Source organism: Odocoileus virginianus, chromosome 11 (assembly GCF_023699985.2).
Source record: "Odocoileus virginianus isolate 20LAN1187 ecotype Illinois chromosome 11, Ovbor_1.2, whole genome shotgun sequence".
NCBI lineage: Eukaryota > Metazoa > Chordata > Mammalia > Artiodactyla > Cervidae > Odocoileus > Odocoileus virginianus.
In genome coordinates this window covers 30,104,708-30,242,939 of record NC_069684.1, presented here as the reverse complement: position 1 = coordinate 30,242,939, position 138,232 = coordinate 30,104,708, and the positions used below count along the sequence as shown (strand labels likewise).

Genomic DNA, 138,232 nt, shown 5'->3' with positions numbered 1-138,232 from the left:
ACCTGGAAAAAGGGACTTTGCAAAAGTAGCTAACTTAAGGATCTTAGACGGGAGCTATTCTGGATGACCTGTGTGGACAAAGCAAGTCATCTGCCCTGAAAAGAAAAGAAAGTGAAAGGACTTCCCTGATAGCTCAGTTGGTTAAGAATCCACCTGTAATGCAGGAGGCCCCAATTCAACTCCTGGGTCAGAAGATCCTCTGGAGAAGGGATAGGCTACTCACTCTAGTATTCTTGGGCTTCCCCGGTGGCTCAAGCGGTAAAGGATCCGCATGCAATGCAGGAGACCTGGGTTCAATCCCTGGGTTGGGAAGATCCCTTGGAGAAGGGAATGCCTTCACTTCCCTTCACATCCACTCCAGTATTCTGGCCTGGAGAATTCCACGGACTGCATAGTCCACGGGGTCACAAAGGATGTTGCAGCCATCAAGGCCAGCAGCCACGGCAGCTGCCCCCAGCTGTGAACCCTGAGGGGACTCAGGATGAGAAAACAGGACACTGGCCCTAGATAGTTAAGGTGCACATCAAACGAATGATTTCAGTGAGCCCAGACTCTTGCATCTTTCCATATATAAAAAAGTGCTAAATTCATTAACTTGAGACGTCTTTGTTGTTCAATCATGTCCCACTAAGTCGTGTCCCACACATTGCCTCCCTGTGGACTGCAACACGCCAGGCTTCCCTGTCCTTGACTATCTCCTGGAGTTTGCTCAGACTCATGTCCATTGAGTCAGTGATGCCTTCCAACCATCTCATCCTCTGTCATCCCCTTCTCCTCCTGCCCTCAATCTTTCCCAGCATTTGGGTCTTTTCCAATGAGTCAGCTCTTCGCATCAAGTGGCCAAAGCATTGGAGCTTCAGCTTCAGTATCAGTTCTTCCAATGAACACTCAGTATTTATTTCCTTTAGAATCGACTGGTTTGATCTCCTTGCAGTATTTCAAGGAACTCTCAAGAGTCTTCTCCAACACCACAATTTGAAAGCCTCAATTCTTCAGCGCTCAGTCTTCTTTATAGTCCAACTCCCACATCTGTACATGACTTCTGGGAAAATCATGTGTAGTTTTCTTAATTAACAGTAATCTTTTGATGGTCTACCTGGTTTTTGCTTTAAAAATTCCTTTACATCCTGGATCCTCCCTTATCTCTTTTGAGCAGTACCCCAGAACAGAGAGGCTGTCTCCTGGGCTTGAGTCCTCAGAAAGTCCTTTAAATAAAGCATAATTCTCACCTTTTAGGTAGTTCATTGTTTTTCAGTCAATACCTGGGTGTCCCAATGCCATCACAAAATCCCTGTAAGAGGAAGGCAGTGGGGTTCACAGTCAGGGGAAAGATGCTGGACTGCAGACTTGCAGGTGGAGGAGGGACCACAAGCCAAGGAAAAGCTGGAAAAATTTAAAAAAAAAAAAGGGTTCTCCCCGCAGTCTCTAGAAAGAACTATCCCCAAAGACCCATGTCAGAGTTTCGGCCTCCAGGGGATAAAAGAACAAATTGGTGTGGCTTTAAGCCAGTGTATGTGTGGTCATCTGTTACAGCAGCAACGGGAAGACAGTTTCGTGAGCATCTCTTTTCCAACTTCCCCCCCAAACATGTGGCCAGTGCTGGCCCCCTGGGCTCTCCAGACACCCAGCTTCAGATCGGCCTCCCACTGCTTCCTGGCCCTGTGACCTCGAACAGATGCCAGAGTTCTCTCTGAAGTTGGGATAGCAGTGTGTCCCGGGCAGCGCGGCAGTGAATGTAGGCGGCTGTGCTTCCATAGCCCTGCATCTCGGGCTGCCGAGGGCAACATAGTCACTCACGCTGCCTTCAGAAATGCTGACCACAGAGCCTCATAGAGCAGACAAACCATCTGCCGGCTGCGCCCCTGCCTCCAGGAAAGGTGAAGCAAGCACCGCCCATGGCCTAGGTAGGAATAATGAAGCCTGAAGGTTCCAGCTCAGCACTGGGTGGACAACAAAGCCCCATGCAGGGCTGGGACTCCAGGGCTGGGACAATGACCTGGCGGCCAGAAGGAGGATGAGAATGCCTCCCACCCACTTTCCAACCCCAGCGCCGGCCTCAGAGAGAGAACCTGGGACATCTGACTCATGCGTCCCACCTTCTGAATCCCAAGGGCACAAAGAACAGACTTGGTCCCTGCCTTCAGGAAACCCAGGGTCTAGATGGAGGAGAAGGGCTTGGCAAGGAACTGCAGGCACACGGAGTGATCCTGTCTCCTGAGGGCAGGAGGCCTTCCTGGAGCAGTGAGCTGGAATCCATGTGAACAAAGTGTCTTTGGCATACACATCACCTGGTTACAAACTGGTCCAGGGGGTCCCAGCAGGGCAGGGAGACTGTCACCTGGTTGGAGACAGGCGTGTCCATCCAGCTCACTGTGATTCAGGAATCCACAGGTGGCTGCCGGGAGAAGGCAGATCCAGGGGCCATTCAGGGGACAGACACTGATTGGAAGGCCGATTCCCTGAGGGGCCAGGAGGGCAGAGGAGCTGCAGGTGACTCTGCCAGCAGTGGCCTGGGGAGCTGGGAGGACAGAGGACCATCAGCCAAGATGAGGGCATGGTCAGGGCAGGGCTGAAGGATGGACGCACGCCTGAGCTTGGCTGGAGCTACAGACTTTGAGGTCTGGCAGAACCTCTGCATCAAGGCACAGACAGCTACCACGAGTGGAGGGGGGACTTGCTCAAAAGACCACCAACAGTCAGAACCGGAGGATGGCAACCAGGAGAGGCCTCTCTGAAGGGCAGACCCTTCCTACCCCAGGCGGTACCTTTCCTCCTCCCATCGCTGCTCTTCTGGGCCACTGAAAGCTGGGGGATGTTACCCGTCATCCCCTCACCCACAGTGACAGGCAGTGCCAGGCACCGAGGCGCTGCCTAAGAAACCAGTGGTCTAGAGAATGTGTGGGTGCTGCCTGCCCCCAGGGGTGGGTACAGGTAAGGTGGATACAGGTACAAGAGCGCCCTTCCCACAGGATGGAGATGCAGGGACCACAGAAGAAAGGGATGGAGCCCCAGAGTGGGGCACGAGGGTCCCATCTGGCTCCTCACAGCCGCTCTGAGGTCAAGTGCCTCCAGCAAATCCCTCAGGACAGTGAACTTCTAAAAGGACTTAATCGGAAACCCGTGCGTCGGCTCAGCCGGCAGCTGTCAGAGCATCTGTAATGACTTCAGACTTTCTTAATCCCTCCAACTCTGCAAGTGTCTTACATAATCTGCCCATCCATCAGCAGGAAAACGTGTAGTGCAATGAACAGGCCTGTCCCCACGTGATCCGGCTTGTAGGACTGCAGGACAGCGAGGACAGGGCTCCCCCCTGCCCAGTGAGCAGGCTGCTCCCAAACCCACTTCCCCCAGGGCCACAAGTGCTAGGCGGCTGGCATTTCCAGACCCACTTTGTGCCCAGTCATGGACAAGGCTTATTCCTTTCGCTCCCAATAAAACACTGGGTGCCCGGCGGGGCCATCCCTCCCCTAGGATGTGAACCAGGCCTGGCACACCCTCTCCAACAGGTCTGGGCCTGGGCCTATTTCTCATTCCTCCAGCCAAGCCCCGCCAGCTTCCCACACTGTGTGACATCCAGGGATTCCTGGCCTGTCACTGGGAGACTGAGTCCCCGGCGGCCCATCTGGCAAGACTCTGGGGTTCTGAGCCCTCCCCAGGTGTGTGATCTTGAGAAGATGCAGCGAAGTCAGTGGTCCAGGGAGGGAAGCCAGTGCCCAGAGCCAGGGTCTGAATCCGAGCCTGGAGCCGTGTGGCCTGGGCAGGCTGTCCTCCCCGTAGGGGCCCCACTTCCCTGTGTTGGCGAACACACTGCCTGCCAGACACATTCTCAAGGCCTCAAGGGCATCCTGTGTTGGTGAACACATTACCTGCCAGACAGAGTCTTAAGGCCTCAAGGGCGTCCTCATTTTCTCCTTACACAGCTGCAGGAAGCAGTGTGAACATGGCCCTGAAGTTGCTGGTGAAAACAGCAAGCCAAGGGGAGGTTGGCTGGCTTGTCCCAGCTCCCCAGCTTGTCCTCGGTGGCAGGGGCAGGACCAGATTCAAGCCTCTGGCTGACAAGCTTGATTCTGCCTCTCACAACTGCAGCGGCTCCAGGGCACAGAAGCCCAAATCCAGGCGTGGGCAGGGCTGCTACCTGCTGGAGGCCCCTCCCAGCTCCCAGTGGCTGTCGGTCATCTGTAGTTTTCCTTGGCTTACAGACGCATCGTCCTGGCCTCTGCCTCCATGGCCAAGTGGATTTCTTCCCTGTGTGCGCATCTGTGCCCAAGTGTCCTCTCCTTGTAACGACACCAGTCATTGGATGAGAAACCATGCTGATCCAGGACGACCTCGTCTTAACCTGATGACATCTCTAAAAGACACTCTTTCCAAATAAGGTCATGGTCACAGGTACCAGGGCTGGAACTTGAACTTGTGTCTCGGGAGAGACACAGTACTCCCCACAGCACCAGCTGAGACCAAAAATCAGTGAAACCAGACACTACGGGTTGCCTCACCAAGGGGACCAAGCAGAGTCTGATTGTCGTTGTTCAGCTGCTCTGTTGTGTCTGACTCTTTGCAACCCCACGGACTGCAGCACACTACGCTTCCCTGTCCTTCACTCTCTCACAGTTTGCTCACATTCATGCCCATTGAGTCGATGATGCCATCCAACCATCTCAACCTCTGTCGTCCCCTTCTCCAGCACTCAATCTTTCCCAGCATCAGAGTCCTTTCCAACGAGTCAGCTCTTTGCATCAGGTGGCCAAAGGATTGAGGCTTCAGCTCCAGCATCAATCCTTCCAATGAATATTTAGGGTTGATTCCCTTTAGGAGTGACTTGTATTCCAAGGGCCTCTCAAGAGTCTTCTCCAGCACCACAGTTCAAAAACATCAATTCTTCAGTGCTCAGCTTTCTTTATGGTCCAACTCTCACATCCACACATGACTACTGAAAAAATCATAGCTTTGACTAGACAGATCTTTGTCAGCAAAGTGATGTCCCTGCCTTTTAATATGCTGTCTAGGTTTGTCATAGCTTTTCTACCAAGGAGCAAGTGTCTTTTAATTTCATGGCTGAAGTCACCATCCACAGTGATTTTGGAGCCCAAGAAAATAAAGCCTGTTACTCTTTCCACTTTTCCCCCCACCTATTTGCCAAGAAGTGATGGAACCAGATGCCTGACTAGTATCTGATTGAGCCTCTGGTTTCAGCTGCCTCCTGCCAGGAAGTCCCAGGACAGAGGAACACGATACACAGCACCATGAGGATGCAGTCAGCAAACCCAGACTGCAGGCACCTCCACTGTCCAAGGGCCCAGGCCCAAGCGTAGGGGCAAGAGGGGATGAATGTGGAATCTGCCCAGTAAAAGAGACTCAAAGATACATCAGGTTTGACTCACTGAATAAACAAAACCACATTCCATTTCTTGATGTGGATGGTGGTCTCAGGGGTGTCTGCCTTATAATAATCCAGCAAACTTAACATCTCTCTATGGTTCTTCATACACGTGCTTTATTTTACTATGAAAACATTGGGCTTCCCTTGTGGCTCAGCTGGTAAAGAATCTGCCTGCAATGTAGGAGACCCAGTTCGATTCCTGGGTTGGAAAGATCCCCTGGAGAAGGGAAAGGCAACCCACTCCAGTATTCTGGCCTGGAGAATTCCATGGACTATACAGTCCATGGGATCACAAAGAGTCAGACAGGACTGAGCAACTTTCACTTTCACTTTCTTTCACTATAGTTGTCATTATAATCATGATCATTATGTTTAAATCATTCCACAAAGGTTTCTGAAGTTCCTAGTGTCCAAGGCTGTGCAGTGTGGAGCACTCAGTGAAAAGAAAGACAGACTTGCTCCCTGCACTCATGAAGCACACCACCGGAGGCAGGTAAACCCTGTGCACACAGGTGGTCACAGAGTTTCTGCATTGATCCAGCATGGGCTGCATGAGTAGGGGTGGTAGGGGCATGAAGCCTCAGGAAAGATGAATTTGAACCAATGAACATTCCCCATTTCCACTGAAGAAAGAGTGCATTTCACTTCAGTGGAAGGATCTAGACTAGTCACCAGGAATAATAAAAAGCAGTGACAATGCTGATGGTTAGCCTTTATTGCCAATTACCATGTCCTGGACCCTCTACCAAGAGCCTTGCATGGATATCTCATTTAGCTTTCACAACAGTTCCCATTTTTTTTTTAAACAGTCCCCATTTTACACATGAAAAAAGCAGAAAGAACTACTAGCTGGTGCTTGGAAATGTTTTAATGGATGTATGATTTACATACCCCACAAAATGCACAACGCTGAAGTGCTCATTTCCACAAGTTTTGGCAACTGTATGTACGAGTGTAACCACCGCCCCAAAGAGGAGCTGCAGGAGGACATGCTCCACCCTAGAAAGTTCCCTGGGGCCCCGCCCATTCCAGCCCAGCGCCTCCCCCACAGGTCTTGACCTTTATATTGTGAGAGACTGATCGAGGTGGTTTTTTAAGAAGCTGTTCTTTTTTTTTTTCAATTGAGACTTTATTTTTTGGCTGTGCCGTGTGACACCTGAGACCTTTGTTCCCCAACCAGGGATCAAACCCATGGCCCTAGCCTTGGAAGTTTGGAGTCTCAACCACTGGACTGCCAGGAACTCCTCTGTCATCATTTGGTTGCATCTCTCCCCAAGGAGAAGCTGGGGCTAGTGGCCACTCCCAAGGCCCTTGGAGCATCACTGCCCATCATCACTCCCAAACCTGCAGAAACAGGCAGGAGGAAGCACCAGGGAGCAAACACCTGGGGATGGGGCCAGGTGGGCATGGTGCCCAGGTCCACAGCACCCTCAGGACTGCAGAGTTCACAGAGCCCACCTGCATTCAGGGATGAGGGCCCAGAAACCTCGACAGGCCTGGACTGCAGGCTGAGAAGAACCCAGAGCAATTTCTGGAACATGAGGGGACAAGGATGCCATTCCTAGCTGGCCAAAAGTGCCCCTGAGTCTGGACAGTCGGGAGTCTTTATCGCCTTTTCCTGGGATCAGAGTGCTGGCAGCAGCCCATCTCCGTACATGGAGGGTAGCTTGTATTTGGATGTTTCTCCAATCGTTCTGTCAGTCAAAACATCCCTGGAACTTAAGCAGACATAGTCCCTGAAGGTTAGCTCTCCTCTGCTTCCTGATGTCCAGCTGGCCATTTGTTATCACTCACCTTGATCACAAGGTAAAGTGGCTAAAGAGAATGTGGGGGTCTCAAGATGAGCCCCGCCCCCTGCTCTCCACCCACACCCACTCCCAGAGCATCATCCTCCATCTCTGTCTCAGTTTGAAAGAAGAGGTGTCACAATGCAGGTGATTTTATGCCCTATTTGGGAAAGGAACACAATTGTCCCTGAAAAAGCAGCTGACGTCCGTGGGCTGGGACTCAATGGCAGGAGGAGCTGGCCTCCACACTGGCCTTCCTGGCTCACAAAGCCTTCCTCCGAACCGAGTAGGAGACACATCCGAGCAGCGAAGCCACAAATAGCACAGGAGAGGGCGAGCCCTTTGTAGCTGATGAATCGCCTGGCGGGGGTCCAGGGGCGGAAGAGAGAGATCAGGGTGTCTTGCTGGGAGGTTGAGGAGCCCAGAGGCACCCCATCTTCTATGCCAGCCACTGCCAACAGCCCTTTGGTGCCTCTCTGGCAAGTCCCAGGGGTGGTGATCCTAGAAGGAAGCCCCTATCCCTAATAACAGTCCTTTGGGGCACAGGGTGGAGGAGTGGGGGATAGGTCACCCTCTGACATCACTCCAGCAGGCTGGGCTGTTTGCAGCAGGGATTTTGGATGAGAATTCCACCTGGAATTAGCTCGAGTTTCGTAGGAAATCTGCTACATGGAAGTCAGTGAGGTGCCCCTGGAGTCAGTCTTCCATCTGCCCTCCCCCTGTCCTGTGGGCAGACACATCTGTGCCTATTCAGAAAAAGGAGGTGAAGTGCTGATGCCCCCTCTCAGGCAGAGACATGATGTGAGCGGACGCTTCCCTGCACGCCCTTCAAGGGGAGCCCCACACAAACAAGGCCTCCTTTGGAGTTCCGTCAGGCTTGCTGGGGGTCCTCCTTCAGCATGCTGGCACCCCTGTTCTCCTCTGCACCCCCAACACCACCCTGTCAGCCCCAAAGAGCAGATGGCTGAATGGGGGGAAGGAGAGAAAGGAGAATGGAGTCTATAGAAGCCTCAACGTGCGCCAGTCCCTATGCAGGCGTGGAGAGCGCCTTGTTCACATAGAAGCAGGTGCAGGGGGCCTGGTGTTTGGGCATCAGCACATGGTCCCTTGCCCTGGGGAGACCCCTCTCCCCACCCATCTGGGGCACCCTGGGGCATCCCAGGTCTGGAGGGGCATGTAATTCAGGCCTAACCAATAAGCTCCACCCACGCCCTGGCTCACACAAGGGATGGGACCCAGTCAGCATCCAGTCAGCAGGGGCGCTGGCACCTTCCCAGGTGCCTGGAAACTGGGAGGACCAGCCCTGAGCTGGCATCCAGCCCCCATATCCAACATGAGGTGAGGAGAACCAGAGACAGAGGCCAAGCCTGGGGTCTGCTTCCCAGGTAGCGCTAGTGGTAAAGAATCCGCCTGTCAAGGACATAAGAGATGTGGGTTCAATCCCTGGATTGGGAAGATCCCCTGGAGGAGGAAGTGGCAACCCACTTTGGTGTTCTTGGACAGAGGAGCTTGGCAGGCTATAGTCCACAGGGTCGCAAAGAGTCAGGCACAATTGTGCGACTTAGAATACACACACCCATCACTTCTTACTTTGGGGCCAATTTGGGTGATTTCCCCTTATCACCTGCACCCCAAAGGTAACCTGTGTTGCCTTCATTCTCAGACCAGGCAACTGGGGTTAAGTAACAGGGTCAAGTTCACACGGCTGCTTAGTTGCAGAGCTAGGCTTTTAACTCAGATCTGTGTGAATCTGCCTGAAATAAATTACACATTTCATCAACTCCAAGGCAACTCCTTAGGTAAACCATTAAGAAAGAATGGGAAATGCTGCCAATTGCATCTTAGCACAATGCTTTCTTATCACTTATCATTCGATTGTAGAATCCTTGAAAAAAAAAATTCATACTTAAGAGTTTTTTTAATTTACGAGCATAGCAACAACATGGAAGGGCTAGAGGAAGTCAAAGGAAGGTTTTGGGCCACAATCAGGACCCCTGTTCCTTCTTCACATGGTCCCTGGGTGCCTGGTGGCTGGGGTCTCAGGCTCCTGGAATGGGGAAGAATGTGTCACACTGTTTGTATGTGGTTCTGGGCAGCTTTCAGAGAACTTGCTCATCTTTCAACCATCCCATCTGATTCTGAAATTTTCAATGAGAACTAATTTTATCTGCATTTTGCTGTGAGGACCAGGGATTCAGAAGTGTCACCAGGCCACACAGCTGGTAAGGGGCAGAGCCTGGTTCCCAACTCAAACTTTCTGGGTACAGAGCAGAAGGGAGACATTCAGGTGGAGAACAGAGTGTTAGAGGCTTTGAAATGCTATTTGTATAGTCACCTGTTGCTCAGGTCTTTGGGGGAACACAAAAACATCCCCCTTTCCACCCAAGTTCTGAATTGTCACCTAAAAAAAAAAAAAGGAGCTATGACTTTCAGGTTTACTTGGGGACTTACTGAGCTCTGAGGGACTGCTTCAAAGAAGTTGGAGGGAGGTTAGTATGTACGTGATTCTGGAAAAGAGGGTACATATTATCAAGCATACATCTTGGTAGAAAATTGCTGCTCATCACGAGGAGCAGACATATCCGTTAATGATTTTAGTGCTTTTCTAGGTAATGTGTGTTAGTCACTCAGTTGTGTCCAACTCTTTGCAGCCCCAAGGACGGTGGTCTCCCAGGCTCTTCTGCCTATAGGATTTCCCAGGCAAGAACACTGGAGTGGGTTGCCATTTCCTCCTCCAGAGGCTCTTCCTGACCCAGGGATCGAACCAGGATCTCTGCATCTCCTCCATTAGCAGGTGGATTCTTTACCACTAGCGCCACCTGGGAAGCCTTTTCTGGGTATTAGAAGATGCAAGAAATTGGGTTCGTAAAATTTTCTCCTGAAAACATCTATCTGAAGGCTTGTTCTGCCCATTCTCCCAGAGCACAGAAGGCCTCCTTCCTCTGCCCTGGACTCCTTTCAGAAGCTGTTGAAGGTCGGCGATTGCAGTGGCTAACGACTCAAACCTTGTAGAAACAGATGACGAGGACGTTTTGTTGTTGTCAGAATCAAATAGGAAATCAGACAATGGGTCAGCAGGTGGAGAACTCAAATCTCAGTATTGTTGGGAGTGGTTGGGGGTGAACTGGGTCGCAGATGAACAGGGTGGGGACTTGGCTGCCCTTGTTTCTCCCTTATCCCCCAGTAGCATGGCTACCACCATGGATTGGAACCACTCTGAGGATGAGCAGCTCCAGAACCCACAGGAGTGCCAAACCCAGCCAGTCTTGCTGGTTCTCACACCCCTGCAGTGGTCTCTGAGCTCATCCTCAGGCTGCTGGCTTCCATTACAACAATGTTATTAACATCGCAGGGCCTCCCCAGTGCTCCTGTCCCCCATCCATCCTGTTTAGCCTCCCATTGCCCTCGGCATGATTTCACAATGCTGTGTAGCCTGCTGCTTAGTCACGTAGATGTTACTTATTTTCCATCTCCCTAGGCCCCAACCTTCACAAGGGCAGGCATTTGGAGCCAGTGGTGTCCCCAGCAATGTCCACATCAACGTCATGCACATAAAAGACACTCAGTAAGTACGGGCTGAATTCATGGATAATCCACATTTCAAAATCGATTTCGAACCGAAGCCTGTCTCACTGAGGCCCCAAACAATGACCTCGTGGTTTCTGTCTGCAGACCTCAACACTGACAGTTTTATGGCCAGTCCTTCCCTCAGTGTCATTTGTCACTGTCCCCAAATGTGCTTAGTAGCCCGAACAGCAGAAGCTGAGCTTGGATCACCTGGACCTCCTTGGGGGAGGTGTCTGGGCAGAGTGCCCGGTGAGGGGAGGGGTTTCTGAGCCATGTCGAGAGGATTCCAGCAAGAAGAGCAGTGGACAGGCCTCCATCCAAACCCACTAGGTAGTCTGTACCCAGAAGCCCAACACCACGTTTCTTAAGGCTGCCAGCTCACCTGGGCCTTGAAGTTTGGAGGTCAGAGGTCAGGCCCAGTGAACACGACTGAGGCCAGAGAGGAGATCCTGTCAAACTTCAAAGAGATGAGGTGACCCCTTCACAACCTCCTGCTCTCCTGCCACCCCCTGGCCACATCCCACAGGAAAGGGCCCACCTGGGGTCACTAGGGGCCCACACACAGTCTGAGGGCAGAGGCATGAACATGGTAGCGCAGAGGACTGGCCACAGGAGAGGTCTGTTTCTGGGGTTCAGGGAAAGTTTGTGGGGGGAGAGTCTGAAGCAAGAATAGAAATTCCCCCTTAACAGATACATGTATATGTACGGCTGAATCCCTTCACTGCTCACCTGAAACTAACACAACATTGTTAATCAGCTATGTGCTATGCTTGCCAGGCTCCTCTGTCCATGGGATTTTCCAGCCAAGAATACGGGAAGAGGTTGCCATGCCCTTCTTCAGGGGATCTTCCCAACCCAGGGATCAAACCTGTATCTTGCATTGGCAGGCGGGTTCTTTAACACTAGCGCCACCTGGGAGGCCCAACTCTACTCCAATACAAAATAAGAAGTTAAAAAAAAAAAAGAAAAATTCTCCCTCAAGGAGAATGAAGAGCAGAGGCCAAGACCAGGACTTAGACCCTACTAAGGTTTGATGGATCCCCTATGTCTGCTCCTGAAGCTGAGCAGCCCCGCCTCTCCCTGCACCGGGGTCACTTTTCAGCCTAGCGGGGGACCAGGACACAGAGCCAGGTTTGGGGGAATCCCGGTGTTGACTCAGGACAGGCCCATCCTGAGCGAGAGCCTGACTAAGCTCTGAGGGCTGCCATCCCCCCCGGGCGCTCATGGGAGCCAAGGAAACAGCCCCAGGGGCTGCATTTCAGATCTGTAGGCACAGGGCTCTGCTTCTGTGCGTGAGGCTGCCTGGTCAAGATGACCTCAAAGGCCCAGAGAGAGCGGGCCCAGAGGCAACTCTCCAAGTCTCTGCCTTGTTTTGGTTCTGCTTGCTGATAGACACATGGGCTCCTGCCACCACCAGGGCCACGGTCTCCCTCTTGGGTCCCTGTGACCTGCAGCAGCTCAGAACTGCACCCACAGGCTCAGGTCCAGGAGGAAGCCAGTGTTGTGGGATGACCTGACAGTACATTCACATGTTCAGTTCCAAATCTGTTTCTGGACCCAGATTAGTTGAAGACTCGAGGTCAAGTCTGGAGAAGACTCTTGAGAGTCCCTTGGACTGCGAGGAGATCAAACCAGTCAATCCTAAAGGAAATCAACTCTGGATATTCATTGGAAGGACTGATGCTTCCAATGGACCGAAGCTCTAGTACTTTGGCCACCTTATGAAAAGAGCTGACTCATTGGAAAAACCCTGATGCTGGAAAAGATTGAAGGCAAGAGGAGAAGGGGATGACAAAGGATGAGATGGTTGGATGGCATCACCAACTCAAAGGATATGAATTTTAGCAAGCTCTAGGAGATGGTGAAAGACAAGGAAGGCTGGCATGCTGTAGTCCATGAAGTGAAGTGAAGTCACTCAGTCGTGTCCAACTCTTCGCTACCCCATGGACTGTAGCCTACCGGGCTCCTCCGTCCATGGGATTTTCCAGGCAAGAGTACTGGAGTGGGTTGCCATTTCCTTCTCCAGAGGATCTTCCCGACCCAGGGATCGAACCCGGGTCTCCCACATTGTAGGCAGATGCTTTACCGTCTGAACAACAAGTCAGAGACAACTTAGGGACTGAAAAACAACAACTATGGGATCAAGGCATCAGGGTACATCCTGGGAGGATGTCCATAAACCCATGAGGCAGAGTGTTTCTGACGACTGTCCTTCCAATCAAGACTGGCCTCTCCAGGGGGCTCGGAGACACATGGCCCTGACATTCTGGGAACCACTTAGCCCATCCTCTGTCCCCCAAACCTATCACCACAACAATGTGAATGGGCTGGGCTGGTGGCCTGGATGAGTGCCCCCAAGAAGCAGAGGAAGGAAGAAGGTTTGGGGCAAGAGGACAGAAAAGAAAATCTGGTGGAGAAAAGGAAATAAACAGTAGCTGGAGCAGCAAACAGGCCCAGAATTGAAGCCCTGGGGAAGTACAGCCACCCACAGGAGAGCTGGGAGACACACGTCAGAAGCCAGCCCGTCAGGGGCTCCAGGACTGGGAAGCGCCTGAGTCACCCTGGGTTCCACTTCCCCTGCTGTGAACCAGGGATGTGGACCTTCGGCTCCCCAAGTGACCCCACAAAAGAGCAGGTGTTTCCAGAAGTCCAGGGGAGGGAGGGACAGATGAAACTCCATCTGAGTCCTAAGTCCCCAAGCACCGAGGCTGGAGGCAAGGAGCCCCGCTCGCCCACCAGATGGGATGGCCTGTGCTGGCGAACTCAGGCGAGGGCCTGCGCTCCCACCTCCACGCAGGAAGGTCCCTGGGCAGCAAAGGTGCTTGAAACGACCAGCAAAGGGGTCAGAGAAAAACAAGTACCATATGATATCACTTCTAAGTAGAATCTAAAAAAAAGATACAAGTGAACGTATTTATAAAACAAACCCATAGACATAGAAAACAAATTTATGGTTAACAAAGGGGAAAGATGGAGGAGAGGGATAAATTAGGAGGTTGGGATTAACAAACACATCCCTGTATCTAAAACAGATAACCAACAAGGATCTACTATATAGTACAGGGAACACTACTCAGTGTTCTATAACAGCCCACAAGGAAAGAGAATCTGAAAAAGAATACATATAATATATAAATATATGTGCATATAGTATATTATATATATAATAGTACATAGTATTTTAGTATACTATATATAGTATACTAATATATAGTACACTAATATAGTATAAATATATATATTTAGTATATATTATAGTATATATACTGGAAACTAACAAAACAATATAAGTCAACTATAGTCAATAAAAATAAATTTTAAAATTAAATTAAAAAGAAAAAGAATTTGATCAGTTAGGAGCTTGGGATTAGCATATATACACACTATTATATATAAGATAGATAACCAATAAAGACCTACTGTATAGCACAGGGAACTGAATATTCTAATAACCTATATGGGAAAAGAATCTGAAAAAGAATAGGTGTATGTATGCATAACTGAATCACTCTGCTGTACGCCAGAAACTAACACAACATTGTAAATCATCTGTACCTCAATGTTTTAAAAGTGTATGAAAACAAAAGACCAGCAAAGGAGGCGGGCTAAGCCAGCCCCAGGTTGGAGGTAAAACTCCAGGCAGGAGAAAAACAGCACCCGCTCCACCAAGAAACCCCCACGAGGCACAGAACCTGCGGGGACCCCAAGGGAATCCACGTGACTGCCAGACCAGCAGGCAGGTGGGGGCACGGGTGTCCTTGCAGGTGCCGCCCGGTAGGCCAACTCCACTCCTGACAGCCCCATGCTGGAAGCAGCTGCCACTTCTTTTTAATTCATTTTTAATTCTCTCCATTCACTCCCTGGCATTCATTCGCCAAGGTGTTGGGAACTTGAGAGACGGAAAATGCCCTTTCTGAAGAAGTAGGGCTGCTCACTCTGCACCCAGCCTGCGAGAGGGGCCTGAAGGTCATGAGAAAAACAGCCACTTTCTCTGCCCCACTTGCCTGCCCGCACCCACCGCCCTCCTAAGAGCAGGGCCGGCCTGAGCCACCACCTCCACCTCCGTTCCCTGTCTCATCCTGCCCCCTGGTGTCGGGGACCTGAGACACCGAAACACCAGACCTGGTGGGTAAGGAGGCCCCAATGCTCCCAGCGGCTCACCCTCCCTCACTCCGAGCTCAGTACCCAGCCCTCCCTGGGGACAGGTCCCTCCGCTGAAGAGCCCCAGGGGGGGAGAAGTGGGGGCATTGGGCCCAGATCCTGCCCTAGGTCCTCTGTGCTCTGTGGTCTTGGGAAAGTCACATCCAATCTCTGGGCCTGTTTCCAGGTATAAATGGGGCCTGGAGAGAAGCTGTCTCATGGAGGGTGTGAGAAGACGGGGAGGCAATCCTCGGAAGAGGCTTAGAGCTGTCCAGGCATCCAAGAACAGGCTCAGAAAACTTAGGAGCCTCACCAGACCCATCCCATCAGCATGGAGCTCAGGTGCCGGAATGTCCCCGATGTCAACGCAACTTGGTTATTTACTCAGTTGTTACAGGGGACCTGGTAGGGCCCCTGCTCTGGTCCGGCACATCCCACCCAACCTGTGTCAGCTGCCGTTGCAGGTGGACACCCTATTCTCTGCAAAGCTGAAGCTCTCTTGCTGGTCAGAAGTTGGGGGGACTGTGTCTGCAGAGCTGGAGCACCCGGCCCCTCTGATACCTTCACCTCCGTATCCCTGCCATCCCCATGAGACCTCCCCAGGATAGGAGGCCAAGACTCAGCCTCAGCTTGGCCTCCCTGCCTGACTCAGCACCCCAGCCCTAGCCTCGGGTGTGACGCTGCATGCTGACCCCACAGATCAGTGTCCACGGCACAAACGCAGTCCATGTGGGAAGGCTTGAGAGGTAGATGGGATGCCCCCCCGACATGGACCACGGGGCCTAGACACTAATTCCAAGAATCAGAGGTACCTGACGCTGAGCATCCTAGCAGCAAAGTTTAAGAATTAATCGCTGAGCGTCGAAACATGTATATTATCTAGGGTGAAACAGATCACCAGCCCAGGTTGGAAGCATGAGACAAGTGCTCGGGCCTGGTGCACTGGGAAGACCCAGAGGGATCGGGTGGAGAGGGAGGTGGAAGGGGGGACCGGGACGGGAAATACATGTAAATCCATGGCTAATTCATTTCAATGTATGACAAAAACCACTGCAATGTTGTAAAGTAATTAGCCTCCAACTAATAAAGATAAATGGAAAAAAAAAAAAGAATTAATCGCTGAGAAACTCAAGCAGAAAAGACGGAGCTCTGCCCTGTGGGTGACGCAGAGCAATCACCGACTCAGGAGCCACTGTACAAGGAACCATCAAAACTTTACTGACCTTAAAATACATTATTTTTTAAAATTCCAGGCAGAAAATGAAGAGCAGACAACAACATCTCTTTGGGGATATGGATAATTAACTTCTCAGCAGACAGGGGAGGCTGGCCTCTGGTCTGGATGAGCAGCTGGGGTCATTCTGGGTCAGGCCAGAGAGAGGAGCCTCGCTTCGGGCCCAGTGGCCGTGGGGAGGGGCAAGGCTGACTGAGCAGCCTGGGGTACCATTTTCGTGGTCACAGCGAGATGACAGGAGTTGTCTTACAAATCACACCACGGCCATCGCTGGGCGCCCTCTGCAGCAGCACAAATATTAAAACATCATTATCTGCAAGCCCCACTGCTGGAAGATTGCATCCTCGAAGCAATGGCATCAAAAAAAAAATTCGTAAATTAAAAATTATTCAAAAGAACATTTATCTCTCACTGAGAAATGGGTAGGGTGCCTCTTTTTCTTCCTGAGAGGAAAAATGTTCTATAAAACCTTTTCCTTTGTAATCAGGTACATACAGACAATAGGCATTCGTTCCAGGGAATTCAACAGAAATCAGGAAAAAAAGAGATAAGAAATTTCCAACCAGCCTATGAAAGGAGGATTTGCAGACCCACAGAGCAACATTTTATTTCATTTCCCCCCCGCTCTGCCTGTGTGTGTTAAAGAATTTAATCTGGCCTTTGTCCCCACCTTCCAAGCACTCACTCCTAAGATATCTTGCCTGATAGGAGTGTCTTTGCTTTCCTGGGGGCCTCTGTTCACCCTTAATGGGCCAATAATGGGCTTCCCAGGTTGCGCTAGTGGTAAAGAACCCCCCTGCCAATGCAGGAGACATAAGAGACTCGGGATCAATCCCTGGGTTGGGAAGATCCCCTGGAGAAGGAAATGGCAACCCACTCCAGTATTCTTGCCTGGAGAATCCCCATGGACAGAGGACCTTGGTGGGCTACAGTCCATGAGATCGCAGAGTCGGACATGACTGAAGCGACTGAGCACGGAATGTGATGTAGGTGGGGAAGAGCTCACCTGGAAGGCTCAGGGTGGGGCTGGCTGGGCCAGAAGGACCAACCTTGTGATTCAGGGTATTAGTGGAGACTGAGGCCAATGATGTGGGAAATCAATCACCAATCAATAATCAGTTGATTGGAGGCCTACCTAGTAAGGGCATGGGACACAGGTGCAGGAGAGCACTCCACGGGGAGGGCACTCCTCCTCAGGTATTTTCGCAGGACTACCTGGGCATCTCCTCCTTTGGCAGATCGCAATCTGCATCTCCTCCCTGAAGAAATGAAACCGAATCCTGAGGATCATACCTCTCATGAGCTCTGTGATTCCTTCTGGAGAATCAGCAACTCGCCCAGGGTGGTCCTGGGGGCCCCCAACCTGCAACTGAATGAGGTCTTGCGTCCTTTGACTTTGGCTTCCCAGGTGGCACTAGTGGTAAAGAATCCACCTGCCAATGCAGGAGCCATGAGAGAGTTGGGTTCGACCCCTGGGTCAGGAAGATCTCCTGGAAAAGGGCATGGCAACCTATTCCAGTGTTTTTGCCTGGGAAATCCCATGGATTGAGGAGCCTGGGTGGGTAGAGACCAAGAGGTGGCAGAGTCAGACACGACTGATCATGCATACACACTGAACTCTCCAGAACATGCCCGTGTGTGTGTGTGTGTGTGTGTGTGTGTGTGTGTAAGGGAGGACAGAGATGAGTTTCTGTCCCAACCGGATCCGATACAGATTTGCCTTCTGGAATACGGAAGTTAGCGATCCTGGGACTGGCAACTCCAACAGAAAAGATCATCCCCACCTTTTCACCTCTAAGCTCATGCCAACTGCATTAGCTTGAAACGTTCCCAGATTTCCAGATGGTTTAGTCATAAAAGACTCAATAAGGCACAAACCTTCTGAGCTGCTCCCTGTCCACGAGCCAGCACCCCACAAACTGAGATGTGTTCAGAGACCAGACAACAAAGCAGGTTCTCCCTCCCATTTTGTGCCCAGACTGAAAAGAGGGCTGGCTCGAGGCAGGAGGGGAGCCCACGCCCGGGTGAGACAGGTGAGACTGCAGAGAACCGGGCAGCCAGCCAGCCGTGGCCGAGGCACCCCTGAGAAGCAAGGTTATGTCCACGACATCGGCTCACACCTGCTAGCTGCTGAGCAGGAGCCACAGGTAACCCTGGCTGCACCACTTCAATCTGCGCATGGTAACACTTACCCAGCACTGAGCTGCCTCAGAATGCAGAGACCTGAATCTGCTCTTGATGCTTAGGAAGCAGCATGACAGGGACGCCAGCGCGGGCGGGGACACGAGGAGGCAGATGCCCTTCAAGGACATGGGGATTCCTGCGGGCACAGGAGCCAGCTGGTGCGGGCAGGGCGGCCACGTGTCAACGTACTCCCTGTGCCCACAGATCAGGGAAGACCCCGCTCACCAGCATGGGGTGGAGGCCCTTCCAGCATCCCTTAGGACCCCTGAAGACTCATTGCAGGTTATGTTTCTGTGAATTAACCTCCTCCCCTATCGAGTACGTTTCTCCCTCTCTTGAGTCTGGCCACCAGCCACTGGGATGGGGAAACAGATGAGGTGCCAGAGACCTTGCCCTGTTTCCAAGCTGCTGGCGCAAATCTCCCTGCCCCACCCACATCGCTGAGAGCAAACCTGCATATTCATGGCTTTCAAGTCTTTCCAGAGGCTGAGGGCATCTGGAAGGAAGGCTTCACAAACTGCAGTCTGGGTCCCCCACCCCCACCCCACCCCAGGTGGGTACTCCCATCGCCCTGCTGCCCCTCAGAGGGCCTTCATCACCCTTCCTGACAGCAGGGGTAGGGGTGGCACCTCAAAACCCCTTTGCAGCCCAGGTGGAACTTGGTGGATCTGGACTCCGACGAAGTTTAGCCCCTTGAGACCTAGACTTGAGGTCAGCTGTTTCCGGTGCTAACGGACTCCGTGTCCAACCAAAATGTGATGTCAGTAAGAACTTCAGTCACCACCAGCATCTCCTGGTGGCCTTCCCCATATCACATCAGGAAGGCAGGGTCCCGTGATGCACTGGCTGGGATGCAGGCAATGCCCAGAACTCAGCACTTTACAAGCTTATTAACCCCACACTCAGCCCACACACAACCACACAGCTGAGGAGGGTGAAAGCACTAAGCTAACAATGCAAATTCACACCTTTGGCAGCTATCCCTAACGTGTCACTGACGTTTAGCCAAACGAGCTGAGAGGGCAATGGAAGACACCTGGGAGCGAAAGGCAGGAGTAAATCTGCAGCGAGAGACGAATTCACACTTTCCCTCCTGGCCTGAGCATCCCCAGCATGTGACCAGGAGCCAAGGTCCACTACTCCCACCCTGGCCTGAGGGCCTGGAGCTCTCAGAATAGACCTTTTTTCCTCTATGTCTTTCTTCCTGCTGTCCCAAAGGTCCTCATAAAACAGCACTTTCTCTGTCTCACTGGAAATTTAGCCTTTTCCAGACTCTGCAAGTCCCTGGGCTTTTACTCAAAGGACACCATCACTGTGATGCCCGTGCCCAACGAACAGCTTTGTCCCAACACAGTCAACCAGAACTTCCAGGCCAGGATACAGTCCTAAATGTCCCACTTGGATTGTGGTTCTGTTAATACCCTCAGGGAGTGTGCTCCACATGTTGTCAAGGAAAACAGGGATCACAACAGTTCTCAAAGAGCAGCCTGGTGGTATCTCTGCCCTGGCTTCCAGTGAATGTCTGTGGTTCCCCGAGATCCCAAGCTCCCAAGCTTCATGGGAGCCCCCCCTTACAACTATCAGCCGAGCTATGTGATATAGACGCAGTATTTCTTACGGTGCTGAAGCACGGTACACACATAGAGCTCTGTAAATGTTGGATGAATGAAACGAATGGATACTGATGGCAGTTACAGTGCAACCGGAAGGCCTCCGGGGAGCAGCCCTGGCTGATCCTGGTGAATTTCTAGTCATTTGATGTCGAGGCAACTGAAGGTATCAGGAGGATTTTGCCTCAAATACATTTACATCCTGACTACTTCCTAAGACGATTCAGAGTTGCTAGCAATAAAAACAGAAGCACAGTTAGATTTTTTTTTTAGAACACACACATGATTAATTGAAGATAAAAGACAGAAGCCCAGCATGGAAAGCCAAGTGAACAAGGAAAAGCAAGATCAAGAAATTTTGAATAAGGACGCCTCCAAGTTTCCTGTCAGGGAGGCAAAGAGAAGTGGGGAACAGCCGTGAGCTGGGGGAGGGCACCCTCACACAGGTCTCTCCGTGGATCCTGAATTTGCTGAAATACGAACTTGCATAATAGACCCACCGTTGACCCTTCTTCCCAGTAGTTTGTAGGGGATTTGAAGCAGAAAATGACCTATTATTCTCAAAGGCTTTAATGTCACAGACTGTTTGATTAGCCTGCAAAGCAGCTGATGGAAGCTGCACTGATATTTAACTACCAGCGAGACCTTGTGTAGGGCAGCCCTGGGCTCCCACACCCACAGACTGTTGTTCAGTGGATCAGTCGTGTCCGACTCTTTGCAACCCTGTGGAGTACAGCATGCCAGCCTTACCTGTCCTTCACCATCTGCAGGAGCTTGCTCAAACTCATGTCCATTGAGTCAGTGATGCCATCCAACTATCTCGTCCTCTGTCTTCCCCTCCTCCTCCTGTCCTCAGTCTTTCCCAGCATCAGAGTCTTTTCCAATGAGTCGGCTCTTTGCATCTAGCATCACCTCCTCCAGAAAGCCTTCCCTGACCATCCTCCCTCCACAGAGACTGTTTTCTGCACAATACTAGAGGTCCTTTGGAACTTATTGGCACTTTCTCAGCTCACAGGAGGTATGTGCACCTCTTGTGAGCCCTGTGGGGCTCTGAGCCTGCACCTCCTTGCAACCTTTGTGTCCTGAACATATCTGGTGCCTGGTAGGAGCTTGGCAAATTTGCGTATGATTGCCTCATTCAAGGAATCAGACGGCTACAAGGTTGTAGCGCTGTGATTGTTCAACTGAGTCAGGCAGGAGAGATAAGCTACTAAGGAAGCTATCTTTCAGGTCAATCAAAACATTAAAAATCAGGCTGTGAGCTTTTTTGTTTTTCTAATCACTGCTGAAATTTATCACATTTTTTTTCCTTTGTAGGCTTTTAAAACAGAATTTTTAGGCTCACAGAAAAATTGAGGGGAAAGCACAGAGATTTTCCACGTACCTCCCACCATCAGCATCCCCACCTGAGGGATGCATTTTTTACAATACATGAAGCTAGGCTGACATGTCATTATCACCCAAAGTCTACAGTTTACACTAGGCCTCACTCTCAGTGCTGTACATTCTATGGATTTGGGCAAGTTTATAACGATAACGGGGTTCCCTAGTGGTTCAGCTGGTAAAGAATCAGCCTGCAATGCAGGAGACAAGGATTCAATCCCTGGGTCAGAAAGATCCCCTGGAGAAGAGACAGGTTACCCACTCCAGTATTCTTGGGCTTCCTGGTGTCTCAGATGGTTAGAAAAAAAAAAAAAATCCACCTCCAATGCAGGAGACCTGGGTTCAATCCCTGGGTTGGGAAGATCCTCTGGAGAAGGGAACGGCAAGCCACTCCAGTATTCTGGCCTGGAGAATTCCATGGACAGAGGAGCCTGACGGGCTACAGAGTTCATGGGGTCATAGAGTCGGACATGACTGAGCGACTTCCACTTTCATAATGATACAGGCTGCCCTGGTGGCTCAGATGGTAAGGAATCCGCCTGCAAAGCAGGAAATGTGGATTCAATCCCTGGGTCAAAAAGATCCCCTGGAGAAGGAAATGGTTACCTAGTCAATATTCTTGCCTGGAGAATTCCATGGACAGCAGAGCCTGCAGGCTACAAAGTCCATGGGGTCACAAAGAGTCAGACACGACTGAGCAACTAAAATGTTTCACTTTTTTTTCATAATGACATGCAGCCATCATGATGATATTGTACAGAGTATTTTCAGAGCACTAAAAATACTCTATGCTCTGCCTACTCATCTGTCCCCTCCCCAAGCCCCTGGCAACCACTCATCTTTTTACTGTCTCCATAGTTTTGCCTTTTCCAGAAAAATGTTATATTGTTGGAACCAAACAGTATGCAGCCTTTTCAGATTGGCTTCTTTCACTTGGTAAAACGCATTTAAGGGTACTCCTTGTCTTTTCAAGGATTGGGAGCGCATTTCTTTTTAAACACTAAATAATACTCCATTGTCTGGATGCACTGTAGTTTATTATCCATTCACCTCCCGAAGGACATCTTGGTTGCTTCCCGGTTTTAGTGATTGTGAATAAAGCTAACATAAACATCCTGTGCAGGCTGAGTGTGGACACAGGCTTTCAGCTCCTTTGGATAACTACCAAGGAGCATGGTTGCTGGGTTGGATGCTAAGACTCTGTCTGGGTTTGTTGGAACCTGCCCAGCTGTTTTCCAGTGGCTGCACTGTGCTTCAATCCCTCCAGGAACGAATGAGTTCTTGCTGCTCCACGACCTACTGAGAGCTTTTTTTTTCTCTTCTTTCTTTTAAATATAAAGGGTCAGGGTATCAGAGTCAATCACTCATCATATAGGCCAGCATCTGCTGGGAGTAACTAGACACACTCCAGATTAGGGGTGGCCTCAGTTAATGAACCGACGGACTGCTAATCGGTGGAAAATTCTCTTCTGATTTCTCGCCTACCCTGTGGTTCATAAAATGCAGACACTGAGCTATGGACACAGAGGTGTTTCAGCAGTGAGACTGTGTCTTCAGTCAGGAGACAAAGCTTCCTTGGAATCTTCCATCCTCAGCTTCTTCTGATGTGTCATCACCACCATCCATCTTTTGTCCAGTGCTTCCCGAGTCCCCGCGAGCATGTCCCAGCCATAGGCCAGGGTCCTAGGATGTCGTTGTGAGCAGGACACAGTCCCTGCCTGCAGGGAGCTTGCAATCCACCTGGGGGACCAACCAACGAGGACCAGCATCCTGCCATCATAAGACACGCCTCTCAGGGCCCCTAACCCTGAAAGGACAGGGGGTACAGCTGTTGAGCAAAAAAAGGAGAGACCAAGGCCACCGAGGAGCCCAGGAGGCGGCTCCGAGGCATGATTTTGGTTCAATGTTGTGTGTGCCCTCCAGGACGGATCACATCCTGACATGGCAGCTGGGGAGATGGGGAGAGCAGAGAGTCCAAGCACTGCTCCTCCGCCAGGGCAGAACCTCAGGAAGGGTGACCCTCTGCCCAGGCGGGGGCTCCTACATGACTCCTCGGGAACCTGAAAGGGGCGTGGGTCCTGGAGGAAGAGGTGACTCCTGATCCACTCCCACTCTCCAAGGAGTCTTATCTGACCCCGTGTGGGTCTGACATCCTAGCTGCTGCCCCTGTGTGGCTTCTCCCCGTGGCCTCTTGCTCCAACACAGACTTATGGGTCCTTGGGTGATTACTCCACCAGTGCCCAACCCCCTGCGGGGCCAAGACACTAAAAGGCAGGCTCCTTAGGAGTTCATCATCACTGCCACCCCAGGCCCAGCTTGGTGCCACGATGGGAGCTCAGCAGGCACGGAGTGAACAAATACAGGGGTGTGCCATGTGGTGCTCCAAGAGAGGGCAGAGCCAGCTGGCACCGTGTCCTGGAGCAAGAGTGCATGACGCTAAAAGACAATTGGCAGACTGAATTCCTTGGTAGTCCAGTGGTTAAGACACCAAGCTCCCAAAGCAAAGGGCACAGGTTCAATCCCTGGTCGGGGAACTAAGATCTCACATGCCCACATGGCATGCCAAAAAAAAAACCTGATTGGCAGACTTAATTTGGGGGTGTGAGGGGAACATTTAGTAATGTCCCCCAACCATGATAATGAATCTGAGTTGAGGTTTAAGGAATGAATTTGCTGGACCAAATGGGTGGAGGCTGGGAAGAAATTTTTCCAGGTGGAAAGAACAGAGCATACAGGGCAGGGGCAGACAGGGGAGTGGGGTGCACAGCAGAGTGGGAGGGGACGGGGCAGCAGGGCTAGATGAATCCAGGTGAGGGGCAGCGGTGGGCAACCTCCACTTCCAGGGTCTTCTGTGCACGTATTCAACCAACACTCATTGAGTAGCCACTGAGCCAGGCACTGCGCTGGGCCATGCAGGTCAATTAGGACTGTTGGTCTTCATCCTAGAAGCGACGAGGAAGAGCTGAAGAGCGTTAGCTGAGGGGCAGGTGACCACGGATCATTGACCATTCTGACTGCCAAGGCAAGAGAAGGGAGACCAGCAACGATCACTGAGGGACTCGGGCAGTAAGGGCCTCAGGGTCAGGCCTGAGCTGCTGCTGGGTGGCTGGAGTACCACTCATAGACTGGGGGCAGGGGCGTGGTGAGGGGAAGAGCTGAATGTGTCAGCAACAAGAGCCCAAGAGCACCTTTCGGAGGTTAAACCAGGGTGACACTGAGAGGATGTGGTACAGCTCATCTCAACTGACATTAACCATAAACCACCTGGAGCCAAACGCTGGCTTGTGACCATCAACCCCAGGTTTATGAGAACTCAGAGCACTTAAGGAGCCTGAAATAAAACCATAGAACCTAGCTTATTATGAAACCCACTCCAGTGAAAATGGGACGTTCATGCTCAGTCCTGTTTGACTTTTTGCAAGTCCATGGGATTTCCCAGGCAAGAATACTGAAGTGGGTTGCCATTTCCCTCTCCAAGGGATCTTCCCCACCTAGGGATCAAATCCCCATCTCTTGTGTCTCCTGCATTGGCAGGAGGAATTTCTACCACTGTGACATCTGGGAAGCCGGAAAATGGGACAGGTTAGGTATTTAACACTGTATCACTTTGCTTCTTTCTTAGCAGCTGACAGTGATTATGTTAGCTTCCTCTTCAAATGGATTTCCTGCCAGTCTGCATTAGTCTTTTTTCCCTTCCCTGTGCACCATGGGGAACAACTCAGTGAAGGAAGATGGACAGGCCAGGTGGGTTAGCTTGTGCAGGTGTGTGCAGTGTGTACTAGGATGCCGAAAGCAAAGCTCCACCTACAGTCTATGGGAAGGGGCTCCCTAATTAACAATACGCAGATTTCTAAAGTCGGGACAGTCTGCACAGCTTTTTGGAGGATCCTGAGGGACCCTGCTTTTCACGTACTGAAAACGGGCATCGACTGTATTTCCAGGCTTCAAGGGTCATTCCGTCAGAGCAGAGCATGAAACCTTTGGAAGAGCCAGGGAACCACATGAGTGAGGGTCCCTCGAGCGGTACACACTTCAACATTTACACTTTAAGTGGAAAATCTAATGTTTCTGATAAAACTGCCTGATGTAAATGTTCTCACCTGTTAGAAGAATAATAACAAAACTACACAGCACTGTCGTTTATTCTGCGTCCCTAAGAGAAGGTGGGCGGTTCTCGGAAGGAGCCTCCCGCGGGCACAGAGGCTGGTGTCTCCCGGCTGTGGAGGCCCGAGAACCCGGCGGACTTCAGCCTCGTCCGTGAACCTGGCCCCGTGGCGCCGACGCCCGCCCCCGAGACCCGGGACCCAGAAAGCAGGTTGCCGCCAGTCGGCCGCCGCCAGGAGGTGCGGGCCAGCGCCGGGGGCTCCACCGGAGGGTGCCGCCACGGCGCTCGCGACGGGAGAGGCCGTCCCCTTCCGAACCCCCGCGGTCGGGCTCGCTGTGCAGCCCGGGCCCGCCCCGCACCCGGTGGCGGGCAGTGCGAACACGGCCGGGGACGGCCTCGCGGACCCACTTCCAGGGACTGTAGCATCGCGCCCGGAGCCCAGAAGACAGGGCCAGCACCGGGGAATATCAGCTGCCCGACTCGCGTGGAAGAGACTACCGCGCAGGACCTTCCCGCCCACCTCCACACAGGTGGCTAGGGACAGCAACCAGGGTCCCCAAACCTGGTCGCCGCCGCCCCACTTAAACATGGCGGCTGGAGAAACCGGAAGGGAGGAGCCCCTAACAAACATGGCCGTCTCCCCACCCATACGTAAAACGCCGACTCTGTTGGGTCACATACCTGGGGACGCCGAGCTGTGATTGGCCAGTCTTCTGGTGGCGTCACACGCCGCGGCGCGAGCCAGGGGCCGCCGGATCTCTTCTCCGCTGGAAAGGATTAGTCTGGGCGCGGGGCCTTGGCGGCGTAAGGAGCGGCACTGCGCCGCTCACACTCATGAGGAGCCGGAAGGTGAGGGGGGCGGAGGCCGCGTGGGAGCTGAGGCTGAGCCACTGGACGCCTCGGATGGGGAGGGGGAGGGGTCTCCGTCTGCGTCTCGACCCCCGGAAGGGGTCTTCCAGGCCACGCCCCCCGGGAGGGGGGCTCTCCCAGGCCACGCCCTTGGACCCCCCATATACTCAAGCACACACCAGACACACAGACGCACGTACCCTACGCCCCCCGGTTGGGGGACTTTGAGAAGGATGTTCCCAGACCAAGTGTGGGATGGGGGGGCTCCCTCTCCAGAGCTCGTCTGAACCCCGATATTCTGACGCTGCCTGACCCGGCGTCTGTCAGCCCAAGTTGGGGCACACGACGAGGGGTCCACCCCGGAGGGTGGAGAGAATTGAGGCCCGCTAGCTCCTGGTACTGGTTGCCGTCGGGAGGTCTGGGGCCCGGTACTCGATACACCCTGCCTGGGGAGGTGGGCCTCCGGGGGTGGGAGCCGCACCTGGGCTCTCCTGGTCTGGGCTCGTTTTTATTGTTTGTACCTTTGACTCAAAAGAGAGTCTCCTGAAGACCCCATGTGGATGGCATTTTCCCAGTCTGACTTCCCTGACTTGTGATGGATTGTTTAGCTCCGCCGCTTGGGTATTCCCAGGAATCCTCCTGCAATGCAGGAGGTGCAGGTTCCATCCCTGAGTGGGTAAGATCTCGTGGATGAGGAAATGGCAACACACTCCAGTATCATTGCCTGGAGAATCCCATGGACAAGAGGAGCCTGGAAATAGTCGGACACGACTGAGTGAGCTCTTGCTGCTTGCAAGATCTTCCATAGTCCTTGACTTGCAGCGTTTGTAGTGTTGCATCTGATTATAGATCTGTTTACAGTTGTCCTACTTGAAATTCAGTTATTTGAGATTGCTGGGTTTGTACATTGTTCTTCAATAAATTTGGGAAGTTTTCAGCCCTTATTTTTTCCAATATTTTTTCTACTCTTTTCTTCCTGGTACTCCCATTACATGTATGATGGTGCATTTAGTGGTCTCTGAGGCTCTCTTCATTCTATTTCATCCTTATTTCTCTTTGTTTTTTGGTTTGTGTAACCTAGCAATCTATCTTCAAGTTCTCTTATTCTTCTGGTCCATATCTCTTCTTGAGCACCGCCCACCCCAAACCCACCAGTGAATTTTTAATTTCAGCTATTGTAATTTTCAACTTTTGAGTTCCCATTTGGCTTTTTTATAATGTCCATTTTTTTATTTATAAACTCTTATTTGATATGTCATTAAATCTTCTTTAATCATGGTTTCTCTTAGTTCTTGAACATGTTTAAAATGGCTGGTTTAACGTTCTTTTCTGATAAATCCTGCATCTGATCACTGTCACAGGCAGTTTCTGTTACCTGCTATTATTCTAGTGTTTGGGTCTGCGTTCCTGTTTCTTTGCATGCTTCCTAATTTTCTGTTGAAACTAGACATTTGAAATACTATAGCAACTCTGGGTGCTGTGTCCCCCACCCCCACCCTGAGTGGTAACAAGCCCTCTGAGGAGCAGTTGCACCCCAAGATTTTTAAGGACTATTTTTAAGCACCTAGACATGTCTTGCTGCTACTGGAAAGCCTGCACAGCAACATGCCCCAGAACCGACAGCAGAGTCTTGGCTCAGTGCCCCTGCAAGCCGCCAGAGCTTTCATGTGGGAACTCTGGTGCTAGGGCAGGGAGAGGGGCTCCAATGAGTGTGTGACCCCAGCAGGGTCCTCTCCCGAGTCTGAAGTTGGGGTGCTTCTTTTAAGGCTATTCAGCACAAGCAGAACCTGAGCGTCAACACTTGGACGATGGCAGCTGTCACGAGGGCCAGTCCATTTTCCCCCCACCCCACCTTGAGAAAGCCGGCGTGACCCGGGATCGATATATTTGAAGTTGGACTCTTAAGGGTGAGACCCATTGGTGTCATATCTGGGGCTCCACAGAGCTCTGGTACCACTGTCCTTTATGTCTCAGTGGAGAAAAGAATTCAGCAAGAGCAAAGTGATAGATAAGAAGTGATTATTACAATGGATGCTTGTGTGGTTTACAAGTGGGTGGAAAAGGGTGCTGCCCCCTGAGAACTTAGTGGGCTACAGCTTCATAATCAAAGGAAAAGTGGACAGGGAAAAGAACTTGGTGTTTCTTAAGTAGGCATCGTGCTTCCATCATCAGCTCTTCCAGGTTGGGCAGGGGAGGTTTCTTGTCCCTACATGGTCAAGCAAGTTCCACAAATTATTGTTCTGTGTGTGCAGAGAGCACATCCTAGGGATCATTACCTTACTGAGCTCACTGGGCAGGACGTGGGGCTCACGCCACCATTATTATTGTTTGGGGGCATGTCTTATACTTTTGTCTCATGGTTTTGTTGCTAAGCAAGCCCACTTTCTTGAGTAATTGCTAACTTAATGGGGGTCTCCAATATTTTTTCTATTTACAGTCCCCTAGTGGGATTCTCCAGGCAAGGATACTGAACTGGGTTGCCATGCCTTCCTCCAGGGGATCTTCCCTACCCAGGGATCGAACCTGTATCTCTTATATCTAAGGCTCTGCGGATGGGGGCAGTGGTGGAGCAGGACAGGGATGGGTGAGAAGTTGCTGTTAAAGGTTTCGCGAGGAGCTTGTGTGATTTCTGATCTCTCTTCCCCACTTCGGCACGTGCTGCCCCCCACCCAGCAGGTCTGTGACTTCAACTCTAGGCCGCTGTGACCAGGGGCTGTCTAGTTTGCCCTCCACAACTCCCTCCTCCCTGTCACCCACCTCTCTCACTTTCAAGTTCTCACCTGAGCTTTCGTGTGGTGTTTGCTAAGTGTCTAGGTGTCCCCATTCTGGAACAGAGAAAGCAGTTAGTGAAGAAGCAGGTGAGACTCACATAAAGCCCAATCTCATCTTCATTTTGATAGATGTGCGGGTTGTTGGCTCCAGGGAAGCTGAGGGAGGCCCGGGCGGGAACTCCCTTGTCATCTTCGCTGCTTTTCTGAAAACCTAAAGCTATTCTTAAATAAAATGATTGTAAGCTTTATTGTTTTAATTAATCACTTCCTTGTTACTAGAAGACTTAATTTGCTTTCTTAGCGAGATAGCGGTGGGGTGGTTTGTCAGCTTCGAGGTCTGTCCACCGGCAACTGGAGCCCCTTCAAGATGATGGGATTGGGACCCCTCCCCTGAGATTTCAAGGAGGGGGCACGGAGGGGTGTCTTTTGCTTTTTTCACTGTTTACCAAGAACTCGGACACCCTGTAACAGTTTGAGAACTTTCTGAGCAGGGACACAGGCTGCCGTCTTGCCACGGTCAATAAAAACCTAGGGGCGGGAGGGGCCGTCTCGGTCTCTGACTGGCCTCTGGTCTGGCCCAGCTGGCAGGTGGAGTGCGGTCCTCTGCGCGCCTCCGAGCCCGGAGCTGCTCAGCTGCGTCAGCCTCAGCCCAGGACACCCACGTCGCCACGTCTGCCCGGACAGCATGTCAGGTGAGCCTCACCCCTTGGAGACAGGGCTGGACGGAGTGTCCACCTTCCCACGGGACGTGTTGCATTAGAAAGCCCGGGGCGAGGCCAACAGACCAGCATGAAGGTCACGGTGCTGGGACTGTGGGAGGACCCACCTCAGGGCTTGTGCTGCCCTCTGAGGGCACTGGGCTCAGCGGCCTCGCCAGGCAGCCTGAGTGGCGTGGGCACAGGCTGTGCTGCTCCCCACTGCGGGCAGACCCATGTCTGCCATCCAGGGTCTTGCAGGCCTGGCAGCCAGGCAGCCCCAGCTCCTGGAGCTGCTCCCTGAGCCACAGCCTGGAGTCCGGCTGCACCGGCCCGTATCTCCCAGGGCACTGCCCCCTAAAGCTGCACTGAGTCAAGTCCCGTTCCTGCGCCGGGATACAGAGCTCTGTCTCCTGGGAGCCCACATCCCAGCAGAGACAAACGGAAACTGGTCCTTGGGTTGTCGTTTCACTTGTCACAACACCCTTCGGGGGACAGCACTGGGCATGTCTGGACTTTCTCCCAGCCATCCATTTGGACACTGCCCCTTCACTGGGAACAGCGAAAGGACCCTGTCCTCGAAGCTGTGGTTCCTGCAGGGACGCTGTTGGCCAAGAGCAGGACGACCAGCCTCCAGGGTTGAGGCGTGTTAATCATATGCCATCTGCTTCGTGCCCCAAGACCCGTCTGATGCCCCCTTGCATGTTCTCTCCTGACAGACTCCCTCATCACACAAAGCCACCGACAGGCGGACGTCCAAGAAGTTCAAGTATGACAAAGGTCACCTTGTGAAGTCACAACTCCAAAAACACGGGAGTGACAGCGCTGCCACGCCCTCTGAGACCCCGGGTACACACGAATCTTTGGCATCAACTGAGGATGGGGCATCACTTCTGGGAAAGGAAGCTGGCGGCTCCGCTCCTCCGGGGACAGCTGGTCCCCTCCCGGGACGCTGCGGAACCGAGAGCAATGCCAGCCCGGCAGAGACTGAGGACGAGCCGCCCCCACCACGACATGGGGCCCCTGTGGGAGGAGAGTCCAACGGTGGCTGCCCCGCTAGGGACGGGGCGGCGCTGGACCTGGAGCAGGGCCCCGCGGCCCCACTGCTCATGGACAGCAGCGCCCTACTGGACGACGACAGCAACCAGCCAATGCCTGTGAGCCGCTTCTTTGGAAACGTGGAGCTCATGCAGGTAAGGCCAGTGCCTCTCCCCCGACCCAGGACGGGCATCCCCAGCAGACCGCACGCTCGGTCCTGACCTCGGTCCACACGTGTGCATGCTGCTCGGTGTGGATCACACACAGTAAGAACTGTCATGGGGGAGGAGAGAGCAAAACAGGTGCCGACTTGGGGCCCCACCCTCTAAGTCTGAGAACTGATGCCCTGGTGAGCACAGGTGTGGGCAGGCCTGGCCCCGTGTGAGTCTGGGCCCCACTGTACAGTGGGAGGTCGTGGCCGTGGCCTGTGGTTCTCTGGGCAGCTCCCCACACTTGCCGGGCTGGCTTCTGCCTTTAAGCCAGTCCCTCTCCTTCCCTCCATCATGCAGTGGGGAATGGAGCCCACAGTGGGGGCTGGAGCCAGGGGGCTTATGCCAGGTGTTTTCTGCCCTCCAAGGACCTCCCACCAGTGTCTTCATCCTGCCCTTCCATGAGCAGACGCGAATTTCGGAAAATGCATTTCAGAGCCAAAGACGATGATGAGGATGACGCCGATGATGCGGAAACGTAGAGGGTGAGAGGCACAGGCTGATTTCTGCACGTCTAGTACCGTTGACAGTGATTATTTTGCAGATTATGGGGTTTATTCAAAATACATCTCCAAGAGGACGTGCTGGTAATCAGCACTCAGCACTGACCCACACAGGTGGGCAGTCCCTGGGGGAGGCTGGTACACAGGGGCTAAATGACCTCGGGTATAAAGCTGCTGTTTCCACAGTGATGTGTTTTCTCCCATCTCTACACGTGGTGGTGGGTTGAGCCAACTTCTCTCATAAATGAGAGACATCTCTGTCAAGAAAACTCTTCACTCAAGCTCTCTAGTTTTGATAACATGCAGGTTTATTTTCCATAATCAAAATTTGATCATTCTTATGACTGATTCAATGCCAGTTCTTAAAGAACTCTCCTTTATTTCTGTACACAAAGTTTATGTTTACCTTGGACATTTAGCAACATCCATATGAAAAAGAAATAAAATATATTTTGAAAATGTTTTTAAGGAAGTTTTCTGTCCCTTGAGCTGTATTCTTTCAGTGAGAAAGCTCATTCCATCCTGTCTTCTCTGCTGAAGGCTGGCTTGGTCCATGGGTCCATTCAGCAGCCAGAGTGGGGGGCCCCTGGGTACAGTCCCCCGAGCTGCGAGCACAGGGCTGTGGACTGGAGAGGACATGGCCCCTCTGGTGAGGCCGTGGGGTCTCTTAAGGCGGCAGGCATTGATGCGTCCCTCGCCCGTTTGGTGGGGGCTGCTGTCTGGCGAGGCCATGCTCTCTGTGCCATGGGGTTGCTGGCCACCGCTGCCCAGCTGAGCTAAACTGCCAGAGTCCCGGTGTCACAACTCTCCCAGTGGACTCTGGAGAGGGACGGGGGCCTGCTTGTCTGCCACCACCTCCTGTCACTGGCTGCTTGCAGAGGACACCAAGGCCAGGGACAAGGAGGGCGTCCAGGAGGAAACCTGTCCTGAGTGACTAGCACTGGAGGGAGCGGCCTGCAGTCCCAGAGGCCGACCTAGGTTTTCATGCGCGAGTAGCAGTCTCGCTGTTTCTGGGCTGGTAGACACTTCTGGTTCAGTCATGATGGCCGCTAGACCCCATCCCCCTCAGACGTCCTGTGAACCACGTTTGGGAGCAAAGTGTAGTTGAAGTGCCCAGTGAGGCTCCACGCTGTCCTTTGACAGTCCACAATACTGCCCCGAAATGCCTGTCGCCACAGTCACCGCATCCATGTGACCGCTGTCCTGTTGGCAGCCGTGATGGCCCCTGCTCTGTGATTTACTGACAACAGACTGCTTTAACGATGTGACAATACTGCTTGTGAAGCACTTTGGCAGCAGCCAGGGACAGTAATTTACAGAGATTCTGCAAGAATGACGGTTGTGACTGCAGCGCTGGAATTCCTGGGGGTCGACCAACCTGCTTCCTATTTCAGGGGATTTTATGTTTCATGCACACTGGCTCCTGGGAGAAGCGTCAACCCTGCAGGACATGTGCCTCCTCATGTTCCCACCAAAATGCAAAATGTCACCTTCAGTCCTGGAAGCCCAAGCCCTGGCTCCGGGCAGCTTCTTACACATTCTGAGCCTTTCTGTCTCTAACCCACGATAGATGGTACGGTGGGTCGTCCCGCCCACCTCCCCGGCACCAGCTGGCTCCCCTAAGTCGCAGCTGTGGTCTCTTGTGGAGATTGTAGGGTCACGCTGAGCGCAGGGAATGCCCTATGGACTCTGCTGGGTGTTGGAGGTGGTGGCTGGCAAGTCTGTGTCCCTGACGGTCACTCCCCAGTGAGATGTAACCAGAAGAAAACCCCAGGTGTCCCTGTGAAGAGGAGCTGGGACCAGTGCGACGTGTCTGGGGAACCTGCTCTGTACTCACACTTTTGGACAGCACAGAGAAAACACCCCAACAGGCCAGCCTAGGGTGACAAGCAAGACCAAAGGAACGCAGATCAGGCCCGGGATGAATTAAAGTTTCAAAAAGCATATCACAGTGCAAGTTAAATTGCTCTAACTCTGAGTAATCTGCCCAGGGTGTCTGGGGTAGGTAGAATAAGGAGGCGGGTCCTAAGGAAGCTCTGTGGAGCCACTTTCCAGAAACGTCAGGAAGTGGCTGGAATGGATGCACCCCCGCAGCACAGGGCATTGGGGGGGCTCAGTGGAGCTGGAGGGACCAGGGCCCCCGGGTGTGGCTGGGACTCCGCTGCACAGACAGGACCGCTGCGCTCTGGGGCGTCCGGCCCCTCCCACGTCCCCACTTCCCATCAGACCAGGTCAACACCATGAGCTGACGCAGCATTTCTCAAATCCCACACAGGACTGGCACTTTGTAAAGTGTGTGGAGGGACTTCCCTGGTGGCCCATGGAGACTCTGAGTTCCCAGTGCAGGGGGCCCAGCTTCCAGCCCTGGTCAAGGAACTAGATCCCACATGTCGCAACTTAAGACCTGTGACAGCCAAGTAAATACATTTTAAAAGTTCTTTAGGAAATAATAAAAAAATTAAGTGTGTGTGTATTTCAATGACATAGAAAGATTTGGGTCAGTTTTTTAAGTCGACCCCTTATTTTTCTCATTTTTGTCATTCTCAATGAGGGCAAACTTTTTGACATGTCTTATTTTTTTTTAATCTTTATTGCTTTTGTGATTATACAATAAGTATAAAAATTCAAGTATTACAAAATGACTTTAAAAAGTAAATTTTTAAAAGTTATGATCATTTCAAAATCTTCAAGTATCTTAAAATGCATGGTTTAGCAAATTGGTCCTTTGTGATTCAATAGCACCCCACTCCATCCCCCAGGATTCCTGCTGTTCACATGCTGTGTGTCCCTTTGTGACAGTCTCTGCATGACCAGCACAGGCGTGTGATACACACGCATATCACACTGGACATGGCCAAGCCACCTTCCTCGCCTGTACGCTTAACAGCCAGCTTCCCACATCTCACAAAACGCCTGAAACTGCTACAGCGTTTTGTGTTAGGTAGAGGTATCAGGTTAAATCATGAAATTAATCTGACCATTTCTGACCCATAAAAACAGCAACTTCCCATGGTCCAGTGTCATGCCACATTCAGCTCTCCGGACATTTGGAGGATTTCCCACTGTTTGCTGTTGGAAACAGTACAGCAGTGAATAAATATCCTTGTATTTTACCTCAAAAGTCACAACTCTTTCAAGCATTCAGAAAAGGCCTGAGGAAGGGGCGCTGCATTGCCTGGGGAGTGGAGGCCCATGGAGCTGAAGTCTAAACTCACGAGTTCCCCAAAGCCCACCCAAGTGGCCAGGCAAGGGGGGAATCTACCTGATGGGGGACACTGCACTCACACAGGTGAAGCCTCAGGGCCGCCGCTCCTGACCCCAGGCATCCCAGGAGCCCCCAGACTTGTCCTCTGGCAGCTGAGCTCATGGAGGTCAGAAAACAGCTTCAGAAATGTGCTCCAACCAGAGTCTGTAGGACACTGTTTTCAAGTTTTTTCCAAGAATATTGGAGTGGCCAAAAAAACAGCCCCTGAGACTTCCCTGGTGGCCCAGCGGTGAAGACTCTGTGCTTCCAATGCAGGGGCACGGGTTCAACCTACACACTGCGTGAAGTAGCACCTGTTGCAAGGCTGCACGGACTCCCAGGCCGCGTCACGGGCACTGGCGGGCAGGCCGCTTCCTCCGCGGTGCCGCTGGGGCGCAGTAGACCCTGCTGGGGTCGCAGTGGAGTTTGTGGGTGGTCTTCTTGTGGCAGGCGATGTGGACTAACTTGAGGTTCTCCAAGGTGAAGAGCAGGCGGTAGAAGTACTCCCAGTCCACCTCTCTCCCCTCTGCGTCGTGGACGGCCGCGGCCAGCGCGGGCACAACCGCACGCTTCTTTTCTATTCTGTAAAGCAAGTTTAGGGACGTCATCTTCTGTCGTCACAATGCCCCAACCACCTGCCCCCGTTTAGTGAGCGCCTCATCTTCTGCTAAACCACAGAGATGGGTGGACAACGTGTCTACTCGGCTGAGCCATCAAACAAGATTTGGCTGCTTCCAGGAGAGACAGGTGGGGAGGGTGAAGCTCTGCAGAGGAGCCACCCTCGGACCATCACAGCTGGAGGCGGGTGGGCGCTGGGAACGGGCTCACCCGGCAGCCACCGACATACGCTGGGGACACCCCTTCACGGACTGACAGGGGCACCATCGCTCTACATGGCCCCCGCCCACTGGGCCAGCCACCCAGCCATCTCATGTTGTAAAAAGTAGATGGTGCCTAGTTAAAATACTGAGAAGTACACTGGAAAAAATGAGAGTCAAGCATAGTCCCATCACATGAACAACAACATTCTTGACTTCCTTAGCTCACACTTTATCTATGTGCAAATTCACTAAAAAATTTCAGGATGATACATGAACATTTTTTAAATAGAACCTTACAACAAAGCTACAGTCACCTCCAACTGCAGCCTTTAATCTCACTTCCCAGAGACAATCCCTGTTAAGGGTCTGACATCTGCCTTTCCAGACCTCATCCTATAATCTTATCTGCAGACACGTGTGTCCATTTAAAACAACTATGACATCGCTTTATGTGACCCAATTTCATGTATAAATAACAGTTCAAAAGACCTTATAGACCCAGTGGAGAAGCTTGTACACTGAAGAGATAGGACCAGAAACTGCAAAGCTGGGGGCTGGGGGCCACCAAACTGGCACAGAGGGCCCTGTCCCCACGACACAGAAATGCTGAGCAACAATGAGTAAGTATCTGGGAATAAAATAAAGAAGGTGGCTCCCTCTGTAGACACAGAAACCATGGCTGGACCACAGGACTGCACTGCACTCCACAACCCACCAGGGTTCCAGTCTGCTGGGGTCCCAGGGGCCCCAAAAGCCAGGAGAAGTAGGGCTGAGACCCCCACCCTGGACATTAGAGGAGGCACAGAAAAGCTGTCAAGGGTCTGGGTCTTCGGGAGGAGGAAGGAAAAGCCTCTGTATGAATTACCAACCCCACCTTAGTGGTTCTGGGGGTGGGCCACTCTCAGGGCTGTGCTCTGCTGCTGGGCTGGCTGGGGGCTGGCCCTTCTCCCCACAGGGTCTTTCATCCTCCCTGCAGGTCGGGTTGGGCTTCCTCGAGCGGTGATGATGGCATTCAAAGAGGACGTACCCATGTGTGAGTCCGCACCAGGCCTCCCTGGCTCCCTGTCTGCTGGAGCAGCTGGCCAAGTAGATGCAACGTGGGGGTGGGAAGGAGGCTCGAGGTAAGGATTGCAACTTCTGTGCTCAGGGCGCCATCTGCACCCTGTGAACCTCCAGTCATGTGGAAAACCAGGCCCCTCAGCCCACCTCTCATGCAGACACACATCCAACTTCCATACATCCAACCACATACCGCTGCAGGTGGTATGGAAGCTGCCAGCAAGGAATCAACACGCAGTTATCTGAGAGCCTCTGACTGAGCCTCACCACACAGGCAAAGCTGGCAGCTGTCAGCTCAGATGAGACCGTCTCGAACCCATGGGAATAAGAGCAATAACATGGCCAGTGGGACAGCCCTCAGACCAAAGGACATGTCAAGGTTAACAGGATGGGCTGGGAGTAGCAGATCAGGTTAAATCCAGCCGTGCATATCTGAGGCCATGTGGATCTGAGTCTACAAACACTCACACCATGCAGGCTCAGAGGAGTCGTGAGTGACTGCGGCAGTGAACAGGCACCCGGAGAGGCAGCCAGGAATCCGGCAGCAACTGAAGACACATGCCTACCTCTACACCTGGTGGCTCAGACGACAAAGAATCCACCTGCAATGCAGGAGACGCAGGTTCAATCCCTGGGTCAGGAAGATCCCCTAGAGGAAGCGGCTACCCACTCCAGTATTCTGGCCTGGAGAATCCCACGGGCAGAGGAGCCTGGTGGGCTAGTGGAGCCTGGTGGGCTACATACAGTCCACAGGGTTGCAAAGAGTCAGACACGACTGAGCAGCTAACACTAACACTAAACAGTTCACAGAGCAGCAATAAAATCGCAACGGAAATGACAGAGTCCTTAGACCCAAATAACAATACAGTTACCAACTCACAGGAAGTGGCTAAAGCGGACACCGACCTGAAATGTGTATGTTAGAGGACAAGAGAGCTGCAAAGTAACTGATAAGCAAGAAAAAAACCTCCAAAATAGAAAGAATAAATGAAAAATAAAAGCCAAATGAATGAAGTTAAAGAAGAGGCCAAGGACAGCTCTGAAGGGAGGAAGGGAAGTGCTGGATCCAGAAGGAAGACCCGTCACAACATGGGGCCCTGATGGGGTGCCCTTGTGGGACTGGCCCCATGCTCCCGGGGCCCCTGCTGCAGGGAGCAGGCCTCTGGGCCCAGAAGCCCTGCCCACCTGAAGCCCACCTGGACCCCTGCCCTGCCACCCAGCCATCACTCCCAGGACAGGCTGCAACCTGGTGCGCACACCCTCGTGGTGTGAGGGGGCCTGATGGTGGGGGAGGAGGGAAGACTCTGGAAGCTGGCCACCGCGGAAACGTCCCAGAGCCCTGAAAAGGCCACCAACTGGGACAAGGACCCTGGCCTGGGCTGAGGTGACACCGTCCAGGAGGGCGGATGATGTATGCTGCATTGAGAGTCTGTTACTCCTCTGTGTTTCACTATTTAAACATGTGGCTTGTGGCTTCAGCCCACCAGAGTCAGGGTGGGCCTGAAGCCATATCTCAGGAAAAGAAGCTGATGTTTTCAGACCCTGGCTGCCTCCTGGTCAAAACCATATTTTAAATTAAAAGCCAGTGTGGGTATCTATGTGGATGTACATGCATTTAGAGAAAGAGCGGAAATGTAACCGACGTGTTTCAGGAGACGTGACCCCGGATCCAGTGTACAAGCCCAAACAGTAAAAATATACCCTCAAAGAACCAGTGTCCTGGATGTAGAAAGAATCCCCACAAATTAATCAGGAGACCAAAGCCAGACAGAAAACGAGCAGAGGCAGCAACAGCCACTTCACAGAACACGAATGGCCAACAAACACATGGACAGTCCACCTTCCTAGTAACCAGGCAAATGACCTGTGACCAGAGAAGCTGTTCACCACCCAGCAGACAGGGAGCATGCAGAAGATCCAGACACCAAGGGTGTAGGGTGCTGGGGCCCAAGGACTCTTCACCCTGCAGAGCAACCCCGAGACTCGTGGGGGCAGATGGGGACACTAGGAGCCAGCGCCCCACACAGGCAAGAACCCGAGGATATCTTTATGGAGGGGCTCTGCCTGCAGGTTCCTCCATATCTGTGCCTCCTTCATATCCGTGGATTCAACCAACGTGGATGGAGAACTGTAGCATTTCCTACTGAAAAACCTTGTGTGTGAGTGCACCTGCATGGTTCAAACCCCATGCTGTTCAAGAGTCAACAAGAAAAGCGTCTTGGTTAAAATAGTAAAATTTTCCATTTCTTTTTTGAATGAGCTAATGTACACATAAAAGCGATCCAGCCACCCAAGATGCACTCACACTGGCTAAAGCAGGAAACACCCTGCACATCACCGCCCAGTCCCCCCACCCCCTGCCCTGGGACTGGCAGGGATCCCACCGGTGCCAAACTGACTGGGCCCTCAGCTGCCGACCACCGGCTTGCCCCACGGTGGGAGCTGGGGGTGGGCGAGGGGACACGGAGGGTTGCACTGGTATGGATGGGGACCTGAGCCACCACACTGAAAAACACTACCACGCAGGTGAGCGGTGGACATCCGTGGGTCTGTGATCCAGAAGCTAGGTGTGTGGAACACCAGGCAGCCATCAGCCCCGGAGGCCAGGCAGAGCCAGGCCAGCAGGCGCCCTGCAGTCTGTGCCCACACCCGCCACGCCACACACTCACACGTGGTCCAGGTTCCAGGTGCTGAAGAGGACACGGCTCTCCCGGTTACTGTAGGGGTTGATGGAGTGTCTGGAGATACAGTCGTCCACGTCAAAAGGACCCTGGACAGAGAAGAAGAGGTGACGGCCCCGAGGCCAAAAGCCGCTCCCCCAAGTCAGAGGCGCCCCAGTCAGGGGTCAAGCCCTGTATACAGTCTGTGCTCAAGAGGCAGACACTCTGTCCTGGCATGGCCCCCGCTCCCTGGTGACCCCCAGTGATGCAGTGCATCTGCAGAGGGGACCAGTTAACCCGTAAGCCGCCAGGAACGCCAGGCTCCCTGCCGTGTGCCCCCAGCCCTCCCCACACCGCTCCATCACACAGCTGCTCCCTTTCTGCCTCCTCCACGGCGTCCCAGCATTTCCCTGTTGCCTGCACAGGCTGGGCCATGCAGACGCACTAAAGCGTCACCTCCTCCTAAAGCCCCAGCTGCACCCCACCCAGAGACCCGGTCAGCACCCTGAGGGCCCTCACAGCCTCTCTGCAAGAAACCCACCACCAAACTCGCTCACAGGCCTTCGACCCAGAGCCTGCCCAGGCCGGGGTGGAGGTTCTGGTCACTGTCCCCACCACACATACTGCCGGGCTTAGGTCACACTGCCCGGGAGGAAGTGGTCAGGTGAGAGTGACGTGAAGCCAGGTGGGAAGGAGCAGTGTCTGGGTGCTTGGGACATCACCCTTGGAAGGGGCTGCCTGGGGGGGGACAGAGGCATGGGGGGCTATGGGGGAGAGACTGGCCCACTGTCAGTGGCAGGGAGGGGCTTTCACTGGAAATGCTACATGCAGCTCATGTCCACCCACACCTGGCCTGCAAACAGTTGTACAAAGCAAGCAGTGCTTCTGCATTATCCCCACAGCTCAGAACGCTGCTGCCGGCTGACACTTCCCTGCCAGGGCACCAAGCTGTACCAGTGACAAGATGTCACATCTGGCCATGACCCTGAATCTGGGCAGGCTGTCTCATCCTTGCTTTCCCACAGGGCAGACCACGCATCAGCTACCACCCAAACAAATGCTTCCCTTCTCTGAGGCCAGGACAAGGTCTCTGCTCACAAGTAGTCGTGTCCTGACCCCTCCCTGCACGAGCATCATGGGAACTCGTCAGGAAGGCAGGTTCTAAGGCCCCATGGAGCTGCTGAACAACAATCCCAGGAGGGGCCCAGCCGTCCTCACGAGCCCTCCAGGGGTTCCAACCCCACCAAAGTCTGGGAACCACTGGTGGGGCTGACCATTCTCTCTGTCCAAGCTGGCACCGAGGGTTGCCCCAGCTCACCAGGCCTCGGCCAGGGGGGCCCAGGAGATGCCCACAGCTCACCTGGCAGGAGAACCAGCCTTCGGGGGTGCAGAGCCGGCGGCCGGCCTTTGCCCCTCGGTCGAAGTAGCTGCTGTTGTACTGGGCGGCCTGGAGCTTCTGCTGCATGGAGCCCACGAGCCGCAGGTACTCCTCACGAGCCTCTGCGCCCACCAGGGAGGCGCCAGAGGTCACCTGGAGAGGCAGGGGCATCACAGAGCACTGGCCACACACCCTAAAACCCACCACTGCCTGGCTCCCAGTCCACTGAATGCCACGGCCCTCAAAGACCCTGCCCCCTGGGGTCCCAGCAGGGCCCTCAGGTTGGGGGGTCTGAACCCTGCCCCCTGGGGTCCCAGAAGGGCCCTGAGGTTAGAGGGTCTGGATCCTGCCCCCTGGAGTCCCAGCAAGGCCCTGAGATTAGGGGTTCTGGATCCTGCCCCCTGGAGTCCCAGCAGGGCCCTGAGGTCAGGGGGTCAGAGCTCACACCCACCATAACTGACTCTGGGAAGTTCCTCTGGGCCCATGAGACAGAGCTTTGGTCACAATCAGAAAAGAAACTCAAGCTCCAGGCACACTGGCCACTCCATCTCCCAAGCGCTACCCAGTGTTTTGCAGCAAGAAACTGGAGAAGAAGGGTGCAGGTGAAAAGCGACTGCCACATCACCACCCACTGGAGTGCAGGTGAGGACTCGCACCCATGGGCCCACACTGAGCACCGGGCAGAGGCAAGGGGACCGCCGGCCCAGGGGGAATGACAGCAGGACAGCAGACGGGTCATCACAGAATGGGGCTGGCACCCAGCGGGGTCTGTGAATGACGCCCTGGAGACACCTGTCAGCCAGCATGGGAAGAGCACTACACCAGCAGAAGGAGCCTGAGGGTGGCCACGGTCAGCAGGGGTGGGAGCAGGGACGAGGGGGAGCTGGGTCAGGCCAGGGCCTCAGATACCCCAGCCCTGAGGTTTCCTTTGTGCTCTCAGCAGAGCACACGTGGGCAGTTCTGCACCACCAATGATAAACTCTAGTCCAGAACACACAACTGGGAGCAAGGTCAAGGTGTGGGGGTAGCGGGTGGCCTGCAAAGAATGGAACATGACACCCCCTGGCTGACATCCGACCATGAAGTGTAGGAGAAACGGCAGGGGGCTCCCAGGGCAAGCAACTCATTGCTGGCTCATGTTCACCTGCACCCACACCCACACCAGCCCTCACTCCTCCGACATCCACGCCGGTCCTGGGAGCCAAGTCCCAGCGGCAGAACTGGCTTCCTAAACCTGCCCAGCACACCGGGACCTACCTCTCTCAAGTAGCTCCGGATCCGGCTCTCGCAGCTGTATCTCAGATAGCCAGACTTGCTCCTAAACCGGGACTCCAAGCCTGCAGGAAGGAGAGACAAGATGCCTGGAGCCTGGGGCTGTTATCTCCTAGGAGGGCGGACAGGAGGGCTCTTGACTCGGCTCCATCTAGAAACGTCCTGATGGGGACCTGCTCCTTCTGCAAAGGAAGTCGTCTCCAGTCCACCAGCACAGAGCACCTCAAATGCCACCGGGGAGCCCCTTTCCCAAGGGGGCTGCTCCTCCTGGCTCAGAAGGCCAGTCCAAAAGGTGAGATAGGTCCAGGTGACTGGATAAAGAAGATATAGTCCACCCATGAGATGAAATATCATTCAGCCTTAAAGTGGAAGGGAATCCTGACATCTGCTTCCACATGATGAACCACAAAGAGGTTATGCTGAGTAAAGAAGGAAGATGCATGAGCTCACTCATACGAGGTCCCTGAGGAGTCAGATTCCAGGGACAGAAAGATGGGAGACCAGGGGCAGGGGAGAGGTGGGGAGTGATGCTTACTGGGGACAGAGCCTCAGTTTGGGAGGATGAAAACCTCTGAGAACAGGTGGTGGGGCTGCTACACAACACTGGGAACATACTCAATACCACCAAAGAACTATGTACCCAAAAATGGTGAATATGGTGAATTTTACTTCGCCACGATTGAAAAATAAAACAGCCAACCCCAGGGCTGCCTGGACCCTGGCCCCATGCTTGGGAAACCCCTGGATTTGGGGACTGATGGAGACCCCGGGTCTCAGAGAGTCGGTCCCAGGGAAGCCCTCCGTGCCCACTCCCTCCAGGCCAGAATCCATGAGGTTACCTTCAAACCACGGCGGGTCCTCGGCCCTGGTCTCGGCCGTGATGTTCTCGCTGACGGTGCCCAGCAGGTCGGCCAGCAGCTTCTGCCGCAGTGGGGCCTTTTCGTCTGAGAGCAGCTGCCGGGCAGCCTGGATGACGCCCGCGTGTGGCTCCTGGAACACGCTCAGGAAGCGGCTGATGTCACTCACGACTGCCACCGAAGGGGACAAACAAAGAGGCCACCAGGCCTTGGAGCACAGCCTCTGGGAAACCGCCTCTTTCCCCTGCCCCGACAGCCACCAGCCCAGTGCTCCAGGCCTGGGGCCTGGCCCCCCACACTTAAGGTGGCAGTGGGGAGGACAGATGGAGAGGACACGGGAAATGAAACACACCAAAGAGAGTTGCTGTCCTTCCCCCTCAGCCTCCCCTCCTCCAAGTGAGACCATCTGGTCTTGGGCCCTCACTCGAGACCTCAGGCTCCAGCTCATCCCTTCACTATCCGGCTGACTCCCCAGCTTCCCACACGCACCCAAAAGCAGCAAGCCCTCCAGGAAAGCATGAGAAACTCAGGTCTTCATCCTATAAGCAGAAATCCAGACACACGAGAAACAAGCCCCAAAGCCGCTTGGGTCATTTCAGGGACTTGGGGCTGCTCAGAGTTCAAACATCAGTGTGATCCACCCTCCACAGGCTAAGCAAGAAAAGCCATGTGATCACAGCAACTGGCGCAGAAAGACAGAGAAAGTCTTCAAGACCTAGAGCTTGTCGAAGAAGTCTCAGACTGAACCGCAAAAGTATACTTTCAGAAACATAAAGGGGCTTCCCTGATAGCTCAGTGATAAAAAATCAACCTGCAATACAGGAGATGCAGGTTCAGTCCCTGGGTTGGGAAGATCCCCTGAAGAAGGAAATGGCAACACACTCCAGTATTCTTGACTGGAAAAGTCCATGGACAGAGGAGCCTGGTGGGCGATATAGTCCATGGGGTCACCAAGAGCTGGACATGCCTTAGCAACTAAAATAAGAACAAAGAAAGATAAAAAGGGACAAGTAGGACTTCATCAAAAGTAAAAATTTCTACTCCATGTAAAGGACCTGGTTAAGAAAACAAAAAGATGAGCTGCAGAGAAACTATCTGCCAACCACACATCTGACAAAGGCTCACATCCAGAATGGACCAGGGGAACCCGCAAGACTCAAGCAGGAAAAATACCCAACTACACAGTGGACAAAAGATGCTTGGCGAGAAGGTTTACAGATGGTAAATCGGCCCAGGAGAAGATGGCCAACTGCTGGGAGCCAACACACAAGACCCTACCCCTAAAAAGGCCATAGGGGAGAAAACCTGACGGGCAAGGCGGATCAGGTTTTCAGGGGTTTCGAAAAAGTCACCTCACGAGATCCCACTCATGACAAGGTCACGAGGAGAAAGCCTGACAGGCAAGGCAGATCAGGTTTTCAGGGATTTCAAAAAGCTGCCCCCGGCTCTCACCTTAAAGATGATATCTGTCTTTCCGATGCCTGCCTCAATGGACTACTCCCTAATTTCTCTGACACAGGCAGGAAGGCCTTTCCCGATCTCTTCCCAAATAAGAATCAATTTAGAACTTTAATCAATAAGTTTCCCAGGTGGTGGTATTTTATGAGATTATTCAGGGTGAAAGGAGTGTTTTAATTCAAATTCCTTTGCTGGTAGTTTGTTAGCCAAATGCATTTATGCGCTTGGTACTAATATGCATGATTGCTTATAATATCCTAATCATAAAATAGCATAAAGAACCTGATTATATAAAAGCCCTAATAGATATAGAGCCCTTTTAAGGGGTAAAGGAGTCCTATTAGAAAACATAAGAAAATTATCCTATAGGTGGTTATTGGGCTGTGATTTGCTAGATGTGTTTTTCTTGCTGTATTTTTGCCTTTAATGTGCTAAGGTTGTGTTATAAAAACCATTGTTAATATAGTTAAAGATCTAGAGAAATAAGAACTTAGCCCTAGTGTGGTAACAATGAGATGGTTGTTAATTGTCAGTCAGGAGTGCTGGGCAAAAGCTGCCTCACCAAAGTCACAGAGTCAGTATGGGGTAAACTTAGATAAACGCAACTGACAACTTTTGCAGAAAGATTAATTTTTGTATTAACAAGAATATAATTCTACTCTGTACTATTTCCCTATGACCCTGTTACCTTTCAGTTAAGGTCACCATAAAAACGGAAAACAGGTTTACAATCACCTGACCTGCATGAAATGTTAATAGCCTCAAGGCCAGAAGATCATGTGCTAAAAATTACTATAGAATTAGGAAGCAAAAAAATCCCGCTTTTCCTAAAAATCAAAATGATGTAATGCTAATCCTGTGTAATCATGAATAAGCATCTTGTACCTTGAAAACGTTCTGTGAAAGGGTATAAAACCGGTTGTCAAAAAGTAAAACACAGATTTGGCCCTATCAAGGCTGGTCTCACGTGTCTTCTCTCTCTCTCGCCGACACTGTTCATCCTGAGGGTACCCCCTGGATCCTGCCGAGGCTGGACCCCGGCAGCCAACACCATCAGCTGGGAGGGACATGTGAATCCAGACACCACCACACGCCTGCCGGAGTGGCTAAAGCAGGAACAGCGACAAGGCCAAGGGCTGATGAGGCCACAGGCGCCTGCTCCTGTCCTTGCTGCGGAAATAAGCCAGGACCGCAGCTCTGGAAAGCAGTGTGGCCAGGGGCAGGGTGGGGGTGGGGGTGGGGGTGTTCCTTCCTTTTCTTGATAACAACATTATTCAGATTTAATTCTCTAGAAGGATAAGGCTCGACAGAGGAAGGATGCTCACCACACCATACATGTCACCTTCACTGCTGACAGCAGAGAACCAACCAAGGGCTGAGGCCACATCCACGCTCCTGCTGGGCCTCTCTCTGTCCCCACCCTTTCAGCAGAGCAGGCAGGATAATCTCAGTGCTCGGAGTTCCACTATCTTCCCACAGCACCTGAATCGGAAGTCCCTTTCTACAGGGGCCAGACGACCCTCTTGGGGGACATGCACATGCCTGGCTAGTGGCCCACGGCTCCACAGTAGCACTTGTCACCCAGCAAAGACACTACTAAAGACCCACCTCCAAGGGCACTGGCTCCAGTAAGGCAGCGCCAACAGGAACCTGAGGATGGATGGGTGTCCACCAACCCAACAGAGATCAGACGCTGAGCGTACAGTCAGTCACCTGCCTGTCCCTTAGAAAATGGATTAAGGAAATGTTTACCGACTGAGACACAGGGAGTCATTCAGACTTCTGCATGAGTTAACTTGAATTTGATGCCAACTAGAAGAGCCTGTCTGTGGTAGATCATACATACAGTGTGCATCTGCCTTAATTATTAAAGAAAAGGGTGCACTGACCAGAAGTAAAGAAAGTCCAAGTTAAAAGTAAAGATTGGGGAATTCCCTAACGATCTCGTGGTTAGGACTCAGCTCTCACTGCCAAGGACCGGGGTTCAATTCCTGGTTGGGAAACTAAGATCCCACAAGCTGTGCAATGCAGCAAAATAAATAAAGATTAAATGCCCCTGTTCTTGGGATGCCAATGATGGTTACTCCTTCGATGGTCAAGACTCTCTGCCAGTGCCAAGGCCACGCTGACTCTCGTGCACGTGCTGATCTGCTGTTTCTGAACCCTTAAAGGAAGGCATCCCTGACTTGCTTAACAGTCTTTGTTCTGAAGACACAAACTGTGCTGAAAACCCTGCTTCTCCGGAGCAGATCCTCAGAGTGATCTAAGAGACTGTCTTCTAGGCTACAGTCCTCAGTTTGGCTCAAATAAAACTTTTCTATTCTTATTATGGACTGTTTATTGATTATTTTGGTCAACAAAGCCCAGTAAACAGGATAACCTTGCTCTCTGGCTCTGCTTCTCCTGTAAAACTGGGCAGCCCCTGAACCCCAAAGCCCACCCTCTGCCCTTAGGAGTTACTAGGACACCTCAAATGAACATAAATAAAACTAAAGGAATTTCCTAAAGAGACACATACAACAACCAACTGGAGAGGTGTGCTCCTGGCCAAGAGGATGGACAGCTCTGCCATGTGAGCGAGCTCTTCCTCCGGGGGCTTTTTGCTTTAGGGTCCAGAGCATAGGGACCCTCCCTCCCAGGGCTGGCATCCGCTAGCAGACCCTCTGCACCTCCACAACCACACCCACTTCCCCATCAGTCTCCAAGATCCCCAACACTTACAGCCCTGCCAGGTCTGGTCGGCAGTGAGAAGCACGAGCTCCGAGTTGTCGGGGGCACTCCGGAAGTAATCTCCAGTCAATTCTGTGCCATCCTCATAGAGACACAGGCGGGAACCAGGGATGGGGAGCTGGGGAGAAGAGGGAGGTGAGATCGGGGTGGGATGCTCACTTCCTGGGCCTCAGGGGGGCCCAATCTTTGGGTGGCCAGCTGAAGTCTTCCTATCTGCAGTCCTCACAGAGAACAAGAAGGAACCACGTTGTAAAGAATCCTGCCAGAGATGCAGTCTGCACGTATGGAGCAAGTCCATCAAGGGCCCCTACTGTAGGTTGTTCTAAGACTTGGAAAGTCACAGAGATGAATATACACTGGTGACCGCTTTGCAGGATTCACCACTCAGACCCTTTCAAACAGAGCTCCCCTAAGGCACTTTAAAATCCAAGCCTGTTTCCAAAAATGACGCTTGACTGCTTGCACTAAGCCTGTAAATGCATCCCCATCAACGAGGCACACAGCCTGACAGGTGTCAGCACGCAGTACCTATGGCTCAAGTCTCTCCCTGGCACTGATCAATCAAGGAGAAACTTACTGAACAGGACTCTGTTCTGTCTACGGAAGTGTGACCAGTTCACGGGACTGTGAACCTGCTGAGGTTTACTCCTTTGCCATGCCACACTGATCCATTTCATGAGTTTTTATACCTAATTCCTTCCCTCCCCCCATGCCATGCAAGTACACACACCCCCAGCGCTGGTCTAGGCCCAGTGGAGAAAGTTAACAACAAGGGTAGGAAGGATGGCTGAAATCCCTAGAACAGTAGTGCCTAAGGGCCATGAGAGGCCTCGGAGCCTGACCCTTAACGTTATACCAGGGAAACCAAGGCAGGGAACATGTGAGCCATGAGCCGATGGGCACCTGGATCTCAGAATCGGGTCCCTGGGCCTCAGGCCAGAGCTGTCCCGAGCATGGCAGTCAGAAGGCAGGAGAGCCATCCTAGTTCTCTACAAAGTCCCCCTGCTCTGACCTGGCCCCTGAGCAGGACAGGGCATTGGGGACTTCTCCCCAGCACAGGAAATGAGGATCTCTGCAGCCCAGACATCTCCCACATCCCTGGTTTGGAAGTACAAAAGCAGTGCCTCTTATTCTCCCCAGATATCTCCCAAGCAGGTGGGCTCCTGAGTGCAGGGGTAGAGGCTTCACTCACTTAGGCCGTCTGCTGAGACATGGCACCAGGAACCAGAAGCCCGGAAGGACCCCAATCACAGCCCACCCCCTATCACACACACGACCCTCCCCGCAGTGCCCACACCATCAGAGGCTCAGCTAAGAGGCTTTGGGTGGACCTAGTACTGGGTTGGGTTTAAACATCGGCTTTTCCTTGGTGGTGACAGCACATTACTCAGTCCCTCAGTGCCTCAATTTCTTCATTTGTGAAATGGGGGTGTTAGCACCCAATTCAGAGCAGAGCACCTGAACTCCACCAAAGCCATGTAAAGAGCCCGGACAGAGCCCAGGGTCGGGCACATGGCCATAGGCAGTGGTCAGGCTCAAGCTCTCTGCCCAGAGATTGTGGACAGCATCCCCTCCCACTGTCAGGACTCGGGAGCCTACTGTGTGGCTCGGGGCAGCCTGAGCTCGGGCAATCCCAACGCCACAGGACGACGGGTCAGCACGGTCCCATCCTGCAAGTGGAGGCTCCCACCCGGCGGCCCCAGGGGCACCTGCAAGTGTTGGCACCCCTTCCGCAGCACTTCCTCGCAGCTCCTGCCCGCCACCCCAAACTTCTTCTCACTATGCAGGGACCGCAGCTTAAACGTCTTGGGCTTCCGGAGCACCGCCGACATCCTCAGAGACTCTGGTCCCGCGGGCGGCACTTGCTCGGCGGATCGCAGTGGTGTCCACTCCGGGTGGTCTCCACTGGAAGAACCAAGGCCGCGCGCCGCCCTCGGAAACTACAGTACCCAGAAGGCCAGGAAGGCGGCGGCGCGCCCCCGCCTTGTGCGCAGGCGTCGCCGCCGGAAACTTCATTACCCAGAAGGCCAGGAAAGCGGCGGCGGACCCCGGCCTTGTGCGCAGGCGCAGCGCTGCGGGGCGGGGTCGCGCACGCGCGAAGGCCCAGGCGGGCCGGCCTGGTTGTCATGAGAGCGGCGGCCGCGGCCCTGGCAATAGTCGCTGGCCGCCGTGGCTGCTCCTCGACTGCCACCGCCGCTGCTGCTCGGGGGTGCGGGCTGCCCCGGGGCGGCGGCGGAGGCGCTGCCTGAGCTCCGCCGAGGGTGCGGCGCTGCCGAGGGCCGGCGGAGAGCCCGAGTCGTGCGAGTGTCCTGACAGGTACCCGAGCGGGCCGGGGCGGGACCGACGTGCGGGGTTCGGAGCGACGAGGTCGAATCCACACGGGCCTCCGTGGGCGCGGCTCGCGCGCTGCGTCACCGCCCTGGCGGCCCGCGGCGCCTGCGCTCGGTCCCTGCGTTGGGCGGCTGCGCGAGCCCGGCGACCCCGACTCCGTGCGGGCGAGGTGGGAAGGAGTCGGCCCTTGAACCTCGTCTGCTCTGAGGACTCTGTGGGGCACTTGCGAACCTTGAGGTTGCTGCACCAAAAGCCATTTAACTGTGTGCCATTTACCATAAACCGTTTAACTGTGTACTACTTACATTTTCCTAAGAAGAAAAGTGAGTACAAGTTTCGTCTCTTAAACCTTGTAGCAAGACGTTTGGAAGTTGTTGAATTGTTTCAGTGTAAAGTAGCTATCCAGTTTCCCTGATGCAGAGTGAAAAGCTGACTCCGCAGGGATGCCGGAGATGGAGCCGGCGCTCCTTGTGGGGAGAGGACCTCTGTGCACCCGGCCAGCTGGGGCCCGACAGAGCTCCGGTTCTCCCGAAAATGTTAACGGTGAATTTTGTGGTGCCTGATACTAGTGTCCTCAGTGACACCCCAAGTCTCTTACAGAAGACTTGAAGGATTATGCAGGAGAGATCCTAGGGTACAGGGTGGAAGGAGGTGGCCGAGAAAGAATCCTTTTCAGATACCCAAACCAGGTAATAACGTTGCCTCTGCCGTTCCTTGGCACTTCTCCTACCTGGCTCCTAGATGCCAGGGTTGTGTTTGGGATTTATTGAAGCCGCATTGTATAGTGGACACATCCTTTATTCCGATTTAAAGGGCCCCATTTCTGAGTCTTAGCGCCATGGCCGAGGGTATTGGTCAAGATCAGAGACTCTGGAGCCTGAGCAGCCTTAGGACAAACCCTGCCTGCCTGGCTTCATAGCTGATGACCCTGGGCCAGGCCTCGCTGTGCCTCAGTTTCATCATCTCTACATTAGGACTGTCAGAACTGTCATGAGGGTGTAAACACGTGTATCTGCATGCAAACACACAGAGGAAGTCGGTCTGTACGCACATAGCAAGATGAATAAATAGCATTTCAGACCTGCAGAATTGGAGGGTACATGGTCACACTCAGGTGAGAATATTGACTAGATAATCTCTTTTGTTCATGGTGGGATAGACAGTAACAGTACCTTTAAAGGTACTGGAAGGATGTGGGGAATCCCCAGCACAAGGCTCTCACCCTGAGCTTCAATAAGTTTGGCTGGACTTTAGAATCGACCACATGAAGCGAGGGTTAGAACGGCAGATTGGGCTTGAGCAGGGTCCCTCAGGCAGGGCAGTGCTCCAGGTCGGGAGGCCTGGCTACTGTCTTTTAAAGAAGACAATGGGATCCCTAAGAGGGGATGTATTCAGTCATCGTTCCAAAGTGGGGCCAGTGACACTTGGCACAGAGAGGTGGGGGTTAGAAGTGGATGGGCTGGGGGAGGTATGGAGACCGAGGGGAAAGTCAACCCTGGCTGTGAGCCTGAATCCCAACGCGTGGGAGGAGCCGCAGGCTGGGTGAGGCTGGTGCCTGTCTGGCCTGGGAGCTGGAACACAGGCCAGGCTCTGCAGTTGCTGTGGGTTAAGTCACACACTCATCCGTTTTCTGTGCCTGCATTTCATCAGTTTCTGGGTTAGTTTGGTGTTCCTCTACTATCCTGTGACGTCCCTCAGTAAGCTTTGCATACCGAGTGACTGGGATCTTTAATAGTGTTTTCTCTTTCTATTTTTAATGTGTTTGTTCATATAGTCCAAGAAACCTTAGCAAGTGCTGGCCAGTAATTAATTTGTCGACATAGTCCTTTTCAGGGTCTCAATAACAGTCAGAGGAGGATCCAGATCCATCCCGAGCACATTAAAACAAGCATGTCTTACGTGGAATGTGCTTGTGCATTACCGCCTCCTGAAAATCTCAGTTAATAGGTGTGTCCCACCTCAGAGAACCTTCTGAGGAAGCCTTTATCCTCTGTTTTTGAGGACTCTTGGTTGCATACTGACCCTTCATCCAAATTGGCCAATTGCAGAGCATCAACGGCCTTAGTAACTTTGGAGTCAGTGGGAGTCTGTGAGTCCTTTGGGCTTTAAGTCCTGATGCTCACAAGGTGGGTGGGGGTCCCTGCCTCTCTCAGCACTGCTTCCCCATGTCAGCCCTCCCCTTGCCCAGAGCTCCCCCTGCTCTAGCATCCGCCCTCCTCCAAACCCTCACCCCCTAACCCTGGTGCTGTGCTGCAGCTCAGCCCCCGGAGCAGAGTCCTGGGACTGAGCAGCTTGGTCCCGTTCTCATGACTCCACCCCTGAATCAGTTCCTGAGGGACCGAGCCAGGAAATGTGCCCCACAGGTGGGGGCTGAGGGGTGCAGGGTGTGGGGAGGGCAGAATCATGGAGGGAAATTAGGATTGAGGTGCTGTTTTTAAAGGAGTGGGCAGAGCTGGACATCATCACAGCCACTCTTAACACAGTGGTAGGTAGCTGTGAGCCAAGCCAGGTACACTAAAACATCCTGAGAGAAAAAATCATCCAGACAATACTTACTCATCTCCCCACCGTTGGCCACGCAGCCTGGCTCCAGGAGCAGGGTTGTGCACGGAAGGTTCTGTCTGTGGTTCTGCTCTCCCTCTGCTGGTCAGTGTTTTCATGTAGCAATGATTATGCTGTTGATTAAACTGCCCCCTTTCCCCTTATCTTTGTATAGCTCTTTAACACACTGGTTTATTAGTTTCCTGGACTTCCCTGGTGGCTCAGACGGTAAAGTGCCTGCCTGCAATGCGGGAGACCCGGGTTCAATCCCTGGGATGGGAAGATTCCCTGGAGAAGGAAATGGCAACCCACTCCAGTATTGTTGCCTGGAAAATCCCATGGACAGAGAAGCGTGATAGGCTACTGTCCATGGGGTTGCAAAGAGTCGGATGTGACTGAGCCACTTCACTTCACTCACAACTAATTTTAACAGCTTTGTATTCTTATCTTACCAAAAGACCTTGTTTTATAACAGAGTAACATGAACTGGATGAATTAAAGCCATAGAAATATATTCTGGAGGCTAGAAGTCCAAAATCAAGGTGCACTTGTACAGGACCATGCACCCTCTGCCAGCCCCTCCTGGCCCCTCCCAGCTCTGGTGTCCAGCAGGGCCACGCCCCCTCTACTGACCCCTCTGGGCCCCTGCCAGCTTTGTGTCCAGGTGGTTGTGGTGCACATGTTGCAGGGCCACGACCCCTCCTGGCCCCTCCCAGCTCTGGTGTCCAGCAGGGCCACACTCCCTCTGCAGAACCTGTCCTGGCCCCTCCCAGCTTAGGCAGCCAGGGGGTCTTGATGGCCTTGGCTTGTAGGTGTGTTGCTGCAGCTGCTTGGCCCTTGTCACTTGGCTCCTGTCAGTGTGTGTCCCTGTCTCTTTACTGATAAGGACACAGTCATGTTGGAGCAGGCCCCTCCCTACTCCCATGTGACCTCTTAACTTGCTCACGTCCACACTGTTCCTTGACGTCCTGTCAGTGGTTCTGGGAGTGAGGGCTTCAGAGCGCTATGGGGGCACAGTGCAGCCCGCGATGCTGCTCAGGCTCTTTAGACATGTTAGTGTATTTGGGAAAAGTCACGGTAACTTGAATGATACTCTTAAGCAGTATCAGAGGTGCCTTAGAAATTACATAGTCGAAACTAGACTGTTTCAAAGCAACGGGACAGTCTGACTGGGCTGTGAATTACTTGTGTGTTAGTGAGGCAAGAACTAACACATAAGTGACACTTGTGACAGTATCACTATGTGCCACTGAGTCCCTCGATTTTGAAGCCATCTATCCTGCTCTCGTACACAGCCCTGCTCGCAGAATGCCCCACAAGATTGCATTCGTCGTCGTCAGCTCATCTGGACATGAAGACGGCTTCAGTGCCCGGGAACTGATGATCCACGCACCAACCGTCAGCGGGTGGAGGTCACCGAGGTGGGTGGGATGAGGGGCCATGGAGGGTGGGTCTTCAGGGGCACGTGGACTCTCTTGGTCTAAGTGCTAATGTTGTTACATCTCAGATGCAGGACCACGCAAGGATGGGGTTGTGCTGCCACCTCACCCATCTAGTTACATGCTGGACTCTTTTCTTTCTGTTTTTAATGAAAATCAGTTGAAAATTTTCCACTATAACTTTAACCCACATTCACTTAAGTGTGCACATACAGAAAAGTAGAAGGAGAACTGCCCGCGCTGCCCTCCCTCTCCCACCCCCCCCCACCCCCCCCAGTTTCCTGATTGAGGGCCAGTCTGCATTCTCCGTGCTGGCAGGTAAGGATTTTGCATCTCACCACTGTCATGTAACACAGGACCTCAACCCAGAAAGTCTCTTTCAGATTCGCCTGGAATGTTTATTTGTACACCTTTAAAAATGCTCATTACTTGAGTAATATAACACTAGTGAGTGTTTTTCAGAAACGTTTTCCTAAGAAGCCTTCTTTCTTCCCCAAAGGTGGGGCAGAGTTGGTTATTGAGCTGCCCCAGGGCTTGATTGGGCTTCCTGGGTGTTGTCAGTGTTGGCCGCCTGAGGCCACTCCCCTCTGGGGTCCTTGCTCCTCATGCCTTGTGTTCCAGGTTCCAGTAGAAGGCTGACTGTTGCTCCTAAGTCATGAGCGTATGAATCTGTATGACATTTACACTCAGTCATGTACCTGTGACTTACATTTACTCAGGAGGTATGTTGCTGAAAAGTTGGATGCAAATTCTATTTAAAATTCAGATGCATTTTCCTTCTGGAGTTTTTGAGAAATGATTATGAAAAACAAAATTTAAGTAACATTACAGTTCCAAGTTGTATAATGGTTCTGACCCCATGACTGTGGGCCTGAAGGTAGCCAGCTGAACAAATGAAAGAACCATGGAATATCAAGTGAAAATTTTTTTCAACCAGTGCACTTGCTCCCTGATTTTGCGTAACTGGGTTTCTGCCTCTCCTGGCACATTTACCCATGTGCAACAGGTGGTAGTTGCTGTTGTTCCAACACCTCCTTACTCAGCAAACAGGTAACTGGGGGCTATGCACTCTTCAGCCAGGAAGTTAAGTGATCACCATCGGCTGGCTACTCCTTTGGCTGTGGAATCGGCCAGCTCCTCTAATGGTGGGAAGAGGTTTCTAATCATGTTCGTTAACACCTACTCTGATGGGAGGAGAAGAACTCTCCCTACAGAGGCAAACCCAGGGTCATATACTGTGCCTCCCAAGAAGCTCCATGTAAGGCAGCTAAGGAGTTTAATGGGATGGACCCATGGGGGTTTCTATTTTGTTACGAAGAGAAAGTAGAACACCGAATATAGCAAAAGCACGCTTTTCTTTTACACTCCAGCTTGGAGACAATGAGCTGTCCAAGCACGGGGCCATTCCCAGGACCTCCACATGTGGAAGAGTAGCCAGGAGGAGACAGAGGACGCCTCCTCAGGAGCAGCGTTTGTGGACTCGTTTGTCCATATCAAAGAGTCATTAGCATCATCCAGCCAAGCCTCAAGTATGATGTTACCGTATACTGAGAGTCTTCCTAAATACAGAGCTGTGACAGCCAGCTTACACACGGTCTGACTCACGTCTGCCGCTCCAGTGTCTTCTGCGTGTATATCCAAGAGAGCTTGAATTAAGCCACAGAACGAGGGCACATGGATTTACTAATCTCACCTTATAAGAGGGACCTACAGAACAGTTATGTACAGAGTAGCATTGGGATTCCAGAGAAATTCCTTACAGGGGGAGTAAGGGGTCACTGCTGTCATGGACAGGTCAAGGTTTCTGGTGACAAATCCAGCAATCAAAGAGGCACCCCTCTTTCACAGTAGATTGGGAAATGTGTACAAAAGTGGTGTCTGTCCAAGGAAGAGAGGGAGAAATAAGGTAAGAAGCAGTGGTGAGAAAAGGGCATATGTGCCTGGTCAGTCTTGGTCATCTGTCTCGTCAGATGTTGTCTGCGTCCGTTCCTGGAAATCAATGCTTTCACATCACCACTTGTTGGTGTGCAGGGCCATCCACTCGGGGCTTGGTGCTCTCTCTAGGTATGACATGAATCCAGAAGCTTAGCAGCACAAGGGTTGGTTAGCAAGTATCTGATGGGGCCTTTCCAGTGAGGTTGAAGGGAGTCCTTCTGGAGGTGTCTTTTCCAGTAGGTGAAATCTCTAGGTTGCAAGGTGTGATGGTCACAGCATTCATCTCCCAAGAGCCCACTGTGAGAAGGTTATGCTATTAAAGCACGATTACTGTCGGTGGAAACAGTAAGGCCCTTGCAGTATTGAAGCACATCTCTGTTTATCAGCTGTAGGTCAGAAGAGGCAGGACTGGCTGTCCTAGGCATCCTCTGACCATCTCAACGGGTGAGTGTTTGAGTTCCCAAAGGGGTGGATCTGGGGGTTTATAGGGATCAGCAGCAATGCTTTTGGCCAAGGTCTTTGGAAGGTCTATACAAATGTTGCCAGTTGGGTCTTAATAATGTCATTAATGCATTAGATTAGCCCTATGGATTGAGGATGGTAAGACAGTAAAAGTGTAAAACCGACCAGACAGCACAGACCCACCTGTCCAAGTGTTCAGCTACTGAAGTTCAAGGGGTTCGCCAGGTATCAATGGTCTTTTCTAACAGGATCTCAGCCACAGAAGAAGCAGTAGCCTGTCTACAGGGGAAAGTTTCAGTCCAGTGAAAAAACATGCAGCTCATAACTAAATATGTTTATGTCCTGAGTTATGTCCTATGTTCCCTGAGATGGGAACAGCTGAATAAAATCCCTTTGCCAGGCCTCAAAAATGGTCCATGAGCAGTTTAATTCAGTGCAGACAGGCCTTCCTGGATTAAGTTTCAGACAGATGAACAAGTTGTGGGGCGGGGGGGGGGGGCGTTTTTCACAGCCTTATTAGTATTGTTCCTCCAATACTGGCTCGTGAGCTGTATCATTTTTGCCAGTAGACCAGTGGCATCATGCGTGTACAGTGGACAGTGATGGAGACTCTGGAGCTTCTGCTCAGACCAGATTGTGGTTTGGCCCAAACCAAGAAGAGTTCTCTTTTTGTCAAGCCAACATTTATTCAGTTCCCAATATTTTTTTTCCTTTTCTGGGGCCAGTTGTTGGGCATTTCTAGTCAGTGTTCCCAAATTGTTCTCTGGGGCACATGGGACTGTCCCTTTGGACCATGATAGAGGTTTAGCCAGAGGTTCCTTTGAGAACAGCGTTTTGGCAGAAACGCCAGCAAGGTCATTTCCTTTCACTTCCAAGGAGTCGAGTCAGGAATGCCCAGGGACCTTGACAGCAGCCAGAGCAGGTGGCATGAGTATGACAGCTAATAAATCTCAGACATAAGAGCCATTTTAAACTTTATTCCCATCAGAGTTAAGTCAACCTTGCTGTTTCCATATCATCCCAAAGTCATGGGCAACTGCACAGGCATATAGGCTCTGAGTATAAATGCCAGTGGTTTTGCCCGTGGCTGCACTATGAGCTCTAGTGAGAGGGTGTGCTTCCTCCTTTTGGGCTGAAGCAGCCAAGGATATAGGTGCTGCCTTGACAGTTTAAAGAGGCACTGCGACAGCAACCCCACATGGTGTTTACCTTTTCATCCTTTGAATAAGAACCATCAGTAAACCATGGAAGATCTGCGTTGGTCAGAGGAGTCTCCTGTAAATTACTATAGAGAGTCAAAGGGGATGTCGGTGTGAGCCATCTGAAGGAGTTTTGTCGGTGAAGCAGGAGAGGAGTAGCAGGGTTGAGGTTATTTCATAAAGAGTGAGTTATTCAGGAGCAGTCAGAAGGAGGGTTTCCCAGGAAGTGAGATGGCTGGCGGGCCAGCATGGTGAGAATTCGGGAGAGCTTCAGCTGCACAGGCTACAGAGATGGTTAGAGGGAACCCGGGGATTAGTTTTTGGTGCCCGGAGTAGCTCTGAGACAAGGGGGCTGTCCCCATGGCACAGGGTCCAGCTGTCGGCCGTGATACCTGATGGGTCGATGATGGTCCCTGTGTTTTGGGGCGAGTACTCCAAGGGCGTTCCCCTCCTCCTCATGTCAGAGAGGAAGAAAGGAAACTGATAACTGGGATGTCCAAGGGCAGGGCCCTTGTTAAACTTCTCTTTAAGGTTCCAAAGACAATATCATCCTGATCTCCCCAAATAAAAGGACCAAGTTTGTTGGTTTTTAGAAAACATGTAAGGGCTGGGCCTTAAGAGAGAAATTTGGAATTCAGTTTTGACAGTAGCCAGCTACCCAGAACACCTTGTAATTGGGCTGAGTTTCAGGTTTGGGGAAGTTGAGAATACTGTGCAGCCTATGGGGATCTAAATGTAGCTTCATTCTGAGATCAGGTGCCCTAAATACTGAACCTGAGTTTAAGCAAATGGCAGTTTTTCCTTAGAGACCTTGTGTCCCTTTAAAGCTAAAAGGTTTAACAAGTGAATGCTCTCTTCCTGTGAAATTTTAGAGGAGAGCACAGAAGCAAACCGTCCATATGTTTTAACAAAGTAGAGCCTACAGAAAACTTTATTGTCCAGGTGAGCCTTTAAGGTTGGAGAAGTAAAAGGGACTTTCAGGGTCTTCCCTGGTGGTCCAGTGGTTAAGACTCACCCTCAGGAAGCAGTCCACAGAGCAGTCACAGGGTGATTCTGCTCCTGGTAGGAACAGATGCTCATCTTAGATGGGTTTAGGGACCACAGGGTGCCAGGGGTAACGATGTTATGGATTCCAGAGATCCTGGACAGACCTCCATCCTCAGCCATTGCATTTCTCGTGGGCAAAACAGAATGCTACAGGGACTGGTAGAGCGAACATGTGGCCCTGGCTTTGAAATCTTCTGCTATGAACTTGATGCCTCTAAGGACCTCTATTTAATTATAAGGTATTGATTAATTCTGGGGAGAAGTTTTGAGGGATATGTTTAAATATTAATAGGAGAACACTAAATTCTGTGAATTTCAGTTGGAGATTTTTCATATAAGGAGAGCAGTAGCTGATCCAGTGGTGACCAGTGATTAGTGTCCTTGAAATCAGCTCTAATGCATCTGAGACCGAGCAAGTAAAAGATGGTGGAGGTCATTCAGTTCACCTGGTTGGCTATTTTGATGGCCAACAGTTCAAATTCTAGAACTGTTTCCCCCTTCAGGAGAAAGAAATTCCAGCATGGCACTTTCCTATGCAATCTCTGCCCCTGCTCAAATAGGGGTGAAAGAGCTGAAGGAGAAGAGTGTGTGTCTCTCAAACGGCCTGAATGAAAGGGAGCGGGTTCCAAGATGGGGACCTTCTGGGGTCCGTTAGAGATCCCCCGCTTTTTGAGCTGTTCAGCACCCTGAGGCAGGAGCTGCCTGAGAGCAGTGGGCTGAGCACCGAGAGTGTGGCTCTGGTGTCATTGAGGACAGATTCCTTCCCAGTCTGGGGGTGGTTTCTCCAAGCCAATTAGAAGGGGGTTTGGGAAGAATCCCTGTGGTTCCTCGGAGCCTGGTTCTTGCGTTAGGAGGAAATGGAAAGGTTGTTTGGAGGGTGGAAGGCACCTGCAGTGCTTAAGCCCTAAAGGTCTTTTTTTCCCCCAGTGTGCTTGGCTTTTTGCAGTAATAGCAGAGACCAGGGGTTTTGTTTCTGTTTGGAGGTGTGATGGGGGCTCTGTTTGTTGAAGATTAAGGATCTTAGTGGCTTTCCTTTTGGTTGAATCATCCAGGACTCAAACAAGCTGATCTACCAAAGTAACCCAGACCTGGAGTGGACATGGTTTTCCATTCCATCATGGTCCTTTTAACTGAAAGAGAATCCCCATTCAGCCTGTTCATGAACACAGAGTTTGAGGCAACCCAAGTGGATTCAACATCCAAAAGAAGACCCGACATTCTCAAGTCAGCTATAGTGATCGTGAGCAAGGTTCATAAGTTTCTGCATTCAAGCCTGAATTTTGTTCCAATCATCAGGATTAAGAAAACCTTTGGAAACTGCTTAGTGAAAATTTCTAGCAAGTTCTTGGGTTTCCTGCTGTTAGTCAGTGTCAGTTTCTCCAAATCCTTTTCAGGATTTTCCCATGAGGCAAGTTTCACGCAATGTCAGGCCTGATGGACATAAACATGAGAAGCTAGGTCGCTAATTTCAGAAGTGTGCTGGACTCCTCAGCAAATGCATGGGGTTCCTCAGTTCCTTTGGGAGAATCTCTGACTGTAACTCAAAGTTCACCTTTAGTCCAGGGACCGTTAAGAACCTAGGGATTTAGTTTCGGGACCCCTAGAAGGCTTAGCTTTCAAGGGGCAGGATTTAAGTTCAGGTAAGGGGGAAATGGGGAGGGGTTTGGAGAAAAGGGGAAGTTCAGCCAGAGGGGTGGGGGTTGGGGTGCAGAGGAGCAGAGGGGGAGGGAGGGTAGCACAGGATGAGGGGAGGGGCCTCAGAAGAAGTCCTGTCTTCTTTCGATTGTTTGTTTGTCCCCACTAGCCTAGGAGTGGTATTTTATAAAGAGGCAGTTTTTGAGTCCGGAATGTGTTTGGAAGCTCCAAGGTATCAATTAGAATAAGCATCCCAATAAGATTTTTTCATTTGGTTCTGAGAGAAACAGGATTGGGGCGGTTGAAAGTTCCCGTAAATGGCTGTTGATATTCTGAATTACGTGGGGGTGAAGTCAATCCATATAGTTAAAAATGTGCCTGAGGAAGGGCCATAGTTTTTAAACATAAAACCAACCGGGATCCCTGAAAGGAAGGCTGTCCTTGAAGTATTTAGGTGACCGAGGTCCCATTTCTCAGCTTTTTTCAAGAGCAAAAGAAAAATCCCTAAATAGTCTGCTTTCAATGGAATTTTACCAAAATTCCAGCACACTTCCAGCAGGGAGGACAAATGGGGGAATACCAGCCAAAGGGGAGCCTGGTGGGAGTCTGTGGGGTCAAAAAGAATCGGCACGCTTAGCGACTAAACAACAACCACCCACCAGAAGGACAAAGCCATCTCCAGAAGAAAAAAAGCATGTCCCAGGCAAAGTCAAGAACCTAACCAGAAGAAGGGGCTCGACCTGAGAGGGGACTTGCTGGCTGGCCTGCAAGGAGGAGGACTTGAAAGAGGGGAGCATGGGGCAAGGGCAGCTGCCCCCCGCAGTTCCAAGGTTCATCTCTGCCAGACCCCACTTTTTTTTTTTTAATGTTAATATATTTATTTTAATTGGAGGCTAATTACTTTACAGTATTATAGTGGTTTTTGCTATACATTGACATAATCAGCCACAGGCGCACATGTGTTTGTTCCCCATCCAGAACCCCCCTCCACCTCCCTCCCCGTTCCATCCGTCTGGGTCATCCCAGTGCACCAGCCCCGAGCACCCTGTCTCATGCATCAAACCTGGACTGGTGATTTGTTTCACATATAATATAGATGCTTCAATGCCATTCTCCCAAATCATCCCACTCTCACCCTCTCCCACAGAGTCCAAAAGACTGTTCTATACATGTGTCTCTCTTGCTATCTCCCTTATAGGGTTATCATTACCATCTTTCTAAATTCCATATATATGCGTTAGTATACTGTATTGGTGTTTTTCTTTCTGGCTTACTTCACTCTATTATAGGCTCCAGTTTCATCCACCTCACTAGAACTGATTCAAATGTATTCTTTTTAATGGCTGAGTAATATTCCATTGTTTATATGTACCATAGCTTTCTTATCCGTTCGTCTGTTGATGGACATCTAGGTTGCTTCCATGTCCTGGCTATTATAAACAGTGCTGTGATGAACATTGGGGTACATGTGTCTCTTTCAATTCTGGTTTCCTTGGTGTGTATGCCCAGTAGTGGGATTGCTGGGTCATATGGCAGTCCTATTTCCAATTTTTTAAGGAATCTCCACACTGTTTTCCATAGTGGCTGTACTAGTTTGCATTCCCACCAACAGTGTAAGAGGGTTCCCTTTCCTCCACACCCTCTCCAGCATTTATTGCTTATAGACTTTTGGATAGCAGCCATTCTGACTGACATGAAATGGTAACTCTATTGTGGTTTTGATTTGCATTTCTCTGATAATGAGTGATGTTGAGCATCTTTTCATGTGTTTGTTAGCCATCTGTATGTCTTCTTTAGAGAAATGTCTATTTAGCCCATTTTTTGATTGGGTCTTTTATTTTTCTGGAATTGAGCTGCAGGAGTTGCTTGTATATTTTTGAGATTAATTCTTTGTCAGTTGTTTCGTTTGCTATTATTTTCTCCCATTCTGAAGGCTGTCTTTTCACCTTGCTTATAGTTTCCTTTGTTGTGCAAAAGCTTTTAAATTTAATTAGGTCCCATTTGTTTATTTTTGCTTTTATTTCCAATATTCTGGGAGGTGCAGACCCCACTTCTGAACACCATGTGACGTCAGCCTTAAATAAAGCAGTCAGTTGTTTTACCCTTGGAATGAGCTGATTGCAGAATGGCAGAGGAATTGCTTTTGGGACAGGCACGCTGGGGAGAGCATGGGTGAGTCAGGACGAAGGAGAGAGAAGAACCTCACTTTATAGGGAAGAGGGGGGCTACTCTGAACCACAGTCCACTGGAGGAGAGGGGGTTCAGGGTGGTGACAGTGTCTCTGTGGCTGGGGTGAAGGGAGGGCGTGCCTAAGGGCCCCCTCAGGGACCCGGCTCCATTTTATTTTTTGTATGTAAATTTTTAAAATTTTTTAGAACTTTTTGTTTTCTGTTGAGGTATAGCTGATTAACAATATTGTGAGAATTTCAGGTGAACAGCAAAGGGCCTCAGCCATACATTACATGTGTCCATTCCCCCAAACTCCCCTCCCTTCCAGGCTGCCGCATAACATTGAGTAGAGTTCCCTGTACCATACAGTAGGTCCTTGTTGATTATCTGTTTCAAATATAGCGATGTGTACAGGTCCATCCCATGCTCCCTAACTGTCCCTCCCCCGCACCTCCCCAGCAGCCATAGTTCACTCTCTAAGTCTGTGAGTCTCTTTCTATTTTGTAAGTAAGTTCATTTGTATCATTTCTTTTTAGAGTCCACATATAAGGTATGTCATATGATATTTCTTCCTCTTTGTCTGACTTACTTCACTCAGTATGACTCTCTGTAGGTCCATCCATGTCCTGCAAATGACATTATTTCATTCATTCTAATGACTGAGTAATATTCCATTGTATATATGTACCATATCTTCTTTATCCATTCCTGTGTCTTGGCTGTTGTAAACAGTGCTGCAGTGAACATTGGGGTGCATGTATCCTTTTGGATCATGTTTTTCTCTAGATACATGCCTAGGAGTGGGATTTCAGGTTCGTATGGTAGCTCTAGTTTTAGTTTTTTAAGGAACCTCCATGCTGTTCTCCATAGTGTCCATACCAATTTATATTCCCACCTACTGTGTAGGAGGGTTCCCTTCTTGCCACACCTTCCCCAACATTTATTGTTTGTGGATTTTTTTTATGATAACCATTCTGGCTGAGATGAGGTGATGTCTCACTGTAGATTTGATTTGCATTGCTCTAATGATTAGTGATGTTGAACATCTTTTCTTGTGCCTGTTGGCCATCTGTATGTCCTCTTTGGAGAAACGTCTGTTGAAATTTTCTCTGGCTCCATTTTGCATGGGGTTTCCCTTCATTGCTTTTCAGTGTGTTGTCCTTTCTTTTAATAAGTTTGAGGGGTAGTATTGATTCATCTATAAACTCTCAAAAAGCTACCTTTGAATAGCTAGATCATAGCCTTTTTTTTTTTTCCATCGCACTGCTTGGCTTTCAGGATCTTTGTTTCCCAACAGGCATGGACAGCATCAAACTCTGGCCACAGCAGTAAAAACATCACATCCTAACCACTGTACCACCAGGGAATTCTCATAGCTTTTTTTTTTTAAAGGGTTTTAAAATACACAACTTCAGAATTTTGTCAGTAGTCTTAGTTTTCCTTTTAATAATAAAGGATTTTGTTTCACACAGATTACTGTGTCCCTATGTCTAGAGTGGTCTCACCACCAATTAACAGCGTCTGTGCCCTGCATTGAGAAACAGTAAACACCTTGAATGTCTATAGCAGTGCTTGGCCGAAGGGTATGCAAAGCTCAAGTTTCTAGGTTCCCCACTTCCTGGCTGTCCTGCCCCACGTGTTTCTCTCTTAACAACAGTGGCAATTTTGAAAACTCAGGAAACCCCAGGGATCTCACCCCAGAATAAGAGTGTTCTGTCTGTCATCACTGGCCGCACTTCGTCAGTCAAACAGAAATGCGCACAGCCCCGTCTGCTCAGCCTACTGTTCCTTCCTGTGCTTTCCTTCTCTCAGGACGGGCAGGAGGCTGGCAGGCGGGTCGGGGAGCTGGGGAGCGTGTTCGTCTGTGCGGTGTCTCACGCCTCTCAGATGCCTGTGTGCAGCATCAGGTCACCTATGAGACGCGCAAGTTCAGGCTTAGGGTGGTGTGTGCTTGTGGTTCCTCACCAAGGGGAAGTTTTCAAAGCCGTGGGGTCGGGGACATGCCCCATCACAGTGAGTCTGCATAGGGAAGGGAGCCTGGAACCCTACCCAGGGCATAGACAGGGCAGGAAGGGCCAGGTCAGTACCAGCAGGTGCATGTTGCACTCAGCCTCATGGAGGTCAGTGGTGACCTGTAATGTTGGCTGAGTGGGCAGCTAAGAAATGAGGCGGGGCCTGGGGAGGGGGGATGGGTCACAGGAGGCTCCCTGGGCTGTCTGGAGTGTGTGTGTAGCTGTCTGGAGGGGTGTAGTGGGGCGGCTGAGAGGAGAGGCAGGAGAGGGCCAGGCGGGCCAGCAGCCAGGTCACCGCTGTGCTCTCAGGCATCGTGACATGTGCTGGAGGGGCACTGCCTACTGCCCCATCCTCGGGACTTCCCTGGCTGCAGTAGCCCCTGGACACCTGCTGCTAGGCACACCCAGCCTGGCTTGCTCGGCACATGCCCCGCCCACTGTCAGAGCCTTGCGTTGTCTCCCTGGTCATGACTTTGTACTGCAGCATGAGGTTTCTGATGGCTGTGTACCTTCTGAGCAAAACTGATGCTCCAACGGGGACAGCCACAGGCTTCTCCTCCAGGCTGCTGAGTGAGCGTGAGAGGCACTCACGACATATTGCTCACTCCACTCAGGATTCTATAAAGCGAGGGGTTTCCTCAAGTGTGTGGTTCCAGCGGGAAATCCTCTGGCTCACTTGTTTATCTCTTGTGCTTATCTCATGATAAACTTTGGGTTTCATTTCAAACCACAAACTAGCCGCTCCAAGTTTGATTCACTCTGGGGGCCCGGCAGACCCCACTCTGAGTTCCAGCTGTGACTGGAAGGCTTTGAGAGGGCCAGGACTGGGGTTCTTACAGCATCAGAACCCACAGAGCTGCCCCATTACCTGGACGCATGGGCGTGTACTGCCTGAAACCCTCCATGGTGATCCTGCAGGAAAAACAGGACTGTGCTTGCTTTCAGGTTTTGTCAGTTCCCACAAGAAATTGTTCTTCAGATGGTGGAGCGATGTCGAATAAGGAAGCTGCAGCTGCTCGCGCATCAGTACATGATCCCCAGCAAAGTTGAGTTCTACATCAGTGAGAGCCTGCCCGAGTACTTCACCCCGTATCAAGCAGAGCGGTTCCGGAGGCTTGGGTAAGGGTGGAATTTAGCATGTATGGTGGGGATGTCTAGCCTGAACAATTCTGCCCCAAAGTGGGTAAACACTACAGCATCGCCCCTTGCCGTGGCGCTTGCTCACACACTTCTGCACACCTGTCACTTGCCGAGCGTCTTCACTGAGCAGCGTTCCCACTGATCTGTCGTGTTCAGGCTGCTTTTCAGATGCAGAACTTGTCTGGTGAACACTGTTTAGCATTTGACTTCTGGACTTTGCCCAAGGTTTTTTGTTGTTTTTCTTTTTCATTCCAAGCCTAACTTTCCTTGAAACCTGTGGAGTTCATTTCTACCCTGACGTGGTTCCACAGTTGTGTTCTTTCTTCCAGCTATGTATCTCTCTGTGACAATGAGAAGACAGGCTGCAAAGCCCGAGAACTGAAGTCGGTGTATGTAGACGCAGTGGGGCAGTTTCTGAAGCTCATCTTTCTACACTGACGTGGTTCCACAGTTGTGTTCTTTCTTCCAGCTATGTATCTCTCTGTGACAATGAGAAGACAGGCTGCAAAGCCCGAGAACTGAAGTCGGTGTATGTGGACGCAGTGGGGCAGTTTCTGAAGCTCATCTTTCACCAAAACCACGTCAACAAGTACAATGTGTATAACCAGGTGAGACGCGTGGGCCTGCCCCTCAGTGGTGTCTCCCTTCATAAAAGCACCTGGACTCTTCCTTCAAGGTGGTGTCTGTGGAACAGTGCTAGGCTCTCTGGAGCTGTTCCTCCGATTCAGAGCCACCAGTCACGTGTGGCCATGTACACTGGGGGCGTGACTGGTCGAAGGGCATGGGCTGTGTGTGTCACCCAGACTCCGTAACAAGATGAGACATTTTTGCATTTTGGATGTATTCCGTAACAAGATGAGACATTGTGGATGTATTAAGTTTAAATATATTGTTACAATCGATTTTAACTGTTTCTTTTAAACTTTTTTTTACTCTGCCAACTAGAAAACTTAAAATTATCTATGTGGCATCATATTTCTATTGGACGACACTGTTCTAGATAGACTTTTGTACGGTAGACACGTTCTAGGTAGACTTTTTTAAGGTAAATCCCCTGATGGAAATTGGGAAGGTGGTTTCATGTGACATGGAATCCAGAATCTCTCTGGTTCCCTTTCTGTTGCTTTGGCATAATTAACACAGTGGAAATAAGAGGTGTCAGAGCAGTCTTGTTAATTGAAGCAGATATTTATAACACTCCTTGCCCCTTCCAGAGGCATGCAAGTGTTCCAGCCAGAGTTTATGCTGAGCAGATGAGCTGGAGGAGGGTCTGAGACAGAGTCAGGTGCCTTGTCCATACATGACAGCAGAGTTCTGAACCATCTCTTTCCTCCACTTCATCTCTTTGTTCACCAGGAGTTCCTTGGGTTTTAGCTCAGCCTCAGTGAGTCTTGAGGGCAGGGGCATGTCACAGGAGAATCACTGCCTCGGACAAACCGCTATGTTAATGTCGGTTTTCATTCATTGTCTAACTTACCACCATCAGGTAGATATGATCCCATTCTTAACTCAGGTGGATGTTTCAATATAAGGCTGCATTAAAACTTTGTTACTGTTTTAACACCCTTCAAACATTAAAATAGTTACTTGGTTTAACATTAGAATATTATATAATTTGAAAATCATTAGTAATTCTATGTTAGCATGAAATTTTGCAGTTAGTGCATTTAGATGTGCATCATCCCATTTGATGCATGAATGTTGATGAATCAGAGTGTTATAAAGGGGTTAAGTCCTGTCTAACATTTATACTTAATTTCCATTGGTGAATTCTCTCTTAGGTTGCTTTGGTTGCAGTAAATATCATTGGAGACCCTGCAGACTTTGGCGATGAAAGCAATATTGTAAGTTTGGGAAGTTTCATTCCTAAAGAGAGACATTTATTTCTAACAAGGAAGGGTCATTCATTTTTGTCACGAAAGTGTCATCCTATAAATTTTCACAGAAGTGTCTGGTGACCAGCTCGCAGGTGATCTTTCAGCAGCTGTTGTTTTTAACTTTCCTTTACTCGAGAAGTTTAGTTGTCCCTCCAGCAAATGGGATCACCAAAGCCCCTTCATATCATATCATCTGTTTGTGTTATGTTGTTCCTTTTTCCTCTGAGATGCTAAGCAGAACTTCCCCACAGACCTCCAGAGAGAAGCTGATTGATCACTACCTGGGGCACAATGCAGAGGACCCAGCTCTTGAAGGAACTTGCTCTGGGTAAGAGCCCCGCCCGCCCCAGGCTGTAAACTTCTGTGACTTCCTCCCTTGAAGCCAGCTCTAAAGGACCCTGGACTCAGGGGCCCCAAAGTGCACTCTGGAGCTGAATAAGCCACTGATGGGATTGTTGTAAATACACTGCAGATTAAGGTCACCCTTCTGTTTAGCACATCTTCATTGGCACCCTTCAGAGAGGACTTCATTTCCTTTGTGGTTCAGTATCACCAAACAAAAGAGCCATCAGCCATCCTTTGATGTTTTAATGGCACAGGTAAATTCATAGACGGAATAATTGACCAAGATTGTCAGTTACTGAGCTTCACCTTCCCTCTACTCAGCTTCAGTCCTTAAGGGAGTGAGACCTGCCCGTCTCATTAGGTTCTCCTGAGCGCCTCTCCACACTCTGCATGCACACAGTTGTGCAGACTTAGCCATCCCGCTGCCTCTTTAGCAGGTCAGGAGGGCAGAGCTGAGGGTACAGCTCTTTCCTCCCTGTGTCCCTGCACATCTCTGGGACCGAGTCCTCAGCACCCTGCCTGACACCACCCGGCCTAAAGAGAGAGGAATTGAAGATGACACCCAGGACCCCATCTCTGACAGCAGCTCCCCCAGAGTGAAAGGATAAGATGCTAAGAAAAGATAAGGTGCCTAGATGTTAGTAGATGGTATCTGCCTTTGACCTTGGTGTGAGTGGTTCCATGCTCTGGTGCACATGGTCAGAGCAGCCAGCTCTTCTTTTTGCACCAAATGTGGGAACGATTCTCTGCCCTGTCGCTCAGAGCCATGGCGATACCAGTCATGCGCCCAGCAGACAGTGAACCCAGCCCCTACAGGCCTAGGCCTCCTGGGCCCCGCAGCCCAAGTGAGAGGCGGGCCAGGGGTCGCCTCAGGTGGTGGTGCATGTGGTACCTTGGAGTGGAGGCCACGCTTGCAGCTCAGTGTGTAAGAAGGCACATTGCAGAGTGACCTATCCCACCCACACAGGCCACGCCTCGGTTCCCAGTCTGCTGGACGCCTCCCCTTGTCAGGTGGGCACGAGGAGCACCTGGGGGCAGTGGGCCCTGACAGCAGGTACCGTCTCCGCTCCCTTCAGCGTCGCGGTGGCACCACCTGCAGCTCTGCCCTTGTGAACAGAGATGACCAAGCTCACTGATGGCTTAGTATCTCTGATAAAAGCCCTCTGGGGAATGGTGGCTTCTGTTTAAATCAGTTCTTCTTCAAGTTAGCCATGGGGGACATCAGACTGCGGCTTCCTGTCCTGCTACACCCCACCCAGGGTTTTCCTGAAGGTGAAGTGAGGTCTTGACAGGTCATGGGCTGCACCTGAGGCTGAGTCCACAGGCACCGCTGGGGCATGGTGGGTGGTAGGCTCTGCTGACACTGGGTGTTCCAACATCATCTCGTCCTTTGTAGGGTTCTATAGTGGAATGAAGTGTTGGTTTCATCTCTGGAACTTCAGGGCAGAGCAAGTTAGATTTGAGAATATGGTGTGTATTCAGGTAAAAATAGTCACCATGACCTTGGGGACATGGAGACATGCTGCTGGTCAGTCCTCACTGAGGTTAACAAAGGTGCCATGGCCACCATGCCTGCTGCTGTGCCCACCGCTACCTGAGTCAAGGCATGCGGAAGTAGGATGATGTAGGACATGGTCCCCTGTCCTGCTTGAATTTATCATTAATCAACTAAACTTATGACAGATAACATCTTTAATAAGTTTCCCAGTGTACAAGGACCCCCAAGTCAGAGTTAACAGGCAGTGTCTTTCTGCATCTGATGCCGAAGATGGGGAGGTTCTGAACCATGTCCCTAACTCTTCTCTGAGGAGTTAGATCTGTGTCATGGTTCTGGACATCAGGCCCAGGAGCTGCTGTCCTGTCATAGAACTAGGAGGAAGGAATGGAGCTAAGAGTTCATGAGAAACAGGTCATTCAGATCACATTTAGGTCATTTATTCCAGGAAGGATCTTTCTGATCTGCAGAACCGGATGGTGTTGTACAGTTAGACACTTTGAAGTACAAGCCCAGTGGTAGCATCGTTAATGCTTGTCACTGTTACTGTGGCATGAAATGGAAGCCTGGACTCAGCCTGGGTCCCCCCGAATCAGCCTCTGCAGGGCCAGGGCCTAGTAATGGCCGGCTCTGATGTTGGTTTCCCAAGGCTCCAAATGATTCATGAGCTGATTCTCGTGCACTGTCCTGTCCCAGCACCCAGAGCAGAGCTGGGCACAGTCTGTATTTGAGATACCTGTTGAATGAGTGAGTGAATGAATGAATGAGAGTGAATGTGAATGAGTGAATGAAATGAGTGAATATTAATGAGTGCATGAGTGAGAGAGTGAATGTGTGGGGAAAGAGTTGAGTAAATGAGTAAGTGAGTGAATGAGACTCTATGAGCAGGTGATGGATGGACGAGTGAGTGAGTGAGTAAGTGCATGAGTGAATGTGAATGAGTGAGTGAATGAGACAATGAGCTGGTGATAGATGAGAGAGTAAGTGAGTGAATGAGGTTTGTCCTCAGGAAATGCCATAGGGGCGGGGGTTGTCCCATCTTTCGCCCTGAGTGTGAGGGGAGCACCTCCCCCACAATATCACGTAGATTAAAACTGGCTCTAAAATACTCTGTTCTTTCCTGTAGGAAGTCTGATTATATCTCTCCACTAGATGACTTAGCCTTTGACATGTACCAGGACCCAGAAGTGGCACAGATCATCCGCCGGTTAGATGAACAGAAGCGCGAGGCCGTGCAGAAGGAGCGCTACGACTACGCCAAGAAGCTGAAACAAGCCATCGCTGACTTGCAGAAGGTACTGCCTCTGGGGAACAGCTCCTCTGTCACCCACGATAGGCTTTGTGTCTGATTACCCTGGCGCCTGCCCAGAGAAGGGGCCAGGCCTCAGAAGGCCACGGGGTTAGTGTGGATTCAGGGGTGTAAGCAGATGAGAGAGACCACGAGCACATAGTCCTGCAGAGCCCTCCTCAGGACCACGTGCCATCTGAGGCAGCAGGAAGCTGAGATGCTTAAACGGCTGTGAGTTTGCAGGTGCCCCGAGCATTGCAGACGACCATGACCAGTTCCCTCCATTCCCTGTGTCCTTCCCCCGTCTCCCGGACGTGAGGGTGGTCACCCACACCATCCTTGAGGCGCTAACTTTGAAACGATCTCTGCACTGGGCGCAAGTCTGTGAAACGAACGCCGATGCTATGTGCTCCAGGTGGGGGAGCGCCTGGGCAGGTACGAGGTGGAGAAGCGCCGTGCCGTGGAGAAGGAGGACTACGACCTGGCCAAGGAGAAGAAGCAGCAGATGGAGCGCTTCCGCAGCCGCGTGTACGAGCAGCTGCAGCTGCACCAGCTGGTGGGCGCTGAGCTGGTAGGCGGGCCTGCAGCTGGGCCCGGAGTCGGGCTGGGAGGGCTGCTCGGGGTCCACGTGGAGTCAGGGGCTGGGAGGGCTGCTCGGGGTCCACGTGGAGTCAGGGGCTGGGAGGGCTGCTCGGGGTCCACGTGGAGTCAGGGGCTGGGAGGGCTGCTCGGGATCCACGGGGTGGGCGTCAGGCTCAGCCTTGACAGGCTCCTGCAGGAGGGCTGCAGCGGTGCACATGGGCAGGTCAGCAGAGAAGCCTCCCCGCAGCTGGCTGTGTCTCCTGGTGGCAGCCCCACCCATGTGGTCCTGGGGAGCACAAGAAGAGGGGCCCCCGACAGCTCGGGCCAGTAGGGGAGGGTCCTGCGTCCAGACCCGTGTTCCAGGCCAGGAGACAGGCCCGGCGCCCAGAGGACAGTACAGAGAGTGCAGGTTCTGGCTGTCCCTGCTGGCCCCTGGCCCCACTCCACCCGCCCTGCTCTGTGGTCTCAGACTCATTCCTCAGCCTCCCTTGGCCTCAGTTTCCCCGTTGTTTCCACGGCTGTGAGAACAAGGAACCTGAGATGTGGTCATCTGCCCAAAGCACTTTCCACCAGCCCAGCACTTGACCACAGCTGAGTCCACTACACACGTTAGAGTGACATGAAGTAGCCTGCTCTGCAGACACATAGGGACCGGCACCGGCCATGTTGGTCCAGCCCAGGCGCCCCCGCCCGCCTGCAGCCTCCGTGCTGCAGCGCCCACTGTGTGGGCAGCCACCCTGTTCTGATGCTGTGTCACTTGAGTGGTCCACATGGTAACTTCAGGCAGTCGGGGGCCATGACGTGGGCCTTGTTAGTGCAGCTTCCACCTTGTGTCTTCCCAAGCCAGTGCTCCCCTGGGGAACAAGGCGGGGTCTGTGAGGCAGGGACCCTGGGAGCTGAATGGCCTATTTTCCCCCAGATGAGAAGGCCTCTTGACCTGCCCCTGCAGCCCCTGGCCTATCCCAGCAGCCCCCACCACCAGCTACCCATGCATTCCCTGCCACAGCCGGAGGAGAGGGTGACAGAAAACCAGCGTGCGGACCCTTTCCTTCAGGAGAAGCCTTCATCACACCGCCTGGACGTGTCTCCTCAGCGTCTCACAGTGGACCGGCCACCTCCCGCTACTGACCCCCCTCCCAAGACCCACGTAGGTAACTCAGGTTCCCGCCATGGGCAGGCATGGAGGCCCTGTGTCCTGTGGGAGCTTTCCTAGGGAACAAGTGTATTGAGGAACAAAAGTGGCGGGGGGGCCCCTTTCCCGCCCTGCATCCAGGAATACCACCAGTGACTGAGACTCTGCCTCCTCTGAGCCTCTGCTACTCTCTTTGCAAAGACGTGCTGATGTGTGGGAGAGGGTGTTTCTGGGAATGAGTGAGGTTCCCACCCTGACGGGACCTCAGCAGAGCCTCAGAACAAGTCGTGTACGAGGCCTTCCCTGTTCGAGCTGCCTGTGTGGCAGGTGGCAGAAAGCCTGTTTCCAGTGGGTTACTGGCATTTATAACTGGGAGTCTTGAGAGTCCACATGGGTTTCAGGGTTGGTTTGATTCCTGTCTTGCGGGTCCATTTTCTTGGTTCCGGATGCCCTCTCAGTGGCCTGGACCTGTCCCGGGGGCCTCAGCTTCCGGTCTGTATATTATGCCATCGGGGAGGTGGGGGAGGGTGGGTGGCACCTGTCCCACTCTGAGCCCGTCCCCAGGCCCCAGGTTTACCTGGTTAGACCAGCCTCATCACCTGCCAACCTCATTGCTCACGTGGGTCACCGAGGACAGGCCCCAGGAGGCCTGCTGAGGGCTGTAGGTTTGCAGGCTCTGGACAGAAGTGACAGAAGGACCCACGGCTTCCGCCACCTGTGTTAGTGCAGGGCTGCTGGACAATGGATGCATTCAGAGGAGGCTTGATAATTAAAGTAAACTAACAAACTGAGAAAATACCAGAGGTCTTTCCAGAAGAAGAATATAATAACTTTTACTCTAGTGGTCTGCTGGCAGTTGAAATCTCTAGTGGTAAGCAGTAATTGCAGCAGAATCTAGATAGCTTGTTGATTAAGTCTGTAACAAACTTAGAAGGGAATAGAAACTCCTGTCTGATTTTTTTCAGTTACACCCTATTCATAAATTATTCTAACCTGATGAAACTGATACTTCAGCAAAATACCGTCGTTCAGACCGGACACATCCCAAGCAATCAGCCTGTGGGTGTAGATGGGGATCAGCATGCGAGGAGGGACCCCACGCCGGGCCCTGCAGCTGCCCTGTCCTCCCACAGCCTGAGTCCCTGCCGTATGATGAACGGCCTCTCCCCGTGACCCGCAAGCAGCTCGGGGTGGCGGTCTCCGAGGCAGAGAGGAGGGACGCGCTCGGCGACGAGGTTTGCAGGGCGGACACCACAGGCGAGCCAGAGCCCCTGACAGAGAAAGCCTTGAGGGAAGCCAGCTCTGCTGTGGATGTGCTGGGAGAGGCCCTGGTAAGGAAGGAGGCCGACAGCGGGTGGGGCGGGTGGCTCCGCAGGGCCCCTGGTCTTCTGCCGGTCCCACCCGTGTCCTCACCGTCCAGTGGGAAAGTCCTAATGATCAGTCATCACGTGGGACAGCACGAGCATCAGCTAGGATTTCAGATCTCCTGATGGCATCCCTTTGAGCCTGGCCTTTGTTTCTATATATTTTTCTGTTTTAATTATTTGCTCACACACCACACTGTGGAGGATCCTGGCTCCCCAGCCAGGGATTGAACCTGCATCCTCTGCACTGGGAGGTGGACTCTTAACCACTGGACCACCACGGACATCCCAGCCAGGGCCTTTCCTTGTGGTGCTCACAGGCCTGGGGCCCGGCCCCAGCTCCTGCCCAGAGCCCTGCTGGCTCCGGGGTCAAGGACAGCAGGGCACAGAAAATACCAGCGCATCATTGGCCTCGAAAAGTTCTCCTGCTGGAGCTTTTAATACTGTCCATGTTTTAATGGACACAGACTTAAAATTTTCCACACTAGGAGCAGTCTTTCTCTAAACCCGTGTACCCAGAGGGTGGAGGTCCTGTGTTTAGAAAAGCTGTGTCTTGTTGAAACAGACCAAAGTTGGGGTGCTGGGGTGGGGACAGGACCGACCACCCACCTGAAGGCTGCCCCTGCCCTCCCAGGTGGCCGGAGCCTACTCCAGGACATGGTCGCACCGGGAGGATGCACTCCTCACCCTGCATAAGCAGCTGACAGACACACCCCTGGGGACCCCAAAAGAGGACCTGAAGAGCACGCTGAGGGCTGCTGTCTTCCTTGTCAGGAGAGCCATCCGCGACATCGTGACCCCAGTGAGTTCCGCCACCCCGTGGGGACCCCCATGTCTGCCGAGAGCTTCCGGGCCATCCCCTGGAGGTCAGGGTAGCCCGGGAAGCAGCCTGGTCCCCTCACTGTCATCACCAACCACGAGGTCACTTAGGATGAAGACCTTGGGTAAGAAACCCAGTCGCCGAGGAGCCTAGGCTCTGTTCCCATGGGCTGTGCCCTCTGGCCTTGTGTGCACAGAGGCCTGGCCACCATCCTGTTCACGCTACGTTCACATGTTTGATCTTCCTGACACCTGAGGAGCTTGGAGTTACCGGTGAATTTTCCTAACTCTGAAAGGGCCATAAGAATGAACATCCCCAGTTACACCATTGTCTGCATTCACACAAGACCTTATGCACTTCAGCAGAAACGTCATACCCTCGGTCTCACGGGGAGGTGTCGGAGACCTCGTAACACACAGAGTTGAGCCCGTGCCCTCTGTGTGCAGGGAACTGTGTTCACAGCAGTTGGCAGTTGGCCGTTTTCTGTCCTTCAGACAGTGTGTAGTTTTCAGCATAATGTTCCTGTTGATTACCGAGAGTAAATTTCATATTTCCTTTCAGTGGAATTGAGTTAAGAGTGACTCATCCGTGTTTATCACTTTTTTCTTAGGTCTTTCAGGCATCTTTGAAACTGTTGAAAATGATAATTACACAGTATATTCCTAAACACAAACTGGGCAGGCTTGAGACGGCTCACTGTGTGGAAAGGACGATTCCTGTCTTGCTCACGAGAACTGGAGACTCTTCTGCTCGCCTCCGTGTTATGGCTTCTAATTTCATTCAGGTACAGGTTTCCCCGGGATGTGTGAAGTCGTCAATAATAAACACATAACCGGAAATACTTGACTTTCTTAGTATAATACCTTACAAGGTCCCGTCTGCTCAAGCCAATCATAGGTTATGCCGTGTGATTCACCATCATAACTTCCTTCTCCTCTGACCCAGCAAAATGTTGCCTTAAACATGGCTACAGTATACAGTTTTTCTTTGTTTCTCTTATAACGTAGGCTTTTAATTTTTTTTAATAAATAAAAATATATGGAGAGCCAGACCAGAATAGAAAAGTGGAGTTAAAAAAATAATAAACGTGTCACAGTCTTGATGAAGTGTTCTATTTCCACCAGCACACCTCTGGCCTGGGCGCTGGGGGAGCCGAGGTGGACGTGAGCCACTGGGAGTCTGGGGCCCACGCTGAGCCAGGCAGCAGAGGACTGTGCTTTGCTCTCTTGTCAGAAATCCCTCTGGGCCAGGGGACCTCAGGGTAAGGTGCAGGCATCCGTGAGCTCCTCCAAACGTGAACCCAGTGCCATGAGCAGGCCGGTTTTCTAGGGAAGGAAGCCAAAGCTTCCATAGTTTCTCCACCAGGAAGAACCACCGATCTTGTTTTATTTAACGAACTTAAACATTCAGGGAAAATGAGTGAGTGGTGTTATTTGGGGGAACTCGTTCAAAGGACGCAGTGAACGTGCCCCTAATCATTTTAAAGCCACGTTCGCCTCTGGGGCGGCAGTGGTGAGCGTCCTCTGCGCGCAGGCGTTCCCACCCTGCACCAGCCTCCGACGGCCTACGCCAGGCTGCCATGTGCGTCCCCACGTGCGCGGCATCTGTGTGTCCCAGGAAGGGCAACGTTCCTGCTGCTCTCGGGGGCTCCCCTCCCTCCTCCTCCTTCCCATTGGTGTCCAGCCACTCGTGGGCCCAGAGCCAGAGCTAACAGTGCTGCCAGAATGAGAAGGTATTTGGGTCTGTGGCCACATACCTGCTAAAAACAGACTTCTGTCTGTTACAGCTCATGTTTCGTCAACATTTTATCATTTCTTTAGTCTTCTCCTTTAATATTTTATCATTTTTTCTTTTTCTGCATTTGGCTAGTTAAGTGATGAATATGTTTTTTTTTTTTTTTTTTGGCAGTGTAAGAAACAGCAATTTTGTAAAACAGGTGAAATACAAAGAACATAGCCAGCAGTATTAGTAAAGTCACAAGTAAGACTTAAGAGCTTCTATTAGATGTAGCCCAGTATATCTCAGGTCGTCTGACTTAGTCTACTCTGTACGAATCTTTATCTTTCAGGGAAATTATACATTGGCACCACCATCTATAAGGCACACAGCCCAGTTTTCTAGTGTTACTAGACTGATTATCTTTAGTATGATTTAACTGTTTTTAACACAGAGGAGACTTTAAACCTAAATTACCATAGCCTGGTGTTATCTATATAAATCTATCTCATAATTGTGAGAGATTTCTTTTTCTTTTGCTAAAACTTTTCCTGTTGCTCTGATTGAGCTTGAGGAATAGAAAAAGGCTCAAATTTATAGCCAGAGTCAGAGTAGGCCTTATTAATTGGCCCAGTGAGGGGATCCCATCTGGTAGTATCACAGTGACCTGAATATGACTATATATATATATTTTTAAGTAAATTTCCTCAGGGCCAACCAGTTAAGAGTCTTGTAGTAGAGAAATTTACCAAGGTAACCCAGAACTAGATACAGGTAATTGGCCACAAACCCAACAATTGGATTGATTTTTAAAACTAACATAGAATCAGGGCTATGATAGAAAAGCATTTGATTTATATGCAAAGGTCTGAGAAGTCAAGAAAACATTATAAATGATCATACGAATCAGGTCTAGCATCTTGGACAAGCTGTCTGCCTCTGATGTCGCTGTCTTCTCATCCTGGTGTAGTGTAGTTTCTCCTGTTTGAGCATCATTTTAAGGTGAGATCAGGTCAGCTGTCTTCTCTGTAGGCCAATCTACTAGGGGCCTTTGGAAGTGGGAATTAATCTAAAGAGTTAATTTCCCTTCAGTTTCATTGTGCATGAGCTAATTAAGAGTACCTGATACAAAGTCTTTCCATCCAGGTTGGAGACAATCTCTTAAATTATGTCTTTTTCCAGTCCTGGTTGCAGGTCATGAGGCATCTGATCTTCATCCAAAGATAGATTACTGAGATAAGCTTAACCGCAGGTCTTCTGGAATCTGAGGCTGAGCCGCGTGAGCTTTCTGCTGAGTTTGTTTTTCGCTGTCCCGGTTTCCAGCACGATGGGCCTTCCCCTGTGCTGGGTCTTCTTTGCGTTCCACTTGTACCTCGGGAGCTTCGCTGGGTTGGGCTCCTGCTGCGCTTGGCCTCTTCCGCGTGGAGGTTGTTTCAGCCAGGTTAAATCTGAGTCACGGCACCATAGATGTCAGGCGAGTGTATGCTCCTCAGTTCTTCCTCTCGTCACAACAAAGATTTGGAGTGACGGACATTAAAGCGATTACCCAAGCCGGTGGGGATTCTTCTGTCCTTACTCTTTGTGCCAAAAATCAGGCCAATGAAAACTGTGAGCACAGGTCAGGAATGTAGCAGATTTTCCGGCAGGCTATGAAGGGGATTCCTTGGCACGTTTTTCCCACTGGTTTTTCCTCTTTTCCTTCAGCTCTTTCTCCTGGGACTCGAGCCTGATCAAAACCCAGGATGCCCAGCTCAGGCTCTGAGGTCTTATTGCAAAAATTCAGTGAGAGACAAAGCGATAAGTGGGAGGTGCATTTGTTAGGATTCAGAGAGAAGCACAAGCTTCAGGGTGTGGGCCATTGCTGAGGGCCGAATATCTTAATTGTAGAAAGACTTGTGTGGAGACAACAGAGTGTGTGGAGGCACTTACCCTCTTTCATCTCAACCCATCAGGGATCAGTTCATCTGAGTATATGCCTGTTACAAGCTTGGCTATAGTTTAAAAATACTGAAATGGAGGTTCTTACAGCAAAACTAATTTCTTTTAGAATTTTAGAAATTAGAAAATCTTTTTCTTGAGGTTGTGAGATCCTGAGAAGAAAACTAAGGTTTTAATCACGCTTTTTGTAAAGCTCTAATTCATCTCCAAGTGATCATGGTTCTTATTTCTGATGATTCAGGCTTTTGTTCTTAATTGTTATCATATCTTAAATAGAAATAGGAGCTTACGGACAAATGACTTTACTGTCGTTTGTCACTGTCATTTTTTATTTCCCATTTTTCCCCTCAGTGTTTACTTTACGGCTGGCAATAAGTTACACCTCGCATTTTATGGTAAAACTTAGCAGATGCTGTTGGTCTCTCTAGGAGATAGCCTTGTTTAAGGAAGTGAAGTCTCTCCAGGTCATCCCATCTTACTTGGTCCAGCCACTGAAAGCCAACTCCTCAACTCACCTGGCCATGAGCCAGATGGCATTGCTGGCGCGACTGCTGCGGGACCTGGGCACGGAGGGTGCGGGCTTCACCGTGGATAGTGTGATGCGGGTGAGCACCCTGGGGTGGCCGCCACAGCCAGGCCCGAGCTGGTGGCTGGAGTGCGTGGGTGTCTGGGGAGTGCTAGCTGCAAGTCAGTGGGGAGTGGGGTGGGGAGGCATGATTTCAGAATGTCCCTGCTTCCTCTGACACATGTGGGCACTGGAGCCTGCTGCACCTTCTGCTTCGCCTGGTGAACACAGAACAGGAGGGGGACCCCAGATTTAAGAGTGGGCAGGAATGGCGGGGTGACTCAGTGATGGACCCCCCCAGGGCGGGAGGACCTCGTGGGAGGTGACAGATGGGAGGAAGCACAGATGAATGGGCTGGGTGGGTGGGAGGTCACCATCCCAGGTAGGGGGTGGTGGGTTCCTTGCAGTCAGAACATCTCAAGGTTCTTACAGGGATTGAGGATGGCAAGGTCCAGGGTAAAACCTGGCTATGCTGGTGGGGACAGGAAGTAAGGAAGAGAGACCAGTGTCTGAAAGGCCATTATGTGTGGGAACGTTGGTGTGTTGTGATAGGTTCGTGTGACCCTAAAGCAGTTAGGATGGATGGATCGGATCCTTCATCTACTTCAAGGTCACACACAGATCCTGAAAAAGGAACATTGAATAAGTAATAAGTGTCAGAATGTTAAGCATAGTGAACTATTTATGTATGTATGTACTCAGTCATGTCCCACTCTTTGCGACCCTGTGGACTGTAGCCCACCAGGCTCCTCTGTCCATGGGGACTCTCCATGTAAGAATACAGGAGCGAGTTACCATTTTCTCCTCCAAAGGATCTTCCCAACCCAGAGATCAAACCCGCATCTCTTGTGTCTCCTGTGTTGGCAGACAGATTCTTTACTGAGCCACCTGGGAAGCCCATTTATGATATCAAACAAAAGCCTGTGTGTACCACCACACACACACACACACACACACACACACACACACACACACGGCACGTAGGCTGTGCAGCTAATGAGAATGTCTGGGCTTTGCGTGTCCTCCAGCTCCAGGGACTGATGCCTCTGAGGGGGAGGGGGCAGGTGGAAGGGGTAGGGAGCTGGGGAGACTTCCAAGGGGTCTGTGCAGGGGTCCTAGTGTTCTGTTTCTTGGAAAGAGCTGAAACAGACACGCCTTGTAATACTCAGTTTATGGGAGGTTATAGCTTTAAAACTGCCATTTATTGTCTGAAGTAGGAGAGAGCAAAACAATAATTGTGTACACAAGTTCCAGTATAAAATAAGCGAGGGAAGCCCTGCGTCTTAGCCGCTGGAGTTCTGTGGGCAACGTCTTCTTTGTTTTTCAAGTGTTTTTATTGCCCCTGTGTTTGGGCTTTCTTGGTGGCTCAGATGGTAAAGAATCTGTCTGCAGTGTGGGAGACCTGGGTCCCATCCCTGGGTTGGGAGGATCTGGTGGAGAAGGAAATGGCTACTCACACCACTGTTCTTGCCTGGAGAATCCCATGCACAGAGGAACCTAGTGGGCCACAGTCCACAGGGTCACAAAGAGTTGGACATGACTGAGCGACTTAACACTATGTTTCTTCTACACCAGAAGAACTAAACGTGGCTGTTTTACAACTGAGCCACACAAGCGCGTCCCGGCCCTCTTCTCAGTTTTCAGTGCAGGCCCTGGAGCACAGGGTGCGAGAGGTGCGTGAGGCGGCCGTGGGGATGATCCTGGACCTGTACGCGCAGCACCGGGCCCTAGTCCTAGAGTACCTCCCGCCCGACGACAGCGCCACCCGCAGGAACATCCTCTACAAAACGATCTTTGAGGGGTTTGCCAAAATAGATGGCCGACCCACAGATGCCGAGATGAGGGTGAGCTCACTTTCCCAGAGTTATGATTTGACCCCATGTTTAAGAAGTGATCTGGTGCCAGAGTAAACTGATGCATGTTTCAAGAAGCTGCATGGTCACGGGGGACACTGGTCCTGGTTCCTCCACTGTGTCTGTGAACAGGGGTGATAGTGGCCTCATGTGAGGACATCCTCAGGTTTATCCATAGTAGACATTTAGCACCACTTTTTCACCAACTAGGCTCAATATAAAGTAAAGCATTTTATATTCAATTTAAAAAAACAGTAAACATTTATTAGATGAACCTGGTGGATCTTTCTCTTAATCCTAGTTATATATTTCAAATGTCTTAGTGAGGATTGTAATGTATGAGAGACATAATATATATGCTATAGCTTATCACTCAGTTTCGAAGGCAACCCTAAAAATCATTTCTAATGGAAAATCTTTCCATACCAGGCACAGAAAAGAGCTGCTGCCGAAGAAGCAGAAAAACGAAAGAAAGAAGAAATCAAAGCTTTGCAAGGGCAGTTGGCAGCCCTAAAGGAGATGCAGGCTGAAGTCCAGGTTGGCAGGAGTCTCTGTCTCTCACCCTTGTGCTTTTGGTCAAAATCCTGTGAGCGGTTATTTCCTTACATAAATGAACAGCGAGCTTGGTCTACTTTTCGTGGGATTCTGTAAACAGACATCTTTATTCTTTGTTGTTTCTTCAGTGAGTTCAGGGGGAGATAAAAGGAATCCCCTGCTGAATCATCTGCTTGCTCTTCATTCCTGTTGGGGATGAAACACACTGCTGGCCTGGCTGTGTTTAGAGCAGACAGGACACTTGGGCCTGCAGGAACTTGTTGGGGGGCGGGGGGTGGACGGGCGAGGACAGATCCCCCACCCACAGGTCCTCGCCTCCTTCAGAGGCTAAGGAGGAAAATAAGCTTGACTCAAAGGTCTGCCTTCTTTGTGCGGGAAACAGAAGGTTTCAGGCAGACACTTCCATCAGGAAGCCCTAGTCCCGATGCACAGGGGATCAGACAGCATTTGGTCCTGTGGAAGCATGTCCCTTCCGAAGGGCCTGCCTCTGTGATTTACACACGTGTTGTCATGTGCTCGCTTTGGCAGCACATATACACGTGTGTCTTCACTCTGGCTTTCGTGGTTACGTCCTTAGGTGACAGTAAGAGGGCAAGGGCATGGGCATCTAAGCTGGCTACACAGCCAAGGAGTCCCCAGCTGTGTCCACAGCGGGTCTCCTGGGAAGTGCTCTGACCACCGCTTTGTGAAAAAAGAGTAATAAGTGACTAAGAATGGTGAAAAGGAAAGGAAGCATGGCAGAATACGTGTTGAAGTGCCTGTGACAGAGGGTGACAGTGATGCTGGTGCGTCAGAATCCATGAGAAGAACAGGAACACAGCTGCCTGGCCAGAACAGGGAGGAGGCCCGTGCCCACGAGGGACCTTCCTGGACAGTCAGCGGCCCCTGAGGCCTCCTGGAGCAGGCCAGGCTGCTGCTGCTTCTTCCCAGCACAATATTGATACAGATGCCGAAAATGCGCAGAGAGCTAAGTGCTCACACTAGGTCAGGAGCTGGAGGTGGCCGAGCTCCGCCCCTTCCATCTTATAACAGCGCGGGGTCCAGGCACCGTGGCCCCTGTCACAGTGCCTGTGGGGGCTTGCTGAGGTCACAGGCTGTGTCCCCGCAGTGTCTGTGGTCACGGCACGAGGGTGCCCATCCCCCACCTCCCCCGGAGCACCCTCACTGGCTCCTCTGTGTGCTTCAGTGTTTGCTGAGCACTTGCAATGCACCCACCCTTCCTGGGCTCCAGAGGTGCCCCAGGACCACACCGCACGGGCCTCTGTCCTTGTCCTGAGATGACTGCTAATGGCGTCTCACAGGAGAATGACAATTTTTTTTTTTAGTCTTTATTATTGTAAAATATATATATAATTTACCATTTTAACCATTTTTAAGGTTATAGTTTTGTGCCTTTAAGCACATTCACCTCATTGTATAACCACCACCACCACCACCACCAGCCATCTCCAAAACTTTTGAGAATGGCAGAATATTTTTAAATCACCTGATTGCTCATGAGTTTTAGGGAAAACATGTAAATTACTAATCAGTTTTCTAATCTGTTCAAAGCATAGATTAAGGTAAAATTTATAACTAAAATTTCACTTTTGGCATAATTTGTTTTCCTGCAAAAGGTACTAACCCATCATTACCTAGAACCCATCTATATAAGTTTACATTCTCTAGATATGTGTATAAATCATGTGAACCCCATTTGCAAGTTCAATATCAATCTATTAAGTCTGTCCCTAGCCCTAAAATAGTATTTTTGTGTGGTTTTTGTGTTGAGAAATGAAGTTTGAAAGAAGTTCCTTACTGTCATGTAAACTGTGATTTTCTACTATCACAATAGACAGTGTCTATACAGTGCACTTAAGGCTATGGATAGGGGACTGGCTCGTCTCTGTTCTCCTGTGAAACTGCAAGCCCTCGTGAGACACCCTTCCCCTGGGCCAGGGCAGTGAGCAGCCCAGGCTGGCGGGTCTAGCAGCTCAGGTCTAGCAGACTGGCCAGTGCGAGAGGAAAGCCTGAGGCTGGAGGAGCTCCTGGAGGCTGATGCAGAAGCCACCAGGGCTTTTGAGCGGAAGTGAATCCCTTACTAGGGTATGATGGGTCCCTCTGGCCCATGTACTTGAGGTGGTGACAAGGGCAGGCATCCGGGTGTGTGAAAGCAGAGCCTGCAGGCTGGCTGATAGGCTAGGGCCAGGCCACATGGGGAGCAGAAGGAGGCGTGACGGGTCCAGGTTTCCTGACTGCAGGGCTCCACGCCAGAGGCTGCAAGGGCACGGGCATGGGCGTAGCACAGGGCAGGGGGGTGGGAGCAGGAGTTTGGTCTGGTTAAGTCATGTTCACGTGACATCAGAGACCCGAGTACGTTCTGAGCAGCAGAGAGGCTGGCTGACAGGACAGACATCCAGGTCATGAGCACAGAGGTGGGCGTCCAGCCTGGAACTGGACAAGGGCACCTTCAGGATCTGAACAGACAGACGGGGGGTGGAGTGAGTCCCAGAGGAGCAGGGGGCACCCTGGGAGCCCAAGTAAGAAGAGCCTAGAGGAGCGGGGTGGGGAGCCACGTGCTGCCGGGAGCCCATGGAATGTCCCACGGGGGACACCAGTGGTGAGCAGGTGACCCAGAGGAGAGTTATGTGGCCTTGACAAAGACTGGTTTCCATGGAGACAGGGCAGGAGCCCCGAGGGAGGGGCCATGGAGGAGCAGGACAAAGGAGACGGTGTAAGGTCAAGTGTGGGTGACACTTTCAGACAAGTGTGTTGTTTGCGGATGGAAATTCTGCCTCAGACCCTGAGGTCACACTTTGAGGATCACACTGAATCCTGGATAGACTCTCATAGGCACTGCAGCCACATGACCTGAGCCTTCTGTGTTTGTGTTTTAGGAAAAAGAGAGTGAAGCTACGAAGGCCAAGAACCAGGGTACGTAGAATGCATGTCGTGAAAACCCTGCATGGAAACCACCTCTGTGTATTCAGCAAACGTCTTCATCTCAGACGCTGCAGAGCCAAGTGTAAAACATTGCCGGTTACTAACTTGTACTTTTAAACTGAATTTCATATCCAGCTGGTTACTAAAACTGTGAAAGTAGTTTTCTACAAAAAATTACTTAAATCTTTTTCTAATTTCTTTAGACACCCAAGAAAGGAAAGCAGCCCCACCAAATGCTCCAGAAATTCCAGATAACCACTATTTAGACAAGTGAGTAGAGCCACCTCTAACCCACTGTGGGGTGGTTAGAGGGACCAACCACATGAAAACACTGTGAGACAGATAATACTCTCCCTGGCTCATTAGGGTCCCGTGAACCGATTGGCTCTTTTCAGTGACTTCAGAAGCTTGGAAAGGGCCCTCCAAAGCAGGCAGCATCAGCTCTGGTCAGGATAAGCTTCTCTCTCTTCCCTGACAGAAGTGAGCAGCCTATTTGTCAAAAGGTCTATTACATACTCAAAAAAATTTTTTGATGTTTTATGGAAGTACTATTGATTTACAATATATGAATTTCTGTTGTACAGTACAGTGACTCAGTTATGCATGTATATACATTCTTTTTCAAATTCTGTTCTATTATGGTTTATCACAGGGTATTGAGTATAGTCAGGCTCAATTTTACAGTAGCAAAATGCTTTCTCCTGTGCAGTGGCCAAGACAAATCTACAAGGAATTTAAGGAAAAGGTCTTGGTCTACTCAGGACTTCCCTGGTGGCGCAGTGGTGAGGAACTTGCCTGCCATGGAGGAGATGCAGGTTCAACCCCAGGGTCAGGAAGATCCCCTGGAATAGGAAATGGCAAGCCACTCCAGTATTCTTGCCTGGAGAATCCTGTGGACAGGAGCCTGGCAGGCTACAGTCCACGGGGTCGCAGAGTCAAACACTACTGAGCGTGCACACACACAGAGTCTACTTTTGTGACTTAAAATATCCTTTCTACTTGATGACATTGACAAAATTCAAAGGGATCCTAAGCTGGTTTATCTCAGACACCCACATGGTGAAGACTTTTCTGACGTCTGTAATAGGGAGCCATCCAGCCCTCCCTGAGGACCCTCTGGTGAGGTGTGGCCCTGCCTCCAGGTCCAGCTGCAGCCCACTCGGGACCATAACCGTGACTACTGGCTGCGGTCTGGAGATCACGAAGCTCTTGCGAGCCGGCAGAATGGGGACGGCCAACCTAAACCTGGGCCTCACTTCTGACCATTCTGTCTTGTTTCAGTTTATGTATTTTTTGCGGGGAGAGGAACGAGTCCTTCACCGAAGAAGGCCTGGACCTCCATTACTGGAAGCACTGCCTCATGCTGACGAGATGCGAGCACTGCAGACAGGTCAGGCTCAGGGGCCTTAGTGTTTCAGAGGAAAGCTGTGGGGAAAATCACTGAATGTAAATCACCCTGTTTAGTTGGGATTGATTTTTCTTTTTAAAATGTAACACACGTATAAGTGTATACAAGCTATAGGTATTACAGCTCCTGAATTAGCACACAGTAGACACCTCAGTTGGAGAAGAAAATGGCAACCCACTCCGTATTCTTGCCTGGAGAATACCAAGGACGGGGGAGCCTGGTGGGCTGCCGTGTCTATGAGGTCACACAGAGTTGGACATGACTGAAGCGACTTAGCAGCAGCAGCAGAAACCTCAGTTTAATCACCACCAGGATACCTACTCCACGGACCCCACCCTCCTCTCCTCACTGTCCTCATTCCTGCTTCTTACTTGTTCAGTTTTATAGAAGTGGACTCCTATGCTGGGTTTGGGGTTTGTTTACGGCATTCCACTGTCTGAATGTACAATTTACCCGTCCTTTCTCCTGCGTGTGGTGGGGTTGAGACTGTGAGGAAGAGCGTTGCTGTAGCCACTCTTGTGTATATCTTCTGTGCGTGTGGATGCACCTTTCTGGGTGCACACCTCGTGGGGTTACGGAGTGGGCCCACGTCCAGTGAGCCCTCCTGCAGAGCCATGCTACCCGCCGTGTGCCCCGTCTTGCTTTCCTGATGAAACGGGGAGCCACGTCCCCTGTTGGCCTGCTGCTCCCCTCTTTGCAAAGCACTTCCGGTGTCGCGCCCGGCTTTTGAATTGGCTGGCTCGTCATCACTGATGTGTAATCATCCCTGACATACTTAAATGTGCAGTGCCCGCTGTGTCCAGCATTTTCATTGATGTGCAATAGCTTTTTGTTTTAATGTTGTCCTCCCTGTTGGTCCCTTTCAGGGCTAATGCTTTTCACATCCTATTCAGGCAGGCTTCCCCCACCCCCGATGTTCATCTCCTGGGATGGAGCCAACCCTGCTCAGACAGAGGAGGAGAAGCAGGAGAGAACCCCTCCCCTGTCTGTCCTCAGGGCTCTCCAGGCTGCAGAGGGGAGCACAGAGGACAGATCCCACTCTGAGAGCTCCTCTCTCCTGGGCAGTGTGCCAATCTGTGGGGTGAAGCTCTCGGGTGCATAACAGCTGCTCCTGGCAAAGGTGTCCCAGTGGTGTGAGGGACTCTTCCTCTGTTTCCAGCGTATTCTTAGAAATGGCTGGGAGCCAGGATGGAACCCCAGGCCTCACGTAGAGCCTCTGAGCTCTTCAGGTTCAGGTTAGGGTTAGGGTTGTGGGGTGAACCCTCACGTTCCCTCCCCCCCCAGCCATGGCCTCTAGATGCTCCTGGCGTCACATGACAAGCACAGGGGCAGCGAGGGGGTCTTCAGCAAAGTATCCTAAATGACCATGGATGTGACAGTCAGGCGTCTACCCCAGGAAGCAGCGCCCGTGCAAATGCCGGGACAGCACCACCCTGCGCTCAGCCCCATGCTGTGTCCTCTCTGTCTGCAGGTGGTGGAGATTTCCAGCCTGACAGAGCACCTGCTGACTGAGTGTGACCGGAAGGACAGCTTTGGAAGGTGTTACCGCTGCAGCGAGGCTATTTCAAAGGAGGAGCTGCCCAGACACGTCAAAACCAGAGACTGTAACCGTGAGTGCCTGCGGACCTCAAGACCCCAAACTGTGTCATCCTCTGGGGCCCAGCTGCGGGGCTGGGGGTCAGGTCCCGTGTCTGCCAGTGCTGCTGGTGCCCCAGCCACAACCCGCAGGAGTGACCAGAAATCCTTGTCTCTTTCAAACCATTCAGCTGCCAAGTCAGAGAAGCTGGCAAACCGGTGTCCTCTGTGCCATGAGAACTTCAGCCCCGGAGAAGAGGTGAGGGGTGGCAGGGAGGGGGCTGACGTGGGGCAAGGACTGGTGTGGGAGAGGGGGCTGATGTGGGATTAGGACTGGGGGAGGGGCTGAAGTGGGGATGGCGACCAGGCACCTCGAGGGTCAGTGTTGAGGCTGCTATGGTGCTGGGCCAGCATAGAGACAGGGTGTCAGGAAGAGGTGGTTCTGGAGCTCTGTCTCCAGGTTTCTGTGCCACGCCCCCAACCCCAGAACATCTGTGAGCTCTCAGGGAGGCGGCTCTGCCCTCCCGGCCGTGGGTCTGGCTGTGTGTGCAAGGTACGTGAAGGCTTAGTTCCTTCCCTTTCCATTGTCAGCTAGTTTTCATAATAACTAGCTGTGTGCCCAGCATCTTCTGGCGGTAGCTTATTTGTTTGTCTGGATCTTAGCATCATTGTGAACCCACAGCTTTAGGCTATGTGGTATGTTCAGCTGTGGGCATCACAGTGCTTAGTGGTGTGTGGATGAGCCAGCCTCTGGCCAGTGGGGCCTCTGTAGCTGGGCGCCTGGCAGTGTGAGTGGGCCCTGGGGACGCAGAACCTCCTGGCTCCGACCGAACTGTCCCTTCCTGGTTCCTTTCACTGGAAATGACATTCCATGACCCCCTTGGGTGCTCTGTGCTTGTGGACCAGTACCGTTCTGGGCCTCTCTGCAGACAGAGCCAGGAAAACATCGAGATAAATCCATGTAAAGTTCACACTGACATTGCTGATTCAGAATCTGAGCTGCAGGGGTTGCTTTAACCCCATGGGTCTCAGGACAGAGTCTCCATCCTCCCGAGAATCAGTTCCCAAAGCCCCCAGAGATGCCCATCAGACCATCACACAGTGGGCTCTTCTTGGCCCCAGGGTCCCCGGGCGTTACGGGCAGGGCAATGTTGCTGGCCATCCCAGCTCCTCTCGTCCCTCTCGTCCCCCTGGAGATGGGGGCTCCGGCGTCTGCTTCAGGGCGCTGGGGTCGCTACACTTGCTCTACCGCCGGCTGGTAACAGTTCAGCCTCATTGTCTGTTTATGTTCAGGTCCTGGCAGTTTTCAAAATCAAGTTCTGCAATTATGTAAGGTATTTAGATGGCTCTGAAGTCTGTAAAATAAGGCCGATTCAGAGAAGACCAGGCAGAAGCTGCCAACCTGCCCCTGCTCCCTATTCCTCCTCTTACAGGACAAGGGTTTTTTAATGGCTTATCTTAATTTTTTCCTTAAATGTAGCTCTCAAATGTGTACACTTTTTCTCTGTCCCTGTTCAGTTTTAGAGGTTAGGTGCCTCTGTGCTTAGTTGTCATCACCTTGCACTGTCACTGTCATATGTGACCAGCCCCCTCCTTGTGGAGACCAGCTGACCCCCTGCTCTGAGCAGTGCTGGCATCTGCAGTGGCCTCTGCCCCTCCTGCCCCTGCCCCCACCCCAGCTCCAGCCTGGAGGGGACAGCCTCAGGCCACATGGTGCCTCAGGCCACGTGGTGAGGCACCAGTAGGCTATGCTCCTTTTCCCTCTGTTTCTTCTATATTTTCTTAACCAGTCTCCACCCACCAAGAAGCTTGAACACCTGTTATTCTGTCATGGTTTCTGCGGGTCAGAAGTTCAGGCATGGCCTGGCTGGGTCCTCTGCTCAAGGTCTCAAAGCGCTGCACTTCCAGTGTCGGCCAGGCCACGCTGTCATCTGTGGGCCCGACTGGGGGAGGAGACGCTCCCTGGCCTGTTGCAGGCACTGGCAGCACCCTTTTCTTACTGGTTGTAGGACTGAGGTCCCTGCTTCCTTGCTGGCAGGGCCTCCCTTGGCCCCTGCCCCCCTGCATCATCACACACGTGTGACAGCGGCCTCAGCACATGGTGCTCAGTCAGCTGTGCAGGAGTCGGGAGGCATGTGATGTGTGGGCTGATGTCTCATAAGCTAACACGCCACAGGTGCTCTGGGATCACTGTCCTCAGGGGCTCAAGGCAGGACACACACAAAGCTCGGGAACCCCCTGAGGCTGCCATGCGTAGTAACTGCCTCTGGCTTGGTCATCTTGGTGGCCCCTCTGGTGGCCTGGTTGCCACACTGCATGCGTCTCATTTCAGGCGTGGAAGGCTCATCTCATGGGCCCCGCCGGCTGCACCATGAACCTGCGCCGGACGCACGTGCTGCACAAGACGCCCATGCTGCCACCAGGTAAGTGTCCGCGCGGTCTTGGCCCCGTCCCTGGGTCCCTGGCAGGCAGGGTCATCATGTTGCAGTACCGGCTCTGGCTGAAGGCCCTCCGTGTAACCCTGCTTCCCCCAGGCTCCATGGTGGTGCTCAGGGAGTTGACAACCCAAACCGCGGTGTTCACAGGCACACTCAAGTCTTGGTGTCCCTCCAGACCACCCACACCAGTGTCCAGAAACAGGAGCTGTAGTAGCAGGCCACAGATGGCGCCACGACCTGATTCCAAATCAGTTTTGGCTACTTTATGTCAGATTTAGAATGCCCTACAGAAAAGTTAGTATTTTTCATTAGAAGGTTTTTCTTGACCTCAGAGAGTATTGGATACCGGGCTCTTATTTTGGGGGCACGTGAACAGTGAGAACATGAGGAACCGTCTCAGTCAGGGTGGGGTGCCAGGCGGGGTGGCTGTATGGCTGATGCGATGCTGTGCCTCCCCCACCCCCCACTGAGTGAGGACCGCGGACGCAGGGGGAGCCGCCTCAGCCTCTCAGCCAGGAAGCAGGGCCCTGGCCACGTGGCTTCTGGTTTTTCACTTGGGAGCCGTTTTTGAAGTTGAAAATGAGGTGTATGGCTTGGTTCTTCCTTCCGAACATGCGTCAGGCTTCTCCTCTGGCTCTTTTTTCCTCCTCTTCTGCTGTCACACATGCATCCTCGTGGGTGGCCCGGCCGCCTGTGAGCTGGGTGACCACCGTGTGCGGTGCCGACCCCCTGGTAGGTGCATCCAGGGCCCTCATACTCGGCCCCTCCTCCCAGTGCCCGGTGACACCTGCCACTCACACCGTCACTGGTCTGCACCCTGGCTCACATGTGTCCCCTGTGCTGTGTGTCTGCATGTCCACTGCAGGTAAAGGCCCAGCCGCCACCAGGGCAGGGACCTCAGGATCCAAGGTGGGAAGCAAGATCCCCACCCCGAAGGGGGGCCTGAGTAAAAGCTCCAGCAGGACGTACACGAAGCGGTGACCCGATACAGCACCCACCTCCCCGCCTCCAGAAGGGCCACGCCCCTCCCATGACGTGGCCGTGTCTCCTCAGAGCATCCCTGGGCGTGCCGACCCCCGCTCCGCCCCTGCTGCCCCGGGCTCCTGGCTGCGCCCGTCCCAAGTGCGGCCCTGTCTCCCTGTGGCTCCACGGTTGGGTCTCTGCCCTCCCGGCCCAGGATCACAGAGAGAGACGGTTCTGCCGAAAGAGCGGCACTGGGCAGGCTCGTGCAGAGCGACCTCTCCACATTTGCTGGGAGTGATTTCCATTAAGTCCTCGCTCCCTCTAAACCTCTTGCCCGTGGGTCTCTCTCAGCGTGGGGGACAAGGTGGGCTGGTGCCTGCCAGTCACCCTGAGCCCCTCCTCCCCGGCTGTGACTCCTCCCCTCAAGGTCGGGGCGCCATCGGCCTGCAGAGCCTGCATGTCCGCAGCAGCCTCAAGTAAGGTCAAGGTGGAGAAGGAGGGTCGCTGCCCAGCCCCCTCAGTTCTCACCTGCCAGTGCTCTGAGCGCTGCCCACCTGACACCACCACCCCCATGCAGGCCCCCACCCCAAGGGGATCGGAGGGTAATGCTGATGGCTGCACAGCTGGCCCTTCCTCAGGCGGCTTCAGGTTCTTTACATGCATGGACCCCTAGAAATATATGAGACGTTCCCTGATGCTCCTGCATGCACCTGAGCAGGTGTGCCAGTCAAGGCCCTTCCTCAAGCCCCTGGGGCAGATGGAGCGACCCCCACCCCATGTAACTTTCAGAGGAGCCTCCGAGCCTCTGCCCAGCCCATCACCCTGACCCACTGGGATCTGTGGAAACTGGAACTGTATGTTCTTTTCTCCAACACATTATACCATACTTTAATAAAAGCCAAGTAAAATGATGAAACCAAACCTCTCCTCACCAGCCCCCAACCAACCCAACTCCCTCAGCCTGTGGAAGTGGCTTGCTCTGCTTCAGAGCCAGGTAGCTGTATGGAAAGCCAGTGTTTGTCCAAAGCCTGCTTGGAAAGGCCATCTTCGTGTCCAGTCCTATGGTCCCCAGGTGCCCAGACCACTAGAGACCCAAAGAAGGTACCCTACCTCCCTGCCCGGCCGTGTGCCCAGGGGTACGCTTTCCTCCTGAGTGTGTGATAGGCAGGCTTCTAGAATGCCCATGAGAAACCTACGGAACTGATGGAGTTTGTACTGCACAGTTAATGTAAGAAATTTTAATTCCAAACCATGTAAAATAACAAAATATATAATAAAAAAAAAAAAACTAATAGCTATTTGAGCAAGGTACTCCCTGGGTAAGTTAGTGACAGTGAACCTGTACAAGTCAGTCTCTGGTGAACTGATACTGTCTCATGTGGCTGACTGACAAAGAGAATTACCTTCAAAAATATCCTCTATTTAAAAATTTAAAACTATGGGGGGAGAAATAACGTAAAACTTAACTAGATAGAGTATGGATGCCAAGGTAATTATAAAATGATTCTTCCTGGTTCAAAAAGGTGTTGCCATGACCTTCTAACCCATTGCTAAAGTACACATAAAACACTCCTTTAAATAGAACGAGAAAAGTTAACCAAGAAACTATCCTTTTCTTGCCAATCAAAACTTGTAAGAAACATACATGTAATGTTTTCTATATATTGTAATGTAAAGATGTTTATAAAAATACTTAATTTTTAGTGATTGACAAAATTAATTGCATTTAAAACAGGTCGATCTTGCTGATTACAGAAGAATCATGTGTTTATGTTCAAATGATTCCTGGCAGTGATCAGTGGCCATTTAAAAAGTTTACAGAGTTATATGCCATTAAGGAACCAAGAATAAAGGATAAAAAAGTAAAAAGGAACTGTAAGCTGTCTTGGCCATTCATAAATATCTAAACTTGGAACAGTAATTAATAACTGAAATTTCATTCATGAATATGTTGTGGCTATTTAACAATATTTATTTTATTATTTTCATATTTCAGAGTATTCTATCTAATTTAAAAGAATTATCTATAAATTTGGCATTAGAATACAAATGTAAATACTTTTAATGAAAATTTGCAACTTTTTAATGTTTTGACATAGTTTTCTATTTGTCTTTATTTCCGGTACCAAAATTATAAAACATCTAAGTAATATATTTTTGTTGTTGTTTCAGGGCTTAGGGGTGCATTCACCCTGAGCATGTGAATATAATAAAAAGATTACTAAATGCTCTGTCCCTTTTAAGACTATACTTGAAAAGCTTATAGTTAAGTTTACATCTTCTGTAAGCATGCAGGCATGATGCAGCCCCGAGGTGCCACTGAGTCGCCGAGGTTCGCTGGGCAAGGGGCGGGGGGCGCTAAGCTGCCAGGAGGGAGTCTAGTTCCTGAAATGAGTTATTTGTGGGTTTACTGCTGAAGAAGCTAAAAGATTTTAAGCTGCACATAAATTAGAAATAGTGACCAATTTTATCCTACAGGATAAAGAGAACATTTTATAAACACCCCAGTTGTGCTCCCATCAGAGGTTCATACCTCTTAATCTCTTCCTGTATTTTTTTATTCCTTTTGAAAGAGGGGATTTTTACCAGCCAGCAAGGCTATTTTGCTTTTCAAGTAAATAAAACAGTATTTTCTCTGCTGTAGACTGGTTTTAAGCTTTTACTAGTTTTGACTTTGACTGTTTCCATTTTGAAGTTAGTTTTTTCCATATATATATATGTATGTATGTATGTATGTATGTATGTATGTATACACACACACACACATATAAGGCTAGAAGCCTTCCACACAGCCTGCCTACGCAGGTAAGAACCAATTTTTGCTGTTTAAAGTGTAATGCCCCTAAATTTCAAGTTTATGTATATGTGCACCCGTGTCCAACTCTTTGTTACTCTATGGAGTGTAGCCCACCAGGTTCCTCTGTCCATGGGGATTCTCCAGGCAAGAATACAGGAGTGGGTTGCCATGCCTTCCTCCAGGGGATATTCTTGACCCAGGAATTTAACCCAAGTCTCCTGCATTGCAGGCGGATTCTTTACCTGCTGAGCCACATGTGGAAGAGGAGCAGCATCCCATCTGACGCTGTGGGGTGACCGAACAGGAGGGAGGGGGAGCTGGTGTGAACTCTGGGAGAGTGGTTCCACCTGCTCTCAGGTGTTCATCTGTGCCATTTCTCATCTGCTCTTAAAAACCAGATCAGCACTAAAAACAAGAGCCTGCAGAGCATCATGCACCCTGAGTCTTGGGAGCCCTGGGGCCTGCACCCATCCCTCCCCCACTGCTGCCACCACCGGGAGCAGGGAAGCCCTGGGTAGGGGTTGCGGCTCCTGGGTCTGGGGTCAAGGCTTAAGGCAGTGACCTCCTGAGCTGCTGCGTTGGGAGCAATTCTGTGCAGGTCCTGTGCCCCCGCGTGGGTGTTCTGGAACCCTCTGAGGACCTGCAGGGCAGCTGTTCTCACCTCCACTGTAGGCAGGGAGACCGGCTCAGTGCCCAAACCCTCACCCAGACGTCAGCGCTATGCCCTGCATTCTGTGCACCCTGGAACAGGGGTGCAGGCACAGGTTACAGGTAGTAGATTCCAGATTTGCTTGTCTCTGCCTCCGTTCCCGCCTGGAATGCAGCTGAGAGGAAGGTGCTAACAAGGCCACCTATCCCCATGCACACCTACCCCATCTACACAGCAGATCCACCTAGGCAGCCTCCACTCCTTCAGCTCAGGTGGGGAAGGTGCTGAACCCATGGCGGGGATGGGGGAGACTGAAGGCGTGGGGCCATCCACCTGCCCAAATGGCCTTGAAATTGCTCCAGGCTTCCTTCTGGCCCAAGGCACCTGGGGATGCCTCCCAGTGGGGCAGGAGCAAGCCTCCCCACCACCCAGCTTTAGGATGAAGGACACCACAGCCCCTACCCCAGCCCCACCCAAGTCTGAGCACTCAAGTGCAGGGGCAGTGTGCAGGCCCCTCCCCATCAAGAGGTATTCCACAGGGCAAGTGGTGAGCAGAGTCAGATTCTGAAAGGGGTGGTCTTGTGAGCAGGCAGCCTGGGTCTGGCTCATCCCCATGGCCCCCTTTCACGACCCTTATCCTTAAGGTTGAGGGCTCCCCAGGAGTGGCCCACGGCCACCTCTGCACCAGTCATCTGGCCATGCCTTCACTATTAGTGCCTCCTGGTGTCCGGGGACCAGTCCTGGAAACGGAGGGGAGCAGCATCCCATCTGACGCTGTGGGGTGACCGCTGGCACCACTGCGAGGGTTCTGGATCAAGATCTTCCTTCCCCCGGGGGTAAGGAGACAACGCTTGGGAGTGCTGTTCACCAAATTTGGGGATCCTAAGGCTGGGCCAGAGGCAGGAGGCAAGCGAGGCTGGCACCCAGGGCCTCCAGCCCTCAGCCTCAACCAGGGCAGGGACATGGATGGGAACCAGGGTATGGACAGTGATGGAACCAGGACTCAGGTAGGGAAGGGGATGGAGAGGGGTCTGGATGGACTGACTGCCCCCACAGGCCAACCCAGCAGTTGGGCCAGGCTGGGGAAGGAGCAGCCATAGCGCTGGGGTCTGCTCGCACCATCCCCAGGATCCACCTCGGCTGTCTTCATGGACTCACCACAAAGGCGTGGATCCCTTCATGATGGAATCCTGAGTCTGACACGTTTAAGCTGCGCACATGGAACCGTCCTTCCGTGATCTGTCACTCATGCCGCCATGTGCAGCTCAGCACATGTTCTCCACATGGCCATCTGCTTTCAGCTTGTCTCACAAGGGACTCTCCTCCCTCCTGGTGATGGTGGTTGGTGGTGTCCAGTGTCAGCTCCCATACAACTGTTACTACCCGCATTGCCTATCAAGGTGGCATGTGTTAGCACAAGCTGTCGCACAGCTGCCCAGAAACCTACTCCAGGAAACTAAGCAGGCAAGAGGACATGCAGGCCCCAGGAACTGAAAGCCACTGATACTAAGTATGTATGTAGTCTTCCAAGAAATCACTGAGGAGACTGAAAGCTCTTCTGGGTGTGGCTGCAGCAGCATGCGGAGGGAAGTGCAAGGGTGCATGAGATCTTAGGGGCCTACCCTCACCTCTCCTGACCTTGGGACAGTCACTGCCTGTCCTTCACAGATGGAACTGGTCACAACAGTGACCAAGACAAAAACGTGTCTTTCCTGTGTGGGGTCACAGGGTGACAAGGGTGAAATCAGCGCAGCACAAAGGCTCTACTAGAAATAAACATGGTATATTCACAAGACTTCCCAGGTGGCACCATGGTAAAGAACGTGCCTGCCAGTGAAGAAGATGCCAATCCCTGTGTCCTGAAGATCCCCTGGAGGAGGAAATGACAACCCACTCCAGTATTCTAGCCTGGAAAATCCCCATGGACAGAGGAGGCTGGCGGGCTACAGTCTATGGGGTTCAGAGTCAGATATGACTGAGCACACACGCACTCATTCAAACATACTGAAACATCAGACAGCAGACAATGCACAAGTGTTACCCACACACAGATGACTCCCGCAGACCTAGGCCTGGCCCTGCACCATATACAGGAAGCGCAAAAAAAGCAGCAAAACTACAGTGTCAGGGTACAAGGGGGTTTTGTAAGGACTGGTGATCACTGTTTTCTTGAGCTTCATGATGGCTTCAAGGATGTGTTCGGTCTGGACTAAATCCACTTACACTGTGTGCACACTTCTCTGGAAGTCCATCACCCTTCAATACAATGTTCAGAAATTTCAAAACAAAATGAAACTGGCAATTCTGCTGGGGTGAGGGGTTAACAAAAACAGGAGCAGAGAATAGTACAGTCGACCTCAGCACTATTCCTCTCACCCGCTCCTCCAAACACTTCCCGCCGGTGGATCCTAACACAGGGAAACTGTCTGCTCCCAAGCAGCCTCACAAACTTGCCTGCCCAACAGAAATGCCTGTGGAGCGTGTAAATCCCCACACCCGAGCTGCAGCCCAGACTGCTAGGCCAGCATCTCCAGACAAGAGGCTGGGGCATCATTCATTTGTAATATCCTGGTGACTCCAATACACAAACCACTAACCTATAAAGAAAAAAAGTGCACAACATGCTTGTTAAAAACAGCAAAGAAGACTTATTTGACGATTGCGACAAGGCAAAGTCATCTCAACTCTGATTACAGGACGGCTGGGGCTTTATAGGGCTTCCCAGGTAAAGAACCCACCTGCCAATGCAGGAGAAGTTGGAGACGCGGGTTCCATCCTTGGGTCGCGAAGATCCCCTGGAGGAGAAAATGGCAACCCACTGCACTGTTCTTGCCTGGAGAATGCCACGGACAGAGGAGCCTGACGGGCTACAGTCCATGGGGTTGCAGAGTCAGACACGACTGAGTAGGCACGCACGGAGGTGATTATGGCCACAGGGCAGGGAAAGGGAGCCAACAGATGGGAAACAACCGAGATGAACTTGGAAGAGTTTGAAGGGTGGCGGACTATGCCACCCGGAAACGTGTACCTCGGTACGTTGGCTATTCTGAGCTGTGTGTCCCTGAAAATCAGTCGATGCAGGGAGAGCCTTGTCTGAACTCCCCTTCTTGCCTAAACACAGCCTCCCAAAGGAACTCAGTCGTCCGAGACGCCCGTGGGATTAGGAAGGACAACATAGCCGGTGTTACACGGTCCTCCCGCCCGTCTGTCATTCTAAGGTCCGTTCATCTCCCCTAAAAGTCACTCATCTCCTCCCCCTTCGCCCTGTAGAAGGCCTTTAGCCCGGGGAGTCACGACGTCCCCCGGCACCTCCTCCGGGCCGTGAGGCCGACGCGTCCGCAGATTCGCTCTCCGATCTTTCTTAGGGACTCGATCGTCCCCGCTGCTTCCCGACAGCCTCTCGGGTGGGAGGGCTCGACCGGCGGCTCGACGCTCCAAAATCCCACGCCCACAGCGAGAACCCGGTCCAAGGCGCTGAAGGTATCAACTCCCCCACCCTACCCGGCTCCTTTAAGACGCTCGCGGTGGCGCTCTAGCGCCCGCGCCGCTCTCGATGGTGCCTTCCGGCTCAGACCAGAAGTTACGCCGCGTGCCCCGGAAGTGCCCCTGCAAGGGCTGCGGGTGCGGCGGCGCGATGGCGGCGGTGGCTGCGGTGTCGGAGGCCTGGCCCGAGCTGGATCTGGCGGAGCGGGAGCGGCGGCGGGAGCTGCTGCTGACCGGGCCGGGACTGGAGGAGCGGGTGCGCGCGGCGGGCGGGCGGCTGCCGCCGCGGCTCTTCACCCTACCGCTGCTGCATTACCTGGAGGTGAGCGGCTGCGGGAGCCTGCGCGAGCCGGGCCCAGGCCTGGCTCAAGGCCTCCCGCAGCTGCACAGCCTCGTGCTGCGGCGCAACGCGCTGGGGCCCGGCCTGAGTCCCGAGCTCGGTCCGCTGCCCGCGCTGCGTGTGCTCGACCTGTCGGGCAACGCGCTGGAGGCGCTGCCGCCGGGCCAGGGCCTAGGCCCCGCCGAGCCTCCTGGCCTCCCGCAGCTGCAGAGCCTCAACCTTAGCGGCAACCGGCTGCGCGAGCTGCCGGCCGACCTGGCGCGCTGCGCGCCGCGGCTGCAGACCCTCAACCTCACCGGCAACCGCCTGGACGCCTTCCCCGCCGCGCTTTTCCTCCCCGGCGCGCTGCCGTTGCTCAGCGAACTGGCGGCGGCCGACAACTGCCTCCGGGAGCTCAGCCCTGACATCGCCCACCTGGCGTCGCTCAAGGTCAGCGGGGCGGGCGGGCGAGCGGGGCGGGCCCTCTGGTAGCCGCGGTGGGCGATCTTCTCCCGGTGCTGAGCCGCTCCTCGGCAGGGAATGGCCACCGCAGCATCGGCACCGCTGGGAAGCCGGTTCACCCCCAGGTCCCTTCCCACTCCTCTGACCTCCATCCTCTGCTGGTCTCGCGGCTCGCATCACATTCTGCTCACAACTGGACTTTAACACTTAACACAAGTGATTGTGTTTCTTGATTGCCAACTGGGTGGGCTTCCCGCTCAGGTCGGAGACAGATCAGCAGCAAGGACTCATTGCTAAAAGTTTTTCTCTCCAAATATTTGCTAAAGGACCGTGAGCTTTGTGCGCGGGGCCTCCCAAACAGGGCAGGAAGCTGTGAAGTGACTGCGATTTGCTTAAGGTCCCTAGTGTGATCTCACAGGATAGTTCACTTGACCCCAGCAGCGACTTTTCAAGGCAGGGGTGGTTATTCCCCTCTTACAGGAGGCGGGAAGGATTGCCCAGAGTACACAGCGAATAGCTTGCAGTATTCTCTATACTGTTCTGTCTAGGGACTGCTTGCTTGTTTTATATATTTGGGGACCCCAGGTCAAACAATGCTGGGCTCATAACAAGGGCCTAGTAAATCTTTTGAGGAAGAGACCGAAGGGCAGAGGTTGCTGGCACCACGACCTAAGTCCAGTCTAGAGGCTCTTGTCCTTAAAGAGGCAGGCCTCTGTTTCTTTCACTTGTTTTCCATCCCTTTTGTGCAGACTTTTTTTAAACAATCAGATGTGTATGCAGTTTACCAACTGACCTTTTTGCAGTGGGAATTGCTCTTGAGATGTTGCCAACTCATTTTACAAATGTCTATGTGTCAGGATTAAAAAGCAGAGACATCGCTTGCCAACAAAGGTCGGTACAGACAAATCTGTGGTTTTCCCGGTAGTCATGTAGGGATGTGAGAGTTGGATCATAAAGAAGGCCAAAGAATTGATGCTTTCAAACTGTGGTGCTGGAAATGACTCTTGAGAGTCCCTTGGACACCAAGGAGATCAAACCAGTTAATCCTAAAGGAAATCAACCCTGAATATTCATTGGAAGGACTGATGCTGAAGCTGAAGCTCCAATACTTTGGCCACCTGATGTGAAGAGTCAACTCATTGGAAAAGATTCTGATGCTGGGCAGAATTAAGGGCAGGAGAAGGGTGTGACAGAGGATGAGATGGTTGGATGGCATCACTGACTCGATAGACATGAGATAGTGGAGGACAGAGGAGCCTGGCGTGCTTCGGTCCATGGCATTGCAAAGAGTTGGACATGACTTAGTTTCTAAACAACAACAGCAACAACATTGTGTCAGGATAGAAGTGTGTATGTGTGGTCACAAGAACAGAGTGACACGCCACGACTTAGTGACTAAACAACAACAACATTGTGTCAGGGTAGAAGTGTGTGTGTGTGGTCATGAGAACAGAGTGACGCTCACTTGCTGGTGTTTCCAGGAAGGTGCTCAGGAAGCTCCTGGAACGACTGACTCCCAGGTACTGGTCCCCATGGCTGTAGCTTCATAGCTTCCCTAAGAGGCTGGTGTGACACATGGCATAAGCCGTTTCTGTTCCATCACCCTTCTCCTACTCTCTTGATTTTACAGAAGGTGAAAGTTTGGGTTTGTTTTGTTTCTTTAATGTTCTGTGTACCTCTGCATACCTGCTCAGTAAAGTCATCTCTCTTGTGCCCAGAATGCCCTCACTCAGGTCAGAGAGAATGTCTCACTACTCAGCTCCCAGTTTCCTGGCCCACCTTGTTCCTGTTTCTAGACTCCCATCCATCTCTGTTAGATGAAGAGGCCATTCCTTGGAGAGCGTCACGTCAGAGCTGCTGGGAATCTGCTTGGACTTGGATGTCCTTTGGGGGCCTTTTCTAAAGTGATACCTCCCTGGGGAACGGCTGCTCGAACTGGGTGAAGCAGAGTCCCTCCACCTGCTGGAGCTGCAAGGACACCAGTGTTCTCTGTTCTTTCTACACTTTGGGGGGACAGCTGAGCTCAGAACGGGGAAGTGTGAGTTCAGTTCAGCGTCTTGTAGCAGTGCCCTGGGCTCCTGCCTGTCCCCTCTCCCGTGAGAACTGTGAGGGTGACCGTGGTGTCATGAAGAAAGTGCGGTGACAGCGATGGTGTGTGTCCTCTGGGGCTATATAGCCATGCCAAGGTTGTGACTTAACACAACAGCGGTTTTCTTTGCTCCCGGTCATCCACTCTGGGCCCGCCCAGCTGGACCAACGCCGCCGCCTGGCTGTTGATGGCTTGGGCGGCCCCCGTCAGCTGTTGTGGGCTCAGGCTGGGCTCAGCTGACACGGCTGACTCCTCTGTGTCATCTCGGGACGTCTCCCGCCTCAGCCAGATGGTCTGCCCTCACGTGGTGGCTCAGGGCTCCAGAGCCGGGCCCACTCAGGAAGCAGACCTAGACCCCGCAGCCCCCTGGGTGTACTGCATCCTGCTGATTCTGTAAGCAGAGCTCAGTTGAGAGTCGTGGGAGACGCAGCACATGGATGTGGACACCGGGAGGGGCCGCCAGAGTGACAGCACACAGCCTCTGCTTGTCCCGCTCACCCCCCCAGTCCACCGAGGGCCCATGTGAGTGCCTTGGTGTCCACTCACCTGGGAGTCGTGAAGGCCTGGACCCTCATCTCCACTGCAGCCCGGGGGCAAGGAGGCTGCACAGAGAGCTGTCCTCCCCTTCCCGGCCCACGCTGCCTGAAAAGCCCAGCTTCCTCATCGGCCCAGCCTCAGGGCCCCCAGCCAGGCTTCTCCCCACTGGGTTCCATTACCCATGGACTCAACCTCTGGACTGTAATGAGCCAGAGATGGGCCCCCACACAGCACTCTGCCCTCACTGTCAGTGACCACTCCCCGGACCCGTGGCGCTCCTGTTGGGGACTGCTGAATGATAGGCAGGACAGACGTGCCCCCAGCTGTCCTGGGACAGCACATCATCTGCTGAAGGAGGATTGTCCCAGTCCTGCCAGTGCCAGGCTCAGTGTCACATGACAGGACTGCTCTCAGAATCAGCTTCCACAAAGAAGTATTGGCTTTTTATTTTCTCAGTTGCTGCCGGAGATGGTGGGTCCTGGAGCGAAGGGGTTCTTCCACACCCCCAGAGATAGTGTATGTCTGTGGTCTCAGCCAGGAACTTAGGGTCCTTCCCCTGCAGCGTGGCCCGGCAGTGGTCAAGTTGTCATCTAGGGCGGAGACTGGCCGTGCCCAGCCAGTGTCACCTACAGGAGGGAGGGAATGGGTGGGTGTCCTGGGAAGGTGCCTTGAAGGAGGTGCCTCCAAGTGCACTTAATTCTCCCCTTGGTGATTATGCATTTCCTCTCTCCTGTCCTCCTGTGCAGTTGAACTCCCTGTGTGGATGTTATGTCCGGGTTTCTCCCATCTCCTGCAGCCCCAACACCGCCCCCCATCCCCCCCAGCCCACCTCCCCAGCGCTCCTGGTCCACTTGGGAAACCTGTGGACTCCACTCCACATCAAATCTGCAGTTTAGGTGGGGCTGGTTGTGGCACATGGTGCTGCTGAGGGCAGTTTTTGCTTGTTAGTGGACTCCTGTTTCTGCTGGGCATGGCCCACAGAGACCCGGCAGCTGCCCAGCCCCCTCCTCTGCCTTGTGGAGACCCCTTCACCAGGCTGCTGGCCTGGCACGGCTCTGTTAGGACTGGGGATCCCTCCTGCCCCCATTCCTTGCTGGCGCTTCCCCTGCTGCTGTCTCAGGGTCTTCTCACCGGAGGCAGACGCACTCCACTGTCAGCGGCTGTGCTTTCACGCCACAGAGGTGCCAGTGGAGTCCAAGCTGTTCGACCAAAGAGCCTCTGGTTGGCGCAGGAGACCCCAAGGCTGGGTGTGCAGGTCAGACCTGACGATGACACAGCAGCCCTTTGTCCCTGCTCACAGCCTCCCTGCAGGCACGAGACCCAACTCATCTGGCCCCAGCCTGGCCGAGTGTGCTCACACAGACATCAGTCTAGGTGGCCCTGGCCAGTCCTCCAGAGCAGGTGTCTTCAGATGCAGGGCACGAGGGCTCAGCATGGCCCACCTGCGGGACGGGTGCACCGCCATGTCCTATTGGGTGGGGGGGGCGGGTGTCACAGGGTGGCCTGGAAGGGCCAGTTTCAGCCCATCTGCCCACCTGCCCAGTCTCACCCGCATGGAGGGGCAGGCCAAGAGAGGCGACACTGTGACTGCTGAGTTAACCTGCAGCCCGGTGACACTTGGAGACTGCATCGGGCTTACCTTTTCTTTCTGTTTCCAGGTTGAGTGCAGGATCAGAGCCTGCTTGGCAGTTACTCCTTTCTCCTCAGGCCTCTGGTCCTGCCAGGCGGAGGCTCTTCTGTCGCACACCCATCTGCCATGCCCCTCCACACTGCTGTGTCAGCCTCTCTGCAGTCTGACTGCCGAGCCAGAGGGCCCCAGCCAGGAGTGATAAAGAAGGGTCCCTTTGTAACTTGGGGGTGCCCTCTGTGTAACCACAGTAGATGGCATCATCAGAGCCCCTGCCCACCATGCCAGCTGGTGACAACCCTGCCCCCGGCTGTGGGTCTTTTGGGACCATTGTGTCCCAGTCAGGACCGCACTCCTCGCAGGCCACACTGGTGTGAGTGCTGCTCCAGAAGTGTCCAGAGGAGCCTGCCCACTTGGGTGTCACTAGGGCTCCACAGTGGTCTCACCCAAGCACTCCCTGATCCTCAGTCCCCAGGAGGCCCCTGCCACCTGTCACTGCCTCACTTTTCAAAGTCCAGGCCCCTGTGCTTGCTCCAGCTAAACCAGGCCAGCAGGCTTCTCCCCAGGCCACCCTGTCAAGTCCCTAAGCCCAGGTCAGGTGTAAGCAAAGCTGTGCAAGGTCTTGCCAGAGTTCCCCACAAGAAGCCATTTACTTGCAGGGCTGGATAGCCCCTGGGACAGTGGTGTGGCCAGTCTCCTGCGAGGGGCTGTCCTCTTTACGACCAACTGAGTTGTTCCCCACTTCCCCCCACCCCCGCCCCAGGGCACAGGACCCTGCCCTCCACCCAACACCTCTTACCCCAGGTCAGTGATACTCATGACTGCTTCATCTTCCTGTCCCTTCTCACGGGCCTCCTGATGCACAGATAGCAGTGGCCCCAACTCCCTCCTCCCACATCACAGCAAAGGGCCCAGAGCCCTCCCAGCATTGACGCAAACTCACCATCCATCATGCATGCAGGATACAGGAGAATCCCCTGTGTGCTGGAAACATCACATCACAGCATGGAGCGTGACACTGTTACTCATGCTGTTCTTTCTCTTCTGCTCATTTACTTAAAAATTTAAAAACATCTTGGGATGTCTCTGGCGGTCCATTGATTAAGAATCTGCCTTGCAATGCAGGGGATATGGTTTGATCCTTGGTCTGGAAATTAAGATCACACATGCCATAGGGCAACTAAGGCCACTAAATAAATATTGAAAACGGTAAAAACATTTTATCACTATTTTGTGGGAAATTTGTTTCTCGTGTGAAGTTCCTGCTTGTTCTTAACCAAACATTCCCCTCCTTCCTTGCTGTCTTTTTTTCCTCAACCTAACCATCGACCTGAAATTGTGCTGTAGTTGTTACCAGGAGGACACTGGTCAAGCAGCACTTTAGAGAGGTGACTGGCAGGCCATCCACACCTCCCCTCGGTGGGCAGTCCATGTGTCCATACTGGGTACCGGGGCAGGAGCGAGCGTGGCATGTGTTGTGTTGCTGATACAGGGCAGACGGTCAAGGAGGGTGGGCCTTGGGGGCCTCTCATGGCCCAGCAACAGACCAGAGCTGGGGGTCTGATGTGTCCTGGTCTCCCTCGCAGACGCTGGACCTGTCCAACAACCAGCTGAGCGAGATCCCAGCAGAGCTGGCTGACTGCCCAAAGCTCAAGGACATCAACTTCCGGGGGAACAGGCTGCGAGACAAGCGCCTGGAGAAGATGGTCAGCGGCTGCCAGACCAGGTCCATCCTGGAGTACCTGCGTGCTGGGGGCCGTGGCAGGTGTCGGGGCAAGGCCGAGGGCCCCGACAAGGAGGAGGGCCGGCGGAAGAGGCGGGAGCGGAAGAAGAGGGAGAGCGGCGAGGGTGCGGATGCAGTAGTGGACGAGGCCAGTCGGCTGCTGCTCCGCGTCCTGCACGTGTCGGGGAACCCCACCCTGCTGACCATCCGGGCAAGCCCCGAGGTCAGGGATGTACGGCCGTTCTTCGTGGGCGCTGTCGTGCGGGGCATGGATCTGCGGCCTGGGAACGCGCTTAAGCGGTTCCTGTCCTGCCAGGTGGGTGCCCACAGCTGTGCGCGTGGAGTGGGGAGGATGGGCCGTGGGCCGGGAGACCCCAGGCATCACTCCTGCAAAGTGCCTGGGCCTGGTAGGTCGGGAGGGGCCTCCATCCCGAGTCCTGAAATGTCACTGCTACACTTGTGTAGTAGTGACACACTTGGTCTCACATGAGCTGGCATTAGGACTGTCAGCTCTCGCCAGCACGTTCTTAGGTGAGTTGTCGAGTTCCTGTGAAACTTTAGCTAGACAAGAGGAATTTGTTGTCTTTATGTGACAGCTGCCCAGGTTTTAAAATAAACAGCACATCTTTGCCCCTGGGAAACCCCAAGCATGGTTGCGTGGCTGAGGCCACCAGTGGAAGGCCATGCGTTCAGGGAGGGAGCCGAGCCAGGACCTGAGATCTGGGCTGGTTTTTCTTGTGAAGTCACCCTTGTGTTCATTCACTCAGAAACTTAGCTCAGGATGGGTCCTTGGAAGTGTTGAGCATCATGTAGTAAGAGTTGGGGAAAGAGGAAATCCTGCTAATAAGCAGATAACAGTTCTCTGAGGAAGGCTCCACAAGAGAAACAGGTGGCTGGGGAGGCAGAGAAAGGAGGCAGCGGGCAGGGCCGCTCTGGAGGCCAGGGTGATGGCGGGGCCTCACGCTGAGCTCCTGCCCTGGATTCCCTGCTGCAGACAAAGCTGCACGAGGACCTCTGTGAGAAGAGGACGGTGGCCACCATCGCAACCCACGACCTCGGAGCTGTCCGGGGGCCCCTGCTCTATACTGCCCGCCCGCCACAGGACTTCAAGGTGAGGCTCACAGCCGTGTCTGCAGCCTCAGTGTTCGGTCTGTGCTTTTAGAGAAGTATACATGTGGCGATTGTCAGAACACCCTGGTTAGAATGTGACCCTGCTCTGCTGCAAGAGGATAAGGCAGGCTGTGTCCACAGTTACTTTCAAAAGCAAATTCATCAAAGGAGGTGTGGTTTGAAAGTGACCCCTTCACCTGCCCATTAACTTAACCGAAAACTGCCATTTACATCCCAGTTGCAAACCCGCTGATCTGGGGCTGGCTGCAGTGTGCGTTGTCCTGTCAAGGTCCTGCTCCTAGTATCAGTTCCTACACGAGGCACTGCCGGCCCTGGCAGAGGAGGGATGGGTACTGGCCCTGTCTCCTCCCATGGCCGCCTCAGAGCCACAAGCATGGGGACGCAGCTGTGCTTTAAGGGGTTTCAGGTTCAGCCCCTGGGTCACCTCAGAAGGCACATGTCTGCACGTGACGTGGGGGGTGGACTCTCCTCAGCCAGCTGGCCCTCTCGCTAGGACCCACAGCACCAGGCCAATGTGAAGTTCTCCCCCGTGTAGATCATCCCCCTGGGGCGCCGGGAGGTCAAGGCCAAGGACCTGGTGCGACAGCTGCAGCTGGAGGCCGAGGAGCACAGGAAGCAGAAAAAGCGGCAGAACGTGTCGGGCCTGCACAGGTCGGTGGGGGACTCACTCCTCTGGGGATTCACCCTGCTCGGGGCGCTCACACTGTCAGCACTGCACCTCCTGGCTTCAGAGAGTCAGTGCCTGGCAGGTGCGTCTGGGGAAGGGTGGCCATTGGCACATCCACTCAGTGCCTGGGGACAGAGGCCGAGGCAGGGACAGCCGGGCCCACAGCTGGGATCGGGCCCCTGGAGGCCCAGGGAACGTGTCCTTGCCCTGACAGAGAGGCACCCCAGCCTGTGTTTACTGCCGAGCCTGAGACTGTGTGCTTCCACCAGGTACCTGCACTTGCTGGACGGGAAGGAGCACTACCCCTGCCTCGTGGATGCAGATGGCGACGTGATCTCCTTCCCCCCGGTCACGAACAGCGAGAAGACCAAGGTGGGGCTGCTGCCAGCATTGGAGTGTGTGTGAGGCCGTGTCATGGGTCTTGTTCACCTACGTCGCTGCTGGCGTTCGTGGCCACCCACAACCCACTGTGTGCGCTGCACCCCTCGGGGAGGCCACGTCTGGGTCCGTGTGCCACCATGGGGTTTTCTGCAGAAGGAACATCAGTGTTGATGGTGTCTGCTTGTGATAACTTGGTTCTTTCCTGAAATCTTCCCAATTTCTTTTTAAGATTAAGAAAACCACAAGTGATCTGTTCCTGGAAGTGACGAGCGCCTCCAGCCTGCAGATTTGCAAGGATATCATGGACACACTCATCCTGGTGAGCCAGCCCCGCCCCACCCTGCACACGCCGCCCACCAAGGTGCTGGCCCTGCAGGACTGATGGCCCATCCATGGCCCTTTACCATGACTTCCCTGGGTTGGCTCTTGTCTTGATTAAGAAGATCTTTTTCATTTGCAGAAAATGGCAGAAATCAACAAGTACATTCTGGAAAACAGAGAGGAAGGCTCCCTCTCGGACCCCGAGTCTGACGCCATCTCTGGACACGGCTTGGATCCCAAGGCGACTCCGGGTGCTGAAGTGGCAGGGGGCACCCCGCTGGTGGTGGAGCAGGTCCGGGTAGTGGACGAGGAGGGGCACCTGAAGGTGGTATACCCGTCCAAGACAGACTTGGACTTCGCCGCTGCCCACGTGACCGTGCTGCGCTGACAGCCAGGCTGCCACCCGAGGCTCCCGGGTTGCGCCATCCGCCACGCCACTCCTCAGGGCTTCCGTGGGGTGATTAAACAGTTCTTCACCTCAGTGTTTTTAGGATATATGCACCCTCTGTTCAGTTCTCCATCCACCTGCCGTGGGGGGAGGCCATGGTGTTGTGTGCTCAAGTCACTCCACCTTCACAGCCAGAGTGACTGCCAGTGGTCTTTATGAAGTCACTCAAATGTTGGAATTAACTGCTCACAGGGTTCTGCAGTCATGTAGACACACAGCAAATCACTGTATTCAGGGGGAAAAAGACATCATAATTGGTGTGAATGTTCAGCTCTAGGTTGAGAAGCTGAACCATGTGTGTTTTACTGAACTGCACAGTTATTTTTCTACAATTGGGGTCTTTTAAAGTCCTCTGGTGCCAGCACTGCAGCTTAGAGACAAGGAACGACGTCAGGGTCTCCAGGTGCCATAAACCATCATCTTTTTATAAAAACATTTTTTTAATGTGACCTTAGAATTGGTCAAATCATTTTTCTTACTAGTGCTGCTGAATGGTTTCGGGGTGGGCTGCAGAGCCTGCGGGGGGTGACAGCCCACCCCGCCCACTGCACTGGCCAGACCCGGGGGCAGGGGGCACTCACTCTTTTGTAAACCAGCACCACCAGGGGTCATGCCTGAGTCTGGAGGACAGTATGCAGGTTTCCCACCACAAAACAGGCTTCCGGCGTGGACAGGATGGTCAGCCGTGGTCAGCTCAAACCAGGACGAGCTGATGGTACCTGGAGGAGACGTGAGGAGTCTGACAGCTGGCACCACAGGACATGTGCCCTGAGAGGCTCAGCAGCATCCAGCCTTCTAGGTGATTTCAGCTCCAGGCCGGCAGTTCCCAGGCTTCACTGCTCCAAGAGCAGCCAGGACGGCACAGTGGGACCCGCCAGCTTCCCCATTGTGAAGTGACACTGTGGCTTCTCTGCTGTTTGACCTGTGAAGGACAGTTAGTGTGTTCTATCAGAATGACAGTTTGGGGGAGGCATTAGCGAGAGCCCCACCAGACCCCAGTGTGCAGCTGTCAGCAGCAGAGGCCCACACCCCGCGCACATGGCCTGCTGCACAGCCACGTGGGTTTCCCAGGGCCCGCCAGCCCACCTGGAAGGATGTGGCAGGGCTGCCCTGACACCCGACCCAGCTCTGCAGTCACCAGCATGACTGCCGGTCATCAGCCCTGGAGTGGCCACACTTGGCCAGGCAGAAGAGGGCGCCCGTGACAGTGTTCCCCAGACCTACCGGACATCTGCATCGTGCCTCCACGTTGTCACTCTGTGACCCTCTGGCTGTCAAGGCCGCTGATGCCGTGGCTGGGATGGGCGCGGACATCACAGCAAAGCCCTGCAGGGAGCTCTAGGCTGGGGCAACAGCCAAGCTGCTCCCTTGGCTCCCAGCTGGCTTCAGCGGCCACATGTCATCAGATCTCCCCTGATGGTGGGGAGGCTGCCAGCCCGCCACTTTTTTCTGGGGCAGCTTGATTGCGTGTGAGGTTTGGAAACATATTTAATGTACAGCAGGAAAACTCTCTGATGTTTTTGTCAGTCCAGTCCTCTAATAAAAAATGTTCAATAAGAACATCAGGGCTCCTTCCCGGTGAATCCTTCCCAGGGTTTCTGGAGGAGGGTGTGGGGAGTGTTGGTGGGAGAACTGAGGACAAGGGGCCCCCTGGCCACAAAAAACAAGACGCAGCTACCTTCTGTCACAGGGGCCTGGCCCAGAGAGGCTGCTGCCCTCGACCCCATCCTGGTCCTGGGAACCAGCTCCTGTGGCAGTGCCCAGAGGACCTCCACCCAGGGGCAAACACGAAGGAGTCAAGTTGCTGGGACCCCAGCAGACCACCCCAATCCTGACCTGCTGAGGGAGGGGCCAAGCCCTTCCCCTCTTCTCCCTACTCCCCCAGGGCTGCTGGGACATGGCCTCCACCCTGGCTATGGGGTCCAGCTGGGGCCCTGGGCGGAGGGGTGGGGTTAGCGGGAGGGGTCTCAGGTGGCTCCTGTGTGTGTGTGGGAGGGTACCCTGTGTGCCCCCACCATGGGCCAGGCACGCAGCGCCAGCAGAGCCCAGGGGCCGAGGGCACAGAGCATCCTGCAGGGCGTGAGCTGGTGCCCCCAGCTCTCCATTCCGGGACCCGTTGGGTCATGGTGGCACATGGGGTAGGGCTGGCCAGACCCCAGCACTGTGTACAGCTGCCTGCTGGCAGCCCCTGCCCACCTCCCTGCCTTGCCCCAGGCAAGACACTCCTGACCTGTGCATCAGCAGACCTGCTTCTGTGGTGGAGGGAGGGGGCTACCAGAGGAATGTGGCCCTGGAGGCTGCAGGCCATCTCAGAAGCCAGGGAGGCCAAGTCGGCCTAAGGGGGGGGGGGGGGGGGGTGGGGCCAGGGGACAGCCAGGGTCACTCCCTTCGGTCCTGCACCGTTGCCCTGCTCCTGGCCAAGGCTACAGCAGGCCTTGGGGAGCTCCAGCCCCTGCACCACTGGCCTGGACTGCTGACCACTTAGAGCCCAGGGAGGCCACCCAGCCTAAACCTGCCAGGCTGGTGGCCCCTGCCCACCTCCCCACAGTCCCCACCCCAGTGCTAGCCCTAAGATGGCCAGAGGGGACTCCCAGAGGGGGCATCAGAAAGAGGCCAGACAGGTGTGGGTCAGCTGGTGCCCCCTCCCCGAGTGGGGGGGTGGGGGGGTCTCTCTGGAGGTGGATGCTGAGGCCCCAGAGGCCAGGGTGCTGGACAGGCCCTCCACCATGGGCCCTTACTCTGCCTTCCTACCCGCCCCCCAGCAGCAGGCCCTGCTGAAGCATCACTGCTGGGGGAACCCCAGCCCAGCGGGGAACTCAAAGCCGAGGGGTCACCTGGGTGGTGCAGCCCCACCTCATGCTCACCTGACCCAGGCCTGCAGCCAGTCCCATGGGGTCTCAGCCCTCCCTGGCTGCTCAGTCTCTGGTACCCAGGTCTGCGGAGCCCATGAGGGTCCTGACTGTCCTTCATCTCCTGCCCTCAACTCCAGAGTGAGGACTTTGTCCTAAGACGGTGTTTCTCACAAGGGTGCCCGGAACAGGAGGGCCTGAAGGCAGGGAGACGCTATCCATGGTCAGGAGACACAGGAGTAGGCCTGGCCACATATGGAAACTCACCCTGCCCTGTGTTCTCACCTCCCGCCAGAGGGCCTGGCCAGGACTGGGTGCATCCCAAGGCCAGAGCTCAGCGAGAGGCCTCCCAGCCTCTGTCCAGATGCCCTCCAGCCAGTTTCACATCAGTCATGCCTCACTGGGGAGGCCCACAGGAGACACCATCATCCATGCTTTTGTTCAACAGACATTTAATGACCACCTCCGAGTGCAGGGTCTCAGGCCTCCCACAGGGTGCAGGCGGAAGGGCCAGCCTCCTGCAGAGCCCCCCCCCACCCCCGGGCGGGGTGGACAGCCCTGGGGAACATGCCCACGTTCCTGGAGGGAAGACACAGCAGTGGGTCTTGGACAAGGGCTGAGGCCCCTCTTCCCCCTCTTCGCAGGAAAAGACTCAGCCCCTGGGGAGGGTGGATGGACAGAGAGGCATACATACCCCTGCCCTTATAGGCATCCTTCCACAGTGGGAGTCAGAAGGGCTAGAGAGGGGAGGAGCCTGCCAGGTGGGACAGAGCCCACCCAGGGAGCACCCCAGTAGGGAGAGAAGGGAGGTTTGGGGGCCCTGGGCTGCAGGCCTAGCCTGGGCGTGTCCTGCAGTCAGGTCGGGACTGGTCTCCCAGTCACGTGGGCCCCTGGGTGGGTATGTGCCAAGCATGCATGTGTGTGCCCCCATGTACCTGTGTCCCTGTTTGGCTGTATGTCTGTGGGTGCCTGTGACAGCTGTGCACACTGGTGTCCATGCAAGTCCCTGGAATCTGTGCATTGGTGCAAGGAATACCTGTATACATGGTGAGGGGCTGGGTATACATGGGGGCGCTGTGTATACATGGAGGGGCTGTGTTTACATGGGGGGCTGGGTATAAAACAGGGGGGCTGTGCATAAACACGGCGGCTGTGTATAAACAGCAGGGCTGTTATACAGGACTCGGAGTACACTGTGGTATGTGTAGACAGGGTGGGTCCATGCACATGGAGGGGTTCTCGCACACAGGGTGTCCCTCCAGCCCTGCTCCTGGGGGCGTGTCTGGGCAGCGTTTACTTGCACTTGTGCACGTAGTAGCCGGTGATGTAGCCCAGGATGAACACGACCCAGAAGAGGGCCACGCCCCCCAGCACCTTCATGGCGATGCCCAGCTTGCCCGAGCACAGCTTCTGGGAGACCCTAGGGTGAGAACCGCAGGCACGTGACCCCCGAGCAGCCCTGACTGGAGTGGGGATGGGAGCTGGGGGAGGAGGAGGAGCAGGCCCTGGGCAGCAGGGCAGCCTGGGCACTCTGAACTCGCAAGACAGGAGGGAGCAAGTGAAGGAACAAGTCAGAGAAAGTGTGGGGCCCGGGTCTGCGGATGTGGTGGCTACCAGGAAGGACAGGAGGGGTCTGCATAGGGAGAGGCGGGGCCCTTCCTTCCTGGCCCCTCACCTCTGCCAGCCTGAGGCCTCCTCTGTGCTGGGCCCGCTGGCCACATGGACTTCATCCGGGTGGCTGTTCTCCCACCTGCTGTACCTGATGCTACTCTCCTGGGGCTCCATCATGGGGGCACAGGGTTCTGGTAGGAGAGACAGAGGGAGGGCTGAGGCCTCCTGAGGCCTGTTCTACCCCCAGGGGGCCAGTGGTCCGGTTCCATGTGCCATTGCTTTTAGGGTGAGGGTCTGTCTGGGGGTGGGGCCAGGGCAGAGAGGCACTGAGGTGGGTTGGCTCCTTTGTGTGCTCACTCAGTCATGTCCAATTCTTGGCAACCCCATGAACAGGCTCCTCTGTCCATGGGACTTTCCAGGCAAAAATACTGGAGTGGGCTGCCATTTCCTCCTCCAGGGGATCTTTCCAACCCAGGGATCAAACACACATCTCCTGCATCTCCTGCATTGGCAGGTGGATTCTTTACCACTGTGCCATCTGAGAATTTCTTCCCACATCCTTTCATCTGGCTTTAGGGGTGCAGAGTGGTTAGGCCACTTGCCCAGGGTCACGTGGGAGGAGGCAAGGAGGGAATTCCAATAGAGTCTGAAAGTCTGCCAAACCCTGCCCTCAGGAATGTGAGAGGCTGTGTTTCCACCAGGCTGCTCCCCCCTGGGGGTCAGGCAGACACAGCTGCTGCAACCCTGCAGGGCCCTTGGCTGGGGTCAGGTCACCAAGCCTGATAACAGCCTGACCTCCTCCCATTCCTGCCAGATAAGACCCCAGGGCCTTCCCTGGAGGCTGGGAGGCAAAGGGCTGGGGCCTGCAGAGTGGCAAGTCTGCAGGCAGCTGATAGGGCTTGGCAGCAGCGGCAGTAGCTGTGAATTCTGGCCTGTCACAGTTGCAACCCCTCCCTCACCTACTGCTATGCCCTGCTGGTGGTCAAGGGTCTTGAGAGGCCCCTCACTTTTAGAGGCCTGAGACTTTGGTGCGAAAACCTGAACTGTCTTCCAGGTAGTCTGGGACAGAGGCTTAAAGGCACAGTGAGTCACTTAGCAAGAAGCCAACCCAGAAATTCACGAAACCAGGCAGTTCTGAACCCCCTTCAACCCCCTCCAAGTTGCCCTTTCCCAAATCTCAGACTCAGAGGATGAAGGAAGGGAGCTTGTCTCAAAGCCACAAAGCCTGTCCTTCCCGTGGGAGCCTGTGCTCTGGGGGCAGCCATGCAGGCCAGGTCTCAGGCCCCAGGGAGGCCAAACATTTGTTGACTGTGGATTCTGCTTTCCCACAGTGTGTCCAGCAAAGGGGCTTTGAGCCGGCTCTGTGAGCTACCTAATGTCCACCCCTCCCTCCTGTGACCAGAACCCCTGTCTTGTTCCAGGCTGCAGTGTCCCAGCCCCAAGTAATGCTCATGGGCTAAGACAAGCTTTGATTGCTGCTTTGGATGGCATCACCGACATCAGTTTGAGCAGGCTCTGGAAGTTGGTGATGAACAGGGAAGCCTGGCGTGCTGCAGTCCATGGGGTTGCAAAGAGTTGGATATGACTGAGTGACTGAACTTAACTGAACTTCCCATGACACCTAGATATGAGCAAGGTGCTGGAGAGCAGCAGGAGCATGAGGCTTTTGCTTTTGTGAAAGAGAATAGCCACCTCCTTCTCTCTTCCTTGATGTGATGGCTGGAACTGAGCAGCCACTTTGCAGTCTGGATATCCTGCAACACTACCTGGTGGTGCTGAGTCTTCAAATGCACACCCACTGCCCACCTGTGGGTTTCTTGGTGTGAGGATGGCCAGCCCAATCTGCTCCAGCCTGGGATAGTGGGGTCCTGGTGTTTGTGATAGAACGGGTTCCTGACTCATGTGGACTGTGGCCCTCAAGTCAACCTGGCTGGACAAAGACACCAGAAGTTGCTGATGTGCTGGAGCCAAGGTCTGAAGGCTTTGCTCACTCATCTGTAGCAAGCTGACCAACCCACACCTGATGGCCACAGTGTCACAGGATCCTGGGGCTGTGCTGCCTGGCAGGGACACCTGCTGAATCCTGGAAGCCTCACTCCCAGGGGTACCACTGCCTCTTGGGAGTATGTGGGGACAGAATTCTGGGCACACAGGGACTGTACATACATTAAGACCCCCTCACCCCAATGCACCTCCAAGGAGCCACGACTTACAAGGGGAGAGTCCTGACGTCGGGGATTGAGGCCTCTGCGATCCAGGAAGATGGTCAGAGCTCGGGTCAGTGAATCTCACCTCCCAGCTCGCAGTTCTGGGTCTGGGGAGTCTGAGAATTTTCCAACCTTAAAGAAAGAGAAAATAAAGAAAAAGTGAAGAGGAGCAAGAGTAAGCAAGGGAAAGGGGCTCTGGGGTGTCCCAAGTGGCAAGCAGGAGCTCGCCCGGCAGTTGGCCTCGGGGGTCTGGGGGCCGGGGGACCATTCAACCCCGCCCCCACCCCAGCAACTCCACTTTTCCGGGCCGGCCGCTCGCAGGCCAGGGAGACCGCGGCCCCGAGGGCTGGGGGCTGCAGAAACCAAGCCCACCACCTCCTCCCACTGGCTACTCGAGGAAGCTGCACTCCGACCCCGCGTCTCACCTGGCTCGACAGCCCCCAGCCGCTCCGCGCCGCAGACGTGTCCCGGGCCGGAGTCGGGCGGGGCTTAGAGGGGGCGTGGTCGGGTGGGCGGCGGGGCCTGAGCGGGGGCGGGGCCTTGGGGAGGCGGTGGGTGGTGGGATCTGGACAGGGGGCGGGGCGTAGGCTCGATGGGCGGGGCCTAAACTGGGAAGTACCTGGGGCCGTGGGTGGGTGGGTGTGGCCGCAGGACTCCTAAACCAGGGGTGGGCCTGGAGGAGGAACGGGGCGCTTCCCGGGGGCGTGGCGGGGGCGGAGCAAGCCAGAGCCCCAGGCCTTCCAGGAGTCGCGTTCCTCGGGCTGCAGGGGCCTGAGAGCGCCCCATGGCGGTGCCTAGACGCGGCTGGGATTTCCGGACCGTCTCCCCACTGTCGCAGTTTCCGTGCCGGGAGCCGGGCTCGAGCGCAAGAGCGGGTCCCGGGCGCACCTGCCGGGCTAGAACCGAGGCACTAGGCGGTTCGAGGAGGCTCCCGGGGCGTGTGCAGTTAGGCGCCGGTCTTCGGGGGCCTTCTGCTGTCTCGGAGAGGCTAGAGGCCTGGGCCCGACGGCCATGCACCTGACGCCCTCAGCGGGCGGACGCTGCAGGAACGAAAGGATGCGTGGACAGGTTGGGGTGGAGAGCAAAGAGAAGAGGCAGAGGACCCAGTCCGCTCAGCACGCGTTTGTGTGCGGGGCACAGACCTCTGTACAGCACAGACAGGCGAGCCGGTGCTCTGCAGAGCTGTCATCACCAGAGCGATGGACGGTCAGAGACGTGCGCAGGCCGACCCTCCTCCTTCCGCAGGGTCGCAACAGCAGAGCAGTGCCCCGGCAGGGCACCCCAGCGGGAGAGCCCCGCAGGTGTGTGCAGCTGGCGTCAGAAAAGGACCCCTGTGGGGGTGTGAACCAAATGCGGTGGACAGGAGCCCAGTTCAGGCCTCCTACACCTGGGACCACCAGAGGGCACCGTGTTCAGTGTGGGGTGTCCCCAGGGAGGAGCCATGGGTGCAAGCTGCTGTGCTGACCCCCAGTGAGCTGTGGAGTGGGAAGGGGTGTTCATGTAACCCAAGCTCCCCTCTGTGTCCTAGTGAAGGAGAAGGTGAGACCACAGCCAGCAGCAAGTGTAATTCTGAATCAGAGGGCCAGGGTGGGGCCACAGGTGGGGGAGGGGGTGATGGAGGGAAAGGGGGCACCCAGGGTGCACCCAGGCTGGGCCCTGGCCTCTGCTGTACTGGCTGCACCTAGGGTCTGAGCTGGGCCTCCTTGGAGCTTATCTTCTTGGACTTGCTGGGTGAGGATAAGATCTCCATCTGCTGCAGGGGGGGCACCTTGACCCCCTTCTGTTTCAGCTGGTTGTAGTAGTCTATTCGGTCTGAGATGATCCTCTAGAAAAAACACCCAGCAGTGTCCACACAGGCCTTGCCGGTTCCTGGGACACTGCCCTGTTCTCCCCGAGAAGGGCCTGCTGCCACAGTGCTGTGCTGGTGAATATTTACAACCTTTCCAGGAGGGGGGAAAAAAAGCTCTGGTTTGTAGCATTTGCCAATTTCTGTGCTGAAACTACTCCCACCAAGGCTGATCCAGCTACAGGGTGAAGCCAGAGGACTCAGAGCTGGGTAGAGATGCCCACCATCCAGGCCAGCTCACTCCTAGAGCCTGGGCCAGATCCACTTCTTCGTCCTCTGGGAATTGCCAGGAGCCTACACTCCCAGAGACAACAGAGGCTGTCAAGTCTGACCCTCAGGGCAAAGTCTCTTCTACCCTCTGTGCAGGAAAGCTGCCCTGCACCCTCCTTAGCCTCCTTCTTTCTCTCTGGCCTTTTGCTGGTTTGTGCTGGGGGGTGAGGGGGTGGGGGGGTGGGAGAGGGGCAGGTGTTGGCAAGGGAAGGAGTTCTTCCCTGGCTACTGGTGGGTGGTGATGACTTCTCCTATCCCCCTCTGTCCCTCCCTTCCTCGTAATCCTCTCCCTCACTGTCTTCCTGCCACCCCCATCATCCCCTGTCCCTCCCTCCCTCTCATAACCTCTCTCCTCCTTCCTACTCCCATTCCTCCCCTTCCTCTTTCTCCTTCCCACCCCCCACCTCCTTCCCTTGCCCCAAGCAGTAGTAGTCACAGAGACCTCTCCCCAGGTCTCCATGCAGGGGTGCCCCTCTGCCCTGAGGACTGGCCACCCTACAAGAGTGCTAGTAACCAGGGGCCCACCCAGCCTCACAGAAGAAAGGAACCAGGCCCCAGGGACAAATGGGCCAGTGGCAGGTCACAGGTAGCTGCTGGGGTCAAGGGTCATGCTGTTGGAGGAGGCTTGAAAGGCAGGCGCCCTCTCCCTGGTACAGAGGGATTGCTCTAGGGCTCAGCAAGTCAAGTGACCAGCCCACAGCTGTGAAGCCAAGGTCCCAGGGTGGTGACACTCCTGCCAGCCCCAAAGCCATATTATTTCTCCTAAACCTCCCTGCCCCTCTGAAACTCTGGCTTGTTGGTGAGGAGCTGGTGTGGGCTGAGGCCGGGGAGGGGGTCCATACCAGGCTCCCAGCTCAGCATCGATTCCAGCTGAGGCCTTGCTGAGATGCAAAGAAGCATCCTTGGGGGAGCTGGGCTGGGCAGAACCTAGGGCTGGGCTCCCACTGCAGGAAAACCCAGGACCCAGCTGTTTGGCTCCCTCCCTACCACACCAGGTGGGTTTCGGCTGCTGATGGTTGCTGAACACTGACAGCAGCTCCAGGATGTTGTTCCCTAACCCCTTAGGGAAATCTAGTCCCCTCTGCCTGAGCTGAGAGAAAGGGCCATGCTGGGGTCACGGTGAAAGCAAGATACCACCAGGACAAGAATGGGGGCTCCTAACCTCCCATCCAGTCTTCTCCCCTCTGCTCCCGGCTGAAGATCCAAGAGCTCTGGCCTAGAGATGGGTCCCCAGGCACAAGGAGGCCTCTGAGCACCGTTTATACCTGCAAGCCTTCCAGGATGTCATTGTCAGATATCTCAGTGGCCAAGTTCTTGATCCCTATGGTGTTGAAGGTGGCCTGGATGATCTTGTTCCTCAGTCTTTCAAGCTGTGAGCATAGAGGAGAAACAGCCAAGCTCGCCTTGAGCAGGGAGACAGTATTCTCCACACCTGCCGCCTCTCTGAGGTTCCAGGAGAGGTGGACCTGGCTTCAATTCTCCTGCTTCAGGAGCTGGAAACAGCATGCGAGTGGTCAGCATGGTCTCCTGCGAGCTGGAAGGGACCTGATCAAAACCCAGACCCAGGAGGCCTAACACCAAAACTCAAAGACTCTCTACTACACCCCGTTTGTTTGCTTGTTTCTTAATTGAAAAAGCAAAACCTGCACATGGTCAAAACAAAACTCTGAATGACCCCCCAGGCCATCCTCCGTCCCCCAGAGGAGCTTTAGCCACAGTCTCCCAATGACCCACAGCAGACAACCTGCAGACTTGGCCAACCCTGTGATGGGCATTATACTCCCGGCCCATCCTCCTTCTCCAAGTGACCTAGAAGCACTCCATGCTGTGGACATCCGCACTAACCAGGCATTAGCCAGGAGTTAAGCAGCTTGAGCTACTGAGCCTGTCTAGTCTTTGGCAGCCATCGGCAGCCTTGTGCATAGCAGGAGGCCGGCCCCAGCAGGAGGGAGAACACAGATGGTTAGAGCCAGCACTCTTGGTTGGCCAGTGGGGAAAATGTCATTTCAAAAGCCTACGCGTTCAGGACCTCTACCTTTGCTGGTTTTAGATTCTAAAGCAAGTCAGCTCTTGACTGATGATTTCCTGCTGTACCTTTGCTCACATCTATCAGGGGCTCAGAGTGAGGACCCGAGACCTCACGCCCCAGCACCGCCTCCACGCAGCTCTGGAACCTCAGATGGGCTGTTCGTTCTCTGTGCTGCAGGTGCCAGGACACCAGCAGTACCCATGTCATGGCTTTGTTAACAGGGTTGAATGACTTTAATAAATGCTCAGAACAGCACCTGACCCACAGCAAATGTTCTCTAAGTTATAAATAGACGGCATTATTACTACTACATCCCTCCCACCTCAGACTCTCCCTGGCTGGCCACCACATCCCTGAGTCTCTTTCACAGCACAACTCAAGGGGCTTCTCCATAAATGAAGCCCCTGCACTCAGCTCTTTCCGGCCACTACAGCTGACCAAGATGGCCACATCACACCCTCGCCCCCTCCTCCACCAGCATTTCTGGACACAGAGAGAGGGAAGCCCAGAGCACTTGGTGCACAGTCCCCAGGGTGGCGCTTCCCAGGGATGGCAGTGGTGGGCAAGGGCCCCAGTGCAGGCCCTTAGGAGGCAGGAGTCGGGCGTACCCTGGCCTGGGCATATTCCAGGGCCTCACGGGCCTGCTGCTCTGCGTGCTGGATCATCTCGTTCTTGTTCTGCATCTCCTCCTGGAGCTGCTTCCGCCTCTGCAGGTGGTTCTGGCTCTGATTCACCTGGTTCTGCAGCTGGTTGACCTTGGCCTCCAGCTCCGAGATGGTCTTTTCCCTCTTGGCCAGTTCACTCTCCAGCTCTGACACTTGCTGGGTGGTGGGGAGCAGTAGGTCCACTTGCCCACCCCTCCTTCTCCCAGAGGCAGCCACCTTTCCCTGAGTTCCTCCAGCCAGCCTGGCTCTGGCTGTGGCCAGCTTCCCAGTGGGTGTCCGGGGCTCCGGATTTACTGAACAGGGTACCATCTGAAATGAGGGGCTCCCACCCAGCTGCCTCTCTCCCTGCCACCATCAGGACCTGTGGCTGCCCCCCCCCCCCCCAGCTACCCCAAGGGCACCTGTCTGAGGAGGAGGTTGTTGTTCTCGATGAGGCCCATTGTTTCCTGGTACTTCTTGTCTTCCCGGAGGTTGGAGAACTGCAAGGCAACAGGGGTTAGCTCAGGGGCTGGTGGGGGGAGATAGATGACTGCCTCCTTGAACGTTCCTCCCTGAACCTCAGTAAGATGAAGGGAAGTATCGGAATTTCTGATGAAGGGGGAAGGGAGGAGGGGAAGGTATCAAACACACTTCGGAAGCTGGGAGGCAGACCCAAGGAAGCAGACTTCCAAGCCAGCAGCGGGGAGAGCTGCAAACAAGCCCAGTTCACAGCTCAGAGTCCCTGGAAATCTCAGAAGTGGGGGATGGTGCCGGGCTCTTCTGGACGTGGAGGCCGACACGAGGAGGAACATCATATCAGAAATCAGGAGCCGCAGGCTCAGCCCTGACCAGGAGCTGCCGGGCACCTGCCCCCTTTTCCATCTGTCAGGAGACTGGAGGCGGGGTTGGGGGAGGTGGGGAGAGGATCTCTGGCCTGGGAGATGCCAGGCCATGTGATGGAGACCCCTGGCGACAGATGCAGGATGTGGGGCTGAACGTGGAGACTACAGCCTCTGCCCCACTTTGTCCTGAAACACCAGCAGCTGGACCATTACACTTGGGCAAGGAATTCTTCCAGTTTCCCAGATTCCAGGAGAATCTGAGCAAGCCAAGGGGAAGGCGCCAACGGCAAGACCATTGAACTAATTCTCCATTGATGTACCCAAGCACAGTTCTCTGCCGTGAAACCCAAAATGGTCGCCCACAGTTTGAGAGACTCCAGGCAGCTCTGACCTTGGAGCAAAATTCTTGAAGGAGTAACAGAAACTGAAAACAGACTTACAAAAGGAGCTTATAGGAAATAGAAACAGCACAAGAAGTCAAATCCCTTTGACATCTCCCATAACTATCACTTAAGTTGTTAAGGAGGTCAGAGACATATGGCCATTAAGAAATAAAACATGAGTGTGCTTCTAAATAAAAGGGAGTGGGGAAGGAACATTCAGAGAACAAAAGCAACATCTTAGAAACTAAATGAAACAAAGTTAAAACTCAAGAGGAGGGCTTACCTGCTGGCTCAGTGGCAAAGAATCTGCCCATATGCAGAAGATGTGGGTTCGATCCCTGCTCTAGGAAGATCCCACATGCTGGGGAATAATCAAGCCTGCACACCACAACTATTGAGCCTGTGCTCTGGAGCTTGGGAGCTGCAACTACTGAAACTCATGTTTCAGTAAACATGTTTATGAAACTCATGGGCCCTAGAGCCTGTGCTCCACAACCACAATGAGAAACCTGCTCACTGCAATTAGCGAGTAACCCCTACTCGCTGCAACTAGAGAAAGCCTTCATAGCAATGAAGACTCAGTGCAGCCAAAAATTAAACAAACAAATAAAATAAAATTATTTTTTTAAAAAAACTCAGGAAGAGGACTGCTGATAAAGATAAGGAAATCTAAAAGTAGAACAAAAAGACAAGACAGTGAAAGGAACAGACAGGAAGGAGAAAGAGCCCCAAAGAGGAGGTCTGCTGGCTGATTGATGGGGTTGCCAGAAGGAGAGTTCAGAGAAAACAAAGACAGGGACTAAAAACTATGTAAACAGAGAATGGTTTCAGAACAGAAGGATACAAGTTTCTAGCTGGCTACTGAGTGCCCAGGACAAATGAGAACAGACCCTTAATAAGGTCCACCTATGGCAGCTTCCCTGATGGTTCAGATGGTAAAGAATCTGCCTGCAATGCAGGAGACCCGAATTTCATCCCTGGGTCGGGAAGATTCCATGGATGAAGGGAATGGCAACACACTCCAGTACTTTTGCCTGGAGAAGAATTCTATGGACAGAGGAGGCTGGCGGGCTACAGTTCATGGGATCACAAAGAGTTGGGCACAACTGAGCGACTAATACTTTCATGGAAGCTTCTGAACATGAGGGATAAACATGGGATCTTGTAACTTCACAGAGAGGAACCAACCACCACCAAGAACTATGTCATAAGAAAGCTCAAGAATCAGGTTGAGTTTGTGCTTCCCTCTAGGAACCCTGGAAGCTCAGAGACATGAAGTGGTGCCTTCACACTGCCAAGGAAAAGCAGTTGCCAAACCGGAATTCTGTTCCAACCAACTTCTGTTAACGTGTAAGGACATTTGCAGAATATGATATCTCCCAAATTTTACCTCCACTCCTCTTTCTCAAAAAACTACTGAAGGATGTGCTCCAGTGAAAATGTGAGGGTAGACCAAGAAACAAAGATGTTGATGGCAGCAGCTTTAAAAAGTGGTTTATGGATCTCAATACTGTTTCACAAGATTTGTGTTTCTGTCATATATCACAGGCCCAATAACTGTCTCAGTGATATAAATGCTGTGTCCACTCACTAATGCTGTGAGGAAATAGTATTGAGAGCTGAGTCTCTGGGGGTGGGGAGGCAGGGGAGGAAAGAGGGAAGCATTAGATAATGCCAAGATGGAGAAATATCTAAAATGCCTTATAAGCATGCTGTCTAGAAACGTGGAAAGCCAGTCATCAAGAATTAGCTAGAATAGTTGAAAGCATTTGTCTTGGGGAATGGACAAATGAAAAGAAAAGGGTTGGACTCCTGTCTTATATAATAAGCTTGTGGAATTGCTTGGTTCCTTAAACTATGTAGCTTTGTGCATGGAAAACATGGATAAAAATGAAAACTAAAAGTGCTTCAGGGAATTCCCTGGCCAACCAGTAGTTAGGACTCACTGCCCAGGATGCCAGTTCAATCTCTGATTGGGAAACCTAAGAACTCACAGGACACTCAGCATGACCAAAAACAAAATAGTAAAAGTACTTCACAAGGACTAAAAGTCGTGGTGATCTCAGTCCTGGGACCATGGACTGGGAGATGCTTGAGAAATGGCCAGAAGCCTAGTGGTCCAGGAGACAGAGATGACCACTGGGGCCAGAGGGCAGCCCAGCATAGAGCGTGATGTGCTGTGAACCCCAGGCCCACCACTCTCAGCTCCTGAGTCCAGCGTCTCTGTCAGGGGGTGGGGGCGGGGATGGATGGCATGTGTCCCAGCACGACAGAGGACACCGTCACCTTGTCAGACATGGCCTGCAGCTGTTTCTTCCGCTCTCGCAGCTCCTTCTGCAGCATCTCATTCTCCGTGTTGATTTTCAGCAATTGCGACTCTTGGAATTCCACCTGTCGCTGTAAAGACTTGATGGCTCCTGCATGAGGCGAGAGCAAGAAGGGAGGAGGGGGCCAGTCACTGTACCATCCCTCGGGCTCCGCAGAGCTCCAAGCTGAGGAGTGGCTGCCTGCTCCCATCCCAGGGGTCCAGTGCTGCCCCCGCATGGTCCCGGCCAAGAGGGACCCAGGGTAAAGTGGGTGGTCCTGGGCATCCTCACTGCGGGTCCCACCTTGGCCTCCTCTGGCACCCCACCTGTTGCCAGGGAGTATCTGGTCCTGGTGATCTCAAGCTGAAACTGGAACTCCTGGATCAGCTGCTCGTACTCCTCCAGCTGGGCCATCAGCTCCTCCTCAAAAGTGTCATCCACGAAGCCGCCCCACCTCCTGGCCATGGCCTCCTCCTCCTGCAGCTCCTTCTCCTCATCCAGCTCCATCACCTCCTCCTGGTCCTCTTCCTCCACCTCCCCGGCCCCATACCCATCCCTGTCCTCGTCCTCATCCTCCTGCGCAGTTACCACGGCCACCGCCTCCTCCTCGCTTCTGCTCTCCTGCAGAGCTTCCCTCCTGCTGGCTCTAGCCCTCGCCCCTTTGTCCGCTGCCCTCTTGGCCTGCCCTTCCAGATACTCTTCCTCCTCATAGTCGCCACCTTCCAGCTCCTTGCCTCTGTCGCACTCTTCCTGCTGCTGGGGAAGGGAGGGGAGGGGATGCTGGACAAGGCTTCGGACAGCCCCGGGAGGGAGGCTTGAACCTTCATGGGGGCATTGGGAGGATGGTGCTGCAGGGCCATCGGCCAGCTCCTTTCAGGTTACATCTCCAGGAACCGCCCCACCACCCCTCCCCTGATGTGGCTGAGGGCTCAGTCTGGGTGAGGGCCAACAGGTTAGGACAGCGGGTGGGACGCTGCAGCCTGGGCATCTCCCGGGCAGCCTGGGGGACCATGCCCCGGCCAGCCCACACCTGCCGCCAGTGCTCCGAGTCCTCCTCATCTCGGAAGGTTCTGAGGGTGCTCTCTCTTCCCTGCAGCTTTGGCACAAACTCCAACGGCCACTCCTGAGAGATGCCCTCTGAAACCCTGCAGCCTCAGGGTTTCAACCTGGGCTTTCGGCTCCCCCAGGGTCCATGTCGCTGAGACCTGTCCTCCCTGAAGGGGGCCCACCATTCCCCCAGCGGGGTTGCTCTGTCTGTGGGCAGGGGGCCATGCCATGTAGCTGACAGCTCTGGGGGTAGCCCTGGTGAGCGACCCAGCAGTAACAAGCATGCTATTTTGGAAGAGTCCGGGGGGGCCAACCTCAAACATGCCCACAGGTCACTGCCCCCCACTGCCTGCTCGCTGACAGCCCCTGGAAGGCTGGGGAACGGGGGGACACAGGACCATGCTTCCAGGCTTTCCAGACTCCTGCTGCCTCCCTGCCCACCAGTCCCCCACCATCGGTGTCTGGGTAGCTTTTTCTGGAGGCGTCCAGAGGATCCAGCAGGGGTCTGAATCCCCTACCCCCACTTCAAGTGTGGACCCAGCATAAATGCAGGCTGTATCCTCAGATGCGAAAGAAACCAGGTCTCAGACCAGGTGACGGCCCCCAGGTCCCCACCCTACCCTGCCTCCTCCAGTGCCCACCCTACACCTGGGGTGGAGGGGGTCAGCATGCCATGCCCACGTTACAGGCAAAGCCCCGTCCCAGAGCCAGAGCAGGCCAGGATAGTCCACAGAGCGCCTGCCGCTGCTCACCCGCAAGACATGTCTGGGCATAGCCTCCAGGCTCTTACTCTTCAGGAGGCATTTCAGCTGCTTACTCAGGGCCTCCCTCTCCTCCTGGAGAGCCAGGATCTCTTCCTGTCTCTTCTGAACCTGCGCTTCCATCTCCGAGAGGCGTTGGACTTCCTCCCCCAATGCCAACAGGCTCTGGTTCTGAGGAGAAACGGGGCAGCCCGGGGGGGCCACTTAGCCACTCAGACGCCCCTGCCACACCCTTCCCTGGGCCCCTAGAGCAGCAGCTCTGGGCCCAGGAGGACCCTGTGACCCCAGCCCAAGGTGAGGGGCTTCTCACCTGCAGCCCCCTCCTGCTTAAGGGCCATCCTTGCCTGGGATCTCCTGGCAGCCTCCCCTCCAGGCCCTGGGCCCAGTCAGCCCCCAGGTGTGATCGAGGACACGTAAACAGCACCACCCTCCAAAGACCACTTCCAAGGGTCTTGTCTGGGCTGGGTCTACTGCCCCTCAGAGCCTCAAAGCCCTCAATCATTCCAAATTGAAGACCAAATAAAGGTGATTTTGGACAGTCACTGAGAGAATTTGTCATCATCAGGGCTGAACGACTGACAGAAATGCAAAGGGGATTCTTCAGGCAAGAGGGAGATGGTCCCAGATAGAGTCTGAGGAAAAGATAACTAGGAGGTTGTCCAGATATCTAAGAATTAAATGATAGGCTTTCATGGAGCCCACGAGTCAAAGAAGAAGCCACACAAGTAATTATGAGGTATTTTAGACAGAATAATAAAATACTTGGACATGGCATGACATAGGGTGTAGCAAAAACTGTGATTAAGGGCAAATTTATAGGCTTCGAATGTAATAATTAGGGGAAGCAATGGAATATCAATGATCTAAGTGTCCATCTCAAGCATTCAGAAAAAAGAACTGGAAACTTCACTTAAAGAACATAGCAAAAAGGGAATTTTTAAAAATCAGGGCAAGAATGTGTGACATAGGGACTTCCCTGGTGGTCCAATAGCTGAGACTCCGTGCTCCCAATACAGGGGGCCCAGGTTCCATCCCTCGTTAGGGAGCTAGATCCCCTGTGCCACAACTAAGACCAGGTGCAGACAAATAAATTAAAAAAAAATTTTTTTTTTTTAATGAACGAATGACATAGGGAAACAGAGAAAGGAGGGGAGGAGAGGAGGATGAAGCAAATTGGCAACATTTTAACATTTGGAGAATCTGGAGGGTATATGGGAATTGCTTACACTATTAAGTTAAAATAGTCATAGAGGGACTGCCCCAGTGGTCCAGTGGTTAAGAATCTGCCTTGCAATGAAGAGGAGATCGGTTCAATCCCTGGTTGGGGAACCAAGCTGGTTTAAAACTTAACATTCAAAAAGCTAAGATCACAGCATATTGTCCCATCACTTTACAGCAAATAGAAGGGGGAAAAGTGGGAGCAGTGACCGATTTTATTTTCTTAGGCTCCCAAATCACTGCGGACTGTGACTGCAGCCAAGAAATTTAAAGACACTTGGTCCTTAGAAGCAAAGCTGTGACAAACCTAGACAGTGTATTAAAAAGCAAAGACATCACTTTGCCAACAAAGGTCTGTATAGTCAAAGCTATGATTTTTCCAGTAGTTGTGTATGGAAGTAAGACCATAAAGAAGGCTGAGCACCAAAAAACTGATATTTTCGAAATGTGGTGCTGGAGAAGACTCTTGAGAGTCTTCTCTTGGACAGCATGGAGGTCAAACCAGTCATCCTAAAGGAAATTGACCCTGAATATTCATTGAAAGGACTGATGCTGAAACCCCAATACTTTGACCACCTGATGTAAAGTGTAAACTCATTAGAAAAGACCCTGATGCTGGGAAAGATTGAGGGCAGGAGGAGAAGGGGGTGACAGAGAATGAGATGGTTAGATAGCATCACGAACTCAATGGACATGAACTTGAGCAAACTCTGGGAAATAGTGAAGAACAGAGGAGACTGGTGTGCTACAGTCCACAGGATCATGAAGAGTCAGACACGATTGAGTGACTGAACAATAACAACAGATGTGTCCAGAGCAGACGCAAGTCCTGGAAGGCGATGCTGGTTTCCAGTGAGGATGCTAACTTTGCAACAGTACATACTTGCTGCTGCAAGTGATGCTGCCTACAACAGGGCCAACGAAGAGAGAGGTGAAAGAAAGAAGACCTTGAAGACATGGTGTGAACCCCTGGAGACAGCCCAGCCTGCAGTCCTTCCCCGGGAATTCCCTTTCTTGACAAAACTGCAGAGAGCATCCTTTTACATATGTCTATGTTCAGTTCAGTTCAGTTCAGTTCCTCAGTTGTGCCTGACTCTTCCCGATCCCATGGACTACAGCATGCCAGTCCTCCCTATCCATCACCAACTCCCATAGTTTACTCAAACTCATATCCATTGAGTCGTTGGTGCCATCCAACCAACTCATCCTCTGTCATCCCCTTCTCCTCCTGCCTTCAATCTTTCCCAGCATTAGGGTCTTTTCAAATGAGTCAGTTCTTCGCATCAGGTGGCCAAAGTATTGCAGCTTCAGCATCAGTCCTTCCAATGAATATTCAGGACTGATTTCTTTTAGGATGGACTGGTTGGATCTCCTTGCAGTCCAAGGGGCTCTCAAGAGTCTTCTCCAACACCACACTTCAAAAGCATCAATTTGTCAACACTCAGCTTTCTTTATAGTCCAACTCTCACATCCATACATGACTACTGGAAAAACCATCACTTTGATTAGATGGACATTTGTTAGCAAAGTAATGTCTCTGCTTTTTAATAAGCTGTCTAGGTTGGTCATAACTTTTCTTCCAAGGAGCAAGTGTCCTTTAATTTCATGGTTTTAGTCACCACCTGCAGTGATTTTGGAGCCCCCCAAAATAAAGTCTCTCACTGTTTTCATTGTTTCCCCATCTATTTGCCATGAAGTGATGGGACCAGATGCCATGATCTTAGTTTTCTGAATGTTGAGCTTTAAGCCAACTTTTTCAGTCTCCTCTTTCACTTTCATCAAGAGGCTCTTTAGTTCTTCGCTTTCTGCCATAAGGGTGATGTCATCTGCATATCTGAGGTTATTGACATTTTTCCTGGCAATCTTGATTCCAACTTGTGCTTCATCCAGCCTGGCATTTCCCATGACGTAATCTGCATATACGTTAAATAAGCAGAGTGACAATATACAGCCTTGACGTACTCCTTTCCCTATTTGGAACCAGTCTGTTGTTCCATGTCCAGTTCTAACTGTTGCTTCCTGACCTGCATACAGATTTCTCAAGAGGCAGGTGAGGTCATCTGGTATTCTCACCTCTTGAAGAATTTTCCACAGTTTGTTGGAGAAAGGAATGGCAAACCACTTCAGTATTCTCGCCTTGAGAACCCCATGAACAGTATGTCTGTGTAACTCTATCTAATTATATCCTCAGGCTATTTTCCAAAGGTGGAATTATTGGTCAAATGGTATCAATGCTCTTTAAATTGTGAAATCTAAAAAATTAAAAAAATTTAAAAACCAAACTGTGAAATCTATGATAAAATTAAAGGTACAGTTTTGGGAATAAAGATAAAATGAATGCTCATGGACCCGTATTATCAGGGCTCACCAGTCCCCACTGTGTGCTCATGACGAACCACCCAGCATCTTGTGTGACTTACTTCCACAGTTGTTAGTGCTTCATGAGCTTAAAAAAATTTTTTTGAAAAAACCTGAAACTGACTCTAAGAGACTTTTTACATTGATAAGACCGGTGGAGGGAAAAAGAGAGAAGACACAGATTAGCAATGTCAGAAACAAAAAATCAGTCTTCTTCAGAATCTTCTCCAGACACTGGAAGGATACTAAGAGAGTCTTGTGCACAGAATGAGGCTCCTAGATTTGAAAACTGACATGAATTGGACACCTTCTTAGAAAAACATAGCTTTCCAAACCTGGAACGAGCAGGAGAAGGAAATCTGAATATTTTTAAAAGGAATTAATTTTTTTTAAAAACCTGTAAGAAATCACCAGGCACAAATGACTTCAATAATGAAATCTTTAGAATTTAATAAAGAAACAACAACCACCTTAGGTGAACTCTTCCAGAGAATCCACAAAGAAGGAACGCTTCTCAACTTTTGCTGTTGTTGCTCGGCCAGAAGACTCTGACCTCAAAAGCAAACAATGGGATGACAAGCCTGGTAAATTATGGGCCAGCCTCTCTCACAAACGAGGATGAAAAAGATGATATCATGATGAATGAACCCATAGGCAGATCTTTGCCCATCAAGCTGATTGTTATTACTGTGTTAAGGAATACAGTCTCCCAAGTGGAATGACTGGGTTGAAAGCCTATGGATGCCGAAGGTCTTGACACATGGGGCAAAGCTGTGTAAGAGGGGACAACATTCAGGCCAGCCTAAACTGCTCCCCATGAGGAAGAAGACAGATAGGAACCTGGCCTGTAGAAGCCACGAGAGAGGGTCTGAAGGTCAGTTCAGACTGAGTCTGGGACCAGAGACTAGAACAAGAGCCCCGAGAACCAGGCATCCCCTCTGGCAGGACGTAGAGCTGGGACAAGAGGACCAGGATCTGTGCCCAGGCTCCGTGCCCAGCCATACCTTCTCATGGATGATGGAGATGTACCAGGGTACCCGCTTCCTCGGGTAGCTCTGCCCCAGGTCGGGGCTGCTGGGAGTCGGGCTCAGCACCTGGGACTCGCTCTTCTTCCGCAGGTAGTTGAATTCACAGGCACTCTTGCTAAGGGGAAGGAGGCGGCCTGTCAACAGGGGAGGTGGTGGGCGGGGGGCGGCGGTCAGACTCTTCCTGTGCTGAGCGACCCTGGATCTTCTGTAAAGTCCCTCTTTTAAGACTCCGCCAGAAGCCCTTCCCTGCCTGGCTGGGCTCCTCTCCAGCTCCCAGTTCTCCCGCACTCATCCCCACCACCCCCAGCCCAGTGTGCATAAGCGGCATCCGAGCCCCCTTCAGGGTCCCAGAGCTGGAGTCAGGACAAGATGCTGCGGGCGCACAGGGGGCACTTCTGAAGTGAAGCAGACTTCTGGGCGTGGATTTCATCTCTGGGTAAACAAAAGTGTGTGTCTGTAGGAACGGTGCATGGGTGTCCCTCTACTCAAGGACAGATGCGTCCCAGGGCCCATGTGAGGAACACGGGGCCAGGCAGCTGGTCCTGGGAAGGCAATTCCATGGGGCACCATAGGAATGGAGGGAACAGGGGCCCTCAGAGCTGGGGTGCCAAGGAAAGAACCCCATGGGCCATGCACACCCCAGTGTCCCACACGGCCCGCCCTCACCGTCCACCTTCACGTCCAAGCCTTGCTGGCTGGAGAGCAGGTTCTCGGCCCCCTTCCAGGTCTCAGGGCTGACGCCTGTGTCCTCAGGCAGAGAGAGGGTCATGGCTGAACCTGCAGGATGGCAAGTGGAGGACAGCTGAGGCCAAGTCTCCCCAAGACCTCTGGGCAGGGACTTGTTTCCTTCGAAACACTGGGCGGGGTTCAAGGTGCCTTTGCTCAGTGGATGCATGAGACTGGACTAGAGGACTGAATGGAAACATGGTTCTGTGTCCCTGCCAGCCTGGCATGTCCCCCCCCAAAACAGACCAGGTGCAACTTAGTCACTGCAAATCATTGTGCCCCTTCCCCAGAGGATGGCCCCCGTTCCTCCTGTAAAACTGTCTCCTCCTCAAAATCTTGCAGAATGCCCTTCACCCCAAGGGTCAGACCCGCGTCCTCTAAGCTGGCAAAAATCAGATGGTGGCGAGTGCCCTAGGAGCCGTATGTGGGCTCAGCCCTGCACCCAGAATGTTCTGTGGTCCCCCCACCCTCCCCAGACACCCCCACCCTCCTGGTCTTGGAGTGCTGGCTACTCTCTGAGGCCCCGGCACTAAGAACGGAAGGCTTAGAGCCTGCCGAGTAGGGTGAGCCCCACTTTTGCCTGACTGCCACCTGAGATCCACAGAAAGGACCCCAGCACTCAGCCTTGTTGTCACCATCGTGAGGATAATGTCGTGTGTCAAGGAACAAAAGCAGCCCAGGACCTGGAGCGGGAGCCTGGGATGGCACCTGGCCTGATCATTGCCAGCGGGTGATGGCTGAGTACCTTAGCTGCCCTCTCAGAGCCTCTTGGCTGAATCAGAGCACCGTGGGGTTAGACAAGAGGCTCCTGAGGCTCCTTACAGGGCTCGGTCCCTAATGACCCACCTTTGGACCTATGGACCTCGTCACTGAAGCTTCCAGAGTCTTTACCTCCTCCTCCCGTGTCCCAACCCTACTGAATCTTGGTGACTGACAGCCAGAGAGAGCAAGTGGGCTGTGAGACCAATGATACAAATGTGCCCACTGGAAGGAAGAAGGACCTTCCCTCCTTCCCTTCCCCGAGGCCCAACCCCAGCCTTAGCTGAGAGCCAATTTCAGAAGCAGCAGCTGCGGCCACCACACAAGCCCCCTCCTCTGGCCACACCCGCAGGCTGTCCTGGACTCCAGCAGGTGGGTTAGATGGAGTGGGGGTGGGTGTGCACACAGGGCCCCGTCAGACACACTCACCGTAGTGGCTCATGGATGTAGACCTGGTGCTGAACTGCGGGCAGCCGGGACGCTTGAGGAACTTGCGCCGAAGCTCCTCCATTTCGGACATGAAGCCGCTGTCCTGGGGGCTGGCATCCTGGTTGAAGTCTCTCTGGGGAGCGGGGAGAATGAGACCAGCAGTAAAGAAGGGGCCCAGGAAGCCCTCCACCCCATCCACCAGTGGAGCTCCAGGGCCTGGCGCTGTGTGCCAACCACGCAGGCTGTCTCCTCCCCGAAAGCTGGCCACTCGATGAGGGTCGTGGGAGCCCTGCTTTGGAAGTTGCAGTCAGCTGAGCCTAGAGCTGCTGTCCACTTAGAGGGCCCCTGGGGAGTGGGGCTGGCTCCCCAGGCTCCCCCTGCCCCCCACCACACAAAGTACCCACATGAAACTTGCTGCCTGCACTTTCTCTTCCTTATTTTCTCTTCCCCCTTTCCCTCCTTTTCAAAAATGCCCCTAAAGAAGGCTCAAGGCAGACACAGCATCTTCTCTCCCAGGCCCCATCCACCCTCAGAATCTCTCCATCACAACCCACTGCCCGAACTGATTCAGGATGCCCCACCGGCCCTCCACCCTCGAGGCCTTTGATCCAGCGGAGAAGCATGTCATCTTCAGATGACTGTGTGTGGCAGGGTCATCCCTGCTCCCAAGACCCCGTACCAGCTTCTTGTAGTAGCGGCAGATGGCCTGAGCCGACTTGCTGAGGGAGCGCTGCTGTTGGCGGAGTTTCCATTCTGGGGCCTGTTCGTCCCGGCTGGCCACCTTCCGGAGGACAATCAGGCCCTTTTCTATCAAGTTGGGCACCAGACTTTTCTTCTTGGGCCCGCTGGCTCTGATGGGTAACATCAGGAGTGTGGAGTGAGGACCGAGGTTGGTCACCTGCAGGATGACTCGGATCAATCCTGTGGGATTCGAGTCTGGAGCTGGGTGCTGAGGGAGTCGCAACCCCAAGCGTGGACATGCAAGTCCAAACACAGGTGGGCAGAAGACCAGCTTCCCAAGCTTCACGTCCTAAGGGGTCCTGGGAGCAGTGTATGGCATCACAGATGTCTCCATAGAGACAGGGCCTGTCATCTGTCTTAATTTTCTGCTGGGAAGGGGAAGAAGAAGCCGCTTCCACTACAATATCAGGAAGTTACAAGCACAGGAAAGTGCCCTGACTCACTAGCCACCCTTCTCCTGTTTCCTTTTTCACACCATCTTTAGCATTTCCCCTTGTTTAAAAATCTAACAATGCATCAATGGCTCTGATGTGAAAATTTAACTTTTTTGGTTAAAATCCACACTTTAGACATATTATTTTTTAGTTTGTTTGTTTGTTTGTTTTGCCACACTGCTTGGCATGTGGGACCTTAGTTCCCAGACCTGGGATCGAACCCACATCTCTTCCTGCTGCCAGCAGGGACTGGCATATTCCAACCCCCTGAAGGATGGGTTGAAAGAATGTAGGTTCAAACTACAGTTTTTTTTAAAAATTAAGTTAAAAATCACCAATAGTTTGAGGCTACATTTTTTTCAGTCCATCCTTCAGGGAGCTGGAAGATGCCAGCCCCTGCCAGCAGCAGGCAGAACTGTTTTTAATCAGTCTCACTCTCTTTCAAGGGAACCAAGGTGTCTTCCCAGAGTCCAGTCCACTCTGGGTCACCCCATGTGTCCTACAGCTCAGCATGGTCTTCACTCCCACACCATCCGCTGGTCTGGCCCAGCTCAGAGTTTCAAAGGAAACTGGAACACTGTTTTGAGTTGCGGTCTCCTGCCTGCTTCAGGGTCATATGTTGCTGCTTTTTCTCTGGTCCACTCGAGGGACATGTCTAGACATGAAGCTCTGGGTTCTGCATTTCACAGAAGGTGGAATCTGCCATCTTGGTTCCCACTCCTGACTGTTATCTTGAGTCTAAAAGGAGAGGGTCCCTCTTGGAATCAGAGGCTCTGAGAGCCAGCTGGGACCTGTGTGCCATCCTGGAGGGACCTGTAGGAACAAATGTGTCAATGAGAGCATGAGGAGCAACACTGCAAAGGCTTTTGTGCCTGTCTCATGTCACTAGAGATAGACAGTACAAGGGTAATCCTGAATCATGAAACAAATGTAAGAAAATAAAATATATCGGTCATTCCCAGATGGTTATGTTAATGCTTTTTTTATGTGTGTGTGTGTGCTCAGTCCTGCCTGACCCTTTGTGACCCCATGGACTGTAGCCCGCCAGGCTCCTCTGTCCATGGGATTTTCTCAAGAATACTGGAGTGGGTTGCTATTTCTTTCTCCAGGAGATCTTCCTGACTCAGGGATTGAACCTGGGTCTCCTGTGTCTCTTGCATTGCAAGAAGATTCTTTTTTTTTTTTAACTAAAATCCAGACTTAATTTGTTTTTGCCAGATTTTTTACCTCTCTTTATCCTTTTTGAAAAATTAATTTATTTTAATTGGAGGTCAATTATTTTAAAATATTGCAGTGATTTTTGCCATACATTGACATGAATCAGCCACGGGTGTACATGTGACCCCATCCCAAATCCCCCTCCCACCTCCCTTCCCATCCCATCCCTCTGGGTTGTCCCAGTGAACTGGCTTTGAGTGCCCTGTTTCATGCATTGAACTTGGACTGGTCATCTATTATACACATGGTAATATACATGTTTCAATGCTATTGTCAAATCATCCCACCCTCGCCTTCTCCCACAGAGTGCAAAAGTCTGTTCTTTATATCTGTGTCTCTGTTCTGTCTCGCGTATAGGGCCATTGATACCGTCTTTCTAAATTTCAAATATATGTGTTAATATACTGTATTGATGTTTTTCTTTCTGACTTACTTCACTCTGTTTAATAGGCTCCAGTTTCATCCACCTCATTAGAACTGATTCAAATGCATTCTTTTTAATAGCTGAGTAATATTCCATCATGTATATGTACCACAACTTTCTAATCCATTCGTTTGCTGATGGACATATAGGTTGCTTCCATGAACTAGCTATTGTAAACAATGCTGTGATGAACATTGGGGTACACGTGTCTTTTTCAATTCTGGTTTCCTTTGTGTGTATGCCCAGCAGTGGGATTGCTGGGTTGTATAGAAGTTCTATTTCCAGTTTTTTAAGGACTCTCCACACTGTTCTTCACAGTGGCTGTACTAGTTTGCATTTCTACCAACAGTGTAAGAGGGTTCCCTTTTCTCCAAACGCTATCCAGCATTTATTGTTTGTAGACTTTTTGGTAGCAGTGCAGGCAGATTCTTTACCCACTGAGCCAATGCTTCCTTTGGGATCTATTAAGTTCTTTTCTAATTTCTTCTTCTTCTGTTTTGGTATCTCTCTGGTACTAGAGTCTTAAGTCTGTCTGTTGAGTGGTTCAGCCCTGGGGTAGGGGCAGCCTCCAATTCCATCCTGCTTCATTTGTTGCTGTTGGGTGTAGTGTTTTACATAGAGCAATTTGGTAAAGAGAACCCATGGTCTTATTCAGATCATCTCTCTCTCTCTCTCTCTCTCTCTCTCTCTCTCTCTCTCTCTCTCTCTCTCTCTCTCTTTTTGGCTGCACTGTGCAGCTTGTGAGATCTTATTTCCCTAACCATGGACTGAATGTGGGCTACAACCGTGAAAGTGCTGAGTCCTAACACCAAGGAGTGCCTCAGATCCTCTTTGGCTTGGTGATTTTTACCCCTATCATCTGCAGAGAAAGAGTTATCAAAATCTTCCAACTGTAGTGCAGAACTATTTCCCCCTTCAGTTCTGTAAATTTTGTTTTATGTGTTTAGGAGATCTATTGCTGGACACATATGCATTTAAGATGGTCATCTCTTTATCATGAGTCAATTATTTATCTTAATCAAAAACCTCTTTCTTTTATCTTTTTGGCCTTAAAGTCTGTTTTATCTGATATCTGATAGTCAGTCTTAACTTCTTATGCTTCTATTTCCCCCCATCCATTCATTTTCAATCTATTTGTGTCTTATATTTAAAGTGTATCTCTCATAAATAGACTATGGTTAGCAAGAGAGTTCCAGAAAAACATCTACTTCTGCGTTATTGACTACACCAAAGCCTTTGACAATGTGGATTACAGCAAACTGGAAAATTCTTCAAGAGATGGGACTACTAGACCACCTGACCTGCCTCCTGAGAAATCTGTACGCAGATCAAGAAGCAACAGGTACCACTGGATGTGGAACAGACTGGTCCCAAATCTGGAAAGGAGTACGTCAAGGCTATATCTTGTCACCCTGCTTATTTAATTTATAAGAAGAGTACATCATGCGAAATGCCAGACTGAATGAAGCACAAGCTGGAATCAAGATTGCTGGGAGAAATATCAATAACCTCAGAAATGCAGATGACACCACCCTTATGGCAGAAAACGAAGAGGAACTAAAGAGCCTCTTGATGAAAGTGAAAGAAGAGACTGAAAAAATTGGCTTAAAACTCAACATTCAAAAAACTAAGATCATGACATCCAGTCCATCACTTCATGGCACATAGATGGGGAAATGATGGAAACTGTGACAGACTTTATTTTATTGGGCTCCAAAATCACTGCAGATGGTGACTGTAGCCATAAAATTAAAAGATGCTTGCTCCTTGGAAGAAAAGCTATGACAAATCTACACAGCATATTAAAAAGCAGAGACCTTACTTTGCTGACAAAGGTCTGTCTAGTCAAAGCGATGGTTTTTCCAGTAGTCATGTATGGATGTGAGAGTTGGACTATAAAGAAAGTTGAGCACCTTGTTTTGAACTGTGGTGTTGTGAGAGTCCCTTGGACTGCAAGGAGATCAAACCAGCCAATCCTAAAGGAAATCAGTCCTGAATATTCATTGGAAGGACTGTTGCTGAAGCTGAAACTCCCAATAATTTGGCCACCTGATGCAAAGAACTGACTCACTGGAAAAGACCCTGATGCTGGGAAAGATTGAAGTCAGGAGGAGAAGGGGATGACAGAGGATGAAATGGTTGGATGGCATCACTGACTTGATGGACATGAGTTTGAGTAAGCTCCAGGAGGTGTTGATGGACAGGGAAGCCTGGCGTGCTGCAGTTCATGAGGTGGAAAAGAGTGCAACACAACTGAGCGACTGAAATGAACTGAACTGGGTCTCAGCTGGAAAAGAATCCAACTGCAGTGCAGGAGACCTGGGTTCGATCCCTGGGTTGGAAATATCTCCTGGAGAAGGGAAAGGTTACCCACTCCAGTATTCTGGCCTAGAGAATTCCACGGACTGTATAGTCCAGGGAGTCACAGAGTCAGAACTGAACTGAGAGTCTCCTAATCTTGATGAGCTCCTCTGGTCCCTTTTATCTTGCCTCAGGTGGTTTCCTAGCTGCTGCTCCTCCATTGATTAGCAACAGTTTGAATCTGCCCTTTGGAAGTCAGGGAAGGTCATGTAGGCTGGAGTCTTGCCTACAAGAAATGGAGGCAGAAAGGCCCAGGAGCCTCACAGGGCCCTGCTTGGCATCAGGGGTGGAAGCCAGGGTGGCTCATTCAAGAGCAGCAGAGGCCAGAGCCTTGGGGCCTGTGCTCTTTGTGATGCGGAATGACCATTAGGACAATATCAGAGATCTGGGCTAGAGCTGTTGCAGGAAGGGAGACCCCTTCAAGGGACCGAGAGCGGGCTCTTGCCTAACACTTGGAAATGAATTGTCTAGGAGACACACAAGCTGACAAAGCAAGAGACTTTATTGGGAAGGGGCACCCGGGTGGAGAGCAGTAGAGTAAGGAAACCCAGGAGAACTGCTCTGCCATAGGGCTCACAGTCTCCAGTTTTTATGATGATGGGATTAGTTTCTGGGTTGTCTTGGCCAATCACTCTGATTCAGAGTCCTTCCTGGTGGCACATGCATTACTCAGCCAAGAAGGGTGCCAGTGAGGAGGATTCTGAGAGGTGGTCGGACACATGGTGTCTCCTCTTAACCTTTCCTGAACTCTTCCGGTTGGTGATGGCCTGTTTGTTCCGTGTTCCTTACCAGGACCTCCTGTCGTAACATAACTCATGTAGATGGTTACTATTACATGGCGCCCGGCCAGGGTGGCTGGTTCAAGTCAGTGTTTCCCCTAACAGAGCCAGAACCCCCAGTGGCAGCTACTACTGCCCTGGTCTCCCAGGTGCTGGCCTCACGCAGCAGAGTCACTTCCCCAGTTCTGAAAGCCAGGAGTCTAAGACCAAGATGTCAGCAGGGCTGGTTCCTTCTCAGGCTGTGGAGGAGGTGCCTCTAGGCCTCTCACTGAGCCTCCAGTCCCCTGGGGCTCCTTGGCTTTGTCGATTTAGAAAAAATTGCACAATGTGAGAGCTGTGAGTTAAGTTATATTTGGGGTGAGATGAGGACTGCAACCTAGGAGACAGCATCTCAGAGAGCTCTGAGAAACTGCTCCAAAGAGGCTGAGGGAGGGGAAGGTCAATATATACGTGATTTTGGTGAAGGGGGAGTTCATGTTATCAAGCACTTATCTTTGCAAAAAGTTTTCTGTGAGTCACAGGGAGCTGATGTCAACACAAAGGGATGTAGTGCTTTGCTAGTTACGAGGACAGGGCTCACAAAATACCTAACTATCCGAAGACCTGTTCTGCCAGTTTTTCCCGGAGCCCAGAGTGCCTCATTCCTGCTCTCCACCCTGAAATCCCTTCAGGGCCTGTTGAAGGTCAGCAGCTGCAGCAGCTTGTGGCGAAATCTTTGCAGAGGTCAATGGCAAGTGCCAATATGTAGCTGAGAGCTTGTTAGAAGCATTACCCCGTCTTCTGCTTCGTCTTCACATGACACCTCCCCCTGTGGTGTGCCTGTGTATACATGTCCCCTGTTTATAAGGGCACCAGTCCTATTGGACTAAGGGCCTGACTCCAGCATGACTTCACCTTAACCCAACCATTTACCGTCTGCAACAACCCTGTTTCCTAATAAGGTCACATTCACAGGTCCTGGGGGTTAGCACCTCAACACATGAATTTTTTAGGAGACAAGATTCAACCCATAACAACTCCCCTCATCAGTAGTATTAAGTACAGAGTGCTCTCCAGTCCAGATTCCCCAGCCTCGGGCCATCTGATACGTGCTCGGCATATAGCAGTATTTGGTGGAATGCACGAATGATCAGTTTTGTCTTATGAGAATTTCTGATGAAAAATGCAGTTAAAAGCTGAGGACATTCCAGCTTGTTCTCAAACTTTAAGTCAGTAAACACTTAAGGCCAACCAGTAAAAAACAGCAGGCTTATTCTGGTGCCAGGGATAGTGAGGTGAAAATGAGACATCTGTTCCCTTGGAGATTAGCCCCTGGCCTGAGATATTTTGTCTTCACCTTTATTTTACTCAACTGTGACCCATGAATGTATCCTTCATTCAGAATCTAGAAATAGGAGTCCCAATGGGGCACCTGCTTATCCAATATTCCTTTCTTTCTGTAAACAGATCCCTTGTTTTAGGCCTGGCAGGGATTAACCCTGCTAAGACATTTCCCAGCCATGCAAAAGTAGTCATTCACTTTCCAGAGAGCTCTTTAAATAGAGAGGGTCTGCTAATGTTCAAGTTATGATCAGACTTCCCTTCCTTTTTAGGGCTGGATAATAGTCCATTGTATAAATAGACCACATTTTGTTTATCCCAGTGGTCATCCATAGATGGACACTTGGATTGCTTCCATATTTTGGTTCTCGTGAATAAATCTGCCACAAACCCAGGAACATGAGTTTTCAGCTGTTGACTAAAAAGATGCACAATGTGAGAGCTGAGAGATCAGTTTTATTTGGGGCAAAATGAGGACTGCAGCCCAGGAGACCACACCTCAGGTATCCCTGAGAGACTGTTCCAAAAAGGTAGTGGGGGAAGGTAAATAAATAAGATTTTGGTGAAGAGGGAGTTTAGTGTAATCAGTACTTACTTTACAAAAGGTTTTCTGCTAGTCACAAGGGGTAGATGTCACCATGAAGGGGCTTAGTGCTCTTTTTAGATATGAAGAGATGCAAAGATTGATCATAAAATCAGTTCCTGAAAATACCTAACCATCTAAAGACCTTTCCACCAGATTCCCTGGAGCATAGAGTGCCCCACTTTCCACCCTGAAGGTCAGCAGCTGCAGTAACACAGGGCTCAATCTCTGCAGAGGCAGATGGCAAGCACCAATTTGTAGTTGACACAAGCTCCCAATCATTCTTGGTCTTTTAAAAAAGTATTTGTTTGTTTATTTATTTGGCTCCTTAATTAAAAGACATCCTTGGAAGAAAAGCTATGACAAACCCAGACAGTGTGTTAAAAAGCAGAGACATTACTTTGTCAACAAAGGTCCATATGGTCAAATGCTTTTTCTAGTAGTCATATATAGACATGATAGTTGGACCATAAAGAAAGCTGAGCGCTGAAGAATTGATGTTTTCCAACTGTGATGTTGAAGAAGACTCTTGAGAGTCCCTTGGACTGCAAGAAAATCAAACCAGTCTATCCTAAAGGAAATCAACCCTGAATATTCATTGGAAGGACTGATGCTGGAGCTGAAGCTTCAATTCTTTGGCCACCTGATGTGAAGCGTCAACTCATTGGAAAAGACCCTGATGCTGGGAAAGATTGAAGGCAGGAGGAGAAGGGGACAGCAGAGGACGAGATGGTTGGATGGCATC

The 138,232-nt window shown here is 52.4% G+C and overlaps 6 protein-coding genes and 3 long non-coding RNA genes across 17 annotated transcripts; 3 read left to right on the top strand and 6 right to left on the bottom strand.

Annotated features, from left to right (window-relative positions):
- Positions 1-23,972: 23,972 nt before the first annotated feature.
- Positions 23,973-26,040, bottom strand: LOC139037475 (uncharacterized). Its single transcript, XR_011490326.1, has 2 exons — positions 25,386-26,040; positions 23,973-24,227 (listed from the first exon to the last, which is right to left on the bottom strand). It is a non-coding gene; the product is annotated as an uncharacterized lncRNA (long non-coding RNA).
- Positions 26,041-26,092: 52 nt separating this feature from the next.
- Positions 26,093-31,918, top strand: C11H1orf174 (chromosome 11 C1orf174 homolog). Its single transcript, XM_020876894.2, has 4 exons — positions 26,093-26,239; positions 29,592-29,702; positions 30,425-30,898; positions 31,321-31,918. The coding sequence occupies exons 1-4, from the start codon at positions 26,225-26,227 to the stop codon at positions 31,432-31,434; spliced, it is 714 nt and encodes a 237-aa protein (XP_020732553.1). The 5' UTR covers positions 26,093-26,224; the 3' UTR covers positions 31,435-31,918.
- Positions 31,919-34,024: 2,106 nt separating this feature from the next.
- Positions 34,025-48,992, bottom strand: DFFB (DNA fragmentation factor subunit beta). Of its 4 annotated transcripts, none has more exons than XR_011490322.1 (8): positions 48,644-48,992; positions 46,926-47,052; positions 42,729-42,917; positions 41,875-41,954; positions 40,600-40,770; positions 39,249-39,349; positions 37,048-37,181; positions 35,195-35,281 (listed from the first exon to the last, which is right to left on the bottom strand). XR_011490322.1 is itself a non-coding variant. In XM_020876461.2 (7 exons), exons 1-7 carry the CDS (start codon positions 48,764-48,766, stop codon positions 35,047-35,049), a joined length of 1,026 nt encoding a protein of 341 aa, XP_020732120.2. In that variant the 5' UTR covers positions 48,767-48,992; the 3' UTR covers positions 34,025-35,046. The 4 variants fall into 4 exon arrangements, 2 of the variants coding, with proteins under 2 accessions (XP_020732120.2, XP_020732197.2); XR_011490321.1 differs by having other exon boundaries at positions 35,196-35,281; positions 36,395-37,181; XM_020876461.2 differs by lacking the exon at positions 37,048-37,181 and having other exon boundaries at positions 34,025-35,281.
- Positions 48,993-49,065: 73 nt separating this feature from the next.
- CEP104 (centrosomal protein 104) lies at positions 49,066-90,601 on the top strand. Its single transcript, XM_070474186.1, has 22 exons — positions 49,066-49,250; positions 53,102-53,227; positions 64,650-64,823; positions 65,314-65,452; positions 66,626-66,688; positions 66,973-67,049; positions 69,688-69,856; positions 70,265-70,420; positions 71,351-71,578; positions 72,697-72,894; positions 73,562-73,729; positions 74,358-74,531; positions 77,830-78,006; positions 79,604-79,810; positions 80,249-80,356; positions 83,251-83,287; positions 83,500-83,566; positions 84,578-84,686; positions 86,176-86,314; positions 86,471-86,538; positions 88,612-88,702; positions 89,583-90,601. The coding sequence occupies exons 2-22, from the start codon at positions 53,115-53,117 to the stop codon at positions 89,696-89,698; spliced, it is 2,778 nt and encodes a 925-aa protein (XP_070330287.1). The 5' UTR covers positions 49,066-49,250; positions 53,102-53,114; the 3' UTR covers positions 89,699-90,601.
- On the bottom strand, positions 90,540-96,574 carry LOC139037473 (uncharacterized). The gene is made up of 2 exons (XR_011490323.1): positions 92,720-96,574; positions 90,540-92,065 (listed from the first exon to the last, which is right to left on the bottom strand). It is a non-coding gene; the product is annotated as an uncharacterized lncRNA (long non-coding RNA).
- A 90-nt stretch (positions 96,575-96,664) lies between these two features.
- Positions 96,665-107,874, top strand: LRRC47 (leucine rich repeat containing 47). The gene is made up of 7 exons (XM_020875568.2): positions 96,665-97,378; positions 103,230-103,682; positions 104,361-104,477; positions 105,033-105,148; positions 105,434-105,536; positions 105,775-105,864; positions 106,006-107,874. The coding sequence occupies exons 1-7, from the start codon at positions 96,680-96,682 to the stop codon at positions 106,252-106,254; spliced, it is 1,827 nt and encodes a 608-aa protein (XP_020731227.2). The 5' UTR covers positions 96,665-96,679; the 3' UTR covers positions 106,255-107,874.
- On the bottom strand, positions 100,438-102,374 carry LOC139037474 (uncharacterized). Of its 2 annotated transcripts, XR_011490325.1 has the most exons (3): positions 101,656-102,374; positions 101,148-101,484; positions 100,438-100,642 (listed from the first exon to the last, which is right to left on the bottom strand). It is a non-coding gene; the product is annotated as an uncharacterized lncRNA (long non-coding RNA). The 2 variants fall into 2 exon arrangements; XR_011490324.1 differs by having other exon boundaries at positions 101,148-102,374.
- A 1,724-nt stretch (positions 107,875-109,598) lies between the features above and the next one.
- Positions 109,599-113,502, bottom strand: SMIM1 (small integral membrane protein 1 (Vel blood group)). 4 transcript variants are annotated; one of them, XM_020875669.2, is made up of 4 exons: positions 113,407-113,502; positions 112,988-113,113; positions 110,839-110,965; positions 109,599-110,583 (listed from the first exon to the last, which is right to left on the bottom strand). In XM_020875669.2, the coding sequence occupies exons 3-4, from the start codon at positions 110,949-110,951 to the stop codon at positions 110,457-110,459; spliced, it is 240 nt and encodes a 79-aa protein (XP_020731328.1). In that variant the 5' UTR covers positions 110,952-110,965; positions 112,988-113,113; positions 113,407-113,502; the 3' UTR covers positions 109,599-110,456. The 4 variants fall into 4 exon arrangements, with proteins under 4 accessions (XP_020731328.1, XP_070330286.1, XP_020731410.1 ...); XM_070474185.1 differs by having other exon boundaries at positions 113,395-113,469; XM_020875751.2 differs by having other exon boundaries at positions 113,374-113,446.
- A 1,029-nt stretch (positions 113,503-114,531) lies between these two features.
- CCDC27 (coiled-coil domain containing 27) lies at positions 114,532-130,663 on the bottom strand. Of its 2 annotated transcripts, none has more exons than XM_020877434.2 (11): positions 130,307-130,663; positions 129,628-129,760; positions 128,380-128,490; positions 127,690-127,847; positions 123,101-123,280; positions 121,628-122,057; positions 121,282-121,412; positions 118,193-118,270; positions 117,735-117,947; positions 116,363-116,467; positions 114,532-114,806 (listed from the first exon to the last, which is right to left on the bottom strand). In XM_020877434.2, exons 1-11 carry the CDS (start codon positions 130,490-130,492, stop codon positions 114,663-114,665), a joined length of 1,869 nt encoding a protein of 622 aa, XP_020733093.2. In that variant the 5' UTR covers positions 130,493-130,663; the 3' UTR covers positions 114,532-114,662. The 2 variants fall into 2 exon arrangements, with proteins under 2 accessions (XP_020733093.2, XP_070330282.1); XM_070474181.1 differs by having other exon boundaries at positions 121,628-122,054.
- Between the last annotated feature and the right edge of the window lie 7,569 nt (positions 130,664-138,232).

What these genes read in the sequence shown, in the direction of transcription:
- C11H1orf174 (XM_020876894.2), top strand. An exon ending in CTGCCCGGACAGCATGTCAG is followed by an intron (nt 29,703 to 30,424) that starts GTGAGCCTCACC and finishes CTCTCCTGACAG; the next exon opens with ACTCCCTCATCACACAAAGC. An exon ending in GAAACGTGGAGCTCATGCAG is followed by an intron (nt 30,899 to 31,320) that starts GTAAGGCCAGTG and finishes CTGCCCTCCAAG; the next exon opens with GACCTCCCACCAGTGTCTTC.
- DFFB (XM_020876461.2), bottom strand. Translation starts at nt 48,766, where the DNA reads ATGTCGGCGGTGCTCCGGAAGCCCAAGACGTTTAAGCTGCGGTCCCTG. An exon ending in GGACCCGCCGTGGTTTGAAG is followed by an intron (nt 41,955 to 42,728) that starts GTAACCTCATGG and finishes TCCTTCCTGCAG; the next exon opens with GCTTGGAGTCCCGGTTTAGG. An exon ending in ACCTGGAACCTGGACCACGT is followed by an intron (nt 35,282 to 39,248) that starts GTGAGTGTGTGG and finishes CTTGCTTTACAG; the next exon opens with AATAGAAAAGAAGCGTGCGG.
- CEP104 (XM_070474186.1), top strand. Translation starts at nt 53,115, where the DNA reads ATGCCCCACAAGATTGCATTCGTCGTCGTCAGCTCATCTGGACATGAA. An exon ending in ACCCCCCTCCCAAGACCCAC is followed by an intron (nt 71,579 to 72,696) that starts GTAGGTAACTCA and finishes GTCCTCCCACAG; the next exon opens with CCTGAGTCCCTGCCGTATGA. An exon ending in TCCGCGACATCGTGACCCCA is followed by an intron (nt 73,730 to 74,357) that starts GTGAGTTCCGCC and finishes CTTTTTTCTTAG; the next exon opens with GTCTTTCAGGCATCTTTGAA.
- LRRC47 (XM_020875568.2), top strand. Translation starts at nt 96,680, where the DNA reads ATGGTGCCTTCCGGCTCAGACCAGAAGTTACGCCGCGTGCCCCGGAAG. An exon ending in GCCCGCCACAGGACTTCAAG is followed by an intron (nt 104,478 to 105,032) that starts GTGAGGCTCACA and finishes TCCCCCGTGTAG; the next exon opens with ATCATCCCCCTGGGGCGCCG. An exon ending in CGAACAGCGAGAAGACCAAG is followed by an intron (nt 105,537 to 105,774) that starts GTGGGGCTGCTG and finishes TTTCTTTTTAAG; the next exon opens with ATTAAGAAAACCACAAGTGA.
- SMIM1 (XM_020875669.2), bottom strand. Translation starts at nt 110,951, where the DNA reads ATGATGGAGCCCCAGGAGAGTAGCATCAGGTACAGCAGGTGGGAGAAC. An exon ending in GAGGCCTCAGGCTGGCAGAG is followed by an intron (nt 110,584 to 110,838) that starts GTGAGGGGCCAG and finishes TTCTCACCCTAG; the next exon opens with GGTCTCCCAGAAGCTGTGCT.
- CCDC27 (XM_020877434.2), bottom strand. Translation starts at nt 130,492, where the DNA reads ATGTTACCCATCAGAGCCAGCGGGCCCAAGAAGAAAAGTCTGGTGCCC. An exon ending in TACATCCATGAGCCACTACG is followed by an intron (nt 128,491 to 129,627) that starts GTGAGTGTGTCT and finishes GCCATCCTGCAG; the next exon opens with GTTCAGCCATGACCCTCTCT. An exon ending in CAGATACTCCCTGGCAACAG is followed by an intron (nt 121,413 to 121,627) that starts GTGGGGTGCCAG and finishes CGCCTCATGCAG; the next exon opens with GAGCCATCAAGTCTTTACAG.